Source organism: Pecten maximus, chromosome 6 (assembly GCF_902652985.1).
Source record: "Pecten maximus chromosome 6, xPecMax1.1, whole genome shotgun sequence".
NCBI classification, from domain to species: Eukaryota; Metazoa; Mollusca; class Bivalvia; order Pectinida; family Pectinidae; genus Pecten; species Pecten maximus.
In genome coordinates this window covers 3,335,741-3,467,350 of record NC_047020.1, presented here as the reverse complement: position 1 = coordinate 3,467,350, position 131,610 = coordinate 3,335,741, and the positions used below count along the sequence as shown (strand labels likewise).

General features: G+C 38.0%; 4 protein-coding genes, 1 long non-coding RNA gene and 1 other non-coding gene across 14 annotated transcripts; 1 reads left to right on the top strand and 5 right to left on the bottom strand.

Annotated features, from left to right (window-relative positions):
- Positions 1 to 513: 513 nt before the first annotated feature.
- Positions 514 to 8,483, bottom strand: LOC117328743. Its single transcript, XM_033886258.1, has 2 exons — positions 8,398 to 8,483; positions 514 to 3,677 (listed from the first exon to the last, which is right to left on the bottom strand). The coding sequence occupies exon 2, from the start codon at positions 3,673 to 3,675 to the stop codon at positions 2,653 to 2,655; it is 1,023 nt and encodes a 340-aa protein (XP_033742149.1). The 5' UTR covers positions 3,676 to 3,677; positions 8,398 to 8,483; the 3' UTR covers positions 514 to 2,652.
- Positions 8,484 to 13,744: 5,261 nt separating this feature from the next.
- On the bottom strand, positions 13,745 to 13,817 carry Trnat-agu. The gene has a single exon. It is a non-coding gene; the product is annotated as a tRNA-Thr (tRNA).
- Positions 13,818 to 13,965: 148 nt separating this feature from the next.
- Positions 13,966 to 21,749, bottom strand: LOC117328742. 3 transcript variants are annotated; one of them, XR_004533036.1, is made up of 2 exons: positions 21,605 to 21,749; positions 13,966 to 14,153 (listed from the first exon to the last, which is right to left on the bottom strand). It is a non-coding gene; the product is annotated as an uncharacterized LOC117328742 (long non-coding RNA). The 3 variants fall into 3 exon arrangements; XR_004533034.1 differs by lacking the exon at positions 21,605 to 21,749 and adding an exon at positions 19,764 to 19,979; XR_004533035.1 differs by lacking the exon at positions 21,605 to 21,749 and adding an exon at positions 18,449 to 18,536.
- Positions 21,750 to 22,505: 756 nt separating this feature from the next.
- On the bottom strand, positions 22,506 to 73,150 carry LOC117328741. 4 transcript variants are annotated; one of them, XR_004533033.1, is made up of 4 exons: positions 72,835 to 73,145; positions 66,748 to 67,258; positions 61,197 to 63,097; positions 60,865 to 60,980 (listed from the first exon to the last, which is right to left on the bottom strand). XR_004533033.1 is itself a non-coding variant. In XM_033886257.1 (3 exons), the coding sequence occupies exon 3, from the start codon at positions 24,234 to 24,236 to the stop codon at positions 23,007 to 23,009; it is 1,230 nt and encodes a 409-aa protein (XP_033742148.1). In that variant the 5' UTR covers positions 24,237 to 24,238; positions 66,748 to 67,258; positions 72,835 to 73,150; the 3' UTR covers positions 22,506 to 23,006. The 4 variants fall into 4 exon arrangements, 3 of the variants coding, with proteins under 3 accessions (XP_033742148.1, XP_033742146.1, XP_033742147.1); XM_033886257.1 differs by lacking the exons at positions 60,865 to 60,980; positions 61,197 to 63,097 and adding an exon at positions 22,506 to 24,238 and having other exon boundaries at positions 72,835 to 73,150; XM_033886255.1 differs by having other exon boundaries at positions 60,238 to 63,097.
- A 5,543-nt stretch (positions 73,151 to 78,693) lies between these two features.
- LOC117328738 (WD repeat-containing protein 19-like) lies at positions 78,694 to 125,911 on the top strand. Of its 4 annotated transcripts, XR_004533032.1 has the most exons (35): positions 78,694 to 78,781; positions 79,354 to 79,448; positions 82,242 to 82,307; positions 82,639 to 82,764; positions 82,922 to 83,020; positions 83,422 to 83,635; positions 83,989 to 84,101; positions 84,505 to 84,586; positions 91,627 to 91,718; positions 92,455 to 92,695; positions 94,699 to 94,813; positions 94,986 to 95,092; positions 95,889 to 96,014; positions 99,297 to 99,446; positions 99,664 to 99,744; positions 101,087 to 101,153; positions 103,401 to 103,573; positions 105,872 to 105,909; positions 106,120 to 106,217; positions 106,685 to 106,746; positions 107,202 to 107,312; positions 107,666 to 107,904; positions 112,829 to 112,904; positions 113,162 to 113,244; positions 113,624 to 113,764; positions 114,868 to 114,957; positions 115,180 to 115,304; positions 115,602 to 115,711; positions 116,042 to 116,185; positions 117,436 to 117,532; positions 119,159 to 119,365; positions 121,207 to 121,481; positions 123,048 to 123,124; positions 123,837 to 124,077; positions 124,218 to 125,911. XR_004533032.1 is itself a non-coding variant. In XM_033886249.1 (34 exons), exons 1-34 carry the CDS (start codon positions 78,776 to 78,778, stop codon positions 123,949 to 123,951), a joined length of 4,041 nt encoding a protein of 1,346 aa, XP_033742140.1. In that variant the 5' UTR covers positions 78,694 to 78,775; the 3' UTR covers positions 123,952 to 125,911. The 4 variants fall into 4 exon arrangements, 3 of the variants coding, with proteins under 3 accessions (XP_033742140.1, XP_033742142.1, XP_033742141.1); XM_033886249.1 differs by having other exon boundaries at positions 123,837 to 125,911; XM_033886251.1 differs by lacking the exons at positions 119,159 to 119,365; positions 121,207 to 121,481; positions 123,048 to 123,124; positions 123,837 to 124,077; positions 124,218 to 125,911 and adding an exon at positions 119,053 to 119,145.
- On the bottom strand, positions 96,355 to 97,582 carry LOC117328740. Its single transcript, XM_033886252.1, has 2 exons — positions 97,432 to 97,582; positions 96,355 to 96,833 (listed from the first exon to the last, which is right to left on the bottom strand). The coding sequence occupies exons 1-2, from the start codon at positions 97,520 to 97,522 to the stop codon at positions 96,535 to 96,537; spliced, it is 390 nt and encodes a 129-aa protein (XP_033742143.1). The 5' UTR covers positions 97,523 to 97,582; the 3' UTR covers positions 96,355 to 96,534.
- Positions 125,912 to 131,610: the final 5,699 nt, after the last annotated feature.

Here is a 131,610-nt window from a genome sequence, read left to right as displayed (position 1 = left end):
TTACCTTTGGTACCTATGTTACCTTTGTTACCTTTGGTACCTATGTTACCTTTGGTACCTTTGTTACCTTTGGTACCTATGTTACCTTTGTTACCTTTGGTACCTATGTTACCTTTGTTACCTTTGGTACCTATGTTACCTTTGGTACCTATGTTACCTATGTTACCTTTGTTACCTATGTTACCTATGTTACCTTTGGTACATATGTTACCTATGTTACCTTTGTTACCTTTGTTACCTATGTTACCTATGTTACCTATGTTACCTTTGTTACATATGTTACCTTTGGTACCTATGTTACCTTTGTTACCTGTTACCTTTACTACCTTTGTTACCTGTTACCTTTGTTACCTTTGGTACCTATGTTACCTGTGTTACCTGTGTTACCTATGTTTCCTATGTTACCTATATTACCTTTATTACCCTTGGGTTACTTTGTACCTTTGTTTCCTATATGGAGACGCTTTTTGGTAATTGTTACTATTTACAGTTTGTTCACAATAATACGAACAATGGAGCTACACACAATGTATTATCGGAATCTTACAACTTAGAGGTATCATAAACATTCATCAATGCATAATCTATCATATCCCGAATACTACATTGTAATGGTATAATGTATCAATCAATTTGAAGTTACTTTTATTACCTCCATAACAAATTTTATTTGTCAGCCAATGATTGTTCTCTTGTTTATATGTCATTCTTCAAAGTGATAACGGGATGAATTAATACAAAATACCCGCGTAGTTTTGTCATTACTCTGTGTGTTAATCTCCCTTGTCTAATTACTTATCCTCGGAGTATTGTGAGATGGTATTCCAGTCGGAAGGTCTTATCCTCGGAGCATTGTGAGATGATGTTCCGGTAGGAAGGTATTATCCTCGGAGTATTGTGAGATGATGTTCGGTAGGAAGGTCTTATCCTCGGAGTATTGTGAGATGATGTTCCAGTAGGAAGGTCTTATCCTCGGAGTATTGTGTGATGATGTTCCGGTAGGAATGTCTTATCCTCGGAGTATTGTGAGATGATATCCAGTAGGAAGGTCTTATCATCGGAGTATTGTGAGATGATGTTCCCGAAGGTCTTATCCTCGGAGTATTGTGAGATGATGTTCCCAAAGGTCTTATCCTCGGAGTATTGTGAGATGATGTTCCCGTAGGAAGGTATTATCCTCGGAGCATTGTGAGATGATGTTCCAGTAGGAAGGTCTTATCCTCGGAGTATTGTGAGATGATGTTCCAGTAGGAATGTCTTATCCTCGGAGTATTGTGAGATGATGTTCCAGTAGGAAGGTCTTATCCTCGGAGCATTGTGAGATGATGTTCCGGTAGGAAATCTTATCCTCGGAGTATTGTGAGATGATGTTCCAGTAGGAAGGTCTTATGCCCGGAGTATTGTGAGATAATGTTCCGGTAAAAATGTCTTACCCTCGGAGTATTGTGAGATGATGTTCTCGTAGTTCTTATCCTCGGAGTATTGTGAGATGATGTTCCAGTAGGAATGTCTTATCCTCGGAGTATTGTGAGATGATGTTCCAGTAGGAAATCTTATCCTCGGAGTATTGTGAGATGATGTTCGGTAGGAATGTCTTATCCTCGGAGTATTGTGAGATGATGTTCGGTAGGAAGGTCTTATCCTCGGAGTATTGTGAGATGATGTTCCAGTAGGAATGTCTTATCCTCGGAGTATTGTAAGATGATGTTCCGGTAGGAAATCTTATCCTCGGAGTATTGTGAGATGATGTTCCAGTAGGAAGGTCTTATCCTCGGAGTATTGTGAGATGATGTTCCGGTAGGAAATCTTATCCTCGGAGTATTGTGAGATGATGTTCCGGTAGGAAAGTCTTATCCTCGGAGTATTGTGAGATGATGTTCGGTAGGAAGGTCTTATCCTTGGAGAATTGTGAGATGATGTTCCAGTAGGAAGGTCTTATCCTCGGAGTATTGTGAGATGATGTTCCAGTAGGAAGGTATTATCCTCGGAGTATTGTGAGATGATGTTCCAGTAGGAAGGTCTTATCCTCGGAGTATTGTGAGATGATGTTCCAGTAGGAAGGTCTTATCCTCGGAGTATTGTGAGATGATGTTCCAGTAGGAAGGTCTTATCCTCGGAGTATTGTGAGATGATGTTCCGGTAGGAATGTCTTATCCTCGGAGTATTGTGAGATGATGTTCCAGTAGGAAGGTCTTATCCTCGGAGCATTGTGAGATGATGTTCGGTAGGAAGGTCTTATCCTCGGAGTATTGTGAGATGATGTTCCCGAAGGTGTTATCCTCGGAGCATTGTGAGATGATGTTCGATAGGAAGGTCTTATCCTCGGAGTATTGTGAGATGATGTTCCAGTAGGAAGGTCTTATCCTCGGAGTATTGTGAGATGATGTTCCAGTAGGAATGTCTTATCCTCGGAGTATTGTGAGATGATGTTCCGGTAGGAAAGCCTTATCTTCGGAGAAGCATGCTTAAATTATAATAAATAGCACGCTGTTCTTTGGGGAAATTTCCATGTTTAGCAAGTCGTAAAGCTTTTTTTGCAAGCTTAATTGCTCTGATAGATTTTCCGGGTCCCTTCAGTTGTTCCAGCCTGGACATAGTAGCAGTATAAACCATTTTTGCCCGTAGTTCCATCCTCTTCCGTAATTCTGGCCGCTATAATTCAGCCAAAAGTTGCTCAGCCTCCTGTATGTGAACATCTCTGACCTCGTAATCACCAATGACATTCAGAAACACTCCCATGTCTAAGCAAGTGTGTGCTTTCTTCAGCAGTAAAATTCTCCTGAAGTCATTGCTGATTGTGTCTGATTCTGTGCTGAAATGTGAAATTACCATATTTCCAAGTTTTGAAAGTTCGTCTTTATCAATCCTCGACCCGTCTCGTTCATGTCTCAGCAACAGGAAGTTAAACTTGCTGTAGAGAACTAGGCCCGTTTCTCTACATGCTGGAAGGAGCCCCATTGTCTGTTCTGCGTCTTCTATGTAAGTGAGGGCGTCTTCTAGACTTCCGCCCGCCATCACCAGAGCTGATGAGAACCGCGTTAAGAACACAACATCCGGGGCTATAGGACATGATGTGTGAGCAGACATTAGCTGTACTTTGTCCAATATGTCACCTTCTAACTTTATCTTTTCATAAAACACCCGCCGTCGCTCGATTTCAGCATCATAAGCCGCGTGACAGAAGTCTGCTGCTCTGTGTCGCTGCTGGTCATTGTACTTGGTCCTGTTGTGTTTTATATGGTCCCAGTCATTGATTGCCTTTTGATAGTATTTCTGAAAAGTTACAAAATCCTTTTCAAGTGAACACCGTTTCATTTTATGGCGGAACTCTCCCACCTCTCTCCTTCTTTCCGTGAAAAGGTTAATCTTTCTCTGTTGATGGACAACATCATTTTGTTCACTGGCGTGTGAAAGTGCTTTCTCTAAAACATCAGCTAAAAAGGAATAGCTTTCTTCGTGCCTCAGACATTCTATAAACTGTTCAAATGAACAGTTGTCCTTCAGAAACAAGAGCATTTTCTTGACACGTTCTGGCCGACATTGCTCATCATCAAGGTAGTCCTCCTCGTAAACTATTTCTTTTTCAAACAGAAATGGAATCATAAACTTTGTATCCAATGTTTCCATTAAGATGTTATGGTGTTTCCTGAGGATACGGCGCTCGGTGTCATCCATACCTACAAATGGAAAACAGGAATCAGCAGACAGTCTTTATACTATCTTATATTTATACCTTATCTTGTATGTATACCTTATCTTATATGTATACCTTATCTTGTATGTGTAACCCTGGTAAATACTAGCCGCAATATACCGCTCGGCTAGAGAGATCTTCTCTTTAGCTCGATCGGTTGAGCGTAAGACTAGTAAGCCAGAGGTCCCGGGTTCGATCCTTAGCGGAGGCAGTGATTTAAATTTAATTAATCATGTGCTCTGTTACATTGGCGCCCATGTAGGGACCCGGGAATGATACTCATCGCTGCTTGCGAAAGCATCGCTGTTACCCCTGGAAAACTCGAGGACGAGTTCTTTCCTGGAAGGGAAGTATGTAACCCTGGTAAATACTAGCCGCAATATACCGCTCGGCTAGAGAGATCTTCTCTTTAGCTCGATCGGTTGAGCGTAAGACTAGTAAGCCAGAGGTCCCGGCTTCGATCCCTAGCGGAGGCAGTGATTTAAATTTAATTAATCATGTGCTTTGTTACATATGTATACCTTATCTTGTATGTATACCATACCTTATATGTATACCTTATCTGATATGTATACCTTATCTTATATGTATACCTTATCTTGTATGTATACCTTATCTTGTATGTATACCATACCTTATCTTGTATGTATACCATACCTTATCTTGTATGTATACCTTATCTTATATGTATACCTTATCTTATATGTATACCTTATCTTGTATGTATACCTTATCTTATATGTATACCTTATCTGATATGTATACCTTATCTTGTATGTATACCATACCTTATCTTGTATGTATACCTTATCTTATATGTATACCTTATCTTGTATGTATACCTTATCTTGTATGTATACCTTATCTGATATGTATACCTTATCTTGTATGTATACCATACCTTATCTTGTATGTATACCTTATCTTATATGTATACCTTATCTGATATGTATACCTTATCTTGTATGTATACCATACCTTATCTTATATGTATACCTTATCTTATATGTATACCTTATCTTGTATGTATACCTTATCTTGTATGTATACCTTATCTGATATGTATACCTTATCTTGTATGTATACCTTATCTTGTATGTATACCATACCTTATCTTGTATGTATACCTCATCTTGTATGTATACCTTATCTTTTATATATACCTTATCTTGTATGTATACCTTATCTGATATGTATACCTTATCTTATATGTATACCTTATCTTGTATGTATACCATATCTTATCTTGTATGTATATCTTATCTTGTATGTATACCTTATCTTGTATGTATACCATACCTTATATGTATACCTAATCTTATACTGTATGTATACCTTATCTTGTATGTATATCTTATCTTGTATCTATACCTTATCTTGTATGTATACCATATCTTATCTTGTATGTATATCTTATCTTGTATGTATACCTTATCTTGTATGTATACCTTATCTTGTATGTATACCATATCTTGTATGTATACCTTATCTTGTATGTATACCTTATCTTGTATGTATACCTCATCTTGTATGTATACCTCATCTTGTATGTATACCTTATCTTGTATGTATACCATATCTTGTATGTATACCTTATCTTGTATGTATACCTCATCTTGTATGTATACCTTATCTTGTATGTATACCATATCTTGTATGTATACCTTATCTTGTATGTATACCTTATCTTATATGTATACCTTATCTTGTATGTATACCTTATCTTGTATGTATACCTTATCTTATATGTATACCTTATCTAATATGTATACCATACCTTGTATGTATACCATACCTTATCTTGTATGTATACCTTATCTTGTATGTATACCTTATCTTATGTATGTATACCTTATCTTGTATGTATACATTATCTTGTATGTATACCATACCTTATCTTGTATGTATACCTTATCTTATATGTATACCTTATCTGATATGTATACCTTATCTTATGTATGTATACCTTATCTTGTATGTATACCTTATCTTGTATGTATACCTCATCTTGTATGTATACCTTATCTTGTATGTATACCTTATCTTATATGTATACCTTATCTTGTATGTATACCTTATCTTATATGTATACCTTATCTTGTATGTATACCTTATCTTATATGTATACCTTATCTTGTATGTATACCTTATCTTATATGTATACCTTATCTTATATGTATACCTTATCTTGTATGTATACCTTATCTTATATGTATACCTTATCTTATATGTATACCTTATCTTGTATGTATACCTTATCTTGTATGTATACCTTATCTTGTATGTATACCTTATCTTGTATGTATACCTTATCTTGTATGTATACCTTATCTTGTATGTATACCTTATCTTGTATGTATACCTTATCTTGTATGTATACCTTATCTTGTATGTATACCTTATCTTATATGTATACCTTATCTTGTATGTATACCATACCTTATCTTGTATGTATACCTGATCTTGTATGTATACCTTATCTTGTATGTATACCTTATCTTGTATGTATACCTTATCTTGTATGTATACCTTATCTTGTATGTATACCTATCTTGTATGTACCATCCTTAGCTTGGTATGTATACCTTATCTTGTATGTATATCTTATCTTGTATGTATACCTTATCTTGTATGTATACCTTATCTTGTATGTATACCTTATCTTATGTATGTATACCTTATCTTGTATGTATACCATACCTTATCTTGTATGTATACCTTATCTTATATGTATACCTTATCTTGTATGTATACCATACCTTATCTTGTATGTATACCTGATCTTGTATGTATACCTTATCTTGTATGTATACCATACCTTATCTTGTATGTATACCTTATCTTGTATGTATACCTTATCTTGTATGTATACCTTATCTTGTATGTATACCATACCTTATCTTGTATGTATACCTTATCTTATATGTATACCTTATCTTGTATGTATACCTTATCTTGTATGTATACCTTATCTTGTATGTATACCATACCTTATCTTGTATGTATACCTTATCTTTCCTCTAATCAAAATATTGGATAATGCGTAGAATAAAAATTGCAATTGGACACATTGAGACAAAGGACTGTAGAAACGGATTGTACAAAAGGATAATGCAAAAAGGTTATGCAAAATGGTAAGACAAAAGGGTTAGACAAAGGGATTTGAAAAAAAAATAATTGTATAAGAGGATTGGACAAAAGAATTGAGTAAAAGAAAAAAAACGTTAATCACGATTTTGAGAGAAAATAATATTGAAATACAAATTTGCGACTTCGAATTAATTTTTGCGGATAAATATATAATTTGTGCTAATTCAAAATGGTTACATATACATAGGGGGCTACCATAGGGTCAGCCCTACCATTTGTTCAGGTTTGAATCCCTACCAGATAGGCATATCCAGTCAAATATGAGCGATATCCATTGTTTAGTTTAAGAGAAGATGTCGTTTATATCAATTCAGCCGAATTGACCAATTTTCGCCCCGTCCCTCGGGCCCCCGAAGGGTTAGCCCCACCATTTGTACAATTTTCAATTCCTACCCCATTGGGATGCTACCAGTCAAATATGAGAGATATCCGTTGTTTAGTTTAAGAGAAGAAGTCGTTTATAACAATATAGCTATATTGACCCCTTTTGGCCCCGTCCATCAGACCCCGGGAGTCAGACCTACCATTTGTACAATTTTGAATGCCAACCCTATAGTGCTGCTACCAGGCAAATAGGAGCAATAGCCATTGCTAGGTTTCAGAGAAGAAGCCGTTTATATTGATCAAGCCAAATTGACTCCTTTTGGCCCCGCCCCTCAGACCCCTTTTGTCCCCGCCCCTCTGACCCCCTGTGGGCCAGCCCCACCATTTGTACAATTTTGAGTCCCCACCCCATACGGATGCTTCTAACCAAATTTAGTCGAATTCCGATCTTCGGTTATGAAGAAAAAGTGAATTGTTGACGGACAGACGGACGGACGCCACGGTATGAGCTAATAATACAGTTACCATATAGTTTACCTAATGTCCATGTTCGAGATATGTCTGACTGCCATACTAGTATATTGTGACGGAATATTTCTAAGCAACAACCATGCCAAAAATAACACATTCGAAACGCCAGAATATGTTACAATATTTGTTAACAGAATACTAAAAAAATTATCATAATATTTATAGTAAACAAGCTATTGTTATAATATTTGTTGATAGAATAGCAAAAAAGTGGTTATTTCAGTCGCGAAGGTCTTGTTAAGGGATAGAACAAAGTAAAGTGCAGGTTTATATATTGATTTAGTTTTTTTGACAGATAAATACGGAAGTCATATACCACAACGGCCATTAGACAAACGAATTAAATAAAACATCTTTTTTGATTGAACTGTTATAAATGTGTACAAATTGAATAATATTGAATTCCTGAATGAAATGCAACTAACTTATATGCCTAACATAAGAGAAATCTACCCGTATCTTGATAACATCCGGGAACCCTATCGAAAAGAGTTGTTTACTCATGCAAAACGCACATATGACTATTGTGGGGTTATTTACTACGTGCAATACATTATGGCGGCCATTAGACAAACGAACTGAATGAAATATCCGTTTTGATTGGAACCGCTATGCATATACAGTATGTATCAATAAAATATTGCTGATATTTCTTCCATCAAAATACTTTGCTGAATTTCTTCAATCAAAATACTTACTTAAACAGCAAACACTGAAATAATTCACATATCCAGCAGAATTTAACCGGATAACACCCGGAAAACCCTATCGAAAGAGTTGTTTACTCGTGCAAAGCACACATATGTTTTATGGATCCGTAGTGCTGTGCTAGGACGTACTCATAGTAAGCCTATGGCAAGCCGTTTGGGTTTTTACCTATTAAATACAGATATCTGTATTCAAAATAAAGATATTATTATTAATATAACAATTAAAGATATCTTTAATTCAAATAGAGATATCTTTAATTTAAATAGAGATATCTTTAATTGAATTAGAGATATCTTTATTTCAATTAGAGATATCTGAGTTTCATTGTAAATAAAGATATATGTATTTAAAATAAAGATATCTTTAATTCAAATACAGATATCTCTAATTCAATTAAAGATATCTCTATTTCAAATACAGATATCTCTATTTCAAATACAGATATATCTAATTGTTGTAGAAATACAGATATCTTTATTTTAAATACAGATATCTCTTTGAATTAAAGATATCTTTATTTAACATGAAATAGAGATATCTGTATTTAACCATCAAATAGGAAAAACGACTGCTCCCTTGATTCTCCCTTTTGCGCATGACGGAAGTAAAGCAGCAGTGACGCAAAATGGCGGGAAATGCAGACCGTGTGCTGCTTTCAATGGTACTGCGTATAGCCGCAACAGTTCGCCCTATTTCCCGTAGAACAGTTGCCATGCTCTGTTCTTTAGAAATCCCCTCCAAGTAGCAAGTTTATCGGTTTAGACCTACATCTCTCATGCATGCATATGGGATCCGGATAGTCCAATTTAATTACAAGCGTTTCGTTAACATTATCAGGATTAGGGAGTAATCATTATTTTCTTTGTGTTTCAATATTAATCTTCGCACTGAGCAAACACGTGTAAATACAGATATCTTTAATTCAAATAGAGATATCTGTATTTGAAATAGAGATATCTGAATAGCAAAGTAATTGCAGATATCTCTAATTCAATTAAGGATATCTCTATTTAAAATAGAGATATCTTTAATTGAATTAGAGATATCTGTATTTGAATTAGAGATATCTGTATTTAAAATGAAGACATCTCTATTTAAACAAAATTAAAGATATCTCTATTTAAAATAGGGATATCTTTAATTCAATTACAGATATCTCTATTTTAAATAAAGATATCTTTAATTGGACAAGAATTAAAGATATCTCTATTTAAAATAAAGATATCTCAATTACAATTAGATATCTGTAATTCAAATAGAGATATCTGAATTTGAAATAGAGATATCTGTAATTTAAAAGAAGATATCTCTATTTTCAGTAGAAATAGAGATATCTGTATTTAAATTAGACATATCTTTATTTAAATAGAGATATCTTTATTTAAATTACAGATATATCTAATTAAATAGAGATATCTTCATTTTAAATAGAGATATCTTTAATTAAATAGAGATATCTTCATTTCAATAGGTAAAAACCCAAACGGCTTGCCATATAAGCCTAGATGTGAAAACTATGAGGAAATGCAGAGGGAAATAACCTACTGTAATAATGAACATCATACTGTGAAATTCCATAATATTTTGTGATACAGTTTACTGAACCGTGGATATGATAAAGGTTTAGTTTTGATACCTTTTAGGGTAAGAACCGTGGATAAGATAAAGGTTTAGTTTTGATACCTTTTAGGGTAAGAACCGTGGATAAGATAAAGGTTTAGTTTTGATACCTTTTAGGGTAAGAACCGTGGATAAGATAAAGGTTTAGTTTTGATACCTTTTAGGGTAAGAACCGTGGATAAGATAAAGGTTTAGTTTTGATACCTTTTAGGGTAAGAACCGTGGATAAGATAAAGGTTTAGTTTTGATACCTTTTAGGGTAAGAACCGTGGATAAGATAAAGGTTTAGTTTTGATACCTTTTAGGGTAAGAACCGTGGATATGATAAAGGTTTAGTTTTGATACCTTTTAGGGTAAGAACCGTTGATATGATAAAGGTTTAGTTTTGATACCTTTTAGGGTAAGAACCGTGGATATGATAAAGGTTTAGTTTTGATACCTTTTAGGGTAAGAACCGTGGATATGATAAAGGTTTAGTTTTGATACCTTTTAGGGTAAGAACCGTGGATAAGATAAAGGTTTAGTTTTGATACCTTTTAGGGTAAGAACCGTGGATAAGATAAAGGTTTAGTTTTGATACCTTTTAGGGTAAGAACCGTGGATAAGATAAAGGTTTAGTTTTGATACCTTTTAGGGTAGGAACTGATTTTACTGTAACAGAACTGTAATTACAACTGATTTATATATCACTTTGTCGATGTTGGAGATATTTCCATGGGGTGTAACTCTAGCTGCAATAAGCCTATCTTGCCTCTGCAATGATTCAAAATTGGACTGGCATTGTCATACAGTTGTAGCTTGCAAATATCATTTCAACCATAAAAGAATGATAAAGATATTTCATGAAGATATGCATCTTAAAAATATCTTTATTACATGCCCTGTCCGATCAACATGAGATTAAGATTCTATCAATCTACACGCACATTTAGCTATGCAGTGTATTTATATATGATAATAATCTTATAAAATACCTTATCTACATTGATCCTCATCTTTTTTTACCCCTTTTTTTATTCAAATTGTTGTCATACTTAAAATATACACAAATATGTAAGTTGTGTATTTACATTTAATATATAATTGATGTATTTACATTTAATATGTAATTGATGTATTTACATTTAATATGTAATTGATGTATTTACATTTAATATGTAATTGATGTATTTACATTTAATATGTACTTTATGTATTTACATCTAGTATGTAATTCGTGTATTTACATTTAATATGTAATTCGTGTATTTACATTTAATATGTACATGTAATTGATGTATTTACATTTAATTCCCATGGTATGTCCGTCACCATATCTTTGAACCAAAACTTGCATCTACAAAAATAACTACAGCAGGTACAAGTTAAAACATTCATCACCACTAGTATATTTTTGCATTTATTTGTAACATTTCTAAATCAAATTAAATCTAAAGAATGTATCAATCAATTGTCTAACAATCATGTGTCATTATTTAGAATCTTTCAATGAAAATCCATTTTTTATTTACCATGATCTATTTTCGTTCGAATATTCACAATCAAAATATATATTAGGGACGACCAAAGAGACTTTACATGGTAACTTTACCAGAATAAATGTAATAATGTTTCTCTTCTTTCACTACTGAAATTACATCTTTCTATTTCTCAATTTAATTTGGCACTAGTCATATGTGACGAAGTTTGAATTGAACTTTCTGAAGTTTTAAGCCATCTGTAACATACTTTGGAACTATACTAAACGTAAGGGTTCTTTGGTTATGTGAACTTTCTTGTTGTGCACATTCAACCTCTTTGGTATCTCTATGACAGATTTTATAAAAAAAAAAAACTAGTTCGTAACCTTTCATATTTTCTACTTAAATGTTGAATACATTTACATTGTTTTACCTCAACTTGTTCATTTTCATAATTTTTGTATTACATTCAAAATTCATTCAATAAACTCCACATTCACATTGAATATCTTACAAAAGTACTCATGTGATAAAAAAATCTTTTTCACACAATGTTTATCAATAAAAATCGTATTTATCAAAAATACTAACAGTGTGTAAATGTAGGAGGTTCATCACATTTAAATCCTCCCATGTAGAGAATCAAAAATATATTTAATTCATTCTGAAAACTTGATCTCTTCCATGTGGTTCAATTCTCAGCTATGCAGCGCAATTTTATATGTTTAATAATCTTATGAAGTACATACGTGATCGACATGACTCCTGAAAATTTTGATTATATGTCAGAACTAGGGCAATCTAGATTATCACAATTACCCCCACCCCAATAATGCAACTTTTTTTAATTATCATTCAATAATTCATTATATCTTAAACTTACTATGGTGAAAATACAGCTCAGTACAAACCGTTGTTATAAAAACATAATTAATACGATTATCCATATATTGCCGTCATATTCATAATCGGACGGATAGTTATCTTTCTGTGAAGGTAAAATATCCTCTTAATAGCAGTAGCCATATTAAGTTAAGGGAAAGGAAGGATTCATTATTATTGACAACCATCTTGAATAGCCAGGAATACAGACATTGAATTTTATTCTTATTTCTATAACTCCAATTTAGTGAAGATTCAAATTGTCACCATTGGGAAAAGAATTTTCGTCAATGAAAATGAGAATGTGTGAATACCCTGCCATTGGATTGGAAGTGACCATTGGTTTACACACGTGTTATTTGCAGGAGAAATAATGTCTTCATTGTTAAAACCATGTACTTGTAATCCTAGTTAAGTTTACCCACTTCTAATCCTAGTTAAATTTATCCACTTTTAATCCTAATTAAATTTATCCACTTCTAATCCTAGTTAAATTTATCCACTTTTAATCCTAGTTAAATTTATCCACTTTTAATCCTAGTTAAATTTATCCACTTTTAATCCTAGTTAAATTTATCCACTTCTAATCCTAGTTAAATTTATCCACTTCTAATTATCCTTAAATGGTGAGTGTAAACGATGGTGTACGTTTGTAGCTATATCAACTCTCCTAGTTGATCAATGTGAAATAAAACCCAACTGCAATCCACCAAAACACTTCAAGAGGTTCTAAACTGAACAATCCCCAAAATAACTACGTCATGTTAACTAAGTTTGAAAGAAGGGATCGAATATAAATAGTCGATTAATTTTACTAGTTCAACCCTAACTCTAACACATCCATGTGAATAGTCTGCTGTGACACACTCAACACAATCCAATCATTGTATCCTCGATATATTCTGTTGAGGTTAAAACACCCCACTTCGTGTCTGTGATGTCATGGATTACGACATATATTTTTGTCGATATGAACTTCACACTTTATTAACATACCTCACAGCTACATTGTATAATATGTTCATCAAAGTCACACTTCATTAGCATACCTCAGTAACTACATTGTATAATATGTTCATCAAAGTCACACTTTATTTGATAACATACCTCAGTAACTACATTGTATAATATGTTCATCAAAGTCACACTTTATTAACATACCATAGTAACTATATTGTATAATATGTTCATCAAAGTCACACTTCATTAACATACCTCAGTAACAACATTGTATAATATGTTCATCAAAGTCACACTTTATTAACATACCTCAGTAACTACATTGTATCATATGTTCATCAAAGTCACACTTTATTAACATACCTCAGTAACTACATTGTATAATATTGTAACAGGAGAGGAGAAAATGTAGCGGCCAGACCGGGGTTCGAACCCGGGACCCTCCGAACACTAGCCGGATGCTCTACCAATTGAGCTACCTGGTCACCGATGATCGACCCAGTCCAGTCCCGCTACAACATGTTCATCAAAGTCACACTTCTTTAACATACCTCAGTAACTACATTGTATAATATATTCATCAAAGTCATACTTCATTAGCATACCTTAGTAACTTGATTGTATAATATGTTCATCAAAGTCTCACTTTATTAACATACCTCAGTAACTACATTGTATAATATGTTCATCAAAGTCACACTTCATTAGCATACCTCAGTAACTTGATTGTATAATATGTTCATCAAAGTCTCACTTTATTAATATACCTCAGTAACTACATTGTATAATATGTTCATCAAAGTCACACTTCATTAGCATACCTCAGTAACTTGATTGTATATTATTTCAAGACCCTTATTCCATACATACAAACAACTCAAACACCAAGCTGGGAGAAGGCCACAGATTTATGAACCAGATGACAGCAGCATGAGTCAACAAGCATATAAACCTGAAACTCACAAAGAGACTGATATCTCCAGCTGAATGCCCACCAGCATGGTGACCGGACAAACAGCAACCAGATAGGACCGTTCCCTGGGAAACCAGGCGAACACAACCCTTGTGCTAAGCACGCCGTGCTCCAAGCAGTTGCCTATAAACCAATATGATGGCCCCATGGCCAACACATAACCTTGGATCTATCATCCATCTCTTGCAGAGTTATCTCCCCTTATCCCTTTTCCTCCTGAGTTATGTCCCTTGGGAAACCAAGCAGACCTACCCTGGATACCCATACCACTTTAAAATGAAAGGGGGAATTTGCTTTTTGACACATGCTGCCGCCAACTTGCCAGAATTCCGCCACACAGAAAGCAAAGCTTACTGCCCCAATCTGGCAACAAATCCTGTTCACTCATTTGGAACTAGAACTAAAATACTGTCGCATTTTGAGTCACAAATGCCTCAAGTGCAGATTGAAAATCTGTGATAAATATATCATTACCAATATCAGACAAATGAGTGCCGTCCCTACGAAACAAACCAGGACAATCATAGGATATTTCCGTATGATGTATAATTCTCCCCCAAAGGCCCTCAACTTCCCTACCTTTCCTATTTATTAGAAACTATGAGTCTTAAAATTGGCTGCTGGGATATTAGCTAACTCTAATGCATTCATCAACACAACTGAAAATTGGTAACGTGATAATGGCTTGCCACCTTAAACTACTTTGTACCAATAACTCAATCTCTAATTGAAGATTTCCCAAAGATGGCTTGGCACCATGTATGGCTCCCGCTCTGCACTTGGAACTAGCTGGAAAAATCTGTCCCACTGCAAACGTGAAATTGAATCAGCAACAGTGTTATCAGTACACGAAATATGTACACATTTGCACAAGATGTTGAATTTTAAACAGGTCAACACAAATACACTAACAAGTTTCCTAACCAGATCCGACTTAGATGTTAGGGAATTAATGATACTGACCACTCCTGTATTGTCCGACCTAAATAGTATCTTCCTATTTGCCAGTAAATCTCCCCATACAACAACAGCTACTAAAATTGGGAAAACACTCAAGCAATGTAATACTTTTGGTTAAGCCCTGAATATGCCATTGGACTTGCCATACTCCAAAACACCACTTACCATTGAAAAAGGCCCCAAAGCCCATTCCTGGACCTCCCGCACTGTCAGTGTACAAGCACAAAGCATGAGAACTCTCCCATTCCTTCTTCAGAAAAAATGAGACTCCATTAAAATTCTCAAAGAAATACAACCAAGCCTCAATATCTTGCCTGATCTCCCCAGTAACCCTAATGTGGTGATGAGGCTGTGTCAAACCCTTAATTGAATTAATAAGGCGTCGACAAAAGGTGCGCCCAGGTCTTACTGCCCTACAGGCAAATTGCAATGCCCCAATTAAAGACTGCATATCTCTCAAAGTCACTTTCTTTTTAGTGGAGACTTTTTTCAGCTTTTCACAAATCTCAGTTACTTTAGCCGAAGGAATCTTTATCGTAAGGTTTACAGTATCAATTTCTAAACCTAGAAAGCACAACACAATGCAAGGTCCCAGAGTCTTTTCCTCAGCAATGGGAACCCCCAAGTATTCACAAGTAGCTAAACAATCTAGTAAGTCTTACATTGGGTGGAACCAGCTTTACCTCCAAATAAGAAATCATCAAGATAATGCAATACAGATTGTTTCCCCGACTTCTTCTGCACTATCCATTCTAAAGCACTCGAAAATTTCTCAAATAAGCTACACGATATTGAACAGCCCATTGGTAAACATTTATCAAAGTAATAAAAACCTTGAAGCTTAAATCCCAATAATTCAAAATCTTGTGGCGATATTGGTAATAACCTAAAAGCTGATTTAATATCAGATTCTGCTAATAATGCCCCTTGACCTAAATTGTGTACTAATTCAATAGCTGAATCAAATTTTGTATACTCAACTGAACACAAATCTGGGTCAATACCAGAATTAACATAATTACCTTTAGGATGAGATAAATGGTGAATCAAACGATATTCCCCAGGGGTACTCTTGGGAACGAGTCCTAAAGGAGAAATTCTCAAATTTGGTAAAGGTCTTTCCTTAAATGGACCAGCCACCCTTCCACAATCCGCCTCCTTTTGAACTTTCTGAAGGGCTAGGTCAACACACTGTCTAACTGAACTTAAATTAACACAATCTGTGATTTCCCTAACCCCCTGATAGTGCAAAGAAAAACCATTAGAAAAACCGTTAACAAGCTCCTGTGTAACCTCATGGTTTGGGTAATCCAACAACTCCTGTTGTAATTTCTCACTATTTATTGGAGTTTTTCCCAGATTGGACATTAGCAGTGAGACCTTTTCCCTGTCTGGAATTTTCAGCTGAGGCTCGAAAAGACTTGCATTGTGTGGCACTATGACTGTCTGCACAAATACTGCAAACATGAGCAAACCTACAATTGTCCCATTTACAGTTACCCTTATTGAAGGCATGGCAAGTTCCTGAGGGTTTATAATTTCCTACTTTTGAATCTTTAGTGTAATCCTTTGCCTGGTTGTTCTTACCCATCCCTCCAGCTTGAGGGGTCATTACCCTGAGCCAAAGGTTGGAATTAATTTGATTCCAAGGTGAACCAGGAGATTGACTAAGACGTGCCCTAAATTGCTCGTCATAAATCTGCCAACCCCCAGACACCCCCTGAGAAGCTGCCCCCCCGTATCGTGCTAATATACTGCAAAAGCTCCTGGGTCTTGTGGGGAAACCTCTCCAAATAAATGGACATAAAGATGTGGAAGGCATCCGTCCATTTCTCTATATTAGTAATTTTTTCTTTACAAATAGCCGGACGGGTCTCAATCACCCCACTAGATCCGACAACCATCGGTGCGCTCGTACAAAATTCATTTAATTCAGAATATCCCTTTAACAGAAGGGCCAAATTAATATATTCATGGCCCCAAATTTTTCGTTTCAAAGCCCTGGGCACATGGTTACCTATGGAGTCGGATTCTAGCGGGATAATCTCAATTTCAGGCGAAAATACACTGCCACATGCATTATCAGAATCAGTAACCGGAGCCCGAAACCTACTAGAGTCTGGCACGGGCTCCGTACTTATACAACCTGTCACACCCTCCTCCACGTGGATCTCCACCAAGGACGATTCTGATTGCGGACCACGTGCACGTGAATTGCAAGAATTCTCTCCGACGGCGGCCTCAGACCTCCCAGCATCTGTAACAGCTCGCCTTCCCCCTCTTTTCTTCGCAGGGGGCGGCGACAAGGCCACCCTTGATCCTTTTCGCCTGGTACCTTTTCCTCTCGGCATCGTGACCGTCCAAATTGTCAAAATTAAAATTCCTGCACACTCGTGCTTGTTCAAAATGAGAATGACCGGAAGTTAACTTTGCCTACTGGGAAATGCTATACAATGCTTTATCAAGCGGGATAACTCTAGGATACAGAGGTCTAGCTTAAAACTACTAAGGGGAACAACTCCTCCGGACTTATACTAACACATATTAAACTTCCATAATGGCTTCAATAAATTTGATTACCGTATACTTCGGTAATCAGTAATATGTTCATCAAAGTCACACGTCATTAACATACCTCAGTAACTACATTGTATAATATGTTCATCAAAGTCACACTTCATTAACATACCTCAGTAACTACATTGTATAATATGTTCATCAAAGTCACACTTTATTTGATAACATACCTCAGTAACTTGATTGTATAATATGTTCATCAAAGTCACACTTCTTTAACATACCTCAGTAACTACATTGTATAATATGTTCATCAAAGTCACACTTCATTAACATACCTCAGTAACTACATTGTATAATATGTTCATCAAAGTCACACTTTATAAGCATACCTCAGTTACTACATTGTATAATATGTTCATCAAAGTCACACTTTATTAACATACCTCAGTAACTACATTGTATAATATGTTCATCAAAGTCACACTTCTTTAACATACCTCAGTAACTACATTGTATAATATGTTCATCAAAGTCACACTTTATTTGATAACATACCTCAGTAACTTGATTGTATAATATGTTCATCAAAGTCACACTTTATAAACATACCTCAGTAACTACATTGTATAATATGTTCATCAAAGTCACACTTCATTAACATACCTCAGTAACTTGATTGTATAATATGTTCATCAAAGTCACACTTTATTAACATACCTCAGTAACTACATTGTATAATATGTTCATCAAAGTGACACTTGATTAACATAACACAGAAACTACATTGTATAATATGTTCATCAAAGTCAGACTTTATTTGATAACATACCTCTGTAACTACATTGTATAATATGTTCATCAAAGTCACACTTTATTTGATAACATACCTCAGTAACTACATTGTATAATATGTTCATCAAAGTCACACTTTATTTACATACCTCAGTAACTTGATTGTATAATATGTTCATCAAAGTCACACTTCTTTAACATACCTCAGTAACTACATTGTATAATATGTTCATCAAAGTCACACTTTATTTACATACCTCAGTAACTTGATTGTATAATATGTTCATCAAAGTCACACTTCTTTAACATACCTCAGTTACTACATTGTATAATATGTTCATCAAAGTCACACTTCATTAACATACCTCAGTAACTTGATGGTATAATATGTTCATCAAAGTCACACTTATTAAGATACCTCAGTAACTACATTGTATAATATGTTCATCAAAGTCACACTTTATTAACATATCTCAGTAACTACATTGTATAATATGTTCATCAAAGTCACACTTTATTTGATAACATACCTCAGTAACTACATTGTATAATATGTTCATCAAAGTCACACTTTATTAACATACCTCAGTAACTACATTGTATAATATGTTCATCAAAGTCAGACTTTATTAACATACCCCAGTAACTACATTGTATAATATGTTCATCAAAGTCACACTTCATTAACATACCTCAGTAACTACATTGTATAATATGTTCATCAAAGTCACACTTCTTTAACATACCTCAGTAACTACATTGTATAATATGTTCATCAAAGTCACACTTCATTAGCATACCTCAGTAACTACATTGTATAATATGTTCATCAAAGTCACACTTCATTAGCATACCTCAGTAACTTGATTGTATAATATGTTCATCTAAGTCACACTTTATTAACATACCTCAGTAACTACATTGTATAATATGTTCATCAAAGTCACACTTCATTAACATACCTCAGTAACTACATTGTATAATATGTTCATCAAAGTCACACTTTTTTTATGTAATACCTCAGTAACTAGATTGTATAATATGTTCATCAAAGTCACAGTTTATTAACATACATGTACCTCACTAACTACATTGTATAATATGTTCATCAAAGTCACTTTTATTAACATACCTCAGTAACTACATTGTATAATACGTTCATCAAAGTCACACTTCATTAGCATACCTCAGTAACTTGATTGTATAATATGTTCATCAAAGTCACACTTCATTAACATACCTCAGTAACTACATTGTATAATATGTTCATCAAAGTCACACTTCATTAGCATACCTCAGTTACTACATTGTATAATATGTTCATCAAAGTCACACTTCATTAGCATACCTCAGTAACTACATTGTATAATATGTTCATCAAAGTCACACTTTATTAACATACCTCAGTAACTACATTGTATAATATGTTCATCAAAGTCACACTTCATTAGCATACCTCAGTAACTACATTGTATAATATGTTCATCAAAGTCACATTTCATTAACATACCTCAGTAACTTATTGTATAATATGTTCATCAAAGTCACACTTTATTAACATACCTCAGTAACTACATTGTATAATATGTTCATCAAAGTCACAATTCATTAACATACCTCAGTAACTACATTGTATAATATGTTCATCAAAGTCACACTTTATTAACATACCTCAGTAACTACATTGTATAATATGCTCATCAAAGTCACACTTCATTAACATATCTCAGTAACTACATTGTATAATATGTTCATCAAAGTCACACTTTATTAACATACCTCAGTAACTACATTGTATAATATGTTCATCAAAGTCACACTTTATTAACATACCTCAGTAACTACATTGTATAATGTGTTCATCAAAGTCACACTTTATTAACATACCTCAGTAACTACATTGTATAATATGTTCATCAAAGTCACACTTCTTTAACATACCTCAGTAACTACATTGTATAATATGTTCATCAAAGTCACACTTCATTAGCATACCTCAGTAACTACATTGTATAATATGTTCATCAAAGTCACACTTCATTAGCATACCTCAGTAACTTGATTGTATAATATGTTCATCTAAGTCACACTTTATTAACATACCTCAGTAACTACATTGTATAATATGTTCATCAAAGTCACACTTCATTAACATACCTCAGTAACTACATTGTATAATATGTTCATCAAAGTCACACTTTTTTTATGTAATACCTCAGTAACTAGATTGTATAATATGTTCATCAAAGTCACAGTTTATTTAATAACATACCTCAGTAACTACATTGTATAATATGTTCATCAAAGTCACACTTTATTAACATACCTCAGTAACTACATTGTATAATATGTTCATCAAAGTCACACTTCATTAACATACCTCAGTAACTACATTGTATAATATGTTCATCAAAGTCACACTTCATTAACATACCTCAGTAACTACATTGTATAATATGTTCATCAAAGTCACACTTTCATTAACATACCTCAGTAACTTATTGTATAATATGTTCATCAAAGTCACACTTTATTAACATACCTCAGTAACTACATTGTATAATATGTTCATCAAAGTCACACTTCATTAACATACCTCAGTAACTACATTGTATAATATGTTCATCAAAGTCACACTTTATTAACATACCTCAGTAACTACATTGTATAATATGTTCATCAAAGTCACACTTTATTAACATACCTCAGTAACTACATTGTATAATATGTTCATCAAAGTCACACTTTATTAACATACCTCAGTAACTACATTGTATAATATGTTCATCAAAGTCACACTTTATTAACATACCTCAGTAACTACATTGTATAATATGTTCATCAAAGTCACACTTATTAACATACCTCAGTAACTACATTGTATAATATGTTCATCAAAGTCACACTTCATTAACATACCTCAGTAACTACATTGTATAATATGTTCATCAAAGTCACACTTCATTAACATACCTCAGTAACTACATTGTATAATATGTTCATCAAAGTCACACTTCATTAACATACCTCAGTAACTACATTGTATAATATGTTCATCAAAGTCACACTTCATTAACATACCTCAGTAACTACATTGTATAATATGTTCATCAAAGTCACACTTTATTAACATACCTCAGTAACTACATTGTACACTAGTGTTCATCAAAGTCACACTTTTATTAACATACCTCAGTAACTACATTGTATAATGTGTTCATCAAAGTCACACTTTATTAACATACCTCAGTAACTACATTGTATAATATGTTCATCAAAGTCACACTTCAATAACATACCTCACTAACTTGATTGTATAATATGTTCATCAAAGTCACACTTCATTAACATATCTCAGTAACTTGATTGTATAATATGTTCATCAAAGTCACACTTTATTAACATACCTCAGTAACTACATTGTACAATATGTTCATCAAAGTCACACTTGATAACATACCTCAGTAACTTGATTGTATAATATGTTCATCAAAGTCACACTTGATAACATACCTCAGTAACTACATATCAATCAGGTAATATTTAATTAGAGAACAAAGAAAATACGAAAACGTAAACATAGCTCTATTATATCACTACAAAGGAAGGAAACAAAAAATACGAACAAAATATAAATAAATGGATAAATGAATAAAGGGAAGGTCCACAATTTATAATTTAGGATCAAACAAAAGAAACAAATATATATTTAAGTAATTTTAACTAGGGACCACGGACATGGTACTGTTACATGTTTCCGACTCATTTCCCAAAATGTTAACTCAGGTTTTACATTTGTATGAACAAACCGACCAGTAGGGTAAAGCTTTACCAGGAATATCCATGTACGGCGATTACACCGCAATAACTTAATACCTCAGTTTTCGTGGAGTTGGCTTCACTTGTAATCAGCTAATTTGTTGATATAGTGTTCCAAACTAAATTGGACTTGAATGATTCACTTATCATGTAATGAATTATATAAATGGAATTGTCAAATTGCCCATAAGCGCAGGATTTTTTTTTTGAAATATTAGCGGTCTTTGTTGTTCCGTTGTGACAAAGCATACTTGATGTGGTCAATGATTTAAGTTCAATTCATTCTAAATCCGAACCTATATTAAAGTCTGCTAACCTCTATAAACAAAGTTGACAGTAAATCATCACTGTATTGTCATCACATTACCGATGTACATACTGTACAATATGATCATAGTCGTCTGGTTAGTATTCATAGAAATTATCCCCTACTTCTACATCATCACTAGGGAGTACTCATATTGATACTAACCAGAAGTAGACGCCTGTGGCACGATGTACAATAACATGCTTCAATGCAAATTTATCAACCATCTCAAATTAGTCATATATACATAAAATCACAAAATCACAAATGCTGTTTGGTAGCGTATACCTATGTGCTCGCACTTTAAACTTTACGCAGTAAATCTAAGTTGTATTCGATAGCTCTCTGTTCCTTGGGGAACTTCCCTTCCTTGGCAAACCTCAAAGCTTTCGTCGCAAGTTCAATGGCCTCGGAGTAGTTAGTATTGTCTTTCACCTGAGCTAATCGTGACATGACAGCATAATATACCATTTTAGCCCGTAACTCCATCCTGTCCCACAGAGAAGGTCGATGCAATTCTTTTAGTAGTTTCTCTGTTTCTTCTATGTGACGATCTGTAATCTTGTTATCGCCAATAACATTTAGAAACACACCCATATCCAGCCACATGTGCGCTTTCTTCAGAAGAAATATTCTCTTGAAGTCATTGCTGATTGTGTCTGATTCTGTGCTGAAGTGTGTAATTACACTATTACCAAGTTTTGAAAGTTCGTCTTTGTCAATCCTCGACCTGTCACGTTCATGTCTCAGCAACAGGAAGTTAAACTTGATGTAGAGAACCAGGCCCGTTTCTCTACATGCTGGAAGGAGCTCCATCTTGTGCTCAGCATCTTCGATATAAGTGAGGGCGTCTTCTAGAGTACCGCCCGCCATCACCAGCGCAGACGAGTACCGCGCTAAGTATAAAACGTCAGGCGCTGTAGGACATGATGTGTGAGCAGACATTAGCTGTACTTTGTCCAATATGTCACCTTCTAAGTTTATCTTTTCATAAAACACCCGCCGTCGCTCGATTTCAGCATCATAAGCCGCGTGACAGAAGTCTGCTGCTCTCTGTCGCTGCTGGTCATTGTACTTGGTCCTGTTGTGTTTTATATGGTCCCAGTCATTGATGGCCTTTTCGTAGTATTTCCGAAATGTTACAAAATCCTTTTCGTGTGAACACCGTTTCATTTTATGGCGGAACTCCCCCACGTCTTTCCTTCTTTCTGTGAATAGGTTAATCTTTCTCTGTTGATGGACAACATCATTTTGTTCACTGGCGTGTGAAAGTGCTTTCTCTAAATCATCAGCTAAAAAGGAATAGCTTTCTTCGTGCCTCAGACATTCTATAAACTGTTCAAATGAACAGTTGTCCTTCAGAAACAGGAGCATTTTCTTGACACGTTCTGGCCGACATGGCTTATCGTCAAGGTAGTCCTCCTCGTAAACTATTTCCTTTTCAAACAGAAATGGAATCATATACTTTGTATCCAATGTTTCCATTAAGATGGTATGGTGTTTCCTGAGGATACGGCGCTCAGTGTCATCCATACCTAATAGAAAGTACAGAAAAAAAACCATAAAAACCGTGTTAAATATTTCTAGTAGTCTTTCGACTAGACTAGACCCTGTCTCTAGAATATCATGATTATAAATAAAAGTGAGCTTTTTGAATTTGGTTTGTAGGACATGTCTGATTCTACATTCTAGTTTTGAAATAGGGGAAGAGCATCTAGTATAGGAATTTAACATAGCAATTCTTCACAAAAAAGATCTTAAGGGCTCGTCGTCAATCTTTCTTTCGACATCAAAGTCGACAAAACGATGAAAATATGTAGAAAAGAAACGAGAATAAGATAAGGAAACCAGAGCAAGCGTATCATAAGTTCAGCTTCGTGGATACAGTCATTAGGTAATATCTAGGTCAAATTTAGGTCAAATTCATGTCATATCTAGGTCAAATCTAGATCAAATCCAGATCAAATAAAGGTTAAATTCAGGTCATATCTAGGTCAAATCTACGTCAAATCCAGGTAAAATACAAGTCATGTTCTCTAAATGAGCCATATAGACTAGCATCGAACACTTTCGATTCATATCGCACAAAGAAATAGAATATTACCCTAAATCATCATCACGTTGACCAAAAAACTGCCCCTTAGCATCATCTAAGCATGGTATGTGTTTGCTTAATTGTAACTCCGATACTAGGATCAATCTCGTGAATATCAAATCATCTGTACCGTGTAAACATGTTTCTTCTCACTTGAATGTTTCGACGAATTCAGCCTCGAATGAAAAGCACCCGTCAGCTAATAGAGAGAAACACTTTGTCCCACGAGTGTACCAATAGTCTATTGGAAACTCTAGTCCGACTCAACAAATGCCAACATGGAAGTAAATCTATAATCTTACTTATTGAACTGTTGTTTATAAAAACGACTCACGTATCAAATAACTGACCATTTTGAAATCGAATCGGATGCAGGACAAATTCTATGTAGATATAAAAATAGCCGAAAAGCTTTGGTCCAAAAATAACAAGTTCGTGTCCAAACGACTCATACAAAGATCGTCTATAAATATATGATCAGGGTTGTTCATTATGATTATATCGTTACATAAGATGCAATCATATATTTTAACAGGGTATGGTGTACTTTTATTTTACACATGATACAATTATAGATTTTTAACAGGTTATGGTGTATTTTTATTTTAAATATGCGAGTATCAGGAGAGATATGATGGCTCTCTGGTTTTTTTTCTCTCTCCCAGAATGTCTCATTCAAGATGGCTGCCAATGTTGGCAGCCATCTTGAAAGAGGCATTCTGGAAGAGAAAAAAAAAACCATAGGAGTCATCAATTCTCTCCCCTGTATCTTGGTTTTCAAATACAGAAGTGACATACCTTTCTTTATTACATTTTTACCAGTGAAATATCAAAAATTATTCATTCTATAAAAGTGATATTTTTCACTAGTGAAAAATATCATATTTATCACTAGTGAAAAATATCACTTTTGCTGATTTGACCAATCAAATTAATGATTAGAAAATACCAAAATAATTGACCAATCAGAAAGCCCGACATATATCTCAGCACCTGGACAGGGGGAACTACATTTTTTGTTTACAAATGATCGCTGTAGGCCTAGTTAGCATACGGGGTAGGTTTTTCGTTGATAAAAAATGTAATAAACAGAATATCTAACAGTGTCTTCAGTAATACCAAATATATTTCACTCGTGTGGCTAATATTTTGATATTTTTCACTCTTGCTGCGCACTCGTGAAAAATATCAAAATATTAGCCCCACTCGTGAAAACACTGTTAGATATCCTCTATTTAGTTGTATTTTCTTCTTCTTTCAATATCTGTTGTTGATGATTCATGGCTAGCCGGGTTGGATTACACGACGTTATTGACTTTCGGCATGCTAGTACAGTATGCAAATGGCTAGCCGGGTTGGTTTTCATGACGTTATTGGCTTTCGGTATGCTAGTATAGTATGTAAATGGCTAGCCGGGTTGGATTTCACGACGTTATTGACTTTCGGTATGCTAGTATAGTATGTAAATAGCTAGCCGGGTTGGTTTTCATGACGTTATTGGCTTGCGGCATGCTAGTATAGTATGTAAACGGCTAGCCGGGTTGGATTTCATGACGTTATTGGCTTTCGGCATGCTAGTATAGTATGTAAATGGCTAGCCGGGTTGGATTTCATGGCGTTATTGGCTTTCGGTATGCTAGTATAGTATGTAAATGGCTAGCCGGGTTGGTTTTCACGAAGTTATTGGCTTTCGATATGCTAGTATAGTATGTCAATGTCATGACGTTATTTGTCATTTTTGTCATGATTTTGTTATGATTTTGTCATTTTGTCATTTTTGTCATGTTTTTGTCATGATTTTGTCATGTATTGTCATGTTTTGTCATGATTTTGTTTGTCATGTTTTTGCCATTTTTGTCATATTTTGTCATGATTTTGTCATGTTTTGTCATGATTTTGTCATTTGTGTCATGCTTTTGTCATGGTTTTGTCATTTTTGTCATGATTTTGTCATGATTGTGTCATGTTTTGTCATGATTTTGTCATAATTTTGTCATGATTTTGTCATTTTTGTCATGATTTTGTCATGTTTTGTCATGTTTTTGTCACGTTTTTGTCATTGTTGTCATATGTTGTCAGGATTTTGTCATGGTTTTGTCATTTTTGTCATGATTTTGTCATTTTGTCATGATTTTGTCATTTTTGTCATGATTTTGTCATGTTTTGTCATGATTTTGTCATTTTTGTCATGATTTTGTCATGCTGTTGTCATTTTTGTCATGATTTTGTCATTTTTGTCATGATTTTCTCATGATTTCGTCACGATTTTGTCATTTTTGTCATGATTTTGTCATGTTTTGTAATTTTTGTCATGATTTTGTCATGATTTTGTCATGTTTGTCATGATTTTGTCATTATTTGTCATGTTTTGTCATTATTTGTCATTTTTTGTCATGATGTTGTCATTATCCTTTTGAGAGGCCTGACATTCTTCAATTACAGTTGTCTTGGAAATTCTATGATGTATACCAAAAAATAAACATGGCAGTCATTACAATAGAATTCTGATTGAAATAAAAGAATTCACATGACCCTGATGTTTTGAAAGGTGAAGTAAAAGTTTGATCAAATCTATTTCTGGAATAAAGACAGTTAAAATGAATCCTCTGTTCTAAGGAAAATGTTGCCAACAAGTGTATAAAAGGAATATGTATCATTTCTATGATGTTGTCAACTTCAGTATACACCATGTTAAAAATCATTCGGTCGCCAATGAAATTTTACCTGAGGTGGAAACTGAGAAAAAGCAAAAGTTGGATAACATTGATAATGTGCATCAAAACAAAAAATGATTATTGGGAAGTAATAAATGATGTAGGCCGTACATGTTTACGTGGAAAATTAGTTTGTGAAATATTTACCAAAGATTTATGTGAAGTGCAAAGAACCGATTCATTTCTTAAACAAATTGAACTGTTAGTAGCACATGAAAAGGTATAAAAAGAGTTGCAATGAACATATGAATAAGAAAAAATGTTGTCAAAAAAGCAGAAAGATGTTCTGAAGAAGATATGGTATGATCCAAAACATGTGTTGGGATTCACTGGCCCCAAGAGGTTGTATGAGGGCATAAAAAAGAAAGGCAAATTGAAGATAAGTCTATCACAGGTCACTGCTTGGTTGCAGAATCAAGATCCTTATAGTGTAAGAAGACAAGTTAGACACAAAACACCGAAAGTCAAAACTCTTTTGGTGAGTGTGGATTACATGTGGGATGCTGATTTAGCAGATGTCTCCAATATCAAAGACTATAACGAAGGCATCACTTTCTTACTAGTTGTTGTGGATCATTTTTCACGGTATGCTTGGGTACTCCCCCTTAAAAACAAGAAGGCTACCACAGTGTTGGAGGCTTTCAAAAAGATATTTGCAGAACGTCAGCCCATCATAATCAGATCAGATCATGGAAAAGAGTTCTTAAACAATGCATTTCAAAAGCATTGCAAAGCCATTGGGGTCACTCACATTGCAAGTCACAGTGCTCATAAAGCTGCATTTGCTGAATCATTTATAGGGAAGTTGAAAAATATTTTGTAGAGATACTTGCATTCCAATCAAACGTTTACCTTTATCGATGCGTTACCTGACATCATTAGTAGTTACAACAGTAGAACACACTCTGGTCTGTATGGATTTGCACCCAAGGATGTAGACAATGACACACAAAACATCATCTTTTCCAAAAGAGACCATGAACCTCCCAAGAAAAAGATGCCACACAAATTCAAAAAAGGAGATCATGTGAGGCTGAGTTACAAAGTCCGTGAATTCCGTCGGGGGTGGCATCAGAAACGGACAGATGAAATATTCATAGTCTCTCACAGATATTACAGAGGAAGTGTTCCGGTTTATAAAGTCAAAGATATGATGGGTGAACAGATAGAGGGGGCTTTCTACGCTCAAGAATTACAAAAGGTCTACAAATCAAAAGAAACGAAGTGGAAAATAGAAGTCTTAAAAGTAAGAGAGTCAAAGGAAAGAAATTAGCGTTGATTAGATGGTTAGGATGGCCAAACAAATTTGATTCCTGGATAGATTATGAATTTGGGGATAGGCCGGTCCACCTCAACTGATAAATCTCACAACACCATATAAATATACAAATAAACATTTATTATATACAAAAATTTACAAGAAAGTAGAGATACAAACCACACCAAGTCGCATACCCTCTCACTCGACGTCAATACACTACACATAAATAACCTAAATATATGCCTAATATTAACAATATTAAACCTATAAACAGTCTATTGAAAGTCTTTTCCCACAACTGCGGTCATCCACACTGATGTATGGTTAAAGTCTTTTCCACGTAGTTGAAACCTCATCCTGGATGTTTTCACTAGTACTGTACGTCTGGATACACCTTCCATGAAGGATAACTGGTTACTGATGGTTACTGACTGTAACATTCATATGGAGCCTTAGTCATTGGTCTCCCAGGCCATCAAGGTCACCTACAAGGTTACAGAGTGACTGAGTCCTAGTAAAAAGATCATAAACTCCCAGCACAGTATTTTGACAGTACTTTCACCATCATTTATACATTCCTTATAAATAGGAATTTATAATTATCATACACAGCAGTTCTGGACCTAGACTTATATGAAAATAACTCCTAAGCATTTAACACATGTTGCTAACATTATATATAAATACTGAGCCTAAATCACCCTATCTATACATTATTATACACATGTTATATAAGTTTTACTTACTTCACATGAAGTTGAGCACACAGCTCCTTAGAACACAGCTTCTGAGCACACAGCTCTCATAGCACACAGCTTCACCACCTCTGGACATTATCAGCACACAGCTTGTACATGTCTACTGTCCCTTTTACAGCTTCATTCTCACTAGAAACTACATAACTGGCCTTACTCAGGTGGTCATTGGACACACAGTCCTTATATATTTCATAGGAGCACCCAGCTCCTCCATTTCATGGGCACACAGCCTTTTGACCGTGAAGTGACTACTGGTCGCTGTCTCCAGTTGAGAATGGACGCACACTCAGGCAAACTTACCTGAGAAGCATGCATTCATGCTTCAGTGACCTTACTTTGGGTTTGAGATTAGCCTCACGGGTAACATAGTACACACTTACCTGTAAAATCACACCCTGGGATACAGTGTAATCACTGCACAGGACTTGTTACACATAAAACATACTATACAAGTATGAGGACTTTTTGACAATGACATTGAAGTGCCCATAAAAACTATAAATAAGCTGAAAAAAACACCAAAATAAAGAAAACCATGGCTTATGTGTGTCAATTTTGTCCTAAAACGTACACGTTGAAAAACTCTCTGGATCAACATATCAGAAGAAAACATTTCAAAGATCTACGTGAAATACCGTGCTCATCATCTGGCAAAATTACCTCTCGGGAGGAATTTGATATAGTTAATGTACCGATAAGCACGTTACCCCCTGTACCTAGAGGACATTTCTTGCCCTGGAAACATCCCTTTACCTGTATGATAGCAGGTCCCACAGGAAGTGGAAAAACAACGTTTGTGAAGAGGTTTATAGACAACATTCAACAGATGAAGACTCCCATACCCGATAAAATCCTGTGGTGTTATGGAGAATATCAAACAATCTATGGTTTCATTGACAAAGTAGAGTTTCATGAAGGTTTGCCTGATCTAATCGAACTAGACACGTCTGTGAATAATTTGATAGTGATAGATGATTTGATGTCTGAAGTTAATTCTGACGTAACGTCAATATTCCCCAAGAAGAGTCATCATTGCAACATCAGTGTCATGTATATAGTTCAGAATTTATTTTGTCAGAGTAAAAAACATAGAGACATGAGCTTAAATACTCATTACATTGTTTTGATGAAAAATCCTAGAGATTCGTCACAGGTCAGGTGTTTGTCTCAGCAGATATTTCCAAGTAAAACTTTACTGATGGAAGCCTACAAGGATGCTACTCTTTATCCTCATTGATATCTGTTAGTTGATTAGAAAAACAAAACACTCATTCAGATCTCAGACAACGCACATGTATATTTCCTGGAGAGTATCAGTTTGTGTATGTCCCCTAAAAACTTATATATATATGATTCATGGAAGGTTGATGTTGTTTGACGAAGATGTCTTCATATCTGGAGAAACATTGTAAAGACTTGGAGTATTTTTGCCAAGCTGAACCTTCTATACGCAAAGCCATCCTAGAAAACGCCAGTAAAAGTTTCATATACTGTTTATGTGAGTGCATACAAAACATTCTACAGGGTCGTTTGCCTATGACACCAAAGCAAAAGAAACGGTTGTCCCGTCACAAACAAAAGTGTAGACAATTATTGAAATCTCCGTTCAAAACTAAAAAACGTATCATTCAACAAGGAGGATTTTTACCTGCCATCACATCCATCTTACTACTCTTGGCAACACAAGTCCTGTCCGGTCTATTTAAAAGATAAAAAAAAGATACTGGACATGCAAGGTCCCATCACCAACTTCAGACCTAAGCCTCCTGTAGACTCTTTCGTGAAATCCCTTCACCACATTGAGGGGAATATGGCAAGTACTTTGCAACGTGAAGATCTTCCACTTGACGAAAAAATGACTTTGTATGATCAGGATTTAAGAAAATACCTTTCTAGACATCAACAATACAAACAGGATGGTTTAACACCCAAGGTAGTCACAACCATCGAAAATTTTCCCAAAGAGGACCTCACACGTAAACTTGTTTTGCAGAGTGTACCAAAAACTGCTCAATCTAAGACAGAAATGTTGATGGATAGATTAAAACAGGTAGTCCAGTGGAATGACAAAGGAGAATTTGGATATAAAGGTGCCCGGTAATTTCAGGTTCTAATCTAGTGGATTTAGTGGGCAACGCTACACGTCAAAGGTCTCTGAAACACGTCAATCCACAGGGTATGAATACCTTTCTAACAGCTTTAAGGGATCTGAATGTCCCTCAGAGCTGGATAAGTAATAAAGAATATATGGATAAAATGCAAACTGTTGCCTCTACTCCTTTACCAATAATAAGAGATACTATACCATCTGAAATGTCTTTGGCTAGACCTCCAGTTACTCTTACATTTATGATGCCATCTCCAGTCACCCCATTGGCTACATCTCAATCTACTCATACACCATCTCATGTTACCCCTTTGGCTACATATCAAGATTTTCATACACCGATACCACCTGGAGCTACCCCTTTGACTACATCTGAGAACACCCTCCTATCTCCAACACAAATGGATTGGAAGGAATACAGTGATGAGAGTGGCTACAACACTTTTTCTACACCCACTTCACGATCAACGTTACAAAAAAATGGTATCACATGGAGACATGTTCAAGATTTCTACTGATAAAATTGATCAGAGGGTAACTTTGACTATATCTACTGGCTTACGTTTAAATCTCAGCCCTATGCTGACAAAATTGTTAGGATTTGAGTATTCACGGTTTTCTGAAGGAAAACACACTGGCAGGAACATGGCTGACGTTCGTCAAGGTTTCTATTCCATTTATGTCTACTGTCCTTTGGTTGAACCACAGATGGTGGGTGATTCCAGGGTTCCACTTGTCAGAATAGTTCCAAATTGAGGATATGCCAGGACATGTCATCAGTAATGAATTCCAACCAATTCATTATGTACCATTACAACAACGTCAATTTCAAGAAATAGAAATAATGTTGAGAGACGATACAGGCAAACCCATTCCATTTGAGAGAGGAAAAGTTGTCGTCACCTTACATTTTAAGAGGCATTCTTTAGGTTCAATTTATCAGAACTAAAAGGTCTATATAAGAAAGTATTATTAGGTTCAAACTGAAGAAAAGCAATCAATATGAAAGCTGCTCACCAATGTGATAGAAACCTATTTGATAGGTATTACTTGAATCAAGCTGGGGGAGGTGGTAGTGGAAATGTCTTCAGAGGAACAAGAATGCAGAGAGGTCATGGTATAGGAGGTCTGTTTAGAGGTTTATTTAAAACCATTAAGCCTTTACTTCATTCTGGAATGAATAGCATCACTCCAATTGTGAAGAAAGGAGTGAGACTTGTAGGAAAACAAGCAATTGATTCCGGCATGAAATTGACCAGTGATTTACTAAAGGGTGAAAACATCAAAACTGCAGCAAGAAAACGTGCCATCGAAGCTAGAGATCAGCTTAAGCGTAAAGCTTTGCAAGACCTAAGGCCACCTGGAAGGAGAAAAAGGAAAAGAAAAGAATCATTCAATCAGCATAGAGCAAAAGATATCTTTGATACATGATTCCCCCCCAAAAAAGGCATATATATGTGTGTATGTGTGTGTAGTTTATACAGAGTGGCGTTGAAAGATGTCTTTAGTTCATCAGAACTCCTGTGAATGTGTCCAGTCAGAATTAGATTTATTTGATACACCACCCACTCAAACCAGTGTAGAAGATGGATACTGGCATCAAATTGGAACGGTCACATCTGTCAATGATGGTGGCCCTTATGTCTTTGACGTATCAGGAGCTGGAGATGATGACTTGGATCTAGCAAATACTTCCCTCTACGTGAAAGCACAGATCCTCAATAATGATAGCACCAACCTTACTGATGAAAACGTCGCACCTGTTAATCTTTGGTTACATTCTCTCTTTGGGGATGTCAGCGTTTGTCTCAATGAAAAACTAGTCTCATCACCCAACAATATGTATCCATTCAGAGCTTAAATGGAAACGCTACTCAGCTATGGTCCTGCAGCCAAAGAATCTCAGTTGACCAGTGGAATGTGGTATAAGGATACAGCTGCGCAAATGGACACTGCATGAAACGATAATCATGGTTACATCAAGAGGAAATTGTCAACAGCAACCAGTAGATCTGTGGAAATGATGGGAAGACTCCATTCTGACCTATTTGCTCAGGAAAGATATCTTGTCAATAATGTGAACATGAAAATAACGTTAACCAGAAGTAAAGATGTTTTCTGTTTGATGTGAGAAGACAAAGAATTCAAAGTTGTCATCAAGGACATCTATCTAAACGTGAGAAAAGTTAGACTGAGTCCATCAGTGAGACTAGCCCATGCAAAAGCCCTGGAAATATCACCTACCAAATATCCAATCAGAAGAATTGCAATGAAAGTATTTTCTGTTCCAAGAGGAAATCACAATTTTGTAAAGGATAATCTGTTTCTAGGACAAATGCCTAAGAGATTGGTCATCTGATGTGTAGACAGTGATGCCTATAGTGGACTCATCACCAAGAATCCTTTTCATTTTAAAGATTTTGATATTAATTTTGTTGTCCTGAACGTGGATGGTAAACAAGTCCCCACCAAGCCTTTGCAGCCAAATTTCACTCAGAAACATTACGTAAGAAGCTACATGGGTCTGTTTAACACTACCGGCAAAACGTTTCGTGACGAGGGTAATAACATCTCAAAGGATGACTATGGCACTGGTTTTACCCTGTTTGGATTTGATCTGACACCTGACCTTTCAGAAGTGGGCACATTTCATCTTATAAAAAAGGGAAACTTGTCTTTGGAAGTGCATTTCCGGACAGCCCTACCCAATACCATCAACGTTGTGGTGTATGCTGAATTTGACAATATCATAGAAATAGATCGTAACAGGCAAATTCTTTTTGATTATAGTGCATGATGAATACTTTAGAAATAGAACTGATCCTACAAGCCATTTCTCCTCATTTTGCAGGGGTGTATGCTAGAAATACATTACCTTCATGTCCTTTAAGTGTTCCTAGTCTCATGGTTTGTAATACTGACCCAGATAATAAACAAGGGCAACATTGGATTGCTATGTATATAGATGAAGAAAGACGTGGAGAATAGTATGATCCTTATGGATTGTCTCCCTTTCATTTAGATTTTATCAATTTCTTAAACCAACAATGTAAAACATGGATTCATAATCCCATTGCAGTACAGCATTTGAACTCTCTATTGTGTGGTCAACATTGTATCTATTACTTGGTTCACCGAGAAATGGGAATGACCATGAATGACATCACCGAATATCTTCAATCAGAATGGCATGCCAATACTTACATTGTAGATGATTTCGTTCATCATCTTGAACGTTACTTGTTATAATAGTAATGAGTATACATTGTTATTAATTGCAGGTTTTGTGTAGTGACTGTATGTATTGCAATCCATAACTTATAAAAATATTGATTGTTTAATTAAGAAATCATTGTTTGTATATACGTTTGTGAATATAATAAAAGAAAAAAAAAACAAAGTATGAATTATGTTATTTTTTTCAATTAGAATTCTATTGTAATGACTGCCATGTTTATTTTTTGGTATACATCATAGAATTTCCAAGACAACTGTAATTGAAGAATGTCAGGCCTCTCAGAAGGATAATGACAACATCATGACAAAAAATGACAAATAATGACAAAACATGACAAATAATGACAAAATCATGCCAAACATGACAAAATCATGACAAAATCATGACAAAAATGACAAAATCATGACAAAAATGACAAAATCGTGAAAAAATCATGACAAAATCATGACAAAAATGACAAAATCATGACAAAATCATGACAAAATGACAAAATCATGACAAAATAAGACAAAAATATGACAAAATCATGACAAAACATGACAAAATCATGACAAATATGACAAAAATAACAAAAACATGACAAAATCATGACAAAACATGACAAAATCATGACAAAATCATGACAAAACATGACAAAATCATGACAAAATCATGACAAAATGACAAAATCATGACAAAACATGACAAAATCCTGACAAAATATGACAAAATATGACAAAATATGACAAAAATGACAAAATCATGACAAAACAAGACAAAAATGACAAAATCATGACCAAATCATGACAAAACATGACAAAAATGACAAAATGACAAAATCATGACAAAATCATGACAAAATCATGACAAAAATGACAAATAACGTCATGACATTTACATACTATACTAGCATACCGAAAGCCAATAACGTCGTGGAAAACCAACCCGGCTAGCCATTTACATACGTACTATACTAGCATACCGAAAGCCAATAACGTCATGAAAACCAACCCGGCTAGCCATTTACATAATATACTAGCATACCGAAATTCAATAACGTCGTGAAAACCAACCCGGCTAGCCATTTACATACTATTCTACCACAATACCCTGTGTTATTCAACTCTCAGACCATCAGTTAATCATTACTATTGCTGATTAACAATCTGTTTATACCACACGTGGTATAAATTCTGTACGCATTTTGATTGGCTAACACGGTGAACTTTGACTCAAGCTGCAATTGTAATTGACGTCATCAATAATCTAATGACGTCACATCACCGGGTCCCGGACGTCACCGGTACACTTTATTTGCATACGCGAAATTATACTTGGCTACGTTTCCCTTTGATTCAAGCCGATATTATTGTGGTAGAAACAGGTCACACGACTCGAAATTGTTGGATATGGAATTTATTTCACACTCGTAAGTTATTTTTTAAAAGTTGCAAAAAACACTCGCTAAAGCTCGTGTCTTTTGTAACTTTCAAAAAATAACTTACTCGTGTGAAATAAATTCCATATCCAACAACCACTCGTTGTGTAACCTCTATTACTAGCATACCGAAAGCCAATAACGTCGTGAAATCCAACCCGGCTAGCCATTTACATACTATACTAGCATGCCGAAAGCCAATAACGTCGTGAAAACCAACCCGGCTAGCCATTCACATGCTATACTAGCATGCAGAAAGCCAATAACGTCGTGAAAACCAACCCGGCTAGCCATTTACATGCTATACTAGCATGCCGAAAGTCAATAACGTCGTGAAATCAAACCCGGCTAGCCATATACATGCTATACTAACATACCGAAAGTCAATAACGTCGTAAAATCCAACCCGGCTAGCCATGAATCATCAACAACAGATATTGAAAGAAGAAGAAAATACAACTAAAGAAAGGTATGTCACTTCTGTATTTGAAAACCAACCTATGGGTTTTTTTTCTCTTCAAGAATGCCTCTTTCAAGATGGCTGCCAATTGGCAGCCATCTTGAATGAGGCATTCTGGGAGAGAAAAAAAACCCAGAGAGCCATCATATCTCTCTATCAGATCAAACTGGCTCGTGCCAGTCAAAAACACTACCATATCATATATAATATTACCTTTCAATTACGGTACTTACTTGACAAACCGGAAGTAGATCTATATAGTATGTGTTACGATTGTGTGAAATTATCCCACAAGATTATTCACTTCCATACTGGTCAAAATGATCGGTAGGCTTCGACACTCAGTAATCAATGTGCAGTCGACAATCTTACAGATAATGATTGCATTATAATAATCACTCATGCAGTGACTTCGGTAATACAACGCTGGCAGTTTCCCGATGTAAACTTATACAGTCGGACGTACACCAGCAAATCAGATTTAATTACGAGGTAAACGATTACGTCATACTTCATCTAGTCGGAAAATAAATTGAAACTAGTCAGTGCTTTTACCTAATATCAGAATTTCCATGTTAGGTCTCGACATCTAACGGGAGCACATTCAAACACTGAGTCTCGAAGTTAGGTGGGCGTTTTCATTGTCTAATTAGGACAATATCCTTTTTATTGTACGATATAGAGTTCTATACTAGTTTACATGCCGTATAGTTGTAACCAACCTGTTTCTATTAATATAAACTGCATATTGATTTGTTGAATATTGATTTCAATGATTTGGCATCTTGATTAACAGGGAGCTGGCGCCCAGAATCTGTTAAATATTGATTATTTGTAAACTATTGATTAACGGGGAGTTGTCACCCATGAACCGTTGATTGATTTGATTACTTGATTTTTCATTGAATTTGCTTTATAATTAACGGGGAGCTGTACACCCAGAAACCGTTAATTATCATTGTTTGTATTATTGATTTGTGGCATGTCATTTATACCCATGCTGGGACGACTGCCAATTCTAGTAAAGTTGTGACTAATAAATCCAATCAAACCTATTTATGATGTCTTTGTTTTGCTTTCATATTTTATAACGATATATAGTATTACATGACTCAGTACTACAGGGTGGGTGTTGTCCAGATATCAGAAGACATTCCCTTTCTGGACATATTGTCCGATTTGCCTTGTAACTATAAAGATCTCTAACATTTTACGACATTTTCAGCCATATTAAGTTATGTTTACACTGCGGCATTTCCATCATTTGATGGTTGGTAATGTACTTACTGGTATGTCCTTGTTGTATATAGAATGTATGAGTTGTATCCACATCTTGATTTGGGCTACCCTTTTTATAAAACCGCAAAAGTCTGGTTGCAATGTTTATGACTTCGCAATGTTTTTGGTAGTTCCATTTTCCATTTCCATTTCCTTCAGCTCAGCGACTTTTCCTGGGAGTTTGTTACGCTACATGTATACATTATCAAGGTATGGGAGCTCGGCTTTGTCAATCATCGCCCTGTCATGTTTGTCTCAACAACAACAAAATAAACTTGCAAGATACACGTTTCTGTACGTGCTGGAAGGAGCTCAATCTTGCGGTCAGTGCCTTCCGAAGTGAGACTGCCGTCTAGACTACCGTTCTCCATTGTGAGTGTAGATGAGTGACGTGCTAAAAAGGCAACATCTGTAGATATTGGACATGATCAGCTGACAGGTACCAACTGCAACTATATTCCTAATGAAATGGCTTGAAACATGTCATATGATCTTCATCAGTGTTTATCATTAGGGCTTTTCACTTTGTGGTGAAAAGACCTATTGTTTTTGTTCTGTTTCTTCTTCTTATTCTTTTTCTGCATCTCATTTTGTAGAAACTGTAACGCCAAACTGGTTAAAGTTATTCAGATTTCTTTTTCAGCTTTTGTTATAGAATGATTTGAAGGGGTGCAGAAAATAAAAATTAAGTAGGTCGAAAAATCCAAAATGGTCGCCATGACGTCAAAGCTTATTTTGTTTAAATGGCCACAACTCAAAAACGGTAAGAGGTTAAAAATATTCAAAGGTATATTCATGTAGGATACATCTGGGGCCGACTTTTACATAATTACGGCTTTGAGGTTAGAGGTCAAATAAAAAAAGCTCGCTGAGGTTAAAGTTATGCTATTTTTAGAATTTTTTCAATTTTTACTATTTTTGAAAACTTCTTCTACAGATCAATAGAGTATGTCATTCCGATGATATTGATACCTTCGGTGTTTTAATAGCACTTCCGGTTAATGTAGTACGCCATTTTGAAAATTTCCCTATACATTCTATGTTAAAAATCGTTTTACATTTTAAACTTCTTCTCAAATTCCACCAGTGCGACTCAGCACAAACTTTGACAAAAGGACAAGGAGATAGTACTGACCAAGTCTTGTTATCATGTGGTCAGTCCAAAATCCAATACGGCCACCATGACGTCATGTATTGAAAAGTTTAAAATGGTCATAACTAAAAAAGTTTTCAGGTCAGAGGTCAAATAAAAAAAGTTTGCTATGGTGTCAAATATGTCTATTTTTAAAAAATCTTCATTTTTCAATCTTTTTCAAAACATCTTGTAAAGTATGATGCAGTATGTCATTCTGATGATTTTGATGTCCTTAGTTCTTTGGTAACATTTGTCGTTAATGCGGGACGCCATTTTGAATATTTCTCTCTATATCTTATGTATGCCTACAACTCACATTTTAAGTTTCTTCTCAAATTCCACCAATGCGATTCAACATAAACTTTGACAAAATAGTTATGAGATGGTACTGACCAAGTCTTGTTATCATGGGGGTCGATCCACAATCCAATATGGCCGCCATGACGTCATGTATTAAAAGGTTTAAAATGACCATAACTAAAAAAGGATTTATTCTACAGAGGTCATCAGATTATGTTATTTGTAGATAATACCTGGCGCTAACATTTATTACAAAAAGTTTTCGGGTCAAAGGTCAAATAAAAAAGTAAAATATGGGGTTAAATTTGTATAATTTTAGAAAATCTTCATTTTCCAATCTTTTTCCAAAATTCTTTTGAAGTATGACGCAGTATGTCATTCTGATGATTTTGCTGTCCTTAGTTTTTCAGTAAAAGCCGTTAACGCGAGATGCCATTTTGAATATTTCCCTTTATATGTTATGTATTTTAAAAATCAAAGGAGTTCGGCGAGGGGAGATAACTTGTACAATGTGCTGTATGGCTTATCTCCCCTCGTCCAACTCATTTGTTGAAACGTTTCATCTCAGATGCCAGATTAATTCAAAACTAGAATGTGCATGACCTATCAAGTGTTCTAAAATAGTTCTTTTACGTTTAGAAATACCAAGCCTTTAGGTCATTTATGCTAAGTAGGTGAAAAGCCCGTCAAATTGTTAGCCAACAATTTCTAGTTTTATTTGGTTCCGTTCTATTTTACATTATCCCAGTCAATGGTGTCATCGGGTACAATTTATAGACTTTGCATCCGGCATTGTCTCTAGTAAACCATATGGTATCGAACTTCTGATACGGAACTCGGCATCTTTTATACCTGTACCTAAAATGAAAACAATTACATGTTCAATATTTACAAGAGAATTGATACACCACAACCTGATCTTCCAGTTTTATATACATGTAATTTTGCTGTTATAAATATCCGCGACATTCTTTCTTATAATACATGTAACTCTTGATTGATTTTTCGGATTCTAATAAACTGTTAGTGGTTGATTACAAACACCAGTCTATGAAAAAGACAAAAAAAAAAAAAAAAAAAAACCAATAAAAACAAAACAACAAACAAAACAAACAACAACAACAACAAAAAAAAAACACTCAGGAATAATAGCAGATTAAGAAAAAGACAGACTAAATCGGACACACGTTCACACATTGAAAAACGACCGCGACTAATTCTGACATCATATTAGACTTGGAAAACGACCGCCAGTAAATCAGAAGCCATATCGGGCTAAAAGAACAACTGAGACTAGGTCAGATCCAATATTAGGCAGAGACAGAGACTTATAATTATTCCAACCAGACCCAATACCAAGCTAGAGAAACGCCAGGGACTAACTTAGGCCTATTACCAGGTTAGGGACATGCCAGGAACTAACTCAGGCCCATTATCAGGTTAGGGACATGCCAGGGACTATCTTAGGCCTATTATCAGGTTAGGGACATGCCAGTGACTAACTCAGGCCCATTATCAGGTTAGGGAAATGCCAGGGACCAACTCAGGTCCATTACCAGGTTAGGGATATGACAAGAACTAACTCATGCCCATTACCAGGTTAGGGATATGACATGGACTAACTCAGGCCCATTACCAGGTTAGGGATATGACAAGGACCAACTCAGGTCCATTACCAGGTTAGGGATATGACATGGACCAACTCAGGCCCATTACCAGGTTAGGGATATGACAGGGACTAAATCATGCCCATTACTAGGCTAGGGATATGACATGGACTAAATCAGGCCCATTACCAGGTTAGGGACATGACAGGGACTAACTCATGCCCATTACCAGGTTAGGGATATGACATGGACTAACTCAGGCCCATTACCAGGTTAGGGATATGACATGGACTAACTCAGGCCGATTACTAGGTTAGGGCTATGACAGGGACTAATTCAGGCCCATTACCAGGTTAGGGATATGACAGGGACTAACTCAGGCCCATTACCAGGTTAGGGATATGACATGGACTAACTCAGGCCCATTACCAGGTTAGGGATATGACAGGGACTAACTCAGGCCCATTACCAGGTTAGGGATATGACATGGACTAACTCAGGCCAATTACCAGGTTAGGGATATGACATGGACTAACTCAGGCCCATTACCAGGTATGGGATATGACATGGACTAACTCAGGCCAATTATCAGGTTAGGGACATGCCAGGAGCTAACTCGACCAATTAACAGGTTAGGGATATGACATGGACTAACTCAGGCCGATTACTAGGTTAGGGATATGACAGGGACTAATTCAGGCCCATTACCAGGTTAGGGATATGACATGGACTAACTCAGGCCCATTACTAGGTTAGAGATATGACAGGGACTAACTCAGGCCCATTACCAGGTTAGGGATAAGACATGGACTAACTCAGGCCGATTACTAGGTTAGGGATATGACAGGGACTAATTCAGGCCCATTATCAGGTTAGGGATATGACATGGACTAACTCAGGCCCATTACTAGGTTAGAGATATGACAGGGACTAACTCAGGCCCATTACCAGGTTAGGGATATGACATGGACTAAATCAGACCCATTACCAGGTTAGGGATATGACATGGACTAACTCAGGCCCATTACCGGGTTAAGGGATATGACAGGGACCAAATCAGGCCCATTACCAGGTTAGGGATAAGACAGGATCTAACTCAGTCCCATTACTAGGTTAGTGATATGACAGGGACTAACTCAGGCCCATTACCAGGTTAGGGATATGACAGGGACTAACTCAGGCCCATTACTAGGTTAGGGATATGACAGGGACTAATTCAGGCCCATTACTAGGTTAGGGATATGACATGGACTAACTCAGGCCGATTACTAGGTTAGGGATATGACAGGGACTAACTCAGGCCCATTACTAGGTTAGGGATATGACAGGGACTAACTCAGGCCCATTACTAGGTTAGGGATATGACAGGGACTAATTCAGGCCCATTACCAGGTTAGGGATATGACATGGACTAATTCAGGCCCATTGCCAGGTTAGGGATATGACAGGGACTAGCACAGGCCCATTACCAGGTTAGGGATATGACATGGACTAACTCAGGCCCATTACCAGGTTAGGGATATGACAGGGACTAACTCGGGCCCATTACTAGGTTAGGGATATGACATGGACTAACTCAGGCCCATTACCAGGTTAGGGATATGACAGGGACTAACTCAGGCCCATTATCAGGTTAGGGATATTACATGGACTAAGTCAGGCCCATTACCAGGTAAGGGACATGCCAAGGACCAACTCAGGCCCATTACCAGGTATGGGATATGACAAGGACTAACTCAGGCCAATTATCAGGTTAGGGACATGCCAGGAGCTAACTCGACCCATTAACAGGTTAGGGATATGACATGGACTAACTCATGCCGATTACTAGGTTAGGGATATGACAGGGACTAATTCAGGCCCATTACCATGTTAGGAATATGACATGGACTAACTCAGGCCGATTACTAGGTTAGGGATATGACAGGGACTAATTCAGGCCCATTACCAGGTTAGGGATATGACAGGGACTAACTCAGGCCCATTACCAGGTTAGGGATATGACATGGACTAACTCAGGCCCATTGCCAGGTTAGGGATATTACATGGACTAAATCAGACCCATTACCAGGTTAGGGATATGACAGGGACTAACTCAGGCCCATTACCAGGTTAGGGATATGACATGGACTAACTCAGGCCCATTACCAGGTTAGGGATATGACAGGGACTAACTCAGGCCCATTACCAGGTTAGGGATATGACATGGACTAAATCAGACCCATTACCAGGTTAGGGATATGACAGGGACTAACTCAGGCCCATTACCAGGTTAGGGATATGACATGGACTAACTCAGGCCCATTACCAGGTTAGGGATATGACAGGGACTAACTCAGGCCCATTACTAGGTTAGGGATATGACATGGACTAACTCAGGCCCATTACCAGGTTAGGGATATGACATGGACTAACTCAGGCCCATTACCAGGTTAGGGATATGACAGGGACTAACTCAGGCCCATTACCAGGTTAGGGATATGACAGGGACTAACTCAGGCCCATTACCAGGTTAGGGATATGACATGGACTAACTCAGGCCCATTACCAGGTTAGGGATATGACATGGACTAACTCAGGCCCATTGCCAGGTTAGGGATATTACATGGACTAAATGAGGCCCATTACCAGGTTAGGGATATGACATGGACTAACTCAGGCCCATTACCAGGCTAGGGATATGACAGGGACTAACTCGGGCCCATTACTAGGTTAGGGATATGACATGGACTAACTCAGGCCCATTACCAGGCTAGGGATATGACAGGGACTAACTCGGGCCCATTACTAGGCTAGGGATATGACATGGACTAACTCAGGCCCATTACCAGTTTAGGGATACGACATGGACTAACTCAGGCCCATTACCAGGTTAGGGATATGACATGGACTAACTCAGACCCATTACTAGGTTAGGGATATGACATGGACTAACTCAGTCCCATTACTAGGTTAGTGATATGACAGGGACTAACTCAGGCCCATTACCAGGTTAGGGATATGACAGGGACTAACTCAGGCCCATTACTAGGTTAGGGATATGACAGGGACTAATTCAGGCCCATTACTAGGTTAGGGATATGACATGGACTAACTCAGGCCGATTACTAGGTTAGGGATATGACAGGGACTAACTCAGGCCCATTACTAGGTTAGGGATATGACAGGGACTAACTCAGGCCCATTACTAGGTTAGGGATATGACAGGGACTAATTCAGGCCCATTACCAGGTTAGGGATATGACATGGACTAATTCAGGCCCATTGCCAGGTTAGGGATATGACAGGGACTAGCACAGGCCCATTACCAGGTTAGGGATATGACAGGGACTAACTCAGGCCCATTACTAGGTTAGGGATATGACAGGGACTAATTCAGGCCCATTACTAGGTTAGGGATATGACATGGACTAATTCAGGCCCATTGCCAGGTTAGGGATATGACAGGGACTAGCACAGGCCCATTACCAGGTTAGGGATATGACATGGACTAACTCAGGCCCATTACCAGGCTAGGGATATGACAGGGACTAACTCGGGCCCATTACTAGGCTAGGGATATGACATGGACTAACTCAGGCCCATTACCAGTTTAGGGATACGACATGGACTAACTCAGGCCCATTACCAGGTTAGGGATATTACATGGACTAACTCAGACCCATTACTAGGTTAGGGATATGACATGGACTAACTCAGGCCCATTACCAGGTTAGGGATATGACAGGGACTAACTCAGGCCCATTACTAGGTTAGGGATATGACAGGGACTAACTCAGGCCCATTACTAGGTTAGGGATATGACATGGACTAACTCAGGCCCATTACTAGGTTAGGGATATGACAGGGACTAACTCAGGCCCATTACCAGGTTAGGGATATGACAGGGACTAACTCAGGCCCATTACTAGGTTAGGGATATGACAGGGACTAACTCAGGCCCATTACTAGGTTAGGGATATGACATGGGACTAACTCAGGCCCATTACTAGGTTAGGGATATGACAGGGACTAATCAGGCCCATTACCAGGTTAGGGATATGACATGGACTAACTCAGGCCCATTACTCAGGTTAGGGATATGACAGGGACTAACTCAGGCCCATTACTAGGTTAGGGATATTACATGGACTAATCGAGGCCCATTACCAGGTTAGGGATATGACAGGGACTAACTCAGGCCCATTACCAGGTTAGGGATATGACATGGACTAACTCAGGCCCATTACCAGGTTAGGGATATGACAGGGACCTAACTTCAGGCCCATTACTAGGTTAGGGATATGACATGGACTAACTCAGGCCCATTACTCAGGTTAGGGATATGACAGGGACTAACTCAGGCCCATTACAGGTTAGGGATATGACATGGACTAACTCAGGCCCATTACCAGGTTAGGGATATGACATGGACTAACTCAGGCCCATTACCAGGTTAGGGATATGACAGGGACTAACTCAGGCCCATTACCAGGTTAGGGATATGACATGGACTAACTCAGGCCCATTACCAGGTTAGGGATATGACATGGACTAACTCAGGCCCATTACCAGGTTAGGGATATGACATGGACTAACTCAGGCCCATTACCAGGTTAGGGATATGACATGGACTAACTCAGGCCCATTACCAGGTTAGGGATATGACAGGGACTAACTCAGGCCCATTACCAGGTTAGGGATATGACATGGACTAACTCAGGCCCATTACCAGGTTAGGGATATGACAGGGACTAACTCAGGCCCATTACCAGGTTAGGGATATGACATGGACTAACTCAGGCCCATTACCAGGTTAGGGATATGACAGGGACTAACTCAGGCCCATTACCAGGTTAGGGATATGACATGGACTAACTCAGGCCCATTACTAGGTTAGGGATATGACAGGGACTAACTCAGGCCCATTACCAGGTTAGGGATATGACATGGACTAACTCAGGCCCATTACCAGGTTAGGGATATGACATGGACTAACTCAGGCCCATTACCAGGTTAGGGATATGACAGGGACTAACTCAGGCCATTACTCAGGTTAGGGATATGACAGGGACTAACTCAGGCCCATTACCAGGTTAGGGATATGACATGGACTAACTCAGGCCCATTACCAGGTTAGGGATATGACATGGACTAACTCAGGCCCATTACTAGGTTAGGGATATGACAGGGACTAATTCAGGCCCATTACCTAGGTGGATATGACAGGGACTAACTCAGGCCCATTACTAGTTAGGGATATGACCGGGACTAACTTCAGGCCCCATTACCTAGGTTAGGGATATGGACATGGACTAACTCAGGCCATTACCAGGTTAGGGATATGACATGGACTAAATCAGGACCCATTACCAGGTTAGGGATATTACATGGACTAACTCAGGACCCATTACCAGGTGAGGGATATGACAGGACTAACTCAGGCCCATTACCAGGTTAGGGATATGACATGGACTAACTCAGGCCCATTACCAGGTTAGGGATAATGACAGGACTAACTCAGGCCCATTACCAGGTTAGGGATATGACATGGACTAACTCAGGCCCATTACCAGGTTAGGGATATGACAGGGACTAACTCAGGCCATTACCAGGTTAGGGATATGACATGGACTAACTCAGGCCCATTACCAGGTTAGGGATATGACATGGGACTAACTCAGGCCCATTACCAGGTTAGGGATATGACATGGACAACTCAGGCCCATTACCAGGTTAGGGATATGACATGGACTAACTCAGGCCCATTACCAGGTATGGGATATGCAGGGACTAATTCAGGCCCATTGCCAGGTTAGGGATATGACAGAGACTAGCACAGGCCCATTACCAGGTTAGGGATATGACATGGACTAACTCAGGCCCATTACCCAGGTTAGGGATATGACATGGACTAACTCAGGCCCATTGCCAGGTTAGGGATATGACATGGACTAAATGAGGCCCATTACCAGGTTAGGGATATGACATTGGACTAACTCAGGCCCATTGCCAGGTTAGGGATATTACATGGACTAAATGAGGCCCATTACCAGGTTAGGGATATGACATGGACTAACTCAGGCCCATTACCAGGCTAGGGATATGACAGGGACTAACTCGGGCCCATTACTAGGTTAGGGATATGACATGGACTAACTCAGGCCCATTACCAGGCTAGGGATATGACAGGGACTAACTCGGGCCCATTACTAGGCTAGGGATATGACATGGACTAACTCAGGCCCATTACCAGTTTAGGGATACGACATGGACTAACTCAGGCCCATTACCAGGTTAGGGATATGACATGGACTAACTCAGACCCATTACTAGGTTAGGGATATGACATGGACTAAATCAGGCCCATTACTAGGTTAGGGATATGACATCGACTAACTCAGGCCCATTACCAGGTTAGGGATATGACAGGGACTAACTCAGACCCATTATCAGGTTAGGGATATTACATGGACTAACTCAGGCCCATTACCAGGTAAGGGACATGCCAAGGACCAACTCAGGCCCATTACCAGGTATGGGATATGACAAGGACTAACTCAGGCCAATTATCAGGTTAGGGACATGCCAGGAGCTAACTCGACCCATTAACAGGTTAGGGATATGACATGGACTAACTCAGGCCGATTACTAGGTTAGGGATATGACAGGGACTAATTCAGGCCCATTACCAGGTTAGGGATATGACATGGACTAACTCAGGCCCATTACTAGGTTAGAGATATGACAGGGACTAACTCAGGCCCATTACCAGGTTAGGGATAAGACATGGACTAACTCAGGCCGATTACTAGGTTAGGGATATGACAGGGACTAATTCAGGCCCATTACCAGGTTAGGGATATGACATGGACTAACTCAGGCCCATTACTAGGTTAGAGATATGACAGGGACTAACTCAGGCCCATTACCAGGTTAGGGATATGACATGGACTAAATCAGACCCATTACCAGGTTAGGGATATGACATGGACTAACTCAGGGCCATTACCGGGTTAAGGGATACGACAGGGACCAAATCAGGCCCATTACCAGGTTAGGGATATGACATGGACCAACTCAGGCCCATTACCAGGTTAGGGATAAGACAGGATCTAACTCAGTCCCATTACTAGGTTAGTGATATGACAGGGACTAACTCAGGCCCATTACCAGGTTAGGGATATGACAGGGACTAATTCAGGCCCATTACTAGGTTAGGGATATGACATGGTCTAATTCAGGCCCATTACCAGGTTAGGGATATGACATGGACTAACTCAGGCCCATTACTAGGTTAGAGATATGACAGGGACTAACTCAGGCCCATTACCAGGTTAGGGATAAGACATGGACTAACTCAGGCCGATTACTAGGTTAGGGATATGACAGGGACTAATTCAGGCCCATTACCAGGTTAGGGATATGACATGGACTAACTCAGGCCCATTACTAGGTTAGAGATATGACAGGGACTAACTCAGGCCCATTACCAGGTTAGGGATATGACATGGACTAACTCAGGGCCATTACCGGGTTAAGGGATACGACAGGGACCAAATCAGGCCCATTACCAGGTTAGGGATATGACATGGACCAACTCAGGCCCATTACCAGGTTAGGGATAAGACAGGATCTAACTCAGTCCCATTACTAGGTTAGTGATATGACAGGGACTAACTCAGGCCCATTACCAGGTTAGGGATATGACAGGGACTAACTCGGGCCCATTACTAGGTTAGGGATATGACAGGGACTAATTCAGGCCCATTACTAGGTTAGGGATATGACATGGACTAACTCAGGCCGATTACTAGGTTAGGGATATGACAGGGACTAACTCGGGCCCATTACTAGGTTAGGGATATGACAGGGACTAATTCAGGCCCATTACTAGGTTAGGGATATGACATGGACTAATTCAGGCCCATTGCCAGGTTAGGGATATGACAGGGACTAGCACAGGCCCATTACCAGGTTAGGGATATGACATGGACTAACTCAGGCCCATTACCAGGTTAGGGATATGACAGGGACTAACTCAGGCCGATTACTAGGTTAGGGATATGACAGGGACTAATTCAGGCCCATTACCAGGTTAGGGATATGACATGGACTAACTCAGGCCCATTACTAGGTTAGAGATATGACAGGGACTAACTCAGGCCCATTACCAGGTTAGGGATAAGACATGGACTAACTCAGGCCGATTACTAGGTTAGGGATATGACAGGGACTAATTCAGGCCCATTACCAGGTTAGGGATATGACATGGACTAACTCAGGCCCATTACTAGGTTAGAGATATGACAGGGACTAACTCAGGCCCATTACCAGGTTAGGGATATGACATGGACTAAATCAGACCCATTACCAGGTTAGGGATATGACATGGACTAACTCAGGGCCATAACCGGGTTAAGGGATACGACAGGGACCAAATCAGGCCCATTACCAGGTTAGGGATATGACATGGACCAACTCAGGCCCATTACCAGGTTAGGGATAAGACAGGATCTAACTCAGTCCCATTACTAGGTTAGTGATATGACAGGGACTAACTCAGGCCCATTACCAGGTTAGGGATATGACAGGGACTAACTCGGGCCCATTACTAGGTTAGGGATATGACAGGGACTAATTGAGGCCCATTACTAGGTTAGGGATATGACATGGACTAACTCAGGCCGATTACTAGGTTAGGGATATGACAGGGACTAACTCAGGCCCATTACTAGGTTAGGGATATGACAGGGACTAATTCAGGCCCATTACTAGGTTAGGGATATGACATGGACTAATTCAGGCCCATTGCCAGGTTAGGGATATGACAGGGACTAGCACAGGCCCATTACCAGGTTAGGGATATGACATGGACTAACTCAGGCCCATTACCAGGTTAGGGATATGACATGGACTAACTCGGGCCCATTACTAGGTTAGGGATATGACATGGACTAACTCAGGCCCATTACCAGGTTAGGGATATGACAGGGACTAACTCAGGCCCATTATCAGGTTAGGGATATTACATGGACTAACTCAGGCCCATTACCAGGTAAGGGACATGCCAAGGACTAACTCAGGCCAATTATCAGGTTAGGGACATGCCAGGAGCTAACTCGACCCATTAACAGGTTAGGGATATGACAGGGACTAATTCAGGCCCATTACCAGGTTAGGAATATGACATGGACTAACTCAGGCCGATTACTAGGTTAGGGATATGACAGGGACTAATTCAGGCCCATTACTAGGTTAGGGATATGACAGGGACTAACTCAGGCCCATTACCAGGTTAGGGATATGACATGGACTAACTCAGGCCCATTGCCAGGTTAGGGATATTACATGGACTAAATCAGACCCATTACCAGGTTAGGGATATGACAGGGACTAACTCAGGCCCATTACCAGGTTAGGGATATGACATGGACTAACTCAGGCCCATTACCAGGTTAGGGATATGACAGGGACTAACTCAGGCCCATTACCAGGTTAGGGATATGACATGGACTAAATCAGACCCATTACCAGGTTAGGGATATGACAGGGACTAACTCAGGCCCATTACCAGGTTAGGGATATGACATGGACTAACTCAGGCCCATTACCAGGTTAGGGATATGACAGGGACTAACTCAGGCCCATTACCAGGTTAGGGATATGACATGGACTAACTCAGGCCCATTACCAGGTTAGGGATATGACATGGACTAACTCAGGCCCATTACCAGGTATGGGATATGACAGGGACTAATTCAGGCCCATTGCCAGGTTAGGGATATGACAGGGACTAGCACAGGCCCATTACCAGGTTAGGGATATGACATGGACTAACTCAGGCCCATTACCAGGTTAGGGATATGACATGGACTAACTCAGGCCCATTGCCAGGTTAGGGATATTACATGGACTAAATGAGGCCCATTACCAGGTTAGGGATATGACATGGACTAACTCAGGCCCATTGCCAGGTTAGGGATATTACATGGACTAAATGAGGCCCATTACCAGGTTAGGGATATGACATGGACTAACTCAGGCCCATTACCAGGCTAGGGATATGACAGGGACTAACTCGGGCCCATTACTAGGTTAGGGATATGACATGGACTAACTCAGGCCCATTACCAGGCTAGGGATATGACAGGGACTAACTCGGGCTCATTACCAGGTTAGGGATATGACATGGACTAACTCAGGCCCATTACCAGGTTAGGGATATGACAGGGACTAACTCAGGCCCATTACTAGGTTAGGGATATGACATGGACTAAATCAGACCCATTACCAGGTTAGGGATATGACAGGGACTAACTCAGGCCCATTACCAGGTTAGGGATATGACATGGACTAACTCAGGCCCATTACCAGGTTAGGGATATGACAGGGACTAACTCAGGCCCATTACCAGGTTAGGGATATGACATGGACTAACTCAGGCCCATTACCAGGTTAGGGATATGACATGGACTAACTCATGCCCATTACCAGGTATGGGATATGACAGGGACTAATTCAGGCCCATTGCCAGGTTAGGGATATGATAGGGACTAGCACAGGCCCATTACCAGGTAAGGGACATGCCAAGGACCAACTCAGGCCCATTGCCAGGTATGGGATATGACAAGGACTAACTCAGGCCAATTATCAGGTTAGGGACATGCCAGGAGCTAACTCGACCCATTAACAGGTTAGGGATATGACATGGACTAACTCATGCCGATTACTAGGTTAGGGATATGACAGGGACTAATTCAGGCCCATTACCATGTTAGGAATATGACATGGACTAACTCAGGCCGATTACTAGGTTAGGGATATGACAGGGACTAATTCAGGCCCATTACTAGGTTAGGGATATGACAGGGACTAACTCAGGCCCATTACCAGGTTAGGGATATGACATGGACTAACTCAGGCCCATTGCCAGGTTAGGGATATTACATGGACTAAATCAGACCCATTACCAGGTTAGGGATATGACAGGGACTAACTCAGGCCCATTACCAGGTTAGGGATATGACATGGACTAACTCAGGCCCATTACCAGGTTAGGGATATGACAGGGACTAACTCAGGCCCATTACCAGGTTAGGGATATGACATGGACTAAATCAGACCCATTACCAGGTTAGGGATATGACAGGGACTAACTCAGGCCCATTACCAGGTTAGGGATATGACATGGACTAACTCAGGCCCATTACCAGGTTAGGGATATGACAGGGACTAACTCAGGCCCATTACCAGGTTAGGGATATGACATGGACTACCTCAGGCCCATTACCAGGTTAGGGATATGACATGGACTAACTCAGGCCCATTACCAGGTATGGGATATGACAGGGACTAATTCAGGCCCATTGCCAGGTTAGGGATATGACAGGGACTAGCACAGGCCCATTACCAGGTTAGGGATATGACATGGACTAACTCAGGCCCATTACCAGGTTAGGGATATGACAGGGACTAACTCAGGCCCATTACCAGGTTAGGGATATGACATGGACTAACTCAGGCCCATTACCAGGTTAGGGATATGACATGGACTAACTCATGCCCATTACCAGGTATGGGATATGACAGGGACTAATTCAGGCCCATTGCCAGGTTAGGGATATGATAGGGACTAGCACAGGCCCATTACCAGGTAAGGGACATGCCAAGGACCAACTCAGGCCCATTACCAGGTATGGGATATGACAAGGACTAACTCAGGCCAATTATCAGGTTAGGGACATGCCAGGAGCTAACTCGACCCATTAACAGGTTAGGGATATGACATGGACTAACTCATGCCGATTACTAGGTTAGGGATATGACAGGGACTAATTCAGGCCCATTACCATGTTAGGAATATGACATGGACTAACTCAGGCCGATTACTAGGTTAGGGATATGACAGGGACTAATTCAGGCCCATTACTAGGTTAGGGATATGACAGGGACTAACTCAGGCCCATTACCAGGTTAGGGATATGACATGGACTAACTCAGGCCCATTGCCAGGTTAGGGATATTACATGGACTAAATCAGACCCATTACCAGGTTAGGGATATGACAGGGACTAACTCAGGCCCATTACCAGGTTAGGGATATGACATGGACTAACTCAGGCCCATTACCAGGTTAGGGATATGACAGGGACTAACTCAGGCCCATTACCAGGTTAGGGATATGACATGGACTAAATCAGACCCATTACCAGGTTAGGGATATGACAGGGACTAACTCAGGCCCATTACCAGGTTAGGGATATGACATGGACTAACTCAGGCCCATTACCAGGTTAGGGATATGACAGGGACTAACTCAGGCCCATTACCAGGTTAGGGATATGACATGGACTAACTCAGGCCCATTACCAGGTTAGGGATATGACATGGACTAACTCAGGCCCATTACCAGGTATGGGATATGACAGGGACTAATTCAGGCCCATTGCCAGGTTAGGGATATGACAGGGACTAGCACAGGCCCATTACCAGGTTAGGGATATGACATGGACTAACTCAGGCCCATTACCAGGTTAGGGATATGACATGGACTAACTCAGGCCCATTGCCAGGTTAGGGATATTACATGGACTAAATGAGGCCCATTACCAGGTTAGGGATATGACATGGACTAACTCAGGCCCATTGCCAGGTTAGGGATATTACATGGACTAAATGAGGCCCATTACCAGGTTAGGGATATGACATGGACTAACTCAGGCCCATTACCAGGCTAGGGATATGACAGGGACTAACTCGGGCCCATTACTAGGTTAGGGATATGACATGGACTAACTCAGGCCCATTACCAGGCTAGGGATATGACAGGGACTAACTCGGGCCCATTACTAGGCTAGGGATATGACATGGACTAACTCAGGCCCATTACCAGTTTAGGGATACGACATGGACTAACTCAGGCCCATTACCAGGTTAGGGATATGACATGGACTAACTCAGACCCATTACTAGGTTAGGGATATGACATGGACTAACTCAGGCCCATTACTAGGTTAGGGATATGACATCGACTAACTCAGGCCCATTACCAGGTTAGGGATATGACAGGGACTAACTCAGACCCATTATCAGGTTAGGGATATTACATGGACTAACTCAGGCCCATTACCAGGTAAGGGACATGCCAAGGACCAACTCAGGCCCATTACCAGGTATGGGATATGACAAGGACTAACTCAGGCCAATTATCAGGTTAGGGACATGCCAGGAGCTAACTCGACCCATTAACAGGTTAGGGATATGACATGGACTAACTCGGGCCCATTACTAGGTTAGGGATATGACATGGACTAACTCAGGCCCATTACCAGGTTAGGGATACGACATGGACTAACTCAGGCCCATTACCAGGTTAGGGATATGACATGGACTAACTCAGGACCCATTACCAGGTTAGGGATATGACATGGACTAACTCAGGCCCATTACTAGGTTAGGGATATGACATCGACTAACTCAGGCCCATTACCAGGTTAGGGATATGACAGGGACTAACTCAGACCCATTACTAGGTTAGGGATATGACATGGACTAACTCAGGCCCATTACCAGGTAAGGGATATGACATGGACTAACTCAGGCCCATTACCAGGTTAGGGATATGACATGGACTAACTCAGGCCATTACCAGGTTAAGGGATATGACAGGGACCAAATCAGGCCCATTACCAGGTTAGGGATATGACATGGACCAACTCAGGCCCATTACTAGGTTAGGGATAAGACAGGATCTAACTCAGTCCCATTACTAGGTTAGTGATATGACAGGGACTAACTCAGGCCCATTACCAGGTTAGGGATATGACAGGGACTAACTCAGGCCCATTACTAGGTTAGGGATATGACAGGGACTAATTCAGGCCCATTACTAGGTTAGGGATATGACATGGACTAACTCAGGCCCATTACTAGGTTAGAGATATGACAGGGACTAACTCAGGCCCATTACCAGGTTAGGGATATGACATGGACTAAATCAGACCCATTACCAGGTTAGGGATATGACATGGACTAACTAAGGGCCATTTCCGGGTTAAGGGATATGACAGGGACCAAATCAGGCCCATTACCAGGTTAGGGATATGACATGGACCAACTCAGGCCCATTACCAGGTTAGGGATAAGACAGGATCTAACTCAGTCCCATTACTAGGTTAGTGATATGACAGGGACTAACTCAGGCCCATTACCAGGTTAGGGATATGACAGGGACTAACTCAGGCCCATTACTAGGTTAGGGATATGACAGGGACTAATTCAGGCCCATTACTAGGTTAGGGATATGACATGGACTAACTCAGACCGATTACTAGGTTAGAGATATGACAGGGACTAACTCAGGCCCATTACTAGATTAGGGATATGACAGGGACTAACTCAGGCCCATTACCAGGTATGGGATATGACAGGGACTAATTCAGGCCCATTGCCAGGTTAGGGATATGACAGGGACTAGCACAGGCCCATTACCAGGTTAGGGATATGACATGGACTAACTCAGGCCCATTACCAGGTTAGGGATATGACATGGACTAACTCAGGCCCATTGCCAGGTTAGGGATATTACATGGACTAAATGAGGCCCATTAGCAGGTTAGGGATATGACATGGACTAACTCAGGCCCATTGCCAGGTTAGGGATATTACATGGACTAAATGAGGCCCATTACCAGGTTAGGGATATGACATGGACTAACTCAGGCCCATTACCAGGCTAGGGATATGACAGGGACTAACTCGGGCCCATTACTAGGTTAGGGATATGACATGGACTAACTCAGGCCCATTACCAGGCTAGGGATATGACAGGGACTAACTCGGGCCCATTACTAGGCTAGGGATATGACATGGACTAACTCAGGCCCATTACCAGTTTAGGGATACGACATGGACTAACTCAGGCCCATTACCAGGTTAGGGATATGACATGGACTAACTCAGACCCATTACTAGGTTAGGGATATGACATGGACTAACTCAGGCCCATTACTAGGTTAGGGATATGACATCGACTAACTCAGGCCCATTACCAGGTTAGGGATATGACAGGGACTAACTCAGACCCATTATCAGGTTAGGGAATATTACATGGACTAACTCAGGCCCATTACCAGGTAAGGGACATGCCAAGGACCAACTCAGGCCCATTACCAGGTATGGGATATGACAAGGACTAACTCAGGCCAATTATCAGGTTAGGGACATGCCAGGAGCTAACTCGACCCATTAACAGGTTAGGGATATGACATGGACTAACTCAGGCCGATTACTAGGTTAGGGATATGACAGGGACTAATTCAGGCCCATTACCAGGTTAGGGATATGACATGGACTAACTCAGGCCCATTACTAGGTTAGAGATATGACAGGGACTAACTCAGGCCCATTACCAGGTTAGGGATATGACATGGACTAAATCAGACCCATTACCAGGTTAGGGATATGACATGGACTAACTCAGGGCCATTACCGGGTTAAGGGATATGACAGGGACCAAATCAGGCCCATTACCAGGTTAGGGATATGACATGGACCAACTCAGGCCCATTACCAGGTTAGGGATAAGACAGGATCTAACTCAGTCCCATTACTAGGTTAGTGATATGACAGGGACTAACTCAGGCCCATTACCAGGTTAGGGATATGACAGGGACTAACTCAGGCCCATTACTAGGTTAGGGATATGACAGGGACTAATTCAGGCCCATTACTAGGTTAGGGATATGACATGGACTAACTCAGGCCGATTACTAGGTTAGGGATATGACAGGGACTAACTCAGGCCCATTACTAGGTTAGGGATATGACAGGGACTAATTCAGGCCCATTACTAGGTTAGGGATATGACATGGACTAATTCAGGCCCATTGCCAGGTTAGGGATATGACAGGGACTAGCACAGGCCCATTACCAGGTTAGGGATATGACATGGACTAACTCAGGCCCATTACCAGGTTAGGGATATGACAGGGACTAACTCGGGCCCATTACTAGGTTAGGGATATGACATGGACTAACTCAGGCCCATTACCAGGTTAGGGATATGACAGGGACTAACTCAGGCCCATTATCAGGTTAGGGATATTACATTGACTAACTCAGGCCCATTACCAGGTAAGGGACATGCCAAGGACCAACTCAGGCCCATTACCAGGTATGGGATATGACAAGGACTAACTCAGGCCAATTATCAGGTTAGGGACATGCCAGGAGCTAACTCGACCCATTAACAGGTTAGGGATATGACATGGACTAACTCATGCCGATTACTAGGTTAGGGATATGACAGGGACTAATTCAGGCCCATTACCAGGTTAGGAATATGACATGGACTAACTCAGGCCGATTACTAGGTTAGGGACATGACAGGGACTAATTCAGGCCCATTACTAGGTTAGGGATATGACAGGGACTAACTCAGGCCCATTACCAGGTTAGGGATATGACATGGACTAACTCAGGCCCATTACCAGGTTAGGGATATGACAGGGACTAACTCAGGCCCATTACCAGGTTAGGGATATGACATGGACTAAATCAGACCCATTACCAGGTTAGGGATATGACAGGGACTAACTCAGGTCCATTACCAGGTTAGGGATATGACATGGACTAACTCAGGCCCATTACCAGGTTAGGGATATGACAGGGACTAACTCAGGCCCATTACCAGGTTAGGGATATGACATGGACTAACTCAGGCCCATTACCAGGTTAGGGATATGACATGGACTAACTCATGCCCATTACCAGGTATGGGATATGACAGGGACTAATTCAGGCCCATTGTCAGGTTAGGGATATGATAGGGACTAGCACAGGCCCATTACCAGGTTAGGGATATGACATGGACTAACTCAGGCCCATTACCAGGTTAGGGATATGACATGGACTACCTCAGGCCCATTGCCAGGTTAGGGACATTACATGGACTAAATGAGGCCCATTACCAGGTTAGGGATATGACATGGACTAACTCAGGCCCATTGCCAGGTTAGGGATATTACATGGACTAAATGAGGCCCATTACCAGGTTAGGGATATGACATGGACTAACTCAGGCCCATTACCAGGTTAGGGATATGACAGGGACTAACTCAGGCCCATTATCAGGTTAGGGATATTACATGGACTAACTCAGGCCCATTACCAGGTAAGGGACATGCCAAGGACCAACTCAGGCCCATTACCAGGTATGGGATATGACAAGGACTAACTCAGGCCAATTATCAGGTTAGGGACATGCCAGGAGCTAACTCGACCCATTAACAGGTTAGGGATATGACATGGACTAACTCATGCCGATTACTAGGTTAGGGATATGACAGGGACTAATTCAGGCCCATTACCAGGTTAGGAATATGACATGGACTAACTCAGGCCGATTACTAGGTTAGGGACATGACAGGGACTAATTCAGGCCCATTACTAGGTTAGGGATATGACAGGGACTAACTCAGGCCCATTACCAGGTTAGGGATATGACATGGACTAACTCAGGCCCATTACCAGGTTAGGGATATGACAGGGACTAACTCAGGCCCATTACCAGGTTAGGGATATGACATGGACTAAATCAGACCCATTACCAGGTTAGGGATATGACAGGGACTAACTCAGGCCCATTACCAGGTTAGGGATATGACATGGACTAACTCAGGCCCATTACCAGGTTAGGGATATGACAGGGACTAACTCAGGCCCATTACCAGGTTAGGGATATGACATGGACTAACTCAGGCCCATTACCAGGTTAGGGATATGACATGGACTAACTCATGCCCATTACCAGGTATGGGATATGACAGGGACTAATTCAGGCCCATTGCCAGGTTAGGGATATGATAGGGACTAGCACAGGCCCATTACCAGGTTAGGGATATGACATGGACTAACTCAGGCCCATTACCAGGTTAGGGATATGACATGGACTAACTCAGGCCCATTGCCAGGTTAGGGATATTACATGGACTAAATGAGGCCCATTACCAGGTTAGGGATATGACATGGACTAACTCAGGCCCATTGCCAGGTTAGGGATATTACATGGACTAAATGAGGCCCATTACCAGGTTAGGGATATGACATGGACTAACTCAGGCCCATTACCAGGCTAGGGATATGACAGGGACTAGCTCGGGCCCATTACTAGGTTAGGGATATGACATGGACTAACTCAGGCCCATTACCAGGCTAGGGATATGACAGGGACTAACTCGGGCCCATTACTAGGTTAGGGATATGACATGGACTAACTCAGGCCCATTACCAGTTTAGGGATACGACATGGACTAACTCAGGCCCATTACCAGGTTAGGGATATGACATGGACTAACTCAGACCCATTACTAGGTTAGGGATATGACATGGACTAACTCAGGCCCATTACTAGGTTAGGGATATGACATCGACTAACTCAGGCCCATTACCAGGTTAGGGATATGACAGGGACTAACTCAGACCCATTATCAGGTTAGGGATATTACATGGACTAACTCAGGCCCATTACCAGGTAAGGGACATGCCAAGGACCAACTCAGGCCCATTACCAGGTATGGGATATGACAAGGACTAACTCAGGCCAATTATCAGGTTAGGGACATGCCAGGAGCTAACTCGACCCATTAACAGGTTAGGGATATGACATGGACTACATGTAACTCATGCCGATTACTAGGTTAGGGATATGACAGGGACTAATTCAGGCCCATTACCAGGTTAGGAATATGACATGGACTAACTCAGGCCGATTACTAGGTTAGGGATATGACAGGGACTAATTCAGGCCCATTACTAGGTTAGCGATATGACAGGGACTAACTCAGGCCCATTACCAGGTTAGGGATATGACATGGACTAAATCAGACCCATTACCAGGTTAGGGATATGACATGGACTAACTCAGGCCCATTACCGGGTTAGGGATATGACAGGGACCAAATCAGGCCCATTACCAGGTTAGGGATATGACAGGGACTAACTCGGGCCCATTACCAGGTTAGGGATATGACATGGACTAACTCAGGCCCATTAACATACCTCAGAACTACATTGTATAATATGTTCATCAAAGTCACACTTCATTAAAATACCTCAGTAACTACATTGTATAATATGTTCATCAAAGTCACACTTCATTAACATACCTCAGTAACTACATTGTATAATATGTTCATCAAAGTCAGACTTTATTTAATAACATAACTCAGTAAATTGATTGTATAATATGTTCATCAAAGTCACACTTCATTAACATACCTCAGTAACTTGAGTGTATAATATGTTCATCAAAGTCACACTTTATTAACATACCTCAGTAACTACATTGTATAATATGTTCATCAAAGTCACACTTCATTAAAATACCTCAGTAACTACATTGTATATGTTCATCAAAGTCACACTTTATTTGATAACATACCCCAGTAACTACATTGTATAATATGTTCATCAAAGTCACACTTTATTTGATAACATACCCCAGTAACTACATTGTATAATATGTTCATCTAAGTCACACTTCTTTAACATACCTCAGTAACTACATTGTATAATATGTTCATCAAAGTCACACTTCATTAGCATACCTCAGTAACTACATTGTATAATATGTTCATCAAAGTCACACTTTATTAACATAGCTCAGTAACTACATTGTATATGTTCATCAAAGTCACATTTCATTAGCATACCTCAGTAACTACATTGTATAATATGTTCATCAAAGTCACACTTCATTAGCATACCTCAGTAACTACATTGTATATGTTCATCAAAGTCACACTTCATTAACATACCTCAGTAACTTGATTGTATAATATGTTCATCAAAGTCACACTTCATTAGCATACCTCAGTAACTACATTGTATAATATGTTCATCAAAGTCACACTTTATTAACATACCTCAGTAAATTGATTGTATAATATGTTCATCAAAGTCACACTTCATTAACATACCTCAGTAACTTGAGTGTATAATATGTTCATCAAAGTCACACTTTATTAACATACCTCAGTACCTACATTGTATAATATGTTCATCAAAGTCACACTTCATTAGCATACCTCAGTAACTACATTGTATAATATGTTCATCAAAGTCACACTTCATTAACATACCTCAGTAACTACATTGTATATGTTCATCAAAGTCACACTTTATTTGATAACATACCTCAGTAACTACATATCAATCAGGTAATATTTATTTTTTTTGACAGATATTTTAAATGACGTCATGTTGAAATATCTGTCAAAAAATGCCAATCATACACCAGTGAACAACAAAAAATAACAATTATTTCTTATATTTACATTTCAAAACTATTTTTCAACGTAATCTTTGAAAAAAAATCATAAGAAACAGTATTCTACGTTCGTTATACGTAGTGACGAAACAGCTGAATAATCGATGTAACAGCTAACAGATAGTTCCAATTTGGCGGGAAAGGTAATCAAGTACACAAGTACACAAAATATAGTTCCACACAAATTCATTATTTCAATCATCATGAAAGAAAAATATTGAAATGTTGTCTTCAATTTTACAATTATTAACAAGTTTTAAAGTTGATAAAACATTATTTCAGGTGTAATCAAACGCGATTTTATATTCACACTTCTGCATTGGCACCGTCAACAATGTACTGTATGTATTCAATTGTTCACCTAGGAATGAACGCTAATTTTGTTATAACCTTCATATAGAGAACACACAGTGGAAATGTAAATATATATATAATAAAATCGTAAATGCTGTTTGGTAGCGTATACCAACGTGCTCGCACTTTAAACTCTACGCAGTAAATCTAAGTTGTATTCGATAGCTTTCTGTTCCTTGGGGAATTTCCCTTCCTTGGCAAACCTCAATGCTTTCGTAGCTAGTTCAATGGCCTCGGGGTAGTTAGTATTTTCTTTCACCTGAGCTAATCGTGACATAACCGCATAATATACCATTTTAGCCCGTAACTCCATCCTGTTCCACAGAGAAGGTCGATGCAATTCTTTTAGTAGTTTCTCTGTTTCTTCTATGTGACGATCTGTAATCTTGTTATCGCCAATAACATTTAGAAACACGCCCATATCCAGCCACATGTGCGCTTTCTTCAGAAGAAATATTCTCTTGAAGTCATTGCTGATTGTGTCTGATTCTGTGCTGAAGTGTGTAATTACACTATTACCAAGTTTTGAAAGTTCGTCTTTGTCAATCCTCGACCTGTCACGTTCATGTCTCAGCAACAAGAAGTTAAACTTGATGTAGAGAACCAGTCCCGTTTCCCTACATGCTGGAAGGAGCTCCATCTTGTGCTCAGCATCTTCGATATAAGTGAGGGCGTCTTCTAGAGTACCGCCCGCCATCACCAGCGCAGACGAGTACCGCGCTAAGTATAAAACGTCAGGCGCTATAGGACATGATGTGTGAGCAGACATTAGCTGTACTTTGTCCAATATGTCACCTTCTAACTTTATCTTTTCATAAAACACCCGCCGTCGCTCGATTTCAGCATCATAAGCTGCGTGACAGAAGTCGGCTGCTCTCTGTCGCTGCTGGTCATTGTACTTGGTCCTGTTGTGTTTTATATGGTCCCAGTCATTGATGGCCTTTTCGTAGCTTTTCTGAAAAGTTACAAAATCCTTTTCGTGTGAACACCGTTTCATTTTATGCCGGAACTCTCCCACCTCTTTCCTTCTTTCAGTGAAAAGGTTAATCTTTCTCTGTTGATGGACAACATCATTTTGTTCACTGGCGTGTGAAAGTGCTTTCTCTAAATCATCAGCTAAAAAGGAATAACTTTCTTCGTGCCTCAGACATTCTATGAACTGTTCAAATGAACAGTTGTCCTTTAGAAACAAGAGCATTTTCTTGACACGTTCTGGCCGACATTGCTCATCATCAAGGTAGTCCTCCTCGTAAACTATTTCTTTTTCAAACAGAAATGGAATCATATACTTTGTATCCAATGTTTCCATTAAGATGGTATGGTGTTTCCTGAGGATACGGCGCTCGGTGTCATCCATACCTAATGGAAAGTACAGAAAAAAACCCATAAAAACCGTGTTAAATATTTCTAGTAGTCTTTCGACTAGACTAGACCCTGTCTCTAGAATATCATGATTATCAATAAAAGTGAGCCTTTTGAATTTGGTTTGTAGGACATGTCTGATTCTACATTCTAAGTTTTAACATAGCAATTCTTCACAAAAAAGATCTTAAGGGCTCGTCGCCAGTCTTTCTTTCGACATCCTGTACTTTATTTCTTAAAAAAAACCCCAAACAAATCTAGATCAAATCTAGATCAAATAAAGCTTAAATTCAGGTCATATCTAGGTCAAATCTACGTCAAATCCAGGTCAAATACAAGTCATGTTCTCTAAATGAGCCATATGGACAAGCATCGAACACTTTCGATTCATATCGCACAAAGAAATGGAATATTCCCCTAAATCATCATCATGTTGACCAAAAAACTGCCCTTTAGCATCATCTAAGCAGGGTATGTTTTTGCTTAATTGTAACTCCGATACTAGGAACAATCTCGTGAATATCAAATCACCTGTACCATGTAAACAGGTTTCTTCTCGCTTGAATGTTTCGACGAATTCAGCCTCGAATGAAAACAAACACCCTTCAGCTAATAGAGAGAGAGACGTACTTTGTCCCATGAGTGCCAATAGTCTATTGGAAACTCTAGTCTGACTCAACAAATATACTTGCACTGTTGTTTATAAAAAAAACACACGTACTAAATAACTGCACGTTTTGAAATCGAATCCGACAAATACTAGGTAGATTTATGAATAGCAGAAAAAACTTTGGTCCAAACATAACAAGTTCATGTCCAAACGACTCTAACGGAGATCGTCTATAAATACATGATCAGGGTTGTTCAATATGCATGATGGTATCTTAACAGGTTATGGAGTATCTCTATTTTACATATGATACAATTATAGTATCTTAACAGGTTATGGAGTATCTCTATTTTACATATGATACAATTATAGTATCTTAACAGGTTATGGAGTATCTCTATTTTACATAAGATACAATTATAGTATCTTAACAGGTTATGGAGTATCTCTATTTTACATATGATACAATTATAGTATCTTAACAGGTTATGGAGTATCTCTATTTTACATATGATATAATTATAGTATCTTAACAGGTTATGGAGTATCTCTATTATACATATGATACAATTATAGTATCTTAACAGGTTATGGAGTATCTCTATTTTACATATGATACAATTATAGTATCTTAACAGGTTATGGAGTATCTCTATTTTACATATGATACAATTATAGTATCTTAACAGGTTATGGAGTATCTCTATTTTACATATGATACAATTATAGTATCTTAACAGGTTATGGAGTATCTCTATTTTACATATGATACAATTATAGTATCTTAACAGGTTATGGAGTATCTCTATTTTACATATGATATAATTATAGTATCTTAACAGGTTATGGAGTATCTCTATTTTACATAAGATACAATTATAGTATTTTAACAGGTTATGACGTATCTCTATTTTACATATGATACAATTATAGTATTTCAATAGTATGGTGTATCTCTATTTTACATATGATACAATTATAGTATTCTTAACAGGTTATGGAGTATCTCTATTTTACATCAGATACAATTATAGTATCTTAACAGGTTATGGTGTATCTCTATTATACATATGATATAATTATAGTATCTTAACAGGTTATGGAGTATCTCTATTTTACATATGATATAATTATAGTATCTTAACAGGTTATGGAGTATCTCTATTTTACATATGATTTAATTATAGTATCTTAACAGGTTATGGAGTATCTCTATTTTACATAAGATATAATTATAGTATCTTAACAGGTTATGGTGTATCTCTATTTTACATATGATACAATTATAGTATCTTAACAGGTTATGGAGTATCTCTATTTTACATCAGATACAATTATAGTATCTTAACAGGTTATGGAGTATCTCTATTTTACATATGATACAATTATAGTATCTTAACAGGTTATGGACTATCTCTATTTTACATACGATATAATTATAGTATCTTAACAGGTTATGGAGTATCTCTATTTTACATACGATATAATTATAGTATCTTAACAGGTTATGGAGTATCTCTATTTTACATACGATATAATTATAGTATCTTAACAGGTTATGGAGTATCTCTATTTTACATATGATACAATTATAGTATCTTAACAGGTTATGGAGTATCTCTATTTTACATATGATACAATTATAGTATCTTAACAGGTTATGGAGTATCTCTATTTTACATACGATATAATTATAGTATCTTAACAGGTTATGGAGTATCTCTATTTTACATATGATATAATCATAGTATCTTAACAGGTTATGGTGTATCTCTATTTTACATATGATACAATTATAGTATCTTAACAGGTTATGGACTATCTCTATTTTACATACGATATAATTATAGTATCTTAACAGGTTATGGGGTATCTCGATTTCACATTAGATACAATTATAATATTTTAACAGGTTGTGGAGTATCTCTATTTCACATTAGATACAATTATAATATTTTAACAGGTTATGGAGTATCTCTATTTTACATATGATATAATTATAGTATCTTAACAGGTTATGGAGTATCTCTATTTTACATATGATACAATTATAGTATTTTAATAGTATGGTGTATCTCTATTTTACATATGATACAATTATAGTATCTTAATAGTATGGTGTATCTCTATTTTACATAAGATACAATCATAGTATTTTAACAGGTTATGGTGTATCTTTAATTTTGCACATGCGAGTATTGGAACAAACCGACTCGTGCTGATTAAAAGCACTGCCATATCATATATAATATTACCTGTCAATTACGGTACTTACTTGACAAACCGGAAGTAGATTATATACATGTAGTATGTGTTACGATTCTGTGAAATTCTCCCACAAGATTATTCACTTCCATACTGGTCAAAATGATCGGTAGTCTTCGACACAAACTAATCAATGTGCAGTCGACAATCTTACAGATAATGATTGTATTATAATAACCATCCAGTGATTTCCAATGCAAACGTATACAGTCGGTCACACACCAGCAAATCAGATTTAATTATAAGATAACGATTACGTCATACTTCATCTAGTCAGAAGATACATTGAAACTAGTCAGTGCGTATTCCTAATATCAGATTTCCAGGTAAGGTCTCGACATCTTACGGGAACACAATCAAACATGGAGTCTCGAATGATACGTGTTGAAGAAAAGTATGGGGAAGTTCTGTGAGCGTTTTCATTGTCTAATTAAATTAGGACAATATCCTATTGATTGTACGACATGGGGTTATATACTGGTTTACATGCCGGGAAGTTGTAACCAACCTGTTTCTTATTAATAGATTGATATAGTATTACTTACACATGACTTAGTACTACAATACAGTATTACTTATTACATATGACTTAGTACTATAGAGAGGGTGTTATCCAGAAATCAGAAGACGTTCCTTTTCAGGACATATTGCCCGATTTGCTTTGTAACTATAAACATCACTGTAACATTTTACGTTAATTTTCATCCATACATAGTTATGTTTAAACACCGACATTTTCATCAGTGGTTTTATGGTCGGTATATGTACTTACTGGTATGTCCTTGTTGTATGTAGGATGTCTAAGTTGTATCCACATCTTGCTTTGGGGTATCCCTTTTTATAATCACCGTGTCTCTCAATCATCGCCCCGTCATGTCTCAACAACAAAAAAATAAACTTGGAAGAAACACGTTTCTGTACGTGCTGGAAGGAGCTCCATCTTGCGGTCAGTGCCTTCCTAAGTGAGACTGCCGTCTAGACTACCGTTCTCCATTGTGAGTGTAGATGATTGACGTGCTAAAAAGGCAACATCTGTAGATATTGGACATGATCAGCTGACAGGTACCAACTGCAATACAACTTTATTCTTAATAACATGGCTTGAAACATAATTATGATCTTCATCATTGATTATCAGTTGATCCCAGTCAATGGTGTTTTTTTCAGAGTACAATATAATCCTCCTCGGGTACTATTTATTGACTTTGCATCCGGCAATGTCTCTAGTAAACCATATGGTATCGAACTTCGGATACGGAACTCGGCATCTTTTATAGCTGTACCTAAAATGAAAACAATTACATGTTCAATATTTACAAGGGAATTTATATACCACAACCTGATCTTCCAGTTTTATATACATGTAATTTTGCTGTTATAAATATTCGCGACTTTCTTTCTCATAATAACTCTTGATTGATTTTTCGGATTCTAATAAACTGTTAGTGGTTGATTACAAACACCAGTCTATGAAAAAGACAAAAACAAAAAAAAACAACAAAAAAAAACAAAAAAAAACAACAAAAAACAAAACAAAAAACAACAACAAAACAAAAAACAAAAACAACAAACGAACAAAACAAACAACAACAACAAAAACCCCAAAAAAACAACAAAAACAAAAAAAACAAAAAAAAAAACCACCTCAGGAATAATAGCAGATTAAGAAAAAGACAGACTAAATCGGACACATTCGGACATTGAAAAACGACCGCGGCTAATTCTGACATCATATTAGACTTGGAAAACGACCGGCAGTAAATCAGAAGCCATATCGGGCTAAAGGAACAACTGAGACTAGTTCAGATCCCATATTAGGCAGAGACAGAGACTTATAATTATTCCAACAAAGCTAGGAAAACGACTAGGAAGAGACTAACTCGGACCCAATACCAAGCTAGAGAAACGCCAGGGACTAACTCAGGCCCATTACCAGGTTAGGGATATAACTCAGGCCCATTATCAGGTTATGGGCATGCCAGGGACTCTATCTTAGGCCTATTATCAGGTTAGGGACATGCAAGGGACTAACTCAGGCCTATTACCGGGTTAGGGACATGCCAGGAACTAACTCAGGCCCATTATCAGGTTAGGGATATGACACTAACTCAGGCCCATTACCAGGTTAGGGATATGACATGGACTAACTCAAGCCCATTACCAGGCTATGGATATGACATGGACTAACTCAGGCCCATTACTAGGTTAGGGATATGACATGGACTAACTCAGGCCCATTACCAGGTTAAGGATATGACATGGACTAACTCAGGCCCATTACCAGGTTAGGGATATGACACTAACTCAGGCCCATTACCAGGTAAGGGATATGACATGGACTAACTCAGGCCCATTATCAGGTAAGGGACATGACAGGGACTAACTCAGGCCCATTACCAGGTAAGGGATATGACATGGATTAATTCAGGCCCATTACCAGGTTAGGGATATGACATGGACTAACTCAGGCTCATTACCAGGTAAGGGACATGCCAGGGACTAACTCAGGCCCATTACTAGGTTAGGGATATGACACTAACTCAGGCCCATTACCAGGTTAGGATATGACAAGGACTAACTCAGGCCCATTACCAGGTAAGGGACATGCAAGGGACTAACTCAGGCCCATTACTAGGTTAGGGATATGACACTAACTCAGGCCCATTACTAGGTTAGGGATATGACATGGACTAACTCAGGCCCATTACCAGGTTAGGGATATGACACTAACTCAGGCCCATTACTAGGTTAGGGATATGACACTAACTCAGGCCCATTACTAGGTTAGTGATATGACATGGACTAACTCAGGCCCATTACCAGGTTAGGGATATGACATGGATTAATTCAGGCCCATTACCAGGTTAGGGATATGACATGGACTAACTCAGGCCCATTACCAGGTAAGGGACATGCCAGGGACTAACTCAGGCCCATTACTAGGTTAGGGATATGACACTAACTCAGGCCCATTACCAGGTTAGGATATGACAAGGACTAACTCAGGCCCATTACCAGGTAAGGGACATGCCAGGGACTAACTCAGGCCCATTAACAGGTTAGGGATATGACACTAACTCAGGCCCATTATCAGGTTAGGGATATGACATGGACTAACTCAGGCCCATTACTAGGTTAGGGATATGACATGGACTAACTCAGGCCCATTATCAGGTTAGGGATATGACACTAACTCAGGCCCATTACTAGGTTAGGGATATGACACTAACTCAGGCCCATTACTAGGTTAGGGATATGACACTAACTCAGGCCCATTACTAGGTTTGGGATATGACATGGACTAACTCAGGCCCATTACCAGGTTAGGGATATGACACTAACTCAGGCCCATTACTAGGTTAGGGATATGACACTAACTCAGGCCCATTACCAGGTTAGGGATATGTCAGGGACTAACTCAGGCCCATTACTAGGTTAGGGATATGACACGGACTAACTCAGGCCCATTACTAGGTTAGGGATATGACATGGACCAACTCAGACCCATTACCAGGTTAGGGATATGACATGGACTAACTCAGGCCCATTAACAGGTTAGGGATATGACACTAACTCAGGCCCATTATCAGGTTAGGGATATGACATGGACTAACTAAGGCCCATTACTAGGTTAGGGATATGACATGGACTAACTCAGGCCCATTATCAGGTTAGGGATATGACATGGACTAACTCAGGCCCATTATCAGGTAAGGGATATGACATGGACTAACTCAGGCCCATTACTAGGTTAGGGATATGACAGGGACTAGCTCAGATCCATTAAGACATGGACTAAATCAGACATGTCAGTAGCGAAATGATAAAGATTACCTCAGACTCAGTGTTAGACTAGGGATGATAGAGATTACCTCAGACTCAATGTTAGACTAGGGATGATAGAGATTACCTCAGACTCAGTGTTAGACTAGGGATGATAGAGACTAACTCAGACTCAATGTTAGACTAGGGATGATAGAGATTACCTCAGACTCAATGTTAGACTAGGGATGATAGAGATTACCTCAGACTCAGTGTTAGACTAGGGATGATAGAGATTACCTCAGACTCAGTGTTAGACTAGGGATGATAGAGATTACCTCAGACTCAATGTTAGACTAGGGATGATAGAGATTACCTCAGACTCAATGTTAGACTAGGGATGATAGAGACTAACTCAGACTCAGTGTTAGACTAGGGACGATAGAGATTTCCTCAGACTCAGTGTTAGACTAGGGATGATAGAGACTAACTCAGACTCAGTGTTAGACTAGGGATGATAGAGATTACCTCAGACTCAGTGTTAGACTAGGGATGATAGAGATTACCTCAGACTCAGTGTTAGACTAGGGATGATAGAGATTACCTCAGACTCAATGCTAGACTAGGGATGATAGAGATTACCTCAGACTCAGTGTTAGACTAGGGATGATAGAGACTACCTCAGACTCAATGTTAGACTAGGGATGATAGAGATTACCTCAGACTCAATGTTAGACTAGGGATGATAGAGATTACCTCAGACTCAATGTTAGACTAGGGATGATAGAGACTAACTCAGACTCAATGTTAGACTAGGGATGATAGAGATTACCTCAGACTCAGTGTTAGACTAGGGATGATAGAGATTATCTCAGACTCAATGCTAGACTAGGGATGATAGTGATTACCTCAGACTCAGTGTTAGACTAGGGATGATAGAGATTACCTCAGACTCAGTGTTAGACTAGGGATGATAGAGACTAACTCAGACTCAGTGTTAGACTAGGGACGATAGAGATTTCCTCAGACTCAGTGTTAGACTAGGGATGATAGAGACTAACTCAGACTCAGTGTTAGACTAGGGATGATAGAGATTACCTCAGACTCAGTGTTAGACTAGGGATGATAGAGATTACCTCAGACTCAGTGTTAGACTAGGGATGATAGAGATTACCTCAGACTCAATGCTAGACTAGGGATGATAGAGATTACCTCAGACTCAGTGTTAGACTAGGGATGATAGAGACTACCTCAGACTCAATGTTAGACTAGGGATGATAGAGATTACCTCAGACTCAATGTTAGACTAGGGATGATAGAGATTACCTCAGACTCAATGTTAGACTAGGGATGATAGAGACTAACTCAGACTCAATGTTAGACTAGGGATGATAGAGATTACCTCAGACTCAGTGTTAGACTAGGGATGATAGAGATTATCTCAGACTCAATGCTAGACTAGGGATGATAGTGATTACCTCAGACTCAGTGTTAGACTAGGGATGATAGAGATTACCTCAGACTCAGTGTTAGACTAGGGATGATAGAGATTACCTCAGACTCCGTGTTAGACTAGGGATGATAGAGATTACCTCAGACTCAATGTTAGACTAGGGATGATAGAGATTACCTCAGACTCAGTGTTAGACTAGGGATGATAGAGATTACCTCAGACTCAGTGTTAGACTAGGGATGATAGAGACTACCTCAGACTCAGTGTTAGACTAGGGATGATAGAGACTAACTCAGACTCAGTGTTAGACTAGGGATAATAGAGATTACCTCAGACTCAGTGTTAGACTAGGGATGATAGAGATTACCTCAGACTCAATGTTAGACTAGGGATGATAAAGATTACCTCTGACTCAGTGTTAGACTAGGGATGATAGAGATTACCTCAGACTCAGTGTTAGACTAGGGATGATAGAGATTACCTCAGACTCAATGTTAGACTAGGGATGATAAAGATTACCTCAGACTCAATGTTAGACTAGGGATGATAGAGATTACCTCAGACTCAATGTTAGACTAGGGATGATAGAGATTACCTCAGACTCAGTGTTAGACTAGGGATGATAGAGACTTACTCAGACTCAGTGTTAGACTAGGGATGATAGAGACTAACTCAGACTCAGTGTTAGACTAGGGATGATAGAGATTACCTCAGACTCAGTGTTAGACTAGGGATGATAGAGATTACCTCAGACTCAGTGTTAGACTAGGGATGATAGAGACTAACTCAGACTCAATGTTAGACTAGGGATGATAAAGATTACCTCAGACTCAATGCTAGACTAGGGATGATAGAGATTACCTCAGACTCAATGTTAGACTAGGGATGATAGAGATTATCTCAGACTCAATGCTAGACTAGGGATGATAAAGATTACCTCAGACTCAGTGTTAGACTAGGGATGATAGAGATTACCTCAGACTAAATGTTAGACTAGGGATGATAAAGATTACCTCAGACTCAATGCTAGACTAGGGATGATAGAGATTACCTCAGACTCAGTGTTAGACTAGGGATGATAGAGACTAACTCAGACTCAGTGTTAGACTAGGGATGATAGAGACTAACTCAGACTAAATGTTAGACTAGGGATGATAGAGATTACCTCAGACTAAATGTTAGACTAGGGATGATAAAGATTACCTCAGACTCAATGTTAGACTAGGGATGATAGAGACTAACTCAGACTCAATGTTAGACTAGGGATGATAAAGATTACCTCAGACTCAATGTTAGACTAGGGATGATAGAGATTACCTCAGACTCAATGTTAGACTAGGGATGATAGAGATTACCTCAGACTAAATGTTAGACTAGGGATGATAAAGATTACCTCAGACTCAATGCTAGACTAGGGATGATAGAGATTACCTCAGACTCAATGTTAGACTAGGGATGATAGAGACTAACTAAGGTCCAGCATACCAGGCCAATGGAAAGACATTGACTAAATCAGACGAATATCAGGCTATGGAAACGACAGGGACCCCAAATGTACCTCGCACACACATCATGCTATGAAGCGGACTGACTCGGAATCAGTCCATTCGCAAATTTGTGAAAACGTCGGTCAGAGTTACTCACCTAGCTTGTTGAACATATTAACATTGCTGGAGTAACTGTGTGTCTCTCAATAGGATTCATTAGCAGTTAATGAAAACCACCAGGACAAAATCCATCTTGTTTAATCTGCTGAAGACATTCCGGAAATCCTGTAACATCATATCTGTTACATAGATAAAACAGAAAGTGCGTGCACTTCACTTAATTTCTGAATAACTGTGATATTCTTACTGCGAACATAGAGTAATGCAGTTGGCATGTTTCTTTTTCTTACAAACGCGAAAATCACCCGTATGTTGATAACAAAAGCCTATTTAGTGTTTCCCGTGCTAACAAAACGCGCTGCTGTGCACATGTGCAGAGTGTGTTAGCGAAGTGAAACCTGATCAATGAATCAATGTACAGCGTGACCACTTCAGTGTGGCATTATGTAACAGGCGGATGGTTAGATCATTTTACGATTTTAAAATGGATTGTGATTCTAGTATCAGTAAATTGAGGACTTTATGTGTATTAACTTGCGTACTATGTTCTGGTGGAAACATTTCATAACACAAATACATGATATACTGATATAACCATACATGTACATATTCATGTACGTCTTACATACCACAGGGACCTGACATACTGTTATAACCATACATATTCATGTACGTCTTACATACCACAGGGACCTGACATACTGATATATCCATACATTTACGTCTTACATACCACAGGGACCTGACATACTGATATAATCATACATGTACGTCTTACATACCACAGGGACATGAAAAATACATGTAGTTATATCCATACATGTACGTCTTACATACCACAGGGACCTGACATACTGTTATATCCATACATGTACGTCATGCATACCACAGGGACCTGACATACTGTTATAACCATACATGTATGTCTTACATACCACAGGGACCTGACATACTGTTATATCCATACATGTACGTCTTACATACCACAGGGACCTGACATACTGTTATAACCATACATGTACGTCTTACATACCACAGGGACCTGACATACTGTTATATCCATACATGTACGTCTTACATACCACAGGGACCTGACATACTGTTATATCCATACATCTACGTCATACATACCACAGGGACCTGACATACTGATATAATCATACATGTACGTCTTACATACCACAGGGACCTGACAATTAGTTATATCCATACATGTACGTCTTACATACCACAGGGACCTGACATACTGATATAATCATACATGTACGTCTTACATACCACAGGGACCTGACATACTGTTATATCCATACATCTACGTCATACATACCACAGGGACCTGACATACTGATATATCCATACATGTACGTCTTACATACCACAGGGACCTGACATACTGTTATAACCATACATGTATGTCTTACATACCACAGGGACCTGACATACTGTTATAACAATACATGTACGTCTTACATACCACAGGGACCTGACATACTGTTATAACCATACATCTACGTCATACATACCACAGGGACCTGACATACTGATATAATCATACATGTACGTCTTACATACCACAGGGACCTGACAATTAGTTATATCCATACATGTACGTCTTACATACCACAGGGACCTGACATACTGATATAATCATACATGTACGTCTTACATACCACAGGGACCTGACATACTGTTATATCCATACATCTACGTCATACATACCACAGGGACCTGACATACTGATATAATCATACATGTACGTCTTACATACCACAGGGACCTGACATACTGTTATATCCATACGTGTACGTCTTACATACCACAGGGACCTGACAATTAGTAATATCCATACATGTACGTCTTACATACCACGGGGACCTGACATACTGTTATAACCATACATATTCATGTGCGTCTTACATACCACAGGGACCTGGTATGTAAGACGTACATGTATGGAAATAACAGTATGTCAGGTCCCTGTGGTACCTGACACACTGATATAACCATACATGTACGTCTTACACCACAGGGACCTGACATACTGTTATATCCATACATCTACGTCATGCATACCACAGGGACCTGACATACTGATATAATCATACATGTACGCCTTACATACCACAGGGACCTGACAATTAGTAATATCCATACATGTACGTCATACATACCACAGGGACCTGACATACTGATATAATCATACATGTACGCCTTACATACCATAGGGATCTGACAGTTAGTAATATCCATACATGAACGTCTTACATACTACGGGGACCTGACATACTGTTATAACCATATCTTGTGTTCACAAACCTAGGATTTCTTCCCTCAAACTCTTCTCGAACCAGCCCCCTACCCCCACCCCTCTACCCCCCCCCCCCCAAAAAAAAATAAAAATAAATAAAACGGAAATGTTTTACTGCAAAACGTTTGTCCATGAAAATGAAGCCACGATGTATGAAACACTTCGATATGTATATTTCAATAATGTAGTATCCTTTTTTTCAGAAAAAAATGATGTTTATTACCATTCATTGAAATAAGACTAAATCACTAATATAACACTATTTTAACACCGTGATTATGTAACTATTTTTTTTAGATAAACTTGTTCTCCTGTGTACATTAGGACAGGGACGTACCTAATTAGAGAGACTACAATAGCGTGTATATTAGGACAGGGACGTACCTATTTAGGGAGACTACAATATTGTGTACATTAGGACAGGGACGTACCTGATTAGGGAGACTACAATAGCGTGTATATTAGGACAGGGACGTACCTAATTAGGGAGACTACAATACCGTGTACATTAGGACAGGGACGTACCTAATTAGGGAGACTACAATACCGTGTACATTAGGACAGGGACGTACCTAATTAGAGAGACTACAATACTGTGTACATTAGGACAGGGACGTACCTAATTAGGGAGACTACAATACTGTGTACATTAGGACAGGGACGTACCTAATTAGGGAGACTACAATACCGTGTACATTAGGACAGGGACGTACCTGATTAGGGAGACTACAATACTGTGTACATTAGAACAGGGACGTACCTGATTAGGGAGACTACAATACTGTGTACATTAGGACAGGGACGTACCTAATTAGAGAGACTACAATACCGTGTACATTAGGACAGGGACGTACCTAATTAGAGAGACTACAATACTGTGTATATTAGGACAGGGACGTACCTAATTAGAGAGACTACAATACTGCGTACATTAGGACAGGGACGTACCTAATTAGGGAGACTACAATACCGTGTACATTAGGACAGGGACGTACCTAATTAGAGAGACTACAATACTGTGTACATTAGGACAGGGACGTACCTAATTAGGGAGACTACAATACTGTGTACATTAGGACAGGGACGTACCTAATTAGGGAGACTACAATACTGTGTACATTAGGACAGGGACGTACCTGATTAGGGAGACTACAATACCGTGTACATTAGGACAGGGACGTACCTAATTAGGGAGACTACAATACCGTGTACATTAGAACAGGGACGTACCTAATTAGAGAGACTACAATACTGTGTACATTAGGACAGGGACGTACCTAATGAGATAGACTACAATACTGTGTACATTAGGACAGGGACGTACCTAATTAGGGAGACTACAATACTGTGTATATTAGGACAGGGACGTACCTAATTAGAGACTACAATACTGTATACATTAGGACAGGGACGTACCTAATTATAGACTACAATAATGTGTATATTAGGACAGGGACGTACCTAATTAGAGCCTGGACTACAATTCTGTGTACATTAGGACAGGGACGTACCTGATTAGGGAGACTACAATACCGTGTACATTAGGACAGGGACGTACCTAATTAGGGAGACTACAATACTGTGTACATTAGGACAGGGACGTACCTAATTAGGGAAACTACAATACTGTGTATATTAGGATAGGGACGTACCTAATTAGGGAAACTACAATACTGTGTATATTAGGACAGGGACGTACCTAATTAGGGAAACTACAATACTGTGTATATTAGGACAGGGACGTACCTAATTAGAGAGACTACAATACTGTGTACATTAGGACAGGGACGTACCTGATTAGGGAGACTGCAATACTGTGCACATTAGGCCAGGGACGTACCTAATTAGAGAGACTACAATACTGTGTACATTAGGACAGGGACGTACCTAATTAGAGAGACTACAATACCGTGTATATTAGGACAGGGACGTACCTAATTAGGGAGACTACAATACTGTGTACATTAGGACAGGGACGTACCTAATTAGGGAGACTACAATACTGTGTACATTAGGACAGGGACGTACCTAATTAGAGAGACTACAACACTGTGTACATTAGGACAGGGACGTACCTAATTAGGGAGACTACAACACTGTGTACATTAGGACAGGGACGTACCTAATTAGGGAGACTACAATACTGTGTACATTAGGACAGGGACGTACCTGATTAGGGAGACTACAATACCGTGTACATTAGGACAGGGACGTACCTAATTAGGGAGACTACAATACTGTGTACATTAGGACAGGGACGTACCTAATTAGGGAGACTACAATGCCGTGTACATTAGGACAGGGACGTACCTAATTAGGGAGACTACAATACCGTGTACATTAGGACAGGGACGTACCTAATTAGGGAGACTACAATACCGTGTACATTAGGACAGGGACGTACCTAATTTGAGAGACTACAATACCGTGTACATTAGGACAGGGACGTACCTAATTAGGGAGACTACAATACTGTGTATTAGGACAGGGACGTACCTAATTTGAGAGACTACAATACCGTGTACATTAGGACAGGGACGTACCTAATTAGGGAGACTACAATACCGTGTATATTAGGACAGAGACGTACCTGATTAGAGAGACTACAATACTGTGTACATTAGGACAGGGACGTACCTGATTAGAGAGACTACAATACTGTGTACATTAGGACAGGGACGTACCTAATTAGAGAGACTACAATACTGTGTACATTAGGACAGGGACGTACCTAATTAGGGAGACTACAATACCGTGTACATTAGGACAGGGACGTACCTAATTAGGGAGACTACAATACTGTGTATTAGGACAGGGACGTACCTAATTAGGGAGACTACAATACTGTGTATATTAGGACAGGGACGTACCTAATTAGGGAGACTACAATACTGTGTACATTAGGACAGGGACGTACCTGATTAGAGAGACTACAATATTGTGTACATTAGGACAGGGACGTACCTAATTAGAGAGACTACAATACCGTGTACATTAGGACAGGGACGTACCTAATTAGGGAGACTACAATACCGTGTACATTAGGACAGGGACGTACCTGATAAGGGAGACTGCAAAAATACTCTAACATATTCAGATTCGCTGTACAGCCAACGACACCTGCTTTTTAGGAGTATAGTAGCGAATGTTTTTTCTATTAATTCTAACCAGAAGCAGCTACGCAGATAGCTGCAATTTATCAAGCTTTCATAGTTTGATTCGTATGGTACTCATGTACATTGTAGAGATAATTTGAATTTCCCACACATCATCTCAGCAAAATATTTATCCTACAGGTAGTCAGTGAAAAAAATTGATAATGTGTTAAACCGTATTTCTATATAGCCTATGTATTTTCCCGCTGACTTTACATTCAATGTGGCAATCAATGTGTTTGTTATTGGTTATTATCAACACTGTCCATATATATTTTAGTGTTTCCGATATGGTTTGGATTTTCATAAGTTTTTATAAAGTTCGTGTTCAAACGTTGGAGTTACTGCATAAAATGTGGTGTGCAACCAACCTGCCGTAGGCCATTACATATTTGTCTCCCTTGAAAGAGCTCTCTTTTACATTTCGCATTCCAAACTTGTTTGTTTCCAAGTGAAACCTACAGACGATGTGCCGTAGATGATTCCATGAACTTTGCGTCCAAGATCTACTCATTATGAAGGTTGAGCACTATATTTATCAAAAATACATTTATGTAGCTAATGATAGATTATTGGTGATGTTATCTTATGGTTTTAAATTATATTGCTTGCAATTTTATTGAAACAGCCGGATAAATATCGAAACATAAATTCCGTTGCCAAATGCCAATGCAAAGAACTTATTTGGTTTGTCAAATATACAGTTAAATTTAGGTAATACTCGCTTAAAATGTTCATGTTTGAAGTTTTGACTTTCTGTAATATTTTTGTATTGAAACGGGTCGGTCGGTGTGGCTTGTACATAGTGTACTTAAATGTACGGTCTCTATGTCACAAAGCTGATACCCTTATCGTGACACACTTTAACTTTATTAATAAGTAAATTTTGAAATATTTGAACTTTCATTAGGTAATTTATATGCATCATTTTCTGACAAAATAACAGAATTTACTGTAAACATTGTCTATTCAATAATTGAGTTCAATTTCTTACAATGATCTTGCTAAGTAGAAATACACACGACACAAATTGCTATATAAAATGTCATATATATATAACAGTTATCACTGATCCGTATCATTTTGTTTGCAGCGTGTGTTCAGTCTCACCAGCAAATCCTTTGGTGGTCAAGGGACCATACATTATTGTTGGCAGAAAACATTAGGAAACTACCTATCTGTTGTTGGGTAAGTTAATCTGAAAAGTGCTGCCTATCAATGTAACAGAGCACATGATCAATTAAATTTAAATAACTACCTCCGCTAGGGATCAAACCTACATCCTCTTTCTTTACTAGTTGTATTAATCAACCGATCAAGCTAAAGAGAATATCCTATCTCTAGCTAAGCAATATATAGTATTTACCAGGTTACAGCTGGGTCCTTTTGGGCATGCAACCATTAAAGGGTTTTGGACACACAGGGTATTTTTCCATTTTCTGTTAGCCCGACCCCATAAATGTTGGCTGACACAGGTTTTACCTCGCCTTACAAAGCTGTTTATCTATTTTAGGCCAGTAGGGGGATATTGCTGCAGGCTGAAAAATTTTAATGAGCTAGGTGGTCAGGTGGTCCGACGCGTCATCTGGTTCACCTCACCAGTATCACTAGGCTAGAATCTGCCTTGTTATATGCATTTATAGAGGGAAACTTCAAAGAGCCCCATATTATTTTGTAAACATTGAAAGCAATGACAGTGAATGTCCTGATTTTATCATCTTACATGTTTAGATTTTCTTTACACACCTCATGTCTGTAATTGTATAATCAAAATAGTAGACCAGTGGACAATATCATAACCTTGGTAATTTACTAATATCACATGTCATCTTTTTATTTATTTTTTTTATTTTAAAAACTCAAACAATGGCATATACACTATAGGTCTACTCAGAGATGTAAATATCACATATGTGATATATACATCTCTGGTCTGCTATACAGTGAGGTGACAAAATGATCTCACTTGTGCAGTCTTTTTACAGTGATTAATTTTCCTAGCCTTGTTAACCATTTTATTTTTGGCATAATTTGATAAGATTTTGTACACTTTTAAGAACATGTTTTACCCTTTCCTGACATAATATTAACATAAAAATATCCATTTCTTAATTTTGCAAGATAAAGATTTGATAAAAATGCAGTAGTTTGAAATACAGTTGTCTCATCCTGATGTAATTTAATTAGATAGTACGTAATCACAGAGCAGATTTTTTTTTATCTGAGATGATACATGGGTTTTTTGTAAATTGAACTTTGAGGATTTCCTTTGTACATATTAAATCAAGAATTTTTAAATATTGGTTGAAATTAAAGCGTCCAGATAATTTTTTACTCAAAGCATGTTATGATGACATGTTGGAAACTAAAGATCCTTGGATTCTTTATTTAAATCAGTAACTTTGAACTGTCAGTCTTGGGTAAATGTTTGAAGAAATCAGTTACTGTTCTGATCAATTTTACAGTAATGTATTCAAACAACGTCCCTTTTTGACAATTTCCTTAAAGAATGTTTTATGAAGGTTATGAAGGAAATGTATTTGATGTGGTGAAAATGTTATGCAGACATTCGTATTGATTTGATTAAAACATATCATTTTAAATACTATAGTATGTTTAAACGTATTCAGTTACTCAAAGTAGAAAATATAAAAGAACTTAACAATTTAGGAAAATATTTATCACTAACAAATAAACTAAAGGAAAGATTTTTTATAAGATTTTAATTAGAATATATTCATTTTTAATGATTATTTCTCTGTTTCCCTGTAACAAATCTGACAAATTAGCTTATTGAATTATAAATCATGTAAGAGTGGATGCCTTTGTCCATTAATGTTATATACTATTTTATCCAATAAGTTGTAAAACTTATAGAATAAAGTTGAATTTAATACAGTTGTTTAATGAATAACGGGATCATCACTGGAGTGCATGTAACCAATTCACTGTTGTAACCCAATATATTAATGTAAAGTATTCCCACATCACAAAACCTTTGGTAGATAGTGTGTAAATAGTGATTTAATGCGACACACATTTGGGTGTTTATAATGTTAGTTATACTATCATCTCGGCAGAAGTGAACCTGTGAAGTAGGAGGCTGACCGACCTCGTTATCAGAATGAAATTTTGCATATAGGTCAGTTGTCCAGATGGGCCCATGCTGTGCCCTGTATCTCAGCGTGTATATACACAACCCCAGGAGTGTGAGGGTAATTTGACTGGCTTTTCAGAAAACCAACCTATAGACAACTTTAACCTTTTTGTGTCTAAAACCCTTTAACATTGTTCATACAGTCGAGAGAAACCCCAGACTAGTAATCAGTCTGTCCTGTCATATTGTATAATATGTATCATATTGTCAAAAAGATGACGGGGATTAATGTAAAACTAAAAGTGATTGTAGGGCATCGTTCATCTATTTCATATTTTTTTTTGCCAAGGATTTCTTTGTTTATTTTTCTGAAAATCTCTTTAAAACTGAGAAAATGTATGTGTGTTACTGAGTGGTACTTTGATTTAACTGTTTTTTTAAAGAGTTTTTGCTTTTAGTTTTTTCTCAGTATTTCAGTGATGTCCTGTTATCCTCTTTCAGTTTTGAACAAACATTTTGAAAATTTGGTTTTCTATAGGATCATAACATAGCTTTGCTTTTATAAGCAACATTTTATTTTGTGTTAAGTTATAACCCACTGTTATTTAAGCTTTATAATTGTGGCCAGTATCTTGTCTCCTCACTCACACATCTACTCTGACACATACTTTTTGGGCGTTGCTATATCATGCTGAGTACTCTTAATTTGAAAGATATATATGTTCTTGTCAAAATGTTTTCAATTTGGCATGAGATGAGTGTTTATTCTGTTTTCATGACAGTGATGTAATTGTCAAGGGAACAAGAAGCTATAGATAAGCAATGAATAGTCATGAATGTTAACAAATAGATAATCAGCATTTATTTAAGTGTTTTTGTTTCAGACATGATCATGTGTTGAGGATTTATGACCGACACGGAGACCTAAAGGAGGAATTCAATTTACCTGGGTAAGTAGACAGTTTGTCTGATGCTTGACTGCTACTGTACATACTTCATTTCCTTTCTATACTTACTAATATTTATGTGTTATGACAAAGTTCCAATGGCCAATTGAGAAAATGATACCGTATAAATGCTCCTTGTGAAGTTGTGATTAAGACTTTACTTTTGACCTTAACAATACGAGCCATTCCAAGTAAATATATTTATTTGTTAATAGTGTAGGTGGTAGCTGTACATTAAAATTACCATGTTAATAGTGTTTTGACTCGAAATAAATGTTTTATTGTAAGGATGTATGTTGTTGGTCCTATTTTAACAAGTTTATACCTATATCAGGGCCTGTACTGGTATGGGATGGGACAAGGATGGAGATACCCTGGCCGTCATCAATGATAAGAATGGAGTCATCATACTGTGGGATGCTAACACACAGAGGACCTCTCCCATTGACAGTGGTTTAAGGTAGACAGTCACCACCATCCGTAACTAGTCATTGTAGAATGTTCAGGGTATATTCTTATTACATTTATCAAAAATACTTTGATATTTAAATGTGTGTTCATTTTATCCTTTTAAGTGAAAATGAATACTGTATGTGTTTATTTTTTGTTTCGTGCAGAGATAACCTGACCTACATGTTGTGGGCTAAAGCAGGACCCTACCTAGCAGTGGGGACGGCTAAGGGCAATCTACTCATTTATAATCACCAGACATCGAGGTAAACTGTTTCATAAAATGATTGATATTTGGGTGAATGTTAAAGTGTGCTTGGTCATGCTAATGATGCCTCACCTAATACTTCTGATAGAATCATTTAATTTGATACCTAACATACTGATAGATTATATAAATTTGATACCTAACATACTGATAGGTTCATTTAATTTGATACCCAACATACTGATAGATTATATAAATTTGATACCCAACATACTGATAGATTATATAAATTTGATACCTAACATACTGATAAGTTATATAAATTTGATACCCAACATACAGATAGATTATATAAATTTGATACCTAACATACTGATAGATTATATAAATTTGATACCTAACATACTGTTAGATTGTATTTAAATGCGGTCTACATTTAATGTTGGTTTGCCACTGTAGGAAGGTGCCAGTGCTAGGTAAACATACCAAGAGAATTACATGTGGGTCCTGGAGCAACGAAAACTTACTAGCCCTCGGCAGTGATGACCGCACAATCACCATCAGTAACATAGAGGGAGACACCATCCGTCAGACCTCCGTCAGGTCAGATCCACAGGAAGTTCAATTCTCTGAGATGAAGGGAGATGAGAGGAGTCAGATTGGAGACAATACTGTAAGTTTAGTATGAAATGATAGGTTCAGGTTTTTGGTCCCTAACGGTGAAACCGTGGGGGGTATATTTTTCCACTCCATCCATCTTGTATGTACATAACGCCACTTTTCAGTACTCTAGCAGCTTCATTCCTTGTGGGATTTTGGTCAACCTTCACATAAATGCAAAGGACCATGATATCTCAGACAACTACGAGTTTCAGGTCAAAGTCTGGGTCATATATCATTTAGATGTGTTGATATTTTGTGATCATATTACAGATAATTTGAATGTGATATCTGAATAATTAGTCAGTAAAATATGAACACCATTTACAGGTAAGTGCTGTAAGTGACATTTTAACTTAATTACAGGTGAGCGTTGTGATTGGTAAGAAGACACTCTTCCTGTACAACCTAAATGATCCAGAAAATCCCATAGAACTGGCCTTCCAACAGAGATACGGAAACATCATCTCATATCGTTGGTACGTAGGATTGATGTGTTGTACTATGTTAACTATATATTTGGTGACTAGAGAGGCTCCCAAGCCTTACCCTAGAACTCAATGATAAGTAAAACACCATCTGATATCATGTACATTGTGTATGGTCTGATAGATTTGTCGGTCTATAATCAATGTTATCATTACAGGTACGGAGATGGTTACATCATGATTGTTTGTCGGTCTATAATCATTGTTATCATTACAGGTACGGAGATGGTTACATCATGATTGTTTGTCGGTCTATAATCATTGTTATCATTACAGGTACGGAGATGGTTACATCATGATTGTTTGTCGGTCTATAATCATTTTTATCATTACAGGTACGGAGATGGTTACATCATGATTGTTTGTCGGTCTATAATCATTGTTATCATTACAGGTACGGAGATGGTTACATCATGATTGGCTTCTCCAATGGCTACTTTGTGGTCATCTCAACTCACATGAAGGAGATCGGTCAGGTAAGACTACAGGTTCACATCTCTATTATAGTGGTGAGGTAAGACTACAGGTTCACACCTCTATTATAGCGGTGAGGTAAGACTACAGGTCCACACCTCTATTATAGTGATGAGGTAAGACTACAGGTTCACACCTCTATTATAGTGGTGAGGTAAGACTACAGGTTCACACCTCTATTATAGTGGTGAGGTAAGACTACAGGTTCATACCTCTATTATAGTGGTGAGGTAAGACTACAGGTTCACACCTCTATTATAGTGGTGAGGTAAGACTACAGGTTCACACCTCTATTATAGCAGTGAGGTAAGACTACAGGTTCACACCTCTATTATAGTGATGAGGTAAGACTACAGGTTCACACCTCTATTATAGTGGTGAGGTAAGACTACAGGTCCACACCTCTATTATAGTGGTGAGGTAAGACTACAGGTTCACACCTCTATTATAGCGGTGAGGTAAGACTACAGGTCCACACCTCTATTATAGTGGTGAGGTAGGACTACAGGTTCATACCTCTATTATGTTGGTGAGGTAGGACTACAGGTTCACACCTCTATTATAGTGGTGAGGTAAGACTACAGGTTCATACCTCTATTATGTTGGTGAGGTAAGACTACAGGTTCACACCTCTATTATAGTGGTGAGGTAAGACTACAGGTTCACACCTCTATTATAGCGGTGAGGTAAGACTACAGGTTCACACCTCTATTATAGTGATGAGGTAAGACTACAGGTTCACACCTCTATTATAGTGGTGAGGTAAGACTACAGGTTCATACCTCTATTATGTTGGTGAGGTAGGACTACAGGTTCACACCTCTATTATAGTGGTGAGGTAAGACTACAGGTTCATACCTCTATTATAGTGGTGAGGTAAGACTACAGGTTCACACCTCTATTATAGCGGTGAGGTAAGACTACAGGTTCACACCTCTATTATAGTGGTGAGGTAAGACTACAGGTTCATACCTCTATTATGTTGGTGAGGTAGGACTACAGGTTCACACCTCTATTATAGTGGTGAGGTAAGACTACAGGCTCACACCTCTATTATAGTGGTGAGGTAAGACTACAGGTTCACACCTCTATTATAGTGATGAGGTAAGACTACAGGTTCACATCTCTATTATAGTGGTGAGGTAAGACTACAGGTTCACACCTCTATTATAGTGATGAGGTAAGACTACAGGTTCACACCTCTATTATAGTGGTGAGGTAAGACTACAGGTTCACACCTCTATTATAGCGGTGAGGAAAGACTACAGGTTCACACCTCTATTATAGTGGTGAGGTAGGACTACAGGTTCATACCTCTATTATAGCGGTGAGGTAGGACTACAGGTTCATACCTCTATTATAATGGTGAGGTAAGACTACAGGTTCACACCTCTATTATAGTGGTGAGGTAAGACTACAGGTTCACACCTCTATTATAGCGGTGAGGTAAGACTACAGGTTCACACCTCTATTATAGTGGTGAGGTAAGACTACAGGTTCACACCTCTATTATAATGGTGAGGTAAGACTACAGGTTCATACCTCTATTATAGTGGTGAGGTAAGACTACAGGTTCACACCTCTATTATAGCGGTGAGGTAAGACTACAGGTTCACACCTCTATTATAGCGGTGAGGTAAGACTACAGGTTCACACCTCTATTATAGCGGTGAGGTAAGACGACAGGTTCACACCTCTATTATAGTGGTGAGGTAAGACTACAGGTTCACACCTCTATTATAGTGGTCAGGTAAGACTACAGGTTCACACCTCTATTATAGTGGTGAGGTAAGACTACAGGTTCACACCTCTATTATAGCAGTGAGGTAAGACTACAGGTCCACACCTCTATTATAGCAGTGAGGTAAGACTACAGGTTCACACCTCTATTATAGTGGTGAGGTAGGACTACAGGTTCATACCTCTATTATGTTGGTGAGGTAGGACTACAGGTTCACACCTCTATTATAGCGGTGAGGTAAGACTACAGGTTCATACCTCTATTATAGTGGTCAGGTAAGACTACAGGTTCACACCTCTATTATAGCGGTGAGGTAAGACTACAGGTTCACACCTCTATTATAGTGGTGAGGTAGGACTACAGGTTCACACCTCTATTATAGTGGTGAGGTAAGACTACAGGTTCACACCTCTATTATAGTGGTGAGGTAAGACTACAGGTTCACACCTCTATTATAGTGATGAGGTAAGACTACAGGTTCACACCTCTATTATAGTGGTGAGGTAAGACTACAGGTCCACACCTCTATTATAGCGGTGAGGTAAGACTACAGGTTCACACCTCTATTATAGTGGTGAGGTAAGACTACAGGTTCACACCTCTATTATAGTGGTGAGGTAAGACTACAGGTTCACACCTCTATTATAGTGGTGAGGTAAGACTACAGGTCCACACCTCTATTATAGTGGTGAGGTAAGACTACAGGTTCATACCTCTATTATAGTGGTGAGGTAAGACTACAGGTTCACACCTCTATTATAGTGGTGAGGTAGGACTACAGGTTCATACCTCTATTATGTTGGTGAGGTAAGACTACAGGTTCACACCTCTATTATAGCGGTGAGCTAAGACTACAGGTTCACACCTCTATTATAGTGGTGAGGTAGGACTACAGGTTCATACCTCTATTATGTTGGTGAGGTAAGACTACAGGTTCACACCTCTATTATAGCGGTGAGGTAGGACTACAGGTTCACACCTCTATTATAGTGGTGAGGTAAGACTACAGGTTCACACCTCTATTATAGTGGTGAGGTAGGACTACAGGTTCACACCTCTATTATAGTGGTGAGGTAAGACTACAGGTTCACACCTCTATTATAGCGGTGAGGTAAGACTACAGGTTCACACCTCTATTATAGCGGTGAGGTAGGACTACAGGTTCATACCTCTATTATAGCGGTGAGGTAAGACTACAGGTTCACACCTCTATTATAGTGGTGAGGTAGGACTACAGGTTCATACCTCTATTATGTTGGTGAGGTAAGACTACAGGTTCACACCTCTATTATAGTGGTGAGGTAAGACTACAGGTTCACACCTCTATTATAGTGATGAGGTAAGACTACAGGTTCACACCTCTATTATAGCGGTGAGGTAAGACTACAGGTTCACACCTCTATTATAGCGGTGAGGTAAGACTACAGGTTCACACCTCTATTATAGCGGTGAGGTAAGACTACAGGTTCACACCTCTATTATAGCGGTGAGGTAAGACTACAGGTTCACACCTCTATTATAGCGGTGAGGTAAGACTACAGGTTCACACCTCTATTATAGCGGTGAGGTAAGACTACAGGTTCATACCTCTATTATAGTGGTCAGGTAAGACTACAGGTTCACACCTCTATTATAGCGGTGAGGTAAGACTACAGGTTCACACCTCTATTATAGTGGTGAGGTAAGACTACAGGTTCACACCTCTATTATAGTGATGAGGTAAGACTACAGGTTCACACCTCTATTATAGCGGTGAGGTAAGACTACAGGTTCACACCTCTATTATAGCGGTGAGGTAAGACTACAGGTTCACACCTCTATTATAGTGATGAGGTAAGACTACAGGTTCACACCTCTATTATAGTGATGAGGTAAGACTACAGGTTCACACCTCTATTATAGCGGTGAGGTAAGACTACAGGTTCACACCTCTATTATAGTGGTGAGGTAAGACTACAGGTTCACACCTCTATTATAGCGGTGAGGTAAGACTACAGGTTCACACCTCTATTATAGCGGTGAGGTAAGACTACAGGTTCACACCTCTATTATAGCGGTGAGGTAAGACTACAGGTTCACACCTCTATTATAGCGGTGAGGTAAGACTACAGGTTCACACCTCTATTATAGTGATGAGGTAAGACTACAGGTTCACACCTCTATTATAGTGATGAGGTAAGACTACAGGTTCACACCTCTATTATAGCGGTGAGGTAAGACGACAGGTTCACACCTCTATTATAGTGGTGAGGTAAGACTACAGGTTCATACCTCTATTATAGTGGTGAGGTAAGACTACAGGTTCACACCTCTATTATAGCAGTGAGGTAAGACTACAGGTTCACACCTCTATTATAGCGGTGAGGTAAGACTACAGGTTCACACCTCTATTATAGCGGTGAGGTAAGACGACAGGTTCACACCTCTATTATAGTGGTGAGGTAAGACTACAGGTTCACACCTCTATTATAGTGGTGAGGTAAGACTACAGGTTCACACCTCTATTATAGTGGTGAGGTAAGACTACAGGTTCACACCTCTATTATAGTGGTGAGGTAAGACTACAGGTTCACACCTCTATTATAGTGGTGAGGTAAGACTACAGGTTCACACCTCTATTATAGTGGTGAGGTAAGACTACAGGTTCACACCTCTATTATAGCGGTGAGGTAAGACTACAGGTTCACACCTCTATTATAGTGGTGAGGTAAGACTACAGGTTCACACCTCTATTATAGTGGTGAGGTAAGACTACAGGTTCACACCTCTATTATAGCGGTGAGGTAAGACGACAGGTTCACACCTCTATTATAGTGGTGAGGTAAGACTACAGGTTCATACCTCTATTATAGTGGTGAGGTAAGACTACAGGTTCACACCTCTATTATAGCGGTGAGGTAAGACGACAGGTTCACACCTCTATTATAGCGGTGAGGTAAGACTACAGGTTCACACCTCTATTATAGTGGTGAGGTAAGACTACAGGTTCACACCTCTATTATAGTGGTGAGGTAAGACTACAGGTTCACACCTCTATTATAGTGGTCAGGTAAGACTACAGGTTCACACCTCTATTATAGCGGTCAGGTAAGACGACAGGTTCACACCTCTATTATAGCGGTGAGGTAAGACTACAGGTTCACACCTCTATTATAGTGGTGAGGTAGGACTACAGGTTCATACCTCTATTATAGCGGTGAGGTAAGACTACAGGTTCATACCTCTATTATGTTGGTGAGGTAGGACTACAGGTTCACACCTCTATTATGTTGGTGAGGTAAGACTACAGGTTCACACCTCTATTATAGTGGTGAGGTAAGACTACAGGTTCACACCTCTATTATAGTGGTGAGGTAAGACTACAGGTTCACATCTCTATTATAGCGGTGAGGTAAGACTACAGGTTCACACCTCTATTATAGCGGTGAGGTAAGACTACAGGTTCACACCTCTATTATAGTGGTGAGGTAAGACTACAGGTTCACACCTCTATTATAGTGGTGAGGTAAGACTACAGGTTCACACCTCTATTATAGTGGTGAGGTAAGACTACAGGTTCATACCTCTATTATAGTGGTGAGGTAAGACTACAGGTTCACACCTCTATTATAGTGGTGAGGTAAGACTACAGGTTCACACCTCTATTATAGCGGTGAGGTAAGACTACAGGTTCACACCTCTATTATAGTGATGAGGTAAGACTACAGGTTCACACCTCTATTATAGTGGTGAGGTAAGACTACAGGTCCACACCTCTATTATAGCGGTGAGGTAAGACTACAGGTTCACACCTCTATTATAGCGGTGAGGTAAGACTACAGGTTCACACCTCTATTATAGTGGTGAGGTAAGACTACAGGTTCACACCTCTATTATAGTGATGAGGTAAGACTACAGGTTCACACCTCTATTATAGTGGTGAGGTAAGACTACAGGTCCACACCTCTATTATAGCGGTGAGGTAAGACTACAGGTTCACACCTCTATTATAGCGGTGAGGTAAGACTACAGGTTCACACCTCTATTATAGCGGTGAGGTAAGACTACAGGTTCACACCTCTATTATAGTGGTGAGGTAAGACTACAGGTTCACACCTCTATTATAGTGGTCAGGTAAGACTACAGGTTCACACCTCTATTATAATGGTGAGGTAAGACTACAGGTTCACACCTCTATTATAGTGGTGAGGTAAGACTACAGGTTCACACCTCTATTATAGCGGTGAGGTAGGACTACAGGTTCACACCTCTATTATAGTGGTGAGGTAAGACTACAGGTTCACACCTCTATTATAGCGGTGAGGTAAGACTACAGGTTCACACCTCTATTATAGTGGTGAGGTAGGACTACAGGTTCACACCTCTATTATAGCGGTGAGGTAAGACTACAGGTTCACACCTCTATTATAGCGGTCAGGTAAGACTACAGGTTCATACCTCTATTATAGCGGTGAGGTAAGACTACAGGTTCATACCTCTATTATAGCGGTGAGGTAAGACTACAGGTTCACACCTCTATTATAGTGGTCAGGTAAGACTACAGGTTCACACCTCTATTATAGTGGTGAGGTAAGACGACAGGTTCACACCTCTATTATAGTGGTGAGGTAAGACGACAGGTTCATACCTCTATTATAGCGGTGAGGTAAGACTACAGGTTCATACCTCTATTATAGTGGTGAGGTAAGACTACAGGTTCACACCTCTATTATAGTGGTGAGGTAAGACTACAGGTTCATACCTCTATTATAGTGGTGAGGTAAGACTACAGGTTCACACCTCTATTATAGTGGTGAGGTAAGACTACAGGTTCACACCTCTATTATAGTGGTGAGGTAAGACTACAGGTTCACACCTCTATTATAATGGTGAGGTAAGACTACAGGTTCACACCTCTATTATAGTGGTGAGGTAAGACTACAGGTTCACACCTCTATTATAGCGGTGAGGTAAGACTACAGGTTCACACCTCTATTATAGTGGTGAGGTAAGACTACAGGTTCACACCTCTATTATAGTGGTGAGGTAAGACTACAGGTTCACACCTCTATTATAGCGGTGAGGTAAGACTACAGGTTCACACCTCTATTATAATGGTGAGGTAAGACTACAGGTTCACACCTCACAATATTAGATTTGAGTGTCCACTTATACAAAACTTGTTTATTTTATATTGAGTGTCAAATTTTATATCCTAGAAAAGTTGTTTTAGGCGGAGAAAAAGTTTTTCTCACGTTGTGTTTAACGCACATAATTTTTTTATGAAGTTACTATGTCTTACCCCTAGATTGTGTGTTACAGGAACTGTTCCAGGCACGGAACCACAAGGACAACCTGACCTGTATTGCCATTTCAAACTCCCTCAACAAGGCGGCATCTTGTGGTGACAACTGGTTAGTAACAATCTTTCCTGAGTTGTCACATTTCTGAGACTTGTGATCCTTGATCTGGAAATACAGCAGTTTGTCCAACCCTGTCTCTAACCAGATTCAGGGTATAATATTAATTTAGTTTTAACCATCCAGCTATGGTTCAGTGACTCTGGAAATTAGGGATGCTGGAAATAAGGTCTTTAAAGTTTTGTGTATTTAGCACAGTTTCTCAAAATGATCAATAGTCTTTCAATCAATCTTATTTCAACCAAAACTGGGATATTGTTGGATTGTAGTATGGACATCTCAACACCCAACAGATAACATTAATTTTGTGCTGGTTTTATTTTATTTTTTAGAAGGGGGGGAAGGGGTCATATTTTGAGTTACTCTTTATTGCTTTTTCCAATTGATTAACAAATAAGCTGATAGCCAAGTTGGAATAAATTTCATAACAAATCAGATGTATTATCATCTCATTTTTCAGGAAAGTGATATTTGAGATAAAACTTACATTTTCAGGTTAATTTTGAGATTTGCCTTTTGTTTTCAAAATTGGATATTTGTTTTGCATTGCATCAATATTTAAAAATATCTTTAATGTATACAGGATGCAACCATTCTATCAAGTGGAGGATTTTTGGAAAAATAATGAAATTTTAGTAAATTATGGAGTTTGCTTAAAATTTACTCTACTCGTGAAGTGGGACAGGTAAGACAATACTAATTACATGGAAATCTTTTTTATCTATTAAAGTATAAAGATTCACGACCTGTCAGACCTGAAGGAAATGTTTGCCATCATCAACATGGACGATGAGCGAGGTCTGGATAAACTGAATTGGACAGATGATGGTCAATTGTTGGCAGTGTCCACACAGAGGGGAAATCTCCATGTTTACCTGACAAGACTTCCAATGTTGTCGTCGGCATCCTCCACAAGAATCGCCCATCTCACCTCCTTACTGGAGGTCACCATAGAGGACAATGTGTCCCAGGTACGATCTTCATCTATCATACAATACACAATATATTCATTGTATATCATTTGTACATGGGTGAGAACTGGTCTTATGTCACTTTAGTGAAAAGGTGTATGATATTCTCTAGATGATTAGTGTATACCCGAACTCGTCTGTGTCTTGATCTGGGTAGAAAACTAGAGGATGATGGGATACATGTGATTTTCATTTATTTATTTCAACTCTAACAGGCCTAAAGTTTACATAATTGATAACAAATAAATAAAATATAACATAAGAGGAAATTAAATACATAGTAAAGAGCAAATACAGTATGTAAAATAAAATTGATGTCGTAAAATAAATATCTAGATAATCATGTAAGTCATGTTATGAACAGTAAAAACCCTAATTCTTAAAACAAATCTTCTTGAAATCTGACTTAAATCTTTCAAGTGAGATGTTAAAAAACTGTCAGGAACATGACCAAGATAGTTAAAATTAATTTGGACTCTAGCGACATGTACAGGGATAAAACAGAGTTAAGCTACTCGGCCTTAAAAAACAATGTGGATATAAAAAGATCATTTCTCCTATTAAATAATGATTGAATAAATATAAACTCTATGTATCTACGTCAACATTCCAGACTAGAAAAGTTGAATTGTGTACACATTTGCAAGTGAGAAAGACGATTATTAATAGTCTAACTTTGTTTTAAAACACAGAAAACTTTCTCTGTACAACGTTAACTTCAGAGCAGTGTTCTAGCTGACTGCATACCATACTCATTTACAGAGAGCAAATAACAGACATGTTTGAAAATGGCCTGCAAGAACGTTTTAAAAATAATGTTTTAAAAATCCAAAGATTTGCATGGCCTTACAGACATTTTTTTTAACATTTAATGAAAAGTTAAGATTCAGAGTGAGCCATCCAACCAAGTCTCTTTGTGAAGAGATACACCCCCCCCCCCAAGCTATAGGGATACTCAGTTGTACACCCCCCCCCCCCCAAGCTATAGGGATACTCAGTTGTACACCCCCCAAGCTATAGGGATACTCAGTTGTACACCCCCAAGCTATAGGGATTCTCAGTTGTACACCCCCCAAGCTATAGGGATACTCAGTTGTACACCCCCCAAGCTATAGGGATTCTCAGTTGTACACCCCCAAGCTATAGGGATTCTCAGTTGTACACCCCCCAAGCTATAGGGATACTCAGTTGTACACCCCCCCCCCCCCCCCCAAGCTATAGGGATTCTCAGTTGTACACCCCCCAAGCTATAGGGATACTCAGTTGTACACCCCCCAAGCTATAGGGATACTCAGTTGTACACCCCCCAAGCTATAGGGATACTCAGTTGTACACCTTTCTGAAGAGATTCACCCCCCAAGCTATAGGGATATTCAGGTGTACACCCCCAAGCTATAGGGATACTCAGTTGTACACCCCCCAAGCTATAGGGATACTCAGTTGTACACCCCCCAAGCTATAGGGATACTCAGTTGTACACCCCCCAAGCTATAGGGATACTCAGTTGTACACCCCCCAAGCTATAGGGATACTCAGGTGTACACCCCCCAAGCTATAGTGATACTCAGTTGTACACCCCCCAAGCTATAGGGATACTCAGTTGTACACCTTTTGTTAGTATACGTTATGTAACAACATTTCTTTACATTAACAGTCTTTTAAAAAAAAAGTTGTATACTCTGTTAATATCGGATTTTAGTTCATCACAGTCATGAATATTACATACTGCTTTACAAAATTTGCCATCATCAGCAATAGGAAAAGATTAGGAATAATGTACAACTGAAGGTAAATCATTTATGAAAAGTTTTGAGCCTAAACTAGACCCTTTGGGTACGCTGGACGTCACACCAAGCAGATGACACCCCATTCACAGTAACTCTCTGCAATCAAATACATGTAGCTTGAAAACCATTTTAAAATCTTGTCTTGAACACCAAATTTATGCATTTTGTGTAACAAAAGATTATGACAAACTTTATCAAATTATTTTTGTACTGTAGGATCCTCCGCTGACAATCCCTATTGATGTAGAGCCGTCCTTCTTGGGAATAGGGCCATATCATCTGGCAGTGGGGATGAACAACCGGGCGTGGTTCTACCTCCTCGGAGACAATGGTAGGCTCACCATTACTGAATCGGTTTGATTTTACATTGCTACCTTCAGTTAGTAATAAGCTTACTTTGCTGCTATTATCTCTATAGAGCTAAGAAAACTACATTTCCTGTGATTTTATGTTTCGCGTATAGTTTTAAATCGTTTACGCTTGCCTGTATGATCCGATTGTAGGACTGGAGAAGCTTAAAGATCGTGAATACCTTGGTACTGTGGGCACCATCTGTCTCAATGCTGATTATGCTGCTGTCAGCTTCGAGGGCAGGGTTCAGCTTCATATGGTTTGTAAATTGACTGTTTAATTCTAACTTACCAATGTCATACCCTTAATCTGAGAATATTGGCCATGTAACTTACCAATGCCATACCCTTAGTCTGAGAATATTGGCCATGTAACTTACCAATGCCATACCCTTAGTCTGAGAATATTGGCCATGTAACTTACCAATGTCATACCCTTAATCTGAGAATATTGGCCATGTAACTTACCAATATCATACCCTTAATCTGAGAATATTGGCCATGTAACTTACCAATGTCATACCCTTAATCTGAGAAAATTGGCCATGTAACTTACCAATGTCATACCCTTAGTCTGAGAATATTGGCCATGTAACTTACAAATGTCATACCCTTAATCTGAGAATATTGGCCATGTAACTTCCCAATGTCATACCCTTAATCTGAGAATATTGGCCATGTAACTTACCAATGCCATACCCTTAATCTGAGAATATTGGCCATGTAACTTACCAATGTCATACCCTTAATCTGAGAATATTGGCCATGTAACTTACCAATGTCATACCCTTAATCTGAGAATATTGGCCATGTAACTTACCAATGTCATACCCTTAATCTGAGAATATTGGCCATGTAACTTACCAATGTCATACCCTTAGTCTGAGAATATTGGCCATGTAACTTACCAATGTCATACCCTTAGTCTGAGAATATTGGCCATGTATTTGTTCTAACGATGCTGTCTAATTATTGTTCATCCCTACACATTAAAACCATATAAGAAATACATACTAATGTCTGGAAAATAGTGAGACTAATTAATCTTTGCTACAGATTGAGGGTGAAACTGCTGGAACCACAGATGAAAGAGAATCCAAGCTTTTCCCTGACATGGACCAGCAGGACTCTCGCATCACCTGTCATAACATGACACAAGATTTCCTCATCTATGGCACGGACGTAAGTAATAGGCAAGAGATGACAGGGTGGCAACAAGGCATGAAATACTTCAGGGTGGCATCAAGGCATGAAATAGTGAGGGTGGCATCAAGGCATGAAATAGTGAGGGTGGCATCAAGGCATGAAATACTTCTGGGTGGCATCAAGACAGGAAATAGTCAGTGAGTCATCCATCTCATCAAATAATCAAAGAAAACAACAGGAACATTTTAAATATAATTTATTTCAGTAGTAACAACAATAATAGCAACTTTTGGCACAAAACAAGGATATCAATGATCCATAAATTAATAAAAAAAAAATACAAATGCATCATAACTAAACTGATTATTTGGCGGTGAGCGATCCAAGATGTAGCTTGGCTTGGATCCTATTCAGAAATCTTCTCCATTAATAAATAGTTTTTTTTTAAATTAATATTTATAGTCGGGGATTTCTGGTCTTCAAGTTCTCCACATAAAAATCATATATAAACCAGTTCACATGTTAAACATTCTTGTGTTCATTTCTGAAGGATCTATTAACTACATCTTGAAAACAGAATGGAAGTTTCTGTTATGTTTGGTACAAGTTCATCAGAGGTCGATACATGACCTGACACAGGGCTTGTTATATCTACTATTGTGCTGATGTCTGGTTCCTCGGCTGTAAGGGTAGATAACTCCATTATTTGTCTAACTTTGTTCTGTATGAATTGATTAAAGACTCTCCTCACTCCATTCAACACTGACTTGCGAGCCAGTAACCGTAACATCAGGCCCCGATCTCCATTCACCTGGGCATTGAACACTTTTTTGGTGAGGGATTCCAATTGCATGTCTGCAATGAAAAGAAAGAATATCTTACCAGGAACCAAATTTTACATTTCAATAAAAATATAAGAGTTAACTAATATTAATTAAAAAACAACTGAACATTGTAAGGTATTGAACAGTCCAAGTTATAATGGTGAGGGTTCCACTTAAATCTGAATTCATTAGGGCCGTTTCAGATTCTGATTTTGAGATAAACTGTAGGGATCCAGTTAAAGTATTGTAACATACGTATGTATTTAGCCGAGGGTCTTGTTTTTACTTTATGATATCTCAAGTAGTAAGCTATTTTGTTACTTTCAATAGATACTCCCCTTCACAAAGACTTTGGGTATAACTAGCATTTCCTGGTTATAACCATAGTACTCACTACCAGTAAAATGTAACAATATCACTCGGGATAGGTTCCAAACTTAATCCCTTGAAATTTACATTTATAGAAATAGCCTAAATAAAAACTTAAGTACCATCAGTAATTATATGTGTACACAATTTTGACATTCAATGATATTAAGGTTATTTGAACATGTAACAGTTTTCAAAAAATAAACATTGAAAAGGAAAGAAAACCTTATTTTTGATAGTCTGTGATAGTTGATACATACCTATGAGATGAAGTTGTCTTGTAGCATTTCTGTGTATTGTCACAAGTTTCTGTATGTCAGCCCCAAGGACTCTACCTGAAGTTTTGTCCATGATTTAGTGATTATCACTCCTGAATACTAATGTGAGAAGTGTGTCCTCAGACTTGTGAAGGTGATTTAACAGCTGAATGACCATCCTAAGGGTCTACTTATGTATACCCCACCAACCTCATTGGTCATCTTTGTCCAGATTATATGGTCAGTTATCTCAGAGATCAAAGGATCCATGTTAGAAGATGATGAGTGTAATATGTAAGGTGTGAGGAGATCAAAAGCTTGTGAGTGACCAATTGTCTCCTTATCAGGGAGATTTGTATTCAGTGTTTTAACTTCAAACACAATATTTCTCACACCTGTAGTACACTATCTGTTTTATCTGACCTTGATTTCCTGTCAGCCTATTGATTCACTAGACCATGGCCTTGAGCTATTGTCCTCGGCTGACTGTCTCACTAGATGACCATGGCCACTAGACCATGAAAAGGTTGATCATGTAGTGACCAACAGACCTTGACTGTTCACTATACCTGGGACCAGTAAAGCGTGACTAATCTCTTGTGTAGACAGATAGTCTGTTGTACTCCAGTGTTTATAGAGGTGTGAAGTTATCAGTAGAACAACAGGGTAGGGATAGCTGGAGGTCACAAGGAGATATGCATGACTGACCTCCTCAGTTGTGGACATGGTACCGTGGACATGGGGGTCAAAGTGACTTTGTATTGATATTCTAGTTACATAGGAGGAATATTTTTTTCCCATTTCAAAATATTTTATTCAATCAAACATTTGAATTAATTCACATGCAATATTTCATAATAGAGATAGAATCTAGATATGAAAATGGATTGGACAACTGGCTAAGCCTATACAGGTCCTATAGGAGGAATATAGTTATTTTAATGTATTTTCAACAAATGTAGACTTTTCATAAAATGTTTTATGTAAATCTCATAACACCTTCAGAATCTGAAAATACAAACAAAATAATAATGTGGTCAAATGATATAACATATTAAAGTGTGATATTTTAGCGCCATGCTGATAAGACATAGGGTTGAATTTTCTGTTACTTTAAAATTCTGCTTCATGATCATGATCTTTGATCTTAAACAAATGGTATGGGGTTTGTATTGCTTATTATTTGCTTTTGGTAATTGGAAAAAAATCATCCTTGGTTATCAAACATAAAGTGTATTGTCACTGCCTTGTAATGTACACATACGGTATATATAGAGGATATTGAATGGTTTCCCGTTTAATATAACATATATTTCATGCGTATGACAGAATATCAATATTTTCACAATTGTGAGCACGAGTGAAAAATATCATAATATTCTGTCATAAGAGTGAAATATATGTTATATTAAATGGGAAACCATTCAATTTTCTTTTTATTACATTTTTTATACTTACAAACAAATTTAAAAACATCGAAAATTAATAATGTCAATAAGTGCGGGAATCAGTAGCATAATTCATGAACCGTTTTCTGCTGTTATCGGATAATCTGTGCATGAGAAGCCAACGTCAAGTGAGTAATTTTTCAAGAACTAGTCTGAGTATTTCAGAAATACAGCAAAATAACTAATTTATCTATTAATCGCTTCGGCTGGCAAGTTTCAATAAGGTGAATACAAAGTTTCGCTCTGATTGGTCAAAAAACAAAAAACCTATATTTTCACTGCAAAATTTTATATTTTTACTGCTCATCGCTGCAGTGAAAATATAAATTTTGTAAGTTTTATAAATGTCTATATTTCACTGGCAAAAATGTAATATAAACATGTTATGTTGGTGTTGTAACTGTTTCTCAATTTATACAGAATGGAGGTATCAACTACTTCTTCATCGAGGACTGGCAGATGGTGAACGAATTCCGCCACGTTGTGGGTATTCGCAGACTCTTCCCCGACCCTAGCGGCTCCCGAGTTATCTTTATTGATGACAAGAGTGATGGCTTTGTGTACAATCCTGTAAGTGTATTAACATTCTACTGACAGACACCTGATGTCGCTGAAAATGTTTTCCTATGATAGATTTGGACGGTTGAGTATGTGATGGTATATACTAGGAGTATAACAATTTATTTATGTTTTTACTTTTATTACTGATGGATTAAAGGTAAATAAAGATATCATTTCCTTAATTTAAACCTATTGTCATGTGTATAATGTTTATGTGTTTTATCAGGTTAACGACCAGACATTAGAGATTCCCAAGTTCTCCCCAACAACTAAAGGTGCATTATGGGAGATGTGGACATCAGACAAGGTAATCCACTAGAGGTCATGTAATATAGTGATAAAGAGATGTGGACATCAGAAAAGGTAATCCACCGGAGGTCATGTAACAAAGTGATTAAGAGATGTGGACATCAGACAAGGTAATCCACCGTAGGTCATGTAACAAAGTGATTAAGAGATGTGGTCATCAGACAAGGTAATCCACTAGAGGTCATGTAATATAGTGATTAAGAGATGTGGACATCAGTCAAGGTAATCCACCGTAGGTCATGTAATAAAGTGATTAAGAGATGTGGACATCAGACAAGGTAATCCACTAGGGGTCATGTAATATAGTGATTAAGAGATGTGGACATCAGTCAAGGTATTCCACCGTAGGTCATGTAACAAAGTGATTAAGAGATGTGGACATGCAGACAAGGTAATCCACTGTAGGTAATGTAATAAAGTGATTAAGAGATGTGGACATCAGTCAAGGTAATCCACTAGAGGTCATGTAATAAAGTGATTAAGAGATGAGAACATGCAGACAAGGTAATCCACTAGAGGTCATGTAATATAGTGATTAAGAGATGTGAACATCAGACAAGGTAATCCACTAGAGGTCATGTAATATAGTGATTAAGAGATGTGGACATCAGACAAGGTAATCCACCGGAGGTCATGTAACAAAGGGATTAAGAGATGTGGACATCAGACAAGGTAATCCACTAGAGGTCATGTAATAAAGTGATTAAGAGATGTGGACATCAGACAAGGTAATCCACTAGAGGTCATGTAATATAGTGATTAAGAGATGTGAACATCAGACAAGGTAATCCACCGTAGGTCATGTAATAAAGTGATTAAGAGATGTGGACATCAGACAAGGTAATCCACTAGAGGTCATGTAATAAAGTGATTAAGAGATGTGGACATCAGACAAGGTAATCCACTAGAGGTCATGTAACAGTGGTTAAGAGATGTGGACATCAGACAAGGTAATCCACTAGAGGTCATGTAATGTAGTGATTAAGAGATGTGGAAATCAGACAAGGTAATCCACTAGAGGTCATGTAATATAGTGATTAAGAGATGTGGACGTCAGACAAGGTATTCCACCGTAGGTCATGTAATATAGTGACTAACAGATGTGGACATCAGACAAGTCACTGCTACTATTTTAGAAGATCCTTGTCAGCAATCAAGTCGGGACTGGTAGGGGAGGTGTATGTTACAAAACTCATTATGCTTGTTACAGAAGTCTTTATAAAGAGTTCAAATGAAGAATCAAATATGTATATGAAATATTAAATTTCCAAAGAAGCTTAGAGAGTTAACTATATGTACATATAGAATGTTTTGATGAGGTGTTTTTGTTGATTTTGTAGGGTGTTTTCATTACCTATGATGAGGAGAAGATTTGTACCTACCTCTACTGTCGGGAGTCCGTTCAAGGTAAACATCATATCTACTCTTGTTACTGTTTATTATTATCATACTTACATTAATAATTAGTAGTATTAATTTTCACAGTGTGTACATACCTGTATATTCTTGTTACACTTTACAGAGCCCCTATGATATATGTCCTTGTTACACGTTACAGAGCCCCTATGATATATATCCTTGTTACACGTTACAGAGCCCCTATGATATATGTCCTTGTTACACGTTACAGAGCCCCTATGATATGTGTTCTTGTTACATGTTACAGAGCCCCTATGATATACAGTGGAACTTCGTTAACTCGAAGTCGACGGGACCACGAAAAAACTTCGAGTTATCCGAGTGTTCGAATTAAGCGAGTTATCGTTTTTGGTGAAAAGTTTGGTCAATATTTGTCAACATTATATAATCATTATAACTTCGCTCTGTCGCTCATCAGTTTAGTGTGAAGACTGGTCAATACATGTAAATATATATGTAATGTTTCGTTATGTCACTTGTAATTTGGTGTAGTTTTGCCGATATACAGTCACGATAAAGTTTCTTTCACTTAGTCACTTCAATAACGATCTGATGTGCAAGTCATGTTTACAAAAGGTAAACGATAAAACGGAATTCGACAAAATAACAAGTTATTAATGTCAAAACAAATAACCGTTTAAGTTTAACACAGATTGCATACAAAACGTAACAGAACCATTACCTTCTATTGGACATATATAAAATACTGTTTGATCGGCCTACTTACTTTTTATTGATAACCACGCCATTTCCATGTGTATTAGCACCGGAAGTTGGGCTGCGCATGTGCGTATAAAATGTTACTGTAACTGAGGGCGAATTTGTTCTCCTAAAACCAGTTTCAGTTTCGAACCGGTTCTGTAAACTTTCCATTTGTTGAGTAAACCAGTTTCAAACCACATTTAAACTGAAACCGGTTCATTCATTTGTTTCTGATAAACCTAAACTAGTTTATTAAACCATTCAAACCACCACCGGTTGTGGTTTGGAAGGTTTCGTATCTGAAAACAAGATGGCGAATGTTGTCAACATGCAGAATGTGCTCTTGAAGTGCGCTACGTGGTCCAGCTATGGCTTGTAGTGTCATTTGACTGGACAAATAAAATATAAATTATAAATATTAATAATTGTTTTCCCATTGGTATGACAGTTTTTCCCTTGTGTTTGAAAGAAAGTCTGCTAGAACTGCATGCGTTTCCCTGTCATTGCATTGTGGAAGTATGTCTTCAACATAATTAGGGATTCGGGGGATTTTTGTGCGTTCAGGAGGTATTAACGTTTCAAATACTGCTCTGAAGCTTTTTCTTCCAAAGACACCATATTGAAAACTAGAATTTTGCATTTGTTTCTCAAGAGCAAACCAGTTTTAGTTTACAAACCGTTTTGAAAACCAGGTTTAAACCATAAACCCAAACCTAAACCAGTTTATTTGCAACAAATTTGCCCTGAGTTGGCGTTTTACCCGATTTATAGACAGCACTGACCGTTACAGTTGTACTCTGAACACCTCGGCAGTAATAACGCTATTGTTTCAGCAGTTTAAAGATTTAATAGGCGCCGGTGACTGTGTAATTTCTACACCTGTAAAAACATCAGCCGGGTAGATCTACCGGTGTGTCAGAGATTAGTTCCGCTTGAGCGAACGGGTAGATGAGTTGTTGACTATCGTGTGTACTGATATCGGCGACCGCCTTGGGAAATTACCTGATGTAAGTAAAGCAGTACTTTTTATCACCAAGACTTGTTGTTATAAGATTCAACCGACAATTTCTTTTATGAATTTATGAAACACTTATAATAGCATGTAGGTTAGTAGTGCCGATATGTTCAGTATTACAAACGGAATTTAGCTCTTAAAAAATGTCGGCGTTTGCCACCGATCGACGAAACTTATACTTCGAGTTATTCGAACATTTCAAGTAGGATTTTTATTGTTGGGACCAAATTTTTACTTCGTATTATCCGAGTTTTTCGAGTTATCCGAATTCGAATTATCCGAGTTTATTTTACTAAGATAAAGAGAGAATTCGGCCGGGACCGGCGAGGTACTTCGAGTTAAGCGGGGTATTCGGGTTATCCGAGTTCGAGTTAACGAAGTTCCACTGTATGTCCTTATTACACGTTACAGAGCCCCTATGATATATGTCCTTGTTACACGTTACAGAGCCCCTATGATATGTGTTCTTGTTACACGTTACAGAACCCCTATGATATATGTTTTTTTTTCTGTTTTAGGGCCCCAGGTAGATTACGCTGGAGAGACACGTTTGCCATATGGCCAGGTGCCGATCCTGCTGTATAATGGGGAGGTAACTCTTCAAACTGAAAGTGGACGACTTGGCACACTTCTCCTTGAAACACATGCGGCATTGTTCTCTGAAAACTTGGAGGAAATGGATAAGGAGATGGTAGGTGACAACGAATATAAAACATCGATCATTGTTATAAGTATAGAGTATCACTGTAGTTGTTATAAGTATAGAGTATCACTGTAGTTGTTATAAGTATAGAGTATCACTGTAGTTGTTATAAGTATAGAGTATCACTGTAGTTGTTATAAGTATAGAGTATCACTGTAGTTGTTATAAGTATAGAGTATCACTGTAGTTGTTATAAGTATAGAGTATCACTGTTGTATTTATAAAAGGGTAAAACAGTTCCACTTTAAAGTACTTTTTATCAGCTCGTGTGAGAGCTTATGTCGTCACTCCGGCGTCGGCGTCGGCGCCGGCGTTGGTTTTCCAAATGTTAAATTTTTGGTGGAAGTGTTGAAAGGCATAGTAATTTATGGTAATATGGTCCCTGTGGGGGTCAAACTATCCCCTGCCGGAGTTAAACTAAAAGATTTTTTGGAAAAAAAACCCAGATTTTTGAAAATTTTTGGACTTAGAATATTTCTGCGTTAAGTTTTTGGTGCAAGTGTTGAAAGGTATTAATACATCACTTTATAATTGTACTAGGGTGCTGATAATTGGTAATAGACTCCCTCTTGGGTTAAACTATCCCCTGCCGGAGTTAAACTAAAAGATTTTTTTTGGGAAAAAAACAGAATTTTCAAATTTTTGGACTTAGAATATTTCTGCGTTAAGTTTTTGGTGCAAGTGTTGAAAGGTATTAATACATCACTTTATAATTGTACTAGGGTGCTGATAATTGGTAATAGACTCCCTCTTGGGTTAAACTATCCCCTGCCGGAGTTAAACTAAAAAAATGTTTTGGGAAAAAAACAGAATTTTCAAAATTTTGGACTTAGAATATTTCTGCGTGAAGTTTTTGGTGCAAGTGTTAAGAGGTTTTAATACATCACTTTATAATTGTACTAGGGTGCTGATATTTGGCAATAGAGTCCCTATGGAGTAAGGCAATCCCTTCCTGGAGTAAAACTTTAGAAAAAAATTAGATTTTTTCTTTTTAAATCTGTGTTTTTTTGTTTTTGTTTTTAAATCTTTGGACTTTGTGTTAAGTTTATATTGTGAGTGTTGAAAGGCATAGTAATACATGGTATTAGGTTCCCTGTGGGGGTTAAACTATCCCTTGCCGGAGTTAAACTGAAATATTGTTTTGGGGAAAAAACACATTTAAAAAAAAAAAAGGTGCAAATGTTGAAAGCTATTTAACACATCACTTTATGATTGTACTAGGGTGCTGATATTTGGTAAAAGAGTCCCTATGAAGTTACACTATCCCTTCTTGGGGTGAAACTGAAAATAAAACAATGTGAAAATGCTCACAATAGACAATTTATACCGATCCACATTTTTCAAGGGAGACAACTCTCATCAGGATAATATTTTGTCAAAAAATTGAAGAAATATGTCCAAAAGCAATTACATTTGTATTTAATATATTCATTTAATCTACAATAGCATAGCTTGTCTCCCGAATGTTTGTCAATAAATAATATATATATATATAAATTCGTATGGTTTTGAAAATTGCATGAATTCACAAAGCATAATCTGATCAAGTAAACAATATAAATATTATTAATGCAATTTGCGAAACCATTCCAATTAATATATTTTAATTATTTATTGACAAACATTTGTGAGACGAGCTATGCTGTTCTCCAACAGCTCTTGTTTTACTTGAAGTATTGTCTAATTAAACAAGTCTTGCTGAACAGCAGAGTACAGAAAGAGATTTAGCCCCTTTCAAGATATTCACCTTTGCTGGAAAGCAACATTGATAAAGTGTAGGGTTAGGGTAGCTGGAAATATCTCAAATTACACTTTATTTTTTACTGTAATAGTACTTGTTAGGTTAAAGTCACATGATGTTCACTTGTTATAAATTCACTAAATGAAAAACATAAATCTCAAAAACAAAAGTTAAGATAAATTAAAAAAAAACCCACCAAAATCATACTTGATATAGGAATCATTATCATTGAAATCTTTTTCGATCAGGTCTATATATATATGCCTGTAACTTTAGTTTAGAATTGGAATGTCTGTTATTTTGTTCTAGATCATTATATAAATCTTACTCATGCCCCAGACTAACCAATCTTCCATACGTACACCACTGCAATACAGGTTTAAGTGTTTTAGCCAGATTTTTGATGACATTTGTGGGGGTTGAAATAAAGCAGGAAAGGGGTATTCATGATTTACTAACAAACTTCTAGTTTTTTTTCTATTTTCAAACTTCAATATATGTTAGGAAAGTGATACAGATCTGTAAACCTGTTTTTATCATTTTAGATGAAATCAGCACTACATCAAGGGACTCTGTTGAGGAGGTAAATATGAATTACCATTGATAGATTTGTATTAAAGTTATCCTGCTACCAGGTTGAGAATTATTAAATTGTTGTTCAGAATTACTTCCCAAGTAGATTCTAATTATAACAGGAGTATTCACTGAGAATTTATGAACCAGAAATTCAGTTTTTTCAAAGTTTTAAATGTCATAAATGAAGATTTTATATATCTAATGACTTTTCTTGTAGATTCAAAGATGCTTGGAACCTCTGTAATCAGATGAATGACATAGTGTGTTGGCTGGAGCTAGGAAAGGGGGCACTGTCCAGTCTGGAAGTGGACTTTGGTGAGTAAAAGGGGGCAGTGTCCAGTCTGGTAGTGGACTTTGGTGAGTAAAAGGGGGCACTGTCCAGTCTGGAAGTGGACTTTGGTGAGTAAAAGGGGGCAGTGTCCAGTCTGGTAGTGGACTTTGGTGAGTAAAAGGGGGCACTGTCCAGTCTAGAAGTGGACTTCGGTGAGTAAAAGGGGGCACTGTCCAGTCTTAAAGTGGACTTAGGTGAGTAAAAGATGGCGTTATCCAGTTTTGAAGTTGACTGGTAAGAAAACATGTATCACTTTTACTATAATAATTAATAAAACACATCCGTAGATTATTGAAAATAAAATATCGAAAATGCTGTTGAATCAAATTTTACTAAGCTGTACATATGATAAAAGAGAACAGTAAAATACTGTGTAACATTCACTGACCCATAAATTGTTTATATGTAATTCCTGTGTTGTAGCTATGTTGATGTAATTCCTGTGTTGTAGCTATGAGAGTGTACAGAGAGATAGGGGATGTTGGTATGGTCACTTCTCTCCAACAGATCAAGGTAACTTTTTTCTGTTATGTGATGCTCTGTGCAATAAATATACTCCACCCCTACATACAATGTACCTTACACCCTGTTCTCACATTTGTTTTTAAAATATGTTATTATCAGGTAATACATGTATATACAATTACATAAAGATATATAAATAAATGGATTAGACAACAGGCTAAACCTATATTCAATTGGTCCTTTCCAATATTTTCTCACATTGACTATCATAGAATTGTGCCAGAACTACCTCCTCTTTAAAAGTACATTGATTTATGTGTATGCCAAAGTTTTGGTATCCAGTAAATGGAAGGGATTACTGGTGCTGTAGGAGACATATAGTCCAGTGGAAATAATGTTATGTACATTTGTATGTGGATCTGTAACAAGAGGATGATATGGAAACAGATATAAACATTGATTACTAGGAAACATCTACATATTACTTATATGTTCTGTTGTAGCACCTCGAGGACAGGAATCTACTGTCTGGCTACATCGCCATGTACCTGGCCGAGTTCAACCTTGCACAGGATCTGTTCCTGGCCTCGGGGAAACCACTGGCTGCTCTCGAGGTGGGTCATGTAGATTACGTTGATACATGGGTACTAGGACTAATGTTTTACACCTGTTGTAAGATTAGATGTTTGGTTTGATTGATTGATGTGTAAAATAACATGCAGTATATATGTAACTTATACATGTATGGTTACTTAAAATAAAATAACATACAATATGTAACTTATACATGTATGGTTATTTCAAATAAACAAATCACAAAATTTTAGTTTTAATAAGATGTTTTCTCCACAACCATGATAACTTTGAACATATAAACATATCTAGGATTAGAAAGAAAAAAAAAGATATGATAAGTGATATTCATTAGGTTATGTCTTGTATACAATATGTCTATGTGTCGGAACAGATGCGACGAGACCTGTTACATTGGGACAGTGCCCTACAGCTGGCCAAGGCCCTGGCTCCTGAACAGATCCCATACATCTCGCGCGAGTATGCCCAGCAATTGGAGTTCACCGGGGATTACATGAATGCCCTGTCACATTACGAAAAAGGTGTGACTCGACAAGATAAAGATCGTGAACATGATGAGGTCTGTGCTGCGGGGATAGCTCGTATGTCTATCCGGATGGGAGATATCCGTAGGTAGGTATAATATCTATCTTTGTACCAGACATAGCTCGTATGTCTATCCGGATGGGAGATATCCGTAGGTAGGTATAATATCTATCTTTGTACCAGACATAGCTCGTATGTCTATCCGGATGGGAGATATCCGTAGGTAGGTATAATATCTATCTTTGTACCAGACGTAGCTCGTATGTCTATCCGGATGGGAGATATTCGTAGGTAGGTATAATATCTATCTTTGTAGCAGACGTAGCTCGTATGTCTATCCGGATGGGAGATATTCGTAGGTAGGTATAATATCTATCTTTGTACCAGACACAGCTCGTATGTCTATCCGGATGGGAGATATCCGTAGGTAGGTATCTTTGTACCAGACATAGCTCGTATGTCTATCCGGATGGGAGATATCCGTAGGTAGGTATAATATCTATCTTTGTACCAGACATAGCTCGTATGTCTATCCGGATAGGAGATATCCGTAGGTAGGTATAATCTTGTATGTCTATCTGGATGGGAGATATCCGTAGGTAGGTATAATCTTGTATGTCTATGCGGATGGGAGATATCCGTAGGTAGGTATAATATCTATCTTTGTACCAGACACAGCTCGTATGTCTATCTGATGGGAGATATCCGTAGGTAGGTATAATATCTATCTTTGTACCAGACACAGCTCGTATGTCTATCTGATGGGAGATATCCGTAGGTAGGTATAATATCTATCTTTGTACCAGACACAGCTCGTATGTCTATCTAGATGGGAGATATCCGTAGGTAGGTATCTTTGTACCAGACATAGCTCGTATGTCTATCCGGATGGGACATATCCGTAGGTAAGTACCGTAGGTAGGTATAATATCTATCTTTGTACCAGACATAGCTCGTATGTCTTTCCGGATAGGAGATATCCGTAGGTAGGTATAATATCTATCTTTGTACCAGACACAGCTCGTATGTCTATCCGGATGGGAGATATCCGTAGGTAGGTATAATATCTATCTTTGTACCAGACATAGCTCGTATGTCTATCCGGATGGGAGATATCCGTAGGTAGGTATAATATCTATCTTTGTACCAGACATAGCTCGTATGTCTATCCGGATAGGAGATATCCGTAGGTAGGTATCTTTGTACCAGACACAGCTCGTATGTCTATCCGGATGGGAGATATCCGTAGGTAGGTATAATATCTATCTTTGTACCAGACATAGCTCGTATGTCTATCCGGATAGGAGATATCCGTAGGTAGATATCTTTGTACCAGACATAGCTCGTATGTCTATCCGGATAGGAGATATCCGTAGGTAGGTATAATATCTATCTTTGTACCAGACATAGCTCGTATGTCTATCTAGATGGGAGATATCCGTAGGTAGGTATAATATCTATCTTTGTACCAGACATAGCTCGTATGTCTATCTAGATGGGAGATATCCGTAGGTAGGTATAATATCTATCTTTGTACCAGACATAGCTCGTATGTCTATCCGGATGGGAGTTATCCGTAGATAGGTATAATATCTATCTTTGTACCAGACACAGCTCGTATGTCTATCCGGATGGGAGATATCCGTAGGTAGGTATAATATCTATCTTTGTACCAGACACAGCTCGTATGTCTATCTAGATGGGAGATATCCGTAGGTAGGTATAATATCTATCTTTGTACCAGACATAGCTCGTATGTCTATCCGGATGGGAGATATCCGTAGGTAGGTATAATATCTATCTTTATACCAGACATAGCTCGTATGTCTATCCAGATGGGAGATATCCGTAGGTAGGTATCTTTGTACCAGACATATAGCTCGTATGTCTATCCGGATAGGAGATATCCGTAGGTAGGTATAATATCTATCTTTATACCAGACATAGCTCGTATGTCTATCCAGATGGGAGATATCCGTAGGTAGGTATCTTTGTACCAGACATATAGCTCGTATGTCTATCCGGATAGGAGATATCCGTAGGTAGGTATAATATCTATCTTTGTACCAGACATAGCTCGTATGTCTATCCGGATGGGAGTTATCCGTAAGGTAGGTATAATATCTATCTTTGTACCAGACACAGCTCGTATGTCTATCCGGATGGGAGATATCCGTAGGTAGGTATAATATCTATCTTTGTACCAGACATAGCTCGTATGTCTATCTAGATGGGAGATATCCGTAGGTAGGTATAATATCTATCTTTGTACCAGACATAGCTCGTATGTCTATCCGGATGGGAGTTATCCGTAGGTAGGTATAATATCTATCTTTGTACCAGACACAGCTCGTATGTCTATCCGGATGGGAGATATCCGTAGGTAGGTATAATATCTATCTTTGTACCAGACACAGCTCGTATGTCTATCCGGATGGGAGATATCCGTAGGTAGGTATAATATCTATCTTTGTACCAGACATAGCTCGTATGTCTATCCGGATAGGAGATATCCGTAGGTAGATATCTTTGTACCAGACATAGCTCGTATGTCTATCCGGATAGGAGATATCCGTAGGTAGGTATAATATCTATCTTTGTACCAGACATAGCTCATATGTCTATCTAGATGGGAGATATCCGTAGGTAGGTATAATATCTATCTTTGTACCAGACATAGCTCGTATGTCTATCTAGATGGGAGATATCCGTAGGTAGGTATAATATCTATCTTTGTACCAGACATAGCTCGTATGTCTATCCGGATGGGAGTTATCCGTAGGTAGGTATAATATCTATCTTTGTACCAGACACAGCTCGTATGTCTATCCGGATGGGAGATATCCGTAGGTAGGTATAATATCTATCTTTGTACCAGACACAGCTCGTATGTCTATCTAGATGGGAGATATCCGTAGGTAGGTATAATATCTATCTTTGTACCAGACATAGCTCGTATGTCTATCCGGATGGGAGATATCCGTAGGTAGGTATAATATCTATCTTTATACCAGACATAGCTCGTATGTCTATCCAGATGGGAGATATCCGTAGGTAGGTATCTTTGTACCAGACATATAGCTCGTATGTCTATCCGGATAGGAGATATCCGTAGGTAGGTATAATATCTATCTTTATACCAGACATAGCTTGTATGTCTATCCAGATGGGAGATATCCGTAGGTAGGTATCTTTGTACCAGACATATAGCTCGTATGTCTATCCGGATAGGAGATATCCGTAGGTAGGTATAATATCTATCTTTGTACCAGACATAGCTCGTATGTCTATCCGGATGGGAGATATCCGTAGGTAGGTATAATATCTATCTTTGTACCAGACATAGCTCGTATGTCTATCCAGATGGGAGATATCCGTAGGTAGGTATCTTTGTACCAGACATATAGCTCGTATGTCTATCCGGATAGGAGATATCCGTAGGTAGGTATAATATCTATCTTTGTACCAGACATAGCCTGTCTGTCTATCCGGATAGGAGATATCTGTAGGTAGGTATCTTTGTACCAGACACAGCTCGTATGTCTATCTAGATGGGACATACCCGTAGGTAGGTATAATATCTATCTTTGTACCAGACACAGCTTGTATGTCTATCCGGATGGGAGATATCCGTAGGTAGGTATAATATCTATCTTTGTAGCAGACATAGCCTGTCTGTCTGTCTGGAAGGTATCAGATCTGTATGTTGGTATGATATATCTGTCATTGGGTTAGTCCTGATACATATACAGTAAAATCTCTTTATAATTTAAAAGTATTCAGTTCTAACCTCTTTCTGGCAATAACATATGAATATATAAAGTGTTCAGTTCTAACCTATTTCTGGCAATAACATATGAATATATAAAGTGTTCAGTTCTAACCTATTTCTGGCAATAACGTATGAATACAAAATCCCAGTCAAAACACCTATATAATCCTTGTTAATTTGTGCCGTTATAATGTTTCCGCAAACAACATATTTCTAGTTTTAATGTATCAATTTCCCCTGGTATGACGTATGTGAGTACATGTAAGATACGCATTGGTAAACACTTACAATACTTTATTACACAAACATGGTCAAATTGTCAGCTGCTGGTATTTTGTCACAATTAAAAAGGGGAACTGATTACATTCAGTGTTTTTATCAGTAAGATATTAAATAGCTGTGGTCAGTTCTACAAAACAGCTGCTAGAAAAATGTCATCGTCAGCAATAGAGATAATACAAAGCGATCACTGATTACATCGTTTTTAAGCAATAGACAATTCAACCTTAACCATGCTGTGAAATAGTCATGGCCGTATCATTTGCTGTTTCTGTACATAATGTAAATATTGCTTTTGTTTCCTGTTATGAAATGTTAATATTAAAAACTTGAATTAAATTGTTAATAAGATCTGACTGTGTTACTTGTATTTCACACATGAAGTATACCTGTGATTTCCCCATGAAGGATATAACGTTTTCACCTTATAAGTATATATTTCGCCAGTCCCCAGCAATACGTTATAAATAGATTTTACTGTAAAGAAGATAGTCCTACAGAGATTTAATATTTGTATGTTGCCTTCGTATTGAGGCTACTGAGAACAATTTAAGGTATTTTATATTAAGATTAAGTTAAAATAAAATACATGATAAATTAAAAATTGTTTCATGATTATGTTTAGAAGGGAAAATGGGAATTTTACTTTCAATATATTGTTTATATATTGCGAAAAAACAGGATCAACTTTAGACTAACATGAAACTACAGTTTCCAGTTTTTATTGTATTATTGATATGTTATGATAATTGTCAGATTAAGGTTTCCAGGTTTTATTGTATTATTGATATGTTATCATAATTGTCTGATTAAGGTAACCAGTTTTTATTGTATTATTGATATGTTATGATAATTGTCAGATTAAGGTTTCCAGGTTTTATTGTATTATTGATATGTTATCATAATTGTCTGATTAAGGTAACCAGTTTTTATTGTATTATTTATATGTTATGATTATAGAGGTGTAAACATGGCCCTGAAGATGCCCAGTAGGATACTGAAGAAGGAGTGTGCCAGTATACTGGAGGGAATGAAGGTAACAGCCAGCCTCATTGTTTGGTTTCTGAAGATTAGATGGTCATAGTCTGACAGCATTAGAGAGAAAACTAAGTCTACATGAAGTATTATTTATTTGTAATATGGAGTCAGTATTAGTTTTAACAAAGGTATAAGATTTATACTTCAGGTCCTATCACTCCTGGCTTCATTTGATCTGTTTATTGACAAGTAAAAACAAACATATTATTTGTAATACCATGAAAGTACCTTCACTACACAAATTTTGTCTTTCAGCAATGGCAGGAAGCTGCCATGTTATACGAACATGGAGGTTACTATGACAAAGCGGCTTCTGTCTACATCCGCAGTAAGAATTGGTGAGTCGTACTTTGTCTCTGTATTTGAAGAGATGGTCGTATCATTCTTTCAGTGATGGGATGGTTGTATAATTCTTTCAATGATTGGATGGTTGTATCATTCTTTTAGTGATGGGATGGTTGTATCATTCTTTCAGTGATTGGATGGTTGTATCATTCTTTCAGTGATGGGATGGTTGTATCATTCTTTCTGTGAAAATTTGTGTGATTTCAGTTTGATATCAAAAATATAAAATGTTCATAATTCTTAGATGTAAAATTTGAAGTTTATCATATCTGTGGTATCCTAGGATATTTTCCCCCTAAAGATACATGGAGAAATAAGTTATGGAAAAACATTGTTCCATCAATCTCTAGTGTAACAATCTGTGTTTTACAGGAACAAAGTTGGAGAGCTTCTGTCACACATTACCTCTCCAAAGATCCACGCCCAGTATGCTAAGGCTAAGGAAGCAGACGGTCGCTACAAGGAGGCAGCGGACGCCTACAAACAGGCCAAGGACTGGGACAATGTCATCAGGTACATAAAGGATTCTCACCAGTACTCCTGGTCTGGCAAACATTGCATCTATATAGATATCTTGTGGATTTAAGTCTTTTATTCTAAGATAATAAATCCAAGTGTCAGACCTAGAATCTGGAATGATATCCATTTTGAATATTGCATAGCAGGTTATTTTGACGAGGTGCAAATTTTAGCTTATTAAGCGACTATTTTAATTTGAAACACTAAAGTATGAGCCGCTAAATGTTGACATCAGTGATAATTGACTATTTTACCCCAACACATCGCATGTTCTTAGCTGGAACTTACTTATACCAAGTCGTGGGCTTGACTTATGACTCGGGTGATGTAATAATTCATACAGACAAAAAACTGTATACACAGTACAGTACAGTACAACCAATCACCACCAGTACTGTGTCACGTCACAGTACAATACAACCAATCACCACCAGTAATTTGTCACGTTGAGGTACAATACAACCAATCACCACCAGTACTGTGTCACGTCACAGTACAATACAACCAATCACCACCAGTACTGTGTCACGTTGAGGTACAATAAAACCAATCACCACCAGTACTGTGTCGCGTCGCAGTACAATACAACCAATCACCAACAGTACTGTGTCACGTCGCAGTACAATACAACCAATCACCACCAGTACTGTGTCACGTCACAGTACAATACAACCAATCACCACCAGTACTGTGTCGCGTCACAGTACAATACAACCAATCACCACCAGTACTGTGTCACGACCAATCACCACCAGTACTGTGTCGCTTCGCATACACCTTGTACCTGCAGGTCTATACTGCTATACCTTACCAGTGATCCTGTCAACCATAATAGATACCCGTTTCTATGTTGGAACACAATTAAGTACCAATTGGGAAACTTGAGCGATAATTAAATGGACTAAAATTTAAAACTTGATTCAAGACGATAATATGCTAAATTTTACACTCACTAATTTAAATATAAGCTGCTATATTGTATTTGTGAAAACTACAGACTTTGAATTTGCCAGATTGAATGGTATTTGGTGATTTTTAATGTTTAAGTCAATATGTATCTCCAATAACTCATTAACAATAGCTGACTTTATTTTCAGGATAAACCTCGACTACCTACAGAACCCAGAGGAAGCTGTGAGAATTGTTCGTGATATTCAGTCTATAGAGGGAGCCAAGATGGTGGCTAAGTAAGTATCCTGTATCAGTGTACAAACTTCACTACTACAATACTTTAATACTGAGATCTGTTACAATATGTTAAATAGTGATAAACCATGTTAGTATAGTGGTCCAGAGGAATAGCATGAGTTAGCTCCCCTCCTCTGCCAGTACGTCCTCCCGTACAACCCCAGTTCTTTGTGGTCTAACCAGTACCAGGTAGTAACAATGACACGTTTTGCCTTTGGTAGGTTTTTCCAGAAGTTGAATGACTACTCGTCCGCTATCCAGTTCCTGGTGATGTCGAAGTGTAATGACGAGGCATTCCAGCTGGCTCAGACACATAATCAGATGGAGACGTACGCCGACATTATAGGTAGGTCAACCACAAGGGATGAGGTATATTGTCACATACCACTAGGATGTATTACATCATTATCTGTTAAAAAGTATGTATATATCACACATATTTTAATAGCCATAATACTTTATATACTTAAGATCTGAATAATGAATGAATCCTTCAAGAAATTTCTCACGAAAAAAAACTCAGGTTAAAGATAATGATTGAATTTAATGTTTAATTTCAAATGATTGATGTATTGTGTTCCAAGATTTATACCGAAACTTTACCATTTGTCAATGTCTAACGGAATGTTTTCCCTGTTCTCAGGTCCGGATGCTACCCCAGAAGACTACCAGAGCATTGCTCTCTATTTTGAGAATGAGAAGAACCACTTCCTGTCTGGAAAGTTCTTCCTTCTCAGTGGACAGTACAGCAGGGTAAGGGGAGATAACTTACTTTATCATGTTTGATACATCGGTGTAAATAATGTGTTCGGTATACAATGGAATTTTTACACTTAGTTACTGGTCCTTATTATTAAATTCATCAGAATTATCTTTTCTTCCTTCTCTAGCAAATTTAAAGCAACCTTTTATTCTCTTTATCCATGTTGTTTTTGGCTCATTTTCTGTCAAACAGCTTATTATATATGAAATATGGGTGCTTTGCCATTGTCAGCGAAAGTTTACCTAACTTTGTGTTAAACTGTTATACACATTACTGTTACTGATGACAGATTTGAACTGTCATATTTGCTGTATTTCCAGGCGATGAAGCACTTCCTGCGTTGTAGTGGTGAGGATGGCAGGGCTATAGAGCTGGCTATAGAGACTGTAGGACGAGCCAACGACACACAGCTCACTAGACAGCTCATAGATTTCCTCATGGGGGAGACAGATAACATTCCTAAGGTAACAGCTCACTAGACAGCTCATAGATTTCCTCATGGGGGAGACAGATAACATTCCTAAGGTAACAGCTCACTAGACAGCTCATAGATTTCCTCATGGGGGAGACAGATAACATTCCTAAGGTAACAGCTCACTAGACAACTCATAGATTTCCTCGGTGGGGGTTGGGGGGGGGGGGGGGGGGGGGGGCAGATAACATTCCTAAGGTAACAGCTCACTAGGCAACTCATAGATTTCCTCATGGGGGAGACGGATAACATTCCTAAGGTAACAGCTCACTAGACAACTCATAGATTTCCTCATGGGGAGACAGATAACATTCCTAAGGTAAACAGCTCACTAGACAGCTCATAGATTTCCTCATGGGGAGACAGATAACATTCCTAAGGTAACAGCTCACTAGACAACTCATAGATTTCCTCATGGGGGAGACAGATAACATTCCTAAGGTAAACAGCTCACTAGACAGCTCATAGATTTCCTCATGGGGAGACAGATAACATTCCTAAGGTAACAGCTCACTAGACAACTCATAGATTTCCTCATGGGGGAGACAGATAACATTCCTAAGGTAACAGGTCACTAGACAACTCATAGATTTCCTCATGGGGAGACAGATAACATTCCTAAGTTAACAGCTCACTAGACAACTCATAGATTTCCTCATGGGGGAGACAGATAACATTCCTAAGGTAACAGCTCACTAGACAGCTCATAGATTTCCTCAGTTGGGGGAGACAGATAACATTCCTAAGGTAACAGCTCACTAGACACACATAGATTTCCTCGGGGGGGGGGGGGGGGGGGGGGGGGGGGGTGCGTAGGTAACATTCCTAAGGTAACAACTCACTAGACAACTCATAGATTTCCTCATGGGGGAGACCGATAACATTCCTAAGGTAACAGCTCACTAGACAGCTCATAGATTTCCTCATGGGGGAGACAGATAACATTCCTAAGGTAACAGCTCACTAGACAGCTCATAGATTTCCTCAGTTGGGGGAGACAGATAACATTCCTAAGGTAACAGCTCACTAGACAGCTCATAGATTTCCTCATGGGGGAGACAGATAACATTCCTAGGGTAACAACTCACTAGACAACTCATAGATTTCCTCATGGGGGAGACAGATAACATTCCTAAGGCTACTGCTGAAATTGCTATCATTATCACTTTAAAAAAGTTTACTGTGTTTATCAGGTTTTGTTTTCATTAGGTACTGTATTAAGTGAATGTGTTAATATTGTAGGATGCCAAGTACCTATTCCGGCTGTATATGGCCCTGAAACAGTACAGAGAAGCAGCTCGCACTGCCATCATCATCGCTCGCGAGGAACAGAATGCTGGTACAGTTATGTTTTAATATCTGAAAAATACTTATTTCTGTGTATATTTTACACCTTGACATCATTTACCATAGGACATGGGGAGATAATTCAATTATATAGACATTAACTGTATAAATTAAAGATTTTTATACCAGAGGTTTGGTAAAATTCCAAATAATGATATAATCTATAAATGTAATGTCCCCTTTCCAGGTAACTATCGTAACGCCCACGACGTCCTATTAAATGTAATGTCCCCTTTCCAGGTAACTATCGTAACGCCCACGACGTCCTAATAAATGTAATGTCCCCTTTCCAGGTAACTATCGTAACGCCCACGACGTCCTAATAAATGTAATGTCCCCTTTCCAGGTAACTATCGTAACGCCCACGATGTCCTAATAAATGTAATGTCCCCTTTCCAGGTAACTATCGTAACGCCCACGATGTCCTAATAAATGTAATGTCCCCTTTCCAGGTAACTATCGTAACGCCCACGACGTCCTAATAAATGTAATGTCTCCTTTCCAGGTAACTATCGTAACGCCCACGATGTCCTAATAAATGTAATGTCTCCTTTCCAGGTAACTATCGTAACGCCCACGATGTCCTAATAAATGTAATGTCCCCTTTCCAGGTAACTATCGTAACGCCCACAATGTCCTAATAAATGTAATGTCACCTTTCCAGGTAACTATCGTAACGCCCACGACGTCCTATTAAATGTAATGTCCCCTTTCCAGGTAACTATCGTAACGCCCACGACGTCCTATTAAATGTAATGTCCCCTTTCCAGGTAACTATCGTAACGCCCACGACGTCCTAATAAATGTAATGTCCCCTTTCCAGGTAACTATCGTAACGCCCACGACGTCCTAATAAATGTAATGTCCCCTTTCCAGGTAACTATCGTAACGCCCACGACGTCCTAATAAATGTAATGTCCCCTTTCCAGGTAACTATCGTAACGCCCACGATGTCCTAATAAATGTAATGTCCCCTTTCCAGGTAACTATCGTAACGCCCACGACGTCCTAATAAATGTAATGTCTCCTTTCCAGGTAACTATCGTAACGCCCACGATGTCCTAATAAATGTAATGTCTCCTTTCCAGGTAACTATCGTAACGCCCACGATGTCCTAATAAATGTAATGTCCCCTTTCCAGGTAACTATCGTAACGCCCACAATGTCCTAATAAATGTAATGTCACCTTTCCAGGTAACTATCGTAACGCCCACGACGTCCTATTAAATGTAATGTCCCCTTTCCAGGTAACTATCGTAACGCCCACGACGTCCTAATAAATGTAATGTCACCTTTCCAGGTAACTATCGTAACGCCCACGACGTCCTAATAAATGTAATGTCCCCTTTCCAGGTAACTATCGTAACGCCCACGATGTCCTATTAAATGTAATGTCTCCTTTCCAGGTAACTATCGTAACGCCCACAATGTCCTAATAAATGTAATGTCCCCTTTCCAGGTAACTATCGTAACGCCCACGATGTCCTAATAAATGTAATGTCCCCTTTCCAGGTAACTACCGTAACGCCCACGACGTCCTAATAAATGTAATGTCTCCTTTCCAGGTAACTATCGTAACGCCCACGACGTCCTAATAAATGTAATGTCCCCTTTCCAGGTAACTACCGTAACGCCCACGACGTCCTATTCAGTATGTACCAGGAGTTGAAGGAACAGAAGATCAAGATTCCAGCAGAGATGGCTACCAACCTGATGATTCTCCACAGCTATATCCTCGTCAAGATCCACGTCAAACATGGCGACCATCTCAAGGGCGCTAGAATGCTCATCCGTGTGGCTAATAACATCAGCAAATTTCCTTCTCGTGAGTCTCTGATATGTCAGTTTATTGTCACGCCTGAGTGACTATGGTGTTACTATAATGCCAGGGTTGTCAACATTTTACTTTAAAGTTTTGCATTTAGAAAGTTGACACACCCTTTATTTATGAAATATCTTCCAGAGTTTATGGTTCAGTGACAGATAGTTGTACCTAGGGATATTAGGATAAGGGATTCTAAATATTTTGTGTTTAGCTGTTTCTCAAAAAGCGTCAATGTTATTCCACCAAACTTGAAATATAGTTCTGTTTAGTACGGATATCTCAACACACTCTACAGATTACATTAATTTCAATGCTTTGCTGTATGTTTGGGTCAAAACCTTATCTTTTGAGGAATTGATATCAAGTATTTATTGCTTCTCCAATTGACTTACAAATTAGTATATAGTCATTGGAATAACTTTCATGATAAATTATATCTTCTCACTTTTCAGAAAGAGTGATTTTTGGGTAAAAATGTCATATTTAGGTAAATTTTGAGAATTGAGTGATTTTGCAAAATTTGGTATTTGTTTTGTTATACTTAAATAAAAACATGTCTTATGTGTATACTGGGTGCTTCCAGGCTATCAAGTGGAGGCATTTAAAAAAAAAAAGATACTGAAAATTTTGTGAATGTTGACAAAACAGAACAGACGAGACATATACCGTAATTGTGTAATTTTTGGGGAAGATAATTTGATTTGGGTTAATACTCTGGTTTTCTACCTGACAGATAATTTGACTAGAGTTTATACTCTGGTTTTCTACCTTACATATAATTTAATTTGAGTTTATACTGGTTTTCTACCTTACATATAATTTGATTTGAGTTTATACTCTGGTTTTCTACCTTACAGATAATTTGATTTGAGTTTATACTGGTTTTCTACCTTACATATAATTTGATTTGAGTTTATACTGGTTTTCTACCTTACATATAATTTAATTTGAGTTTATACTGGTTTTCTACCTTACATATAATTTGATTTGAGTTTATACTCTGGTTTTCTACCTTACAGATAATTTGATTTGAGTTTATACTGGTTTTCTACCTTACAGATAATTTGATTTGAGTTTATACTGGTTTTCTACCTTACAGATAATTTTATTTGAGTTTATACTGGTTTTCTACCTTACATATAATTTGACTTGAGTTTATACTCTGGTTTTCTACCTTACAGATAATTTGATTTGAGTTTATACTCCGGTTTTCTACCTTACAGACAATTTGATTTGAGTTTATACTCTGGTTTTCTACCTTACAGATAATGTGATTTGAGTTTATACTCCGGTTTTCTACCTTACAGATAATTTGATTTGAGTTTATACTCTGGTTTTCTACCTTACAGATAATTTGATTTGAGTTTATACTCCGGTTTTCTACCTTACAGATAATTTGATTTGAGTTTATACTGGTTTTCTACCTTACAGATAATTTGATTTGAGTTTATACTCCGGTTTTCTACCTTACAGATAATTTAATTTGAGTTTATACTCTGGTTTTCTACCTTACAGATAATTTGATTTGAGTTTTTACTCTGGTTTACTACCTTACAGATAATTTGACTAGAGTTTATACTCTGGTTTTCTACCTTACATATAATTTAATTTGAGTTTATACTCCGGTTTTCTACCTTACATATAATTTGACTTGAGTTTATACTCTGGTTTTCTACCTTACAGACAATTTGATTTGAGTTTTTACTCTGGTTTACTACCTTACAGATACTTTGATTTGAGTTTTTACTGGTTTTCTGCCTTACAGATAATTTAACTTGAGTTTATACTCTGGTTTTCTACCTTACAGATAATTTGATTTGAGTTTATACTCTGTGTTACAGATATTGTGCCTATCCTCACGTCCACGGTTATCGAGTGTCACAGAGCCGGCCTTAAAAACTCCTCCTTCAGTTACGCTGCCATGTTAATGAGACCGGAGTACAGGAATCAAATTGATCTCAAGTTTAAGAAGAAGATAGAGATGATTGTCCGTAAGCCAGATAAGACCGAGGAGGAGGAACCCCTAACACCGTGTCCCTATTGTGGTTTTCAGTTACCAGAGACGGATCTTATGTGTCCAGAGTGTAAAAATAGCATACCGTACTGTACAATCACGGTGAGTGTAAAAATAACATACCGTACTGTACAATCACGGTGAGTGTAAAAATAACATACCGTACTGTACAATCATGGTGAGTGTAAAAATAACATACTTACTGTACAATCACGGTGAGTGTAAAAATAGCATACCATACTGTACAATCACGGTGAGTGTAAAAATAACATACCGTACTGTACAATCACGGTGAGTGTAAAATAGCATACCGTACTGTACAATTACGGTGAGTGTAAAAATAACATATCGTACTGTACAATCACGGTGAGTGTAAAAATAACATATCGTACTGTAGAATCACAGTGAGTGTAAAAATAACATATCGTACTGTACAATCACGGTAAGTGTAAAAATAACATACCGTACTGTACAATCACGGTGAGTGTAAAAATAACATACCGTACTGTACAATCACGGTGAGTGTAAAAATAACATACCGTACTGTACAATCACGGTGAGTGTAAAAATAGCATACCGTACTGTACAATCACGGTGAGTGTAAAAATAGCATACCGTACTGTACAATCACGGTGAGTGTAAAAATAACACACCGTACTGTACAATTACGGTGAGTGTAAAAATAACATACCGTACTGTACAATCACGGTGAGTGTAAAAATAACACACCGTACTGTACAATTACGGTGAGTGTAAAAATAACATACCGTACTGTACAATCACGGTGAGTGTAAAAATAACATACCGTACTGTACAATCACGGTGAGTGTAAAAATAACACACCGTACTGTACAATTACGGTGAGTGTAAAAATAACACACCGTACTGTACAATTACGGTGAGTGTAAAAATAACATACCGTACTGTACAATCACGGTGAGTGTAAAAATAACACACCGTACTGTACAATTACGGTGAGTGTAAAAATAACATACAGTACTGTACAATCACGGTAAGTGTAAAAATAACATACCGTACTGTACAATCACGGTGAGTGTAAAAATAACATACCGTACTGTACAATCACGGTGAGTGTAAAAATAACATACCGTACTGTACAATCACGGTGAGTGTAAAAATAACATACCGTACTGTACAATCACGGTGAGTGTAAAAATAACATACCGTACTGTACAATCACGGTGAGTGTAAAAATAACATACCGTACTGTACAATCACGGTGAGTGTAAAAATAACATACCGTACTGTACAATCACAGTGAGTGTAAAAATAGCATACCGTACTGTACAATCACGGTGAGTGTAAAAATAACATACCGTACTGTACAATCATGGTGAGTGTAAAAATAACATACCGTAGTGTACAATCACGGTGAGTGTAAAAATAACATCACGGTAAGTGTAAAATATCATTACATAATAATATTTTACATCTGATATTTATTTTTTGTAGTGTAATTTTCAATACATGATTATGTATATTTATTAGTCCTTTCATGTAATAACGAAGAGTTGTTTTAACTATATAGAGTCAGTAAGTGTTATCAGAAATTATTGTAATATTCCATAAGCATACATTTGACCAAGGTAAATAGTTTGAATCATTTTAGTTTTTAACAGTTTATTTGAAGCTGTTTTTATATTTCAGGGTCGACATCTCGTCAAAGACGACATGGCTGCCTGTCCTAAATGTGATTTCCCTGCATTATTTTCTGAGTTTATAAGGTTAGTAGTGATGTTATAGAGAATATCCCTTGTCTCTTGTTTCCTTTACATATATATTACAACCATTCACTGACAGATACCTTTCTACTTCTCACAAGTGTACACTGGTCATGTTAAGTAGGAAAGAAAATAGGAGATGAATTATTAATTAAAGGGTAGGACTAACAATCTACTTACTGAACTATCAGTATCACTGACGATGTTGGGACATGTCCTTACCTATATATAGTTATCATTTTAATACCGTCATGTGTTCACTACTACTATACTGTAACATGGATATCTATGTGAAGGCCATTCAGCTCTGAAAGTGTTCCCAGGTATTATTTATGATGTACCTGGTATTTATGGAACAGGTGCAAAAGAAATATTCACAGAAATAACCTCTACACGTATAACTTACCGATATAAACCATGATATTAATCCCCACAGAAATAACCTCTACACGGACTGCATACAACCGCATGGGTCTTGTTGCCCAAGCAACCACATCGAGACTGCTGATTGGTTAAAAAATTTTACATTGATCGTTTTTTTTTTTTTTTTTTTTTTTTGTTTATCGATTTTGATGAAAATGGGTATGTAGATGTAGTATGACACCACAAATACTATTGCGATATCAAATTGTTCATTTAAGACTAGTTTAGGGGACATGTGTAATGATCCCCATTACAATAAGCACTATTTTAATATATGTATCTTTGTTTTCAGGTTGTTGGAAATAGAAGACAGTTGTCCTATGTGTACAGAGAAGGTTATCAAGGAGAATGTTCAGAAAGTGGTGGACACCCAGCACTACCTTACTCCTGAGGAGGGCACCGAGTGATGTCAGAGGACCAGTCTTACTGTGTTACAGAAGGTGGACCTTGATCAACTGGAAAATGTGTACACCAGAAAATATACATAAACACTGAATGTAACGTATAGGACTATAGGCCGACTCTGTGTCGAGGCATCAGACACTCAATGTAACGTATAGGACCATAGGCCGACTCTGTGTCGAGGCATCAGACACTCAATGTAACGTATAGGCCGACTCTGTGTCGAGGCATCAGACACTCAATGTAACGTATAGGCCGACTCTGTGTCAAGGCATCAGATGTTACCTACAGCAGCTTTATTGTGTATTCTCATGGTCCTTTAGAAATCTAACTTATAACTGTGACAACACAGTGTCAAAACAGTATGTAGGGGATCAGTAGAATTAAAGAAACACCCCATCTTACATTACATTGAAGGCCCACCGGTATTTATTGATACATTCCATGTTTTATTTTACAGATGGCATAATGAAATCCCTAATTTGTAGGTCGCAGTGTTATTTTGGATAATCATATCCTGAACTAAATATTTATAATGTGGAGAATGTCGTACTCTGAGAGACTATATAAATATCAGCCCATGGTCTGTTGTTATATCACAGGCGTCTGAAGTTCTGACAGTAAACTGAGATATAATACCATAGAAAAAATAAGAGTATCTATTCTTTTTTTTATAGTAGATACTCTTATTTTTTCTATGGTATTATATCTCGGTTTACTGTCAGAACTTCAGACGCCTGTGGTTATATCATCAAGATGAACCAGAAATATTAGTGAATGGAATAAGAGATTTTAAGTTTTATAGTTAAAGTGACTGATTACTTTTGTAGTTACCTGTCTGTTAGGTTGTGGTTAGCTGGTACATTTTGTATATTTCTTTTCAAATGGAAAATTTTGGATAGAAAGTTAAAAATAAATAAAGTTCTGTAGAAACGGTATTGAACTGATTAACTGTTAAATGTTATAATTACATAATGTAAACTCGTATTTTTATTTGATAAGTGATAACATGTTTACAATATAAGTAGGGCCATGCTAAACCATAAAGTTACAATTTACATGTTGATAGGGAATTGAAATATTATAATCATAACACTGCCTTTTTGTAAATGTAAACTTTTGTGAAGACAGAATTCAATTTGTGAATTTTGTCATCTAGAAAAACGTTAGTATAGTCAAACTTGTCATATGTGACCTTCCAAGGGAGGTAATAAAAAAAGGTCGGATGACTGGCGTCTATTAATCCAGGTTCAGGTAACTAGCATAGTAGTAAATAACATAGGAAATTTAAAGGGAAAATACGGTCACATATGAGAAAGAGTCGCTAAATTCAGGTTTGATTGTATAGATGTGTCCATGTAAATTGTAAACTTCATTGTGGAAGAAAATTCAAGACTTCATTGGAATGGAAAATAATACAAAATACATGTTGATGGCTGCTTTAGTCCTGTTCTATATACAACAGGAATACTGTGCATCCTCGTTCTATAAAAACAATATAAAGTTGGGAAAGGGTAATTTATAAAATGATGTATACCTGGCATTCTTGCTAATTTATGCTTTCACTTGTCTACAACTATTTTAATGAATCCATAATTACAAGTTAACAAATGTATTTTTTAGTTGATACATAAAACATAAATTATCTCCACTGAAATTTTCAAATGTAACTTCCTGAGATTTTTTCTACGTAGAAGAATAGTGCTGTTATTACCGTCCCAATAAAAGAGATTTCTAATGGTGATTACAATATTTAATATTTATAGGTTTTTGTTACTGAAAATTGTGATGTTTTTCCAGTCATATGGACATACTTTGTGCCTCTCTACTACCGTCCAAAGATGTATGTACAAATTGTGATAGAAAATATCCGTCATTTTTGAAGATCTGACTGTTTTAAAGGAACTTTTATGTAAAATTGACAATGCTTCTGTGATTTACAAGAAATTATATTGTAACTTAAAATTGTTGTTTGTGATTTATGTGTGTATCACAGAATATAATCTTCCAGACATGGGAACGAAACAAACAGAAGTCCCGCGCCCTATGCCACTGTAGTGTGACTGTGTAGGTTTGGTATGACTGTTCCCTATTCACCAGCTGAATCATCAGGAGACATAATTATAATTTTTTTCCAACTCATAATAGATAAAACTGAGAGCAAAATAAGAAAACAAAGAACAAAAACATAGATCTGGAAGAGTAATGGTGTTCTGATTAATCTACGAAGACACCCTTCATACAAATCTTGATTAAATCGACGACACCCTTCATACAAATCTTGATTAAATCGACGACACCCTTCATACAAATCTTGATTAAATCGACGACACCCTCCATACAAATCTAGATTAAATCGACGACACCCTTCATAAACATCTGGATTAAATCAACGACACCCGCAATACAAATTTGGATCAAATCGACAAAACACCCACCATACAAATATGGATCAAATCGCCGACACCCACCATACAAATCTAGATCAAATCGGTGACACCAAACATACAAATCTGGATCAAATCGCCGACACCCGCCATGCAAATCTATATCAAATCAATGATACCCGTCGTACAAATCAAGATCAAATCGGCGACACCCACCATACAAATCTAGATCAAATCAACGACACCAAACACAAATCTGGATCAAATCAACGACACCCGCCATACAAATCTAGATCAAATCGACGACACCCGCCATACAAATCTAGATCAAATCGACGACACCCACCATACAAATCTAGATTAAATTAACAGCACCCGCCATACAAATCTAGATCAAATCAGTGACACCCACCATACAAATCTACGTCAAATAAACGACACCAAACATACAATCAGGATCAAATCAACGACATCCGCCATACAAATCTAGATCAAATCGCCGACACCCGCCAAATAAATCTAGATCAAATCGACGACACCCACCACACAAATCTAAATCAAATCGCCGACACCCGCCATACAAATCTAGATAAAATCAGTGACACCAAACATACAAATCTGGATCAAATCGCCGACACCCGCCATACAAATCTAGATTAAAACAACAACACCCGCCATACAAATCTGGATCAAATCAACGACACCCGCCATACAAATCTAGATCAAATCAACGACACCCGTCATACAAATCTAGATTAAAACAACAACACCCGCCATACAAATCTAGATCAAATCAGTGACACCCGCCATACAAATCTGGATCAAATCGCCGACACCCGCCATACAAATCTGGATCAAATCGCCGACACTCGCCATACAAATCTAGATCAAATCAGTGACACCCGCCATACAAATCTAGATCAAATCAACGACACCAAACATACAAATCTAGATTAAAACAACAACACCCGTCATACAAATCTAGATCAAATCAGTGACACCCACCACACAAATCTAGATCAAATCGACGACACCCACCATACAAATCTAGATCAAATCGACGACACCCGCTACTATACAAATCTGGATCAAATCGACGACACCCAACATACAAATCTAGATCAAATCGACTATACCCATAATACAAATCTAGGTCAAATTGACGACACCCGTCATAAAAATCTAAGTCAAATTGAAGACACCTGCCAGAATAATCTGGGTTAAATCGACGCCACTCGCCATACAAATCGCTGATGTCGACTGTACAACTATCCCATTGTCTTCATCAACCCGCATCTCTCGAAACCATGTTTAGCGAGCTTATTAGTCAAAGACGAATAAACACCTAAGTCGAAACCTTGTGTTGTCGGATTTCCAATAGTAGCCGATTTATGTAAATCGTGATATTGAATCAACTGGGATGTGTGAACACCGTAGGTAGGGAAACGGGGATGTTACTATCAAGAAATGGAAAATTAAAAGCTGGGAAATAAGGATATGTTTATCATAAGCTTGACTGTCAGCTGCCCCTTGGTCTGTTGGTTTCATTTTAAGTAATTATCAAGCGACTGATGGTGAAGAGTCTGTATTGTTAGTGATTTCAAGTTCTTTTTTTTCTTTCTTTTTCTTTTAGCACTCAGAGCCGGTCAATGCAACCTATCAGCCAGCAACAACACGGCATCTGTTCCTATATTATATATTTTCGTTCATACCTGTTCATACTTGTACAATGTATACTTACGTACAATCTTACATACACACATTCGTCCTTTTAAAATCATACCCTCACACTCCCTCACACATGCACATGGTACGGAAAAAAAACGCAGACTGACACGGAAAGTGGATACACACACACATATACATGTCCTTTCCTACGTACACACACATTCGTCAATACAATCATACAAACAACAAGATATGCAAAAAACTAACACAGACTGACAGCTAAACAATCATCACTTACACAAACAGAAACACTGCGTACTTCACAGACATGCAGATGGGAAAAAAAATTGCATACGCTCACGAAGGACCGGGACATACTTAGATAGACATGTAAGAAAAAGTACAAAGATAATTCAAAGCCAAATACACCAGGCACTCACTCCCTCAACTACGAGCACATTCAATTATGTCTACACATACTTGCGTAGAAAGTTTAGTATATATCTTCTTTTTTTTTTATCTTGATTTCGTGTGATGCTTTTGCCGATATCATCTCATTTTGTTCTCATCATTGTGCTTGCTTATTTTATTTCTTTTTATATCTACACACGTTTTTCAGTAACGTTATGATTACAAACTTATTTTATAGAAAAGTGTGCAACAAAGACAGCCTTTGGTATTTTTTAAATAAAATTTTCTTCTTAATTCATGCTTAAATAATTTGACTATATCCACATATTTGGTTCTTGATTCACTAAGTTGGTACCATCTATATATAACAAAACCAATCAGTGATAAAGGACAGTAAATGTCATAATAAACAGTATGAAACAATTTTGTACCCAAGTACTATAAACTTCAAATTCCTTAAATCGATACTGTATCCAAGTTTATCCAGCGACTGTCTTACATGATACCAAAGTGGATCAATACAACGACATTCAATAAAATAGTGATTATAATCATCCTTAATTTTACAAACATGACAGCTTTCGCTTAACATAATGTTTCATCTATTTAATAATACTCCCTTTGGAATAATATTGTGAAATAGTTTCCAACGAAATATTTTCTCATAATTTTCTATTATTATTTTAAATATAAAATGAAAGAAGCTTGTAAATGTTTGATAAATGTTTTCTTCAATACTGAATCGATCTTTCCATATATTGAAGTTATGTGATAAGTGAGTTTTTTTATCTCGTAACATTGCATAAATATCATGGGTACTTATATTTTCTACTAACATCATACAATTCCTATTGTAAAGACAAACATCTTTCCAAACAATTTGAACAACAGACTTAGATCCTTCTTTTTGTAGCTCCTCTTACCAAATTCGAAGCATTACGGCAGATATTTCAGCAATCCAGTTTCTTTTACAAGTTTTAAAATTTACTATATATAAGATCATCATCAATATTTCCATTTCTTCCAATAATGTCCTTAATGTAGACCATGCCAGAATCAATCCAGTTGGTATGGTATAAAGCTTCACCTTTAAAAGTCAAGTATTTATTTCCCCAAATCACTTGTTGTTTTATCTCTCTGTAATTTTTGTTAACACTATTATCAGTCTGAATCAAATACCATGCTCTTAGTAAGTCTAAATAAAAAGCTGTTATTTCGTGTTTTTTTGGTAGGAGTTTTATAGAATCTGTATTCATTTTAAATAATAAGTTATTTTTCCCAAATTGCTCGAAATAAAAACGTGGAATCAGTTTCCATGAAGCTTCATTTTTATCTAATAGACGTTTTATCCGAGAGATGCGTAAAACATTAACATGACATTCAATGTCTCTTTTCAGCCCGCCCTTTTCGATATCACCAATCATTACTGTTGGCTTTATCCTATCGGGCTTTCCATCCCATATAAATTTATAAATCATCCTATCTAAATATTTTACTGTATCAGAGTCTATTCCAATAGTATTTACAAAAAAAGATATTTTTGGAATTATTAAACTTTGAATGATTAACGATTTCCCGAGTAATGTAAGTTTTCTTTTTTTCCAGTTCTTAAGTAGTAGGTCAATACTTATTTTTTCTTTCCAACAAAGATTGTAGCATACTTTACTGTTTCTCCCAAAATAGACGACCAGCGATTTGGCTAACTTAACCCATTTGATACCAGCGTAACTGTCATTTTTATCTTTATTCCTGCCGACAAAAATTCCCTCGGTTTTATCTTTATTTAATTTCAAGCCAGACACTTCTCCAAACTCTTCAACTAACTTCAGAGCGTTGTTAACGTCATGATACCTCATAAACAACGTCGTATCATCAGCTAGCTGAGAAACCTTTACATTTCTTTTATTAACACTAACACCATGTATATCTTTTGCAGAACGTAATTTACAGGGAAGAAGTTCCGTGGCTATGACAAACAATAAAAAAGACAAAGGGCAGCCTTGCCTTATACCACGCGATATCTTGTAACTTCCTGTTAACCGATTATTATTTTTCACACAACCTCTAATGTCAGTATATAAAGTTTTCACCCAATTAATAAAAGATACCCCCAAACCGAATTTTTCCAAACTATTAAACATACATTCCCACTCAATGGTATCGAAGGCTTTTGAAAAGTCTAAGAATATAATACATGTACAGGAATCGAGATCATTTTTTTCTGAAAAGTCAATTATGTCTTTAATCAGTCCGATATTATACCCAATAAATTTATTCGGTATATAACCATTTTGATCAGTGCTAATTAATTTTGACATTAAAGGTTTAATTCTATTCGCTAGAACATAAGCCGCTATTTTGTAATCCGTGTCTAATAGAGTTATTGGTCTCCAATTTCGTAAGTTTAATGCATCATTCTTTTTAAAAACAAGAGAAATTATACCTTTCTTTTGAGAAGTACTTAATTCGCCCCTTCTATAACCACTATTCAAAGCCTCAACTACAGTGTTACTTATTTTTTTCCAGAATGTTTTATAAAATTCAGCAGTCAACCCATCACTACCTGGACTCTTATTCAATTCCATGTGTGATACAGCACCCTCACATTCCTTCAATGATAACTCACCGTCACAACATGTTTTCTCATTTTCATGAAGAACATACTCTACTTTACAGTTTCTAATGTAATCATTTACTTTAACTTTATCACGGTTATTTGTTTCATATAACTTAATATAATAGCAAGAAACTTCAATTTCCTTAAGGATTTTTTCGGGATCATTTTCGATTTCACCATAATTTTTCCTCAATTGTGTAATTGTTTTTTGTATTTGTCTATGTTTTTCCATGCCGAAGAAGTACTTGGTATTCTTTTCACCGTTTTCCACCCAGTTAATTCTTGCTCTTATTTGAGCACCCCTTGCTCGTTCCTGATACAAACTATATAACTGATTCTCAACATCATTTATTTTATTTAGTGTTTCATTGCATGGCTTCTCATGATATTTTTCATTCTCTGATACAAGTTCTTTTTCCAAAAGAGTTATATAGTTCCTTTTACGCATATCTTTACGCTTACAATGTTCGATTGTTTTGAATTTTATCATTACTTTGCAGTATTCCCACAAATCAACAGGATTCAAATTTTGTGGATTTTCTAGAATTTCGTCAATAACTTCTCCTATCAAGTGCTTGTAT

Excerpts from the sequence above, each read along its gene's own strand:
- LOC117328741 (XM_033886257.1), bottom strand. The coding sequence starts at position 24,236 with ATGGATGACACTGAGCGCCGTATCCTCAGGAAACACCATACCATCTTA.
- LOC117328743 (XM_033886258.1), bottom strand. The coding sequence starts at position 3,675 with ATGGATGACACCGAGCGCCGTATCCTCAGGAAACACCATAACATCTTA.
- LOC117328740 (XM_033886252.1), bottom strand. The coding sequence starts at position 97,522 with ATGGACAAAACTTCAGGTAGAGTCCTTGGGGCTGACATACAGAAACTT. Across the intron at positions 96,834-97,431 it reads AAGACAACTTCATCTCATAG|ACATGCAATTGGAATCCCTC; the intron begins GTATGTATCAAC and ends TTTTCATTGCAG.
- LOC117328738 (XM_033886249.1), top strand. Across the intron at positions 79,449-82,241 it reads AACTACCTATCTGTTGTTGG|ACATGATCATGTGTTGAGGA; the intron begins GTAAGTTAATCT and ends TTTTTGTTTCAG. Across the intron at positions 94,814-94,985 it reads CTACCTCCTCGGAGACAATG|GACTGGAGAAGCTTAAAGAT; the intron begins GTAGGCTCACCA and ends ATCCGATTGTAG.